General features: G+C 40.0%; 2 protein-coding genes across 4 annotated transcripts in view; both read left to right on the top strand.

Moving 5' to 3' along the window:
* paxbp1 (PAX3 and PAX7 binding protein 1) overlaps positions 1 to 46733 on the top strand; it is a 51020-nt gene extending 4287 nt beyond the window's left edge. The window contains exons 2-18 of one of the 2 annotated variants that reach the window (XM_060833737.1): positions 1432 to 1557; positions 3172 to 3345; positions 3830 to 4045; positions 5145 to 5248; positions 5879 to 6099; positions 7869 to 8055; positions 15126 to 15249; positions 16230 to 16332; positions 18526 to 18641; positions 18944 to 19143; positions 20291 to 20438; positions 21113 to 21234; positions 26325 to 26401; positions 36450 to 36516; positions 37729 to 37875; positions 45022 to 45176; positions 46149 to 46733. In XM_060833737.1, the coding sequence (XP_060689720.1) occupies positions 1432 to 1557; positions 3172 to 3345; positions 3830 to 4045; positions 5145 to 5248; positions 5879 to 6099; positions 7869 to 8055; positions 15126 to 15249; positions 16230 to 16332; positions 18526 to 18641; positions 18944 to 19143; positions 20291 to 20438; positions 21113 to 21234; positions 26325 to 26401; positions 36450 to 36516; positions 37729 to 37875; positions 45022 to 45176; positions 46149 to 46266 (2405 nt within the window). In that variant the 3' untranslated portion in view covers positions 46267 to 46733. Of the gene's footprint in view, positions 1 to 1431; positions 1558 to 3168; positions 3346 to 3829; positions 4046 to 5144; positions 5249 to 5878; positions 6100 to 7868; positions 8056 to 15125; positions 15250 to 16229; positions 16333 to 18525; positions 18642 to 18943; positions 19144 to 20290; positions 20439 to 21112; positions 21235 to 26324; positions 26402 to 36449; positions 36517 to 37728; positions 37876 to 45021; positions 45177 to 46148 lie in introns of both variants that reach the window. The other variant, XM_060833736.1, reaches the window with a different exon arrangement.
* A 4123-nt stretch (positions 46734 to 50856) lies between these two features.
* LOC132820840 (sorting nexin-9-like) lies at positions 50857 to 143975 on the top strand. Of its 2 annotated transcripts, none has more exons than XM_060833185.1 (18): positions 50857 to 50900; positions 60202 to 60285; positions 67218 to 67292; positions 71928 to 72011; positions 73948 to 73990; positions 88076 to 88163; positions 91064 to 91145; positions 101849 to 101974; positions 113760 to 113877; positions 122629 to 122759; positions 124613 to 124713; positions 126032 to 126132; positions 131182 to 131259; positions 133103 to 133179; positions 133304 to 133393; positions 140417 to 140531; positions 141838 to 141929; positions 143858 to 143975. In XM_060833185.1, the coding sequence occupies exons 1-18, from the start codon at positions 50865 to 50867 to the stop codon at positions 143900 to 143902; spliced, it is 1566 nt and encodes a 521-aa protein (XP_060689168.1). In that variant the 5' UTR covers positions 50857 to 50864; the 3' UTR covers positions 143903 to 143975. The 2 variants fall into 2 exon arrangements, with proteins under 2 accessions (XP_060689168.1, XP_060689169.1); XM_060833186.1 differs by having other exon boundaries at positions 50863 to 50876.
* Positions 143976 to 144179: the final 204 nt, after the last annotated feature.

Here is a 144179-nt window from a genome sequence, read left to right as displayed (position 1 = left end):
GGATACACGAACATCAACAAGCCACAAGACAATGTGATCCCCTCTCACCAGTATCCTTACATACAGATGAGGAAGGACACCACTTCAATTGGAACAACACATCCATCCTTGGCCAAGCCAAATGGAGAGACACACGAGAATTCCTAGAAGCATGACATTCCAACTGAAACTCCATCAATAAACGCATTGACTTGGATCCCAATTACCACCTCCTGAGAAAAATAACAGGAAATTACGTCACCTAGGAAGCTCAAACATATAAATAGAAAGCGGGCTACACTACCAGTGCTTCATTCGGAGGTTCACTGATTATGTTACCTTGTGTGGTGACGAAACATCTGAAAACGAGCCTTCCAGATGAGCGAGCAAACCTACATCCAGTTCTAGATGGAAGCCCATACATTAGATAATTCTCAGTCTCTTACAAATTATTGTGCATCTTGCAGCATCAGAGTCAATATTTATCAACCTACAAGAGTTAATTTTTAGATAAAACAAAATTGATCTGCCAGCTTTGGGTATTTTTTTGTGCTAAGAATAATTAAAGATGGAATTAGATCACGTCTGTAATTGAACAGTTTTAAATATATTGGAAGGAAGGGAGTGTAACTGAAGTATTGAAAACTGTCTATGTAAAAATAGCATTATCTTGGAATTGTGGGCATAAAGTCTGTTTACTATCTCAAGCTCAATAATAATTCCTATTAGGCTATCAACTGCACTGCAAACTTTGAGCTCAAGCCTTTATTATTAAACAAGTTATTAAAAGGTCCAAACACCAACAAATTATTGATATGCTATGAAATGCAAATTTTTATTGCAAGCCTTAATTTCAACATCATAGATTTTACGTTATTGACAAAAATGACAGCAAAAGTACTTATTTATTTTCATGATCCCATTTGATTTCTGCTTCTTTAAGCAGTTTAGGAATTTAACTCATAGTCTCTGAATTATTGCTTTTGTGTTTGAACCATATTTAAATATGCTTGTGGTTAGACTTTGCAATAGAAAATGGGTAGAAGTGCATCCAACAAACCAGATACTAATGCTTTATTGTAATTATACAAGTGGTTAGACGAATAACACCAAGACCAGTGTACTGCATTCCTCACAACTTGGCAAATTGTCGATAATGTAAGTGCAACTGACCTCATAGATACTTGACTAGTGAGCAGTGTCACAAAAGAGAAGCTTTTATGATCAAGTGATTGTCTGTCAGTAGAAGAGAAAAGGTGTCTTAGTGATTAGAGAATCTTTTCAAGTTTTGTTTTTGTTTTAATCATTAGATTATCAAAATGACGTCTAACTTTTTGAAAGACTTTCAAACTTTCAATTAAGTTTTTGTTGAATAGGAGAGTTCCTTAGTGTAAGTTCCACATGCCTGCTGTTTAAACATTCATATTTATCTTTTTCTTTTCTTGTCTGCAGAAGAAGAGGTTTTTAAAGTGAAGAAATCAAATTACAGTAAAAAGATTGTAAATAAACTCAAGAAAGAGTACAAGGAGGATCTTGAAAAATCCTTGGCAAAAAGTGACCTGAATTCTCAGGTTTCAAGTAAGTACAAGCATTGCAGAGGTGACCAGTTCATTGTTTTATTTATACCTGCTGTAAATGGGTTGTCTTAAAACCAGCCAATGCACTTTGTATTCCATAAATACGCTTTTCATATCTGCTATAAACCCTGAATTGTGAAATGTTACTTTCAGGGATCTGAGTTGCTAGTAAAACAAAAAGTTCTGAGCAAAGTAAGTTTGTGTACATTCAAGCCATAGTTTCTAATAATTGTTTCTTACCCTGCACCCAGTCTTCCACTCTTCATTAATTTCAGATCCAAGGAAATGTTGTCTATGTCCTAACTCATCTCTCACAAAGTTCCATTTGCCTTCCACTGCTGTGCTTACCTACACTCCAGGAATTTCTCAAATTTAAAATTCTCATTCCTGTGCTCAAATTGCATTGTGATTCAGTCTGTCTATCTTTGCACAAGTTTTGCAATCTAAAGTAAGAGAAAACCTGATAACTGCTAACTCTGTTAATTAAATATTGTTAAATATTCAGTGTGTTTTCAAAGATTTTGAATATGTCCCTTACTTTATTGGTCAACAGGTAATCTGAAGGCAGCATGTAGGCTGAACTAGACCAGTGACCCATGATGGTATATAACTGTCTGTGGAGGATTGCAGTGATTTGCAGATGAAGTTAATGTTGATATTTGGTATTCCACCATTTCCAGAGAGATAGTGTAGTTTATAAATTAATGTAAATATGTTTATACAGAATGCTGGTAAATTACCTGTTTGATGTGATGGGTGTTGGTTTTTAGTATGTCCTGAAAGTATATACTTATCGTTTTCAAAGTTATAGAAGTCATATTTTGGCACATAATATTATCAAAGAAATCCAAGTATAGTGGCAAACATTCCTTTCAGTAATTGCATTTGCAAGACAAGGCAATGAGGTTCATTGTGGAATATGTCATTGGTATAGAATGCATCTTCATTTAATAACTACCTTAACACTTAAATTAATTTCAGAAGCAATAGCAAGAAATTGCTACAATACGAACTTTCTTAGTGTGAAGAATAATCTACCTTTTGATAGCTTTTGTATATATTTGCAATGAAAATTGAATGTATACAACAATTTTATTTCCACAATACATAGAATGAATTTGAAGGATTGTCTTTGATAAAAGAAAACATACATGAGTTATGCATTGTTTGTAGGTTATGCCTGCTGAATTAGCTGTATTTATCATGACACTGTTGCAGGACTGAACAAAATTATTTTCTAATTCTACTTAAAAACCTTTTAAAAATTGTGACTGAAAAAACTGAGTCAACCTCAAATGAACTAATTCATCCTGACAAGGAATTGCAGCGAAAGCATCCATTCAACCTGTTAAAATAAATATAAAAAAAGTTAGTATTTGTGCCTTGTAACATCATAGCAATTTGATGTAGCAATTTTTCATTTTAGCTTAAGTATTATGAGCAGTAGAAATCCTGTTTGTCATGCCAAAATATGCCAAATGTTAGAGTTTGACTTTTGTTAATTTCCTGCTGTTCAAAATATAGATTTCATGTTGAATTGACAGTATCCAATGTTCTTAAGTTTTTTCTGTCCGAATTATGCGACTATCTGCAGCAGCATTTTCTTTCTCAGCAGATGTCACAGTAGATAAACCTGCCTTGGTGAAGGAACCTGTACAAGATGATGGCCAAAGTGAGAAAGGAGAGGAGGAAATGGAGGTAGACAGTGATGAGCAGGATGAAGAAGGCAAAGCCAAAGCTGTGGGAGCATTTGCTAACACTCTATCTACACTAAATGCACTTCGACCAGGTGTGAAATGTGTGCAAACATGAAATGCCTTAGTGATTTTTATTTTGACCTCTAGATAACCATTTTGCAAGTTTCTGAGCATTATACTGAATGGAATTTACCATACAGGTAAACTGTTGTCCTGGCAACACTCAAAAATAAATTCTCAAAGGAAGCAAGCAACAATAATTTACTACAAATCACTTTTTGTGGCAATATAGTAAAGCAGTTTTATTTCAAGTGTTTTAGTATGATTTAACTGTAGAAAATCTGATCAGTTTTTCTTCATTTCACCAAATCGCGTAGTAATTTATATGTTGAAATGTTGAAATTCCTATTATGTACCCATGTGCTTCTGTGACTTTTTAACTGTGTATTGAGTGCTTTAAAATATTGGAAACTAGTGAGTTGGCTGGGCATATGCATTGCATAACTTTCCGGGATATAAATAAAACTGTATATAACTTAAAGGGAACTTTGCAGTTAATACAGCTAATGCTTTTAGGAGAAATTCCGGATGCTGCTTTTATCCATGCTGCTCGCAAAAGGAGGCAGATGGCTCGTGAGCTTGGGGATTGTCCTGCTGTAGAAATTGAGACAAGTACGAACCGACTTGTACGTGAAGATGAGAATGATGCTAGTGATGATGATGATGAGAAGCGCAGGATTGTTTTTTCGGTGAAGGAGAAAACACAAAGGCAAAAGATTGCGGAAGAAATAGGTCAGTGCTTGTACAGGACAGTTATGTAGAGCATCATTTAATGGCATCAATGACCTTGCACTCAGTGATCGCCAAACTGTCACTGATCTGTAATACACATTTGCTTATAAACTTTGATCTTGTTCTGCTGGAATTAGTATTCATTGGAAATTGATTTCTGTGTGTCCCAGTCCACGGAGCCTGGAACCAATGACTTACATGCCTCCTGAACGAATCATATTGAAGAACTTTTACTGATACATGCCAAGTTTTGGAATGAGCAAGTTCTCTGGCAAGTTCACTGACCGTTATAGGATCATGCAGCACGGAAACAAAACCTTCAGTCCAACTCTTCCATGACGACCTGGTTTCCCAAACTAAACTAGTCCCATTTACCTGGGTTTAGCCCATATCGCTCTGAACCTTTTTTATTCATGTACCTATTTTAAATGTTGTAACTGTACTTGCATCTACTGCTTTCTCCAGCAGTTCATGCCACATATGAACCCCTACCTGTGTGGAAAATTTGCCCCTCAGGTCTCTCATTTTTCTCCTCAGCTTAAAATTATGCCCTCTTGTTTTGAACTCTAGGCAAAAAACTTCTCCTATTCACCTTACGAGACCCTTCATGATTTTATAAACCTCTATCAGGTCATGTCTCAACCTTCCATGCTCCAGTTAAAAAAGTCCCAACCTCGCCTTACCCTCCAGTCCCGGTAGCATCCTTGTAAATTTTTTCTGTACCCTTTCCAATATAAGAATGTCCTTCCTAGAGCAGGGTACTCCAAAAGTGGACTCACCAATGTCCCATACAACCACATCATTCCCAATTCCTATCCTCAGTGGTCTGAGCAATGAAGGCAAGCATGCTAAATGCCTTCTTAGCCACCTTGCCTACCTGTGATGCAACTTTGAAGGAACTATGCACCTGTCTCTCTTTTCAAAGACACTCCCCAGGGCCCTACCATTAATTGTGTAAGACCTGCGAATGATAATTTTGTGATTAGAATATCAACCAGACAAGGAAAAGTCTCAAGAAAGAGCTTCATGATTGCAGTAATGTCAAGTTAAAACAGCCTGACAGTAATACTCAACTGGTTGCCCTCTTACTTCTGAACAGGGATCGAAGGAAGTGATGATGAAGCACTGGATACAACAGAGCAGGATGAAGAATTAAAGATGTGGGAACAGGAGCAGATCCGAAAAGGAATTAGTGTCCCTCAGGTAACAATTTTCTTAATTTAACCTGCTAATTTATGTTGGCAAGTAGGCTGTCACTAACTCAAATATAAAACTTTTGGTTTACGTTTCCTTTTTTAAAAAATTCATTGAAGTCTTTATAGAATCAAATGTTTTGAACATGAACATCAAATTATTTTTAGTGTTGACTATTCTAATAGCCCTGCATTTAAATGTTCGTTCACTGTCTTATTTTGACACTGGTCAATTCAAGTAGCAAGTGTATTTACTACTAAGAAAACAATCACTAAGCAGTGTTTTTTTTAACCTGAAATTTTGCTTTTTCCCAAAATATAAAGTTTTTAAACATTTCTAATGAAATAGCATGTTATCCAAAATGAATACAAGAGTACAGTACTTGGAAAGGGAATTATTTAATTTCTTTTTAAAAATGCATATATGTGAAGTAAACTAAACAGGTAGAAGTTACAACTAATTTCCTTTATCTGTTTGCCATGAAGATATTGATATTTGGACTTGTATATATTGTATTGTGTGTGTGCAAGAGAGAAAGATATCTAAGTTATATTACAAAGTTAAGATTTTTATTGTACCTTCAGGAAAAGCAGAAGTAAAATTTGGTGTATGTAGTCATAATGTTTCTTTTCTGTGCAGGTGCAAAGCAGCCATCCAACCGATTCAACTAATGTTTACTACCAGAACAGCTACCAGGCTATGCCATATGATTCTTCCTACAACCTTCCTTATACATTTAGCACCTATGGAACAACAGAATCTAAACCAATCAAGACAGATAATGCTATTGCTTTCAAACCTTCCATTAATGAGATGCCTCCTGTTACTATTGATTTGGTAAAGAAACGCCTTAAAGACAGGTAGGGCAGACCAGCTCTCTCAAACAGGCTTCTGAGACCTGTGCTGTAGCTTTCTATCCTTCAGGCACAAAATAGCCTGCTGAAGAAGTGACAGAATTGTGTCGTGGGACTTTCACTAAGCAGCACATATTCTACATAAGAAGACATCAGCCAGTATTCGATGTTGTCTTGGAACACGACATCGGTTATGACTGTGTGACTGCAGTCTTTTGTGTTTTAAGAATGCAATATCATATTTGCACTTCTGAAACTGATCCCAATAACTTTTAAAGAATTGGATCTTAGAGAGTCTTGTGCAAGTGTGACATAAGGCAAGATTTAAGAAAATATATTATATGTTTCTACTGTAAAGTGAAAGTTTATTGATCAACTGTTGAATCTATTGCAACATTTAGTACAGTGAGAAGACGTTTATGACAAAAATACCTGTTACTTTATTCAGTTCACTTGAAGTATAAAGTCCATTCGCATCTATCCATGAAATCTAAGAAAGGAAAAATCTAAGAATTTTAATATAGAAGTAATTTCTACATAAATACCTTGGATGTTTGGAGCGTCAAGTCTCACAATATATTGAGTGTGAGAATGGAGGATATTTGTATTGACAGTGATGAGGAATGCCTTGAGAAGCTGGAATCTAAGACAGTATAGGTACAAAAATCGTTAAGTTAGATGTAATTTTGGTTTGCTATTTTGACCCATTTGAGGTTGTACAACCATAATTTTATTCCCAGGCCCTCAATTTCATGTTAAATGAGGAAAGCAAAGTATACTCTTGAGAAAGACTAAAGAATCATCTAGTTTCTGAGACAATCTTAGGGCCAATCTGATCAATTATTATGTAATTTCTTTCTTCATTGATGCTAGTTAAACAAATAAATACTGTAGTAGTCACTCTTCTCATCAGTCTATCAGGCTGTGTTCCATTCAATGATCATTTCAGTTTTTATTGCAATTTTGTCTAAACTACCACTCGTTTATCCCCCATGCAGTCAGTTGATCTTGGAATAGTTTGAGTCCATTTCTACCACTGAATCAAAACGTGTAGTACAGTATAGAAAACCAAAAGAGAGACATTGTGCTTTTAGAAGGATTAAATTTATAATTAGTTTTTGTTCAAAACAAAAGTCAAGAGGATAAGTCTGATTGAGTGCAGGGACAATTATACTTCAATTTTTCCTTGCTGCAAAGTAGTCTCTGCCTCTCATTCTAGGGGACTTGACTCCACAACAGTTATTGGATTAGATTTTAATGTCTCTGATGCATGGGATTTTGTGAAATGTATATGAATTAAACTAGAAATTTATTTATCATTCACTTCAGAGTAGAAAGTATTGGGCTTTCATACTCAAACATTCAAAATTTACGAACAGAACTCTCCTATGCTGTGCCAGAGATATCTTTTATTATTGCTCTGGTTTGCTGGCTATGAATTGACCTTTTCAGGTATTGATCTCAAGCCAGTAGCATGGTAATACTGTAACTTTAGAATTCAATTTATTAATTGTACAGCATAAAGATCTTTGCCCCGTGGAGTGAGGCATATATTTGTCCCTAAAGAGACAAGTTCAACAATGTACCGATGCCAAAATGGTTTCCTAGTGGGACTATTGGATTATTCACATTGTTATAACACATAATGTCCTTAGTATAATTTGGTTAAAGAATATATTTGATGCTTCAATTTTGTCTGTGGTAACTGTAATATTCCTATTTAGTCTTTTAGGTCAATGGTCAAAATAATTTTCATGGATTGCTGTTGTTGTTAGGTTGGATTCAATGAAAGAAGTGCACAAAACAAATCAGCAACGGCTTGACAAACTTAATGAAGATCTGGAAAACTCATCGAAAACAATAGAAAGACTCGAAGGCATCACGGATGATAGTGGACGGTATAGATTTTTTCAAGAAATGCGAGGGTATGTCCGAGACTTGCTTGAGTGTTTCAATGAAAAGGTAAGTTGAAGTAATTGTTTATGGACTTCCTGCTTGTAAGTAAACCAAAAATTTAATTTCATGTATTAAGGGTCCTCACCACAAATGCCACTACACCGATCAAACAGATTGATGTTAATCTATGCATGCACCCTCTTGTACTGGATACTTTACATTCCAGCTACCCCCAACCAGATTCCTTTCTAATATTGTGAATACTGCACCTTAAAGTGTAAACATGATAGAGAAAATAGGTGGGTACCTGATGGCTGTACTTGACTAAAGCAAGAGGAGAAATTAATGGAATAGTAAGAGTAATTCCCTATATATTAAAAAAAAGTATAATCTCCATTTACTACATCACCATGTTTTCTGGAACTGCACAACTCTCATCAGTTCATAGCTAATTCTAGAAAAGCAACCTAAATGTTTTGCATTTGCTAAAGCCTAACTAGCTGTCCTGGTAATGACTTTGATTGTAGGGTTAATGTTTATTTAGACATTTTAATATTATTCTGTATTTCTCAAGGGAACAGTGGTTGAAGGGCATTTCAGTATACTTGAGCTGGTTGTTTCAAGTTAATGAATTGTTCAAAATATCAAAGAGACACATTGTCCAAAAGAAAATGACTACAGTCTGGTATGATGAACTTGGACTTGTGGCTGCAGTCCACTAGCTATTCTTACTGTTGTGAATGTGCTACGTGGGAAGCAATCATGTCCAAAACAAAAAGTTTGCCAATAGGTTCCATGCATGGTTCCCAGTAACTTTAGTGTAAACGGAAGAGAGTTGAAAATAAAAATTGAAAATAGACAACCTTGCCAAACAAAAGAACATTTGGACAAATTGGAAAATAAGTATGTTATGTCGGATGACAAGCTCATTCTTAAGTAACAAAGTAAGTGTACACAATTATGTCTTCAGCTTTATAGGGGCAGCACGGTGCCTCAGTGGTGAGCACTGCTGCCTCACAGCACCAGAGACCCGGTTTTGATTCGAAACTCCACAGTCGAAAGGTGTGCAGGTTAGGTGAATTGACCATGCTAAATTGCCCATAGTGTTCAGGGATATGTAGGCTGGAGGCATTAGTCAAGGAAAATATAGAGCAATAGGATAGGGGTTGGGTCTGGGTGGGATGCTCTTTGGAGGGTCACTGTGGGCTTGCTGGACCAAATTACCTGTTTTCACACTAGGGAATCTATGATCTTCTGTATAGATCTTCAGTCAATTTCTTGGGAAAATATTTTAAAGAGCGAAGCATGATAAATACTAACATTTTCTTTCTAGCTAGGAACTTTCTAGCATCAATTTTTTTTTAATCCAGGCCATCTTAATGACCAGTATCTAATCAGGGCTGTGGATGTCACAAAATTGTTTGATTCTAAACATCCTGTGCTTTTGAGATGAGTTTACAGCCCTCCCATTACACATTGAAGGGAATCTGGATGAGTTAAACTGAAATTAACTCTGCTCTTGCGTTTTACTGTGAGTTTGAGGATATCTTGGGTTATAAGTAAGACTAGTTTAGTTTGGGAACATGGTCGGTGTGAACTAGTTGGACTGAAGGGTATGACGTTTATATCGTGACTCTTCTCATTTCCAGGGTCCTGTTTATTCGTGAATACTTTGACAATTTGCCTGAAAAGAAAACTTATGTGAATTTTGCATGACTGTGGTTTATTTTTGTATTAAATTAATTTTTGAATTTTCATCACTTAAATGTTCCAGCTCATGAGCTTTCAGAGTACCTTCTAACACTGAAAAGTTGCCACCTGTCAGATAAACTAATACAGAATACTTTCTGTAGTAAGTAGTGGTGAGAACTCTCAATACATTTGTTGAAGGAAATGAACTGTGAAATGTCATGCAAATGGAAGAGCAATAAAGCAGCCAAAATATAATGTACCACTCCTCTTCTTGCCCACCCAGAATATTTTCTTTTGTACCTGGCTCTGCTCAGCTTCAGAAACTTGAATGCAAAGCGGCATATGAACCTTCGTTAGAACTTCACCCTCCTTTTTGTAACTTTCTTGGTTTGAATTTTGACTGGAACGTTTTGGATGATTAATCAAGAATTTCTGTTGTCTGTGTTCCTTGAAATAAGTGGCTTCTTCCGTCTTAGGTGGCATAACAGATTCTAAATCTGAAATCTGGTAACTAGATCCAATATAAAATGAGTTTGAATTTAAGTACAGTACATTAAGTCTTCACTGTTTGGAATTCATGGCAACCATTTAGCCCAATGAAGCTTCTTGTTTGAACCAACCCTTCTCTTAGTCCTGTTTCCAATCATATTTCTGCTTTTTGTCTCCAGAAATAACTCCTCTTATTTATCCTAGGTTGGTTCTCTTTTTTTTTGTTTCCCCAAGAATTTATACTCAATTCAGACAAGCGTTCAACTTATCTTCAACTTCGTGTTCAACTTAATTCACTGTCAATCTCCATTCTAATCTTAAATCTCAGGTCATCCTTCTGTGAAAAAAGACTATCCCAATTTTCTTCAATGATTGACTAAGAAAATAAAAATACATTATAGTTCCTTTCAATTTATGTATAAATATTGTGAAGCAAAACTGCCTAATTGTGTTAAGGTAGAAACCAGCAATTAGAGAATGTCCTCCTGTCTCAAATTGCTGATTACTTAGTTTGCTTTTTCAGATCATTAGAAAGGGCATAGTATTCAAGGTACACTATTCAGACTTAAGCCCAAAGCACATTAAAGAAACTTTAGTATGGTTAAGTACTTCCCTAGATGAATTCTACATCCTTTTTCACATTCCATATGTAGAGATTTGAACCACACCTAGGTTGATGCTTTAGTGTGGCAGTCTTCCATCTTGTTACACATTGATTTGCACTGTGGTGGTTAACACTGCATTTAGTGTTGCCTTGTGTGACTCAGGAACTGCACTCTGGCATGCCAGTCTGCTGCAGTTGCTGAAGAGAGAGGCAGTAGGCTGTGAACGTGAACAGTTTGTGACTACTTTTCTCTTGGTTGTCTTTACACCCAGCTGAACTTTTAGTTTTTGCTTGTATTTTCTAATACGCTTTCAAACAGGCATCATGTTTGTTTACCTGGTGCATTACATTCCATCAACGTGTTGAGCAGAGATTCTAGGCTCCAAGCACCCACTGAAGCAAATATATTGGTCATAGTATGTTAGCCCAACTTGAGGTGAGGAGAAGCTGATCACTGAGGCACAAAGGTTTCTCCAAACATCAAAGCCTATAGTACCATTTTCTACACCAGTCGAGTTTGACTGACACTAAGCAGCTATCTTCATATTATATATCTCTACCTTAAGTGTCTCTTTAGGTGCATAGTTTATCTTGGGAAAAAGTTGAGTTACTTAAATGTTAGAGCCTCCATCTCAATGGATGATTATAATCTCAAACTGTTGTCCTACGTTTGTAAAATCTTAATGACAGTTTGAAGCTCTGCAATATAGTCTTGCTATCTTGCCTTAGATTTTTTTCTTGAAACTAAGAAGTACCGATGCATATTCTGAGAACCTGGGATATTAAGAAAATAACACATTCAGTTGATTGCACATACTCATTCTGTGGTTTGATATATTTTACCACAGAATAAGAATGTGCTATAAATCCTGAATTATGAGTTAATAAAAATGCAGCACTATCTTTGGTAGAAAATGAAAGGTAATAATTAAAAGCTTTAAGTGTCCACAATGCAGAGTAGAACCTAATAATCAAATTGTGATAACTAAAACTAGATTCATGTGTTTTAGAAGATGGCTCACCCTAATCTTCATCTATAACAGGAAGAAACAAAACATGCTAAATGTAAATGGACTAGTGACGTGAATGGCAATTATTTTGGCAAGGATGCAACAAAATTATTGGGTTTCCAAACAGCTACCCTTAACTTAAACAAGAAGAACTATAATATCCTCGTGACTTGGTTTTTGCTGTAAAAGTTTGGACTTCTCTCCATTGTGGCCACTGTTATGTATTGCTAGAGTAATAAGCACTATATAAAAGAATAGTTATTGTATCAACTGATTAAGCATTTACTGAAGGTAGCACTTTTTAGAAAGAGTTTGGGAAGTGAACACCATAAAGTATAGCTTGGGTTGAAAGATATAGGTCACCCTGACATAAATGAGCATGTTTCAAAGCAATTCATTGCCTGAGGATGTTAGTTAAGTTTATTTTCATGATCTGGTCAGGTTACAAGTAATGGCAACAACAAAAATTAAAGATAAATAATACGATTGGGAGATTCTAAAATTAGAAATGCGTTGAAAAACATAATTTGATTGAAAACGTTCTTCCCTATTTATTAAACAACATTGGCAAATATAATTTACTATTGACCCATCAAGAAGTTTGCAGGAGGCTGAAAAAGAAGAAATTAAAGTTGATTTTAGGGACTTTTGCAAGTCCATTTTTTCTAAAGTCAGTAAAGTTTATCGTTTGGTCATCACCGTTTTGCTCCTGTTCCTGCACCATGCAGTCTTGTGTGACACAAATATTATATTGTTCCTATGTTCATGTTTAAACAGCTTTAACGGATAATTGCATCAAGCACCCACTGATCAGAAAGAATCTCTGTTACCCATGGTAATGTAGTCTGGAAACATGTATTTTCATGAGAAAAAAAATGGCCACGTTACTTTCCACCTTGTGTCTTCAACAAAATTTTTGATTAAGGAAAGGGTGAAGCCGTAGTTTAGCTTATGTATATTTAATTTCGGGGAGCCCTCAGGACCTCATTCCCAATACCTCCTTGACTTCAAAGGCACTTCTAGTTAGTTTACTTGCACCTTTACTTTGACAAAGATACTTTGCTAAAAAAAATGGAATTTAAATATTTTTGCATTTTTATTGTAAAATACAGTGCAGCATTAATTAAATCTTCCTCCCATTGAAGTCATTACTTGTTATACTGTCACATTCTGTGAACCCCTGTCATGCTACTGTATGGTTTATTTAATGGTCAATATTTTTCTTCATCTAAAACTAAACTGATAAGTTAGTAAACATGCAGTATTGGATTGGTGTAGTTTTAAAAACTGTCCTGTAGGGAGAATTAGTTTTCCTCCAGAATTTCTTGAGCAGTGCAGTATTTCTTTTTTGTAATCTCAAGGTTTATTTGCATTTAGTTTATGTCTTTGCTGAGGCACGGGAAGGAATACTGTCCACAACTGGAGCAGTCAGATCAGTGTGTTTAATGTCCTTTGTTATCATTAAAGTCATACACTATAGGATGAATTGCTTGCATTACTCCATACATGTTGCATAATTGACTATGAATTTGGTCTAGTTTGCAGTGTTGTAATGAAGTTTCACGCTATGATGCTTCATTTGAAGTGCACTGGCATCTTTCCTCTATGCTGTATTTGGAAATATGAAATATTTAGGCCCTAACATTAGAATGTGTGTGTAATTCATATATTTCCAAAGATTGTATTTTTGAATGATATCAAATAAATGTAATGTAGGAATTTCAAAAGCTTGGATGAGTGAAATTACACATTTTGTCACAAAGTACAGGCAGTAATTGTAACATGGGGTATGTGGAAAGCTTCACCACAAGCAGGCTATGTGTTGCCAGTAATCTGCGCCAGTAATCTGTATTAATTTGTTCATTTTGACCCATAGCAGCTGGTTGTGCATTCAATATCTTTAGGAAATCAAGTTGCAAGGGAAGATATTTGTTTTCAATGACAGTGTAAATAGGGGCTATAAGGTTTAAAAAACCTTTAACAGTTGGAGGACATGAATGTATTAGAATGGAATATATTTCATTGTGATAAGTAAGTGGGATAAATTCATGGCAGCTTTCAAATTTTTAGTTGCTAATCTTTATGCCTTGTGAGATTTTACTTAATGAAAAACATGTAAGTTAATAAAGAAGTGTAAATGGTGTAAAAAATCTGAAATACCGGAAATGCCGAGGAAGCTTGTCAGCATTTGAACAGTGGAGAAAATGGATTTATATTTTAGGTAAGAGCTTTATTGGTCGGAATAGTACTGCAGTAACCGTTTGCCAAGCCATAGTTAAGGACAAAGAGTTTGCAAATTTCTCCATATTGACAATATTCATAAGGAAAAAACATAATTAGTGATTCAAAATTGTGAAAAGTGCAGAATTCTTTGAGAAAACCGAGTTATCATGAAATAATTATCTATTAACATGTTTTCTATGTTTGTACTGCTCAGAGGACCTGCATTGGAAACATTTATTGCTTTGAAAAAGGATTAATCAACACTGCGTCCATAAAATACTGAATTATGAAAGCTTATTTGTTTCCTATATCATCAGTATTGTGGTTGTCGAATTTGCAAGTCTATTTTCAAATAACCAGGAACAGACCTTGATTTTTTTTTAAAGTTGTTCTTAATATCGGAGATTCGCGTAGCACACTTAGACTAAATTATTCTGTAGTCTGTTTTGAATCCTCATCAGATATGTTGACTCACAGACTCTCTAATTTTTGAAAAGATCATTGGTAACCTAACACATGAAAGTTCTGTTGAAATAGCTTTACTTGGAACACTTGTAAAATTACTTCCCATTAAAGAAATTTCTGTTACAACCCTCAATTTTCAGTTTTTACATTGCAAAGCAGCAGGAACTCTGCTTAAATGCTTTTATTTAATCATTTTATGCTTTACAATAATGCAGAAAATTATCTTGGTTTAAGCTGTAGAATCCAGGCTGTTGGTATTGTGTGTAGGTCTGAGAAGTGATGGTTGGCTTTATTTTGTATGGTTTTTGCTTTGACTTGCATTCATTTTCTACATTTATCCACTGGCTTTTTTTGCGTGTGTAAAACATGTTGGTGAAAAAAATTGAATGACCATTTTTGCCCATTTGCTATGGTTTCCAATTACACTGTTAAAGTATTTCATTCTGCCATTAAGTTTTCAGACACATTCGGCAAAATGTGGAAATCTCTCAATTTTTTTTCATGATAACAGCGGATTCTCATCACTTTGGCCGCTTTAATTGAAGATTTGTAAAGACTAGCTTGAGTTTAAATTTGTTCCCTTGGTATAACTAGCACAGACCAGGGCCTAATTTCTAGGGCCTAGGTATTACGTAATATGTTATATTTTTCAGGTACCCTTGGTTAATGACCTTGAATCTGCCATGCACCAGCTGCTGAAACAGCGGGCTGCCCGGTTTGTCCAGAGACGGCAAGATGATATTAAAGATGAATCATCGGAATATTCAAGCCATTCAAGTCAGTCCATCTTGAAGGTTTTTATTTTTCATTGAACAGCCTTGTTCGTTGTAATACGTTAGATTAATAAAAAAATGCTTATTAATCCAGCAGACAGGAATAGTTTAAAGTTACAAAGGGATAGTTTGATATGTTTTTGTTTAGATAGGGTTGGTGCAGCAAAATACCATATTTTGAGGATGTAATACGTTCAAATCATATGGGAAATGTTGATCAGCTGCTTCTTGTACTATGACATGATAAGTAACTTTGGCTCTGCTTTTGGGTCACAAGCATAATTCTAAAAGCAGTTTATTCATCTAGGGAGGAATTGGTTAAATTAAAATTTATGTTGCTTAGGTTTTTTTGCATTGAGGGTTCATTTCATCCTTCGATTACTCCCAGTTTTATCAGGTTATGATTTGAATATAAAGAAATTAGAGAAGGCTTGGCATGAACAGCTGATTTTACTGGCCGATTTCTTTCGGCACAAAACCCACGATTCATCAAATCCTGTTTGCTTATTTAGTACATTTTTGTTTACACTTCGGTGTGAAATGTTAAAATCTGTTAATTGACAGTTCAGCTGAGGGGAATAGATTGTTCAATGTTCCAAGTGTTCTAAAGCTAATCTCTCAACAAAGTTGTCTTATTAGAGCTCCTTGCTTATTTCTAATCTGAATTCAAAAGATACAGACATTAAGTGGTAATGTTGCACCATTGCCTGTGAGATTGTGTTTCCATGAATTGTTTTAATTTAACCACAAGTGCACATTTTAAAAATATAAAGCTTCACTGTTTCTTTCTCCTTGCTTACCTCTAACCAATTAAGCTTCAATGGTAATTGTATTAGTTCTTACTTAACCTGACTCCATTTACAAACACCTAATGGTGTGGGTTTCAATTGGCTTAAATTTTATGGTCACTGAAAATTGAGTTTAATGTTACATGAAACTGTTGTAAGAAATCTGTTGGTAATTTTGTTCACTTTACGTTTGCAGACAAAACCATTGTGACACCAAGTCTGGATGCATTTGGTCGCGACCGAGCTCTGTATCAAGAAAATGCTAAACAGCGAAGGATTGCAGAGAGAGAGGCTCGTAGGTATGATTGCATATTTAAAGTTAACCATTCTACATTTTTGAAAGCAGGCTTGTCTGATACCAGTATGGGGGGGTGCATAAAATTCTGCCAGCTAAGCATTTGTAAGACCAGTGCATGAATGTTGGAGCTTCATCTATTTACAATCCATGTTAATAACTTAAATGAAGACCCAGATTGCAGCTATATTTTGCTGTTGATGTGAGGATGAGTAAGAAAGCAAGTTGAGTGAATAAAATACTCTCCAAAGGGGCATAGGTTAAAGTGAGTGGGTAAGAAGTTGACAGATGGATATGATGTGCGAAAATGTAAAGTTGGGCACTTTGGTAGGAAGAACAGAAAAGCAGAATATTATTTAAATGAGAATCTGCAAAATTCTGTGGTGCAAAGGCACTAAAGTGTCATGATTTTCAAAAAATCATCAGGTACTACTTATAAGTAAGAAGACAAAGAAATGCTGCCCTAATTGCAAGGGAAATGAAGTATAAAAAAATGGGACAGTCTGCTATAATTATGCAGGGAATTGGTGCATTGGTGGAGTAACATGTAGTTTTGGTCACCTTGGTTAAGAAGGGATTTTAATGCATTGGAAATAGTTCAGGAAAGGGCACTAGACTGATTCCTGAAATGAAGGAAGTCTTTCAAGGAAAGTGTTGTGGGTTGGGTCTATACTCAACAGATTTTAGAACAATAAGAGTCAGTCTTATTGAGACATAAAGTTCTGAGGGTAAATGCTGAGGATGTTTCCCTCCAGGAAGGATCTAAAACTGAAGGGCACAGCTTTAAGATAAGGGATTTCCCAATTGGGATGGAGATGGGGAGGAATTTCTCTGGTTAGTATTTGGAATTCTCTTTTCCGTTGAGGAATGGAGGCAGAATCATTGATTACATTCAAGGTGGAGTAAGGCAGATGTTTGACAAAGGAGTTCAGGGTTATGGGATGCAAGTCAAAAAGTGGAATTAAGTCCATGGTCTGATCAACCATGATTTTATTGAATGATGCAAACGACTCAAGACCAAATACCGTACTCATCGTGTTTCTCATATCCTCATAAAGGTACGATCTTTGGTCCCTCGTACAAGCTCCATTCCCTAGCGCTCACCTCATCCTGGCAAATATTTGAGGTTGCACAGTGGTGTTATACTTGACCACGAGACGGTTGGCAGTACTTTTGTGCCATCATTAAGATCAACTCTTTCCATCACCTGACTATGCTGATATCTCTGTTCATCTGCTGATACTCTCATCCATGGTTTTGTTACCTCTAGACTTGACCATTTTCAACAAACTCTAAAGTGACTTCTCACATTTTTTATCCTCTATATAATTGAGGTGATCCATAACTCTGTTGCCAAATTCCTAACTCCCATCAAGTCCTGTTCAGTCATCATCCTTGGGCTCACCTAACCTGTATTGGTTCTTGTTGACACTTTTAGTTTAAAATTTTTAATTGTTGGTTTTCAAATCTCTCAATGGCTCTGCTCTTTACCGTCTGGGTAATTTTCTCCAGCCCTGCAGCTCCCTGAGGTACCTATACTGTTCCAATTCTGGCCTCTTGAGCATACCCAACTTTTAGTACACAACATACCTCAGTGTTCTGGGATATGAGCTCTGGGATTCTCTTACTACTTCCACTGTTTCTCTATTCCTTTTTCTTCCTATAAGACACTCCTTAAAATTTGCAGAACAAGGCTTTTTTCAGCTGCCTGAAAGCCACTTTATGTGGCTTAGTGTCAAATTTTGTTTAATGTTGTTCCTATGAAATGATTTGGAACGTTTTTACTTCGTTAAAAGTAGTGTATAAATGCAAGTCATTGCTGTCCTCAAGTGGGACTGAGGCCGCTACATTTATTTCTACGTCGTGCCAGGTATTTTGTACCATGTCTCCACCATGCTCATACACCATTTCAGATGGAACTTCAATTAAGTTGGAGCATTCACAATCATATTTGGTGTTTGTGAGCAAAAAATACCAAAGGTGTGTAAAAGCGAGTAGCTAATGGTTAAGACTCAAAAACTAACATTGTCATTGAGAGTACAAAGAAAAATTGAAAATTGAGGAAATTAAATGAGTGAAGTGCATATATTTTTGAGACATTCTATTGTTCTATAGTCTTAGAAGAAAAATGAATGTTGATAAGCAAATGGCCCTAATGAAAATGTCAGGCATTAGTTGTGGATTCTTAATTAATTAGAGCACGCCGAAGACTGGCCAGAGAACAAGCAGGAAAGATGGCAGAACACCATGAAGGTCTATCAAGTGATGATGAAGAAACTTCCACAGATATTAATAGCTTTAATATGGAAAACGGTATGCCTATTGCAAAATTTATTGAAATTATACTTCCATTGCAAAATCAATGAAAGCAATACTTAGAAAACTGTAAATGTTAAAGTTTTGTTGATGAAGGATATTATCTAGGAAAATGCACCCTTTCTCATTGGGAACTGTAATCCATTGCAGGGATTGAATTTATTTGCATTAACTTAATGTTTGTTTGTTTTCATATTTTTGGTAAGATTTTGTCCAAGGGTTGCTTCTGTGTAAGTGTGTATATGTAATGCAACAACCGATTTGCAATGAATATTTTAAAACACTAACATCTTTTGTAGATCGAATTGTTAATGAATCAAGAAAAGTATTTGAAGACGTCTTAGATGATTTCTGTACACTTGACTGCATTAAGACCCGATTTGAAGTCTGGCGAAAAATGTACTATGTTCATTATAAAGATGCATATATTGGTCTCTGCCTTCCAAAACTGCTTAATCCACTTATTCGGTTGCAACTCATCAAATGGAATCCTTTTGAGGTGAGACCTGGAAATTGCTTGGGTTAAAAAAAATTGTGGCTCAGAGGTGTTCAGAATTTATCAAAGCATTCTATAGTGGAGCATTGTTATTGCTTTAGGAATGTAATCTTTCCCAATCTCCCACCAGGAAGGATAAAAACTTGGTGAATCAAGTGGAGTGTTCTTGATCTTTTGTTCAAGAATTATTCAAGATTAACACTAGTAGAAAAGCTTGTACAGATTTAAAAAATAGTGTGCAGCTGAGAAGGAATGGGCTGAAAGGAGCATAACTTATACAGATAATTTATTCATCTGAAAATTGGTCTACATGTTTGTTTATGTAAATAAAAGTACTGTTGTTTGAAGGGGACAGTAAAATGAAAGGCAGTCACTTCTAGTATTTGTTACGGGGTTGAATCTACAGCAGCAGCAAGCTGACAATTTTTTAAACTTGTGTGACTGTGTCACCTGTTCTGAAATGGTAACCCCCGTCTATCTCAGCAAAGCCAAACTGATTGATTGATTGTTTTGTTCACATGGTTTGAAAAGGGAATGAAGATCCAAAATAGCAGGAGTTTTGTCCATGTGCTTAGAGTTCAACTCTGTGTTTTCTGCATTTCATACCCTTTACCGGCCTCGAGAGTAGTGTACCCTGTTTTCTGATTAATGTATTTTGCTGTGTATCAGGTGAATGTAGTTCTACCCATTACCCATCCATAGACTAATCTGAATGCATCCTTTCAATGACGTGGTGCATGACATTTCGACCTGATTTGATGGGCCTGAATTTCTTTTTAGAAACCAAAGTCTAGTTTGCCAATCAAATTTTATTTTTTAAAAAAGCCAAATCTTATAACCATCCTGAAATATTCATGTAATGTTTTCAGCTTTTTTTAATTACTTATTTATAATGAGGGAATCCCTTGCTTAGGCCAGCATTTGTTTCCCAGCCCTAACTGCCTTTGAAAAGGTAGTGGTACAGTAAGGTGTCTTCTTGAACTGCTGCTTTTACTGCAGGGAGGAACTAGGTGACATTTGTTTACTTTAAACTGCAAAGCTTATAATGAACATTTTTCAGAAAATGAAATGGCAATTAATGGCTATTCCAATGCTTTGTGTTCTATCTGGTAGAAAAATACAAATTGCATAATCACTGTTTTTCCAATAGCCAAATTGTCGTGACTTTGAAAGTATGCTCTGGTTCGAATCATTGCTGTTTTACGGATGTGAAGAAGGGCAGGATCCTCAGATGGATGATGTTGACACATACCTATTGCCTGCAATTGTAGAAAAAGTGGTTTTACCAAAACTGACAGGTAATTAAAGCTTCAATAATAAAAGTTGCAATCGAATGTCTTATCCAAATAACGCATCCTCTAAATTGCCCAACATTTCCCCATTTCAGCATTGTTATCTATCTATATCCAGTTAGTTGTTAAAGTAGCTGCTATGATCAAAATGCAAATATCTTGACAAATGTAAGTTCACATTGTGTTTTATTGGAACGTGTTGCTTAACAAGACAAGAAATGTGAACTCTTGTGGTTGACAGTGATACAATTGTCTTTTTTTTAAATCAAGAAATGGTGAGGTAAAGTAGAGAAAAGTTTTTAACTGATTGCTTTTAAAGAGGTCATGATTGCATGAGGTCTAGCCTCGTGCAGGGTTTGGCATTAATACAAATTGTCATACAGTCATTGCAGAAGTACTCAGTTACTGCTAGAATAACTGGTTGGTGTAATAACAGAAAATAAACTTGTTCCTCAATAACTCAATAATTCCGATACTTAAAAATGAAGTGATCCTGACTTTTCTGATCTAAGTACTGTTACAATTGCACATTATAATATTGGCATTAATATTGCACGTTGTTTCAATCTTTATCCATAATCAAAACAATTGTATACTTTTCAAAAATTTTCCTCAAACTAGATAACTCAGTACCAAAAAATTTCAAGCAGGAAGAACATGTTTTTTAATCCCCGCCCTAGGTCTAGCAGAAAATGTTTGGGATCCTCTGTCATCGTCTCAGACATCCAGACTGGTCAAATTAATACTGAAGTTAGTTGAAGGGTATCCTTCAGTTGTAAATGGAGAAAATAAATACACGCAGGTATGTTTTTGTTACCTTTTCTGTTCATCCTTTTCTGCTCTGGCGGAGAAGGTTAAGGGGCAATTTTAGAGAAATGTTTAGTGTAAATGAAGAGAGTCTGTTTCCTTAGACAGAAGGATGGATCATTAGGGTTGTATGCTTTAGGTGATTGACAAAAGAACCAAAGGTGACATAAAATGTTTTGCACGGAGAGTTGTTATAGAGCCATACAGCATGGAAGCAGACTCTTCGGTCCAATCGGTCCATGCTGAATATAATCCCAAATTAAACTAGTTCCACTTGCCTGCTCCTAGCCATATCCTTCCAAATCTTTCCTATTTATGTATCCATCCAAATGTCTTTTAAATGTTGTAATTGTACCCACATCCACCACTTCCTCAGGAAGTTCATTCCACACCCGTACCACCCTCTGCATAAAAGATTTGCCTCCTGTTGTTTTTTAAATTTCTCTCCTCTCACCTTAAATATGTGTTCCCTTGTCTTGAAATTCCCACCTTAGAGTTGATGGCAGTTGGCTTTTGGCTATCTACACCTCTCATTGTTTTATAAACCCTCTATCAGGTCACCTCTCAACCTCCTGTATTCCAGTGAAAAAAGTCCCAGATTATCCTACCTTCCTTAATAACGCAAATCTTCCATACCTGACAAAATGCTGGACAAGCTGAACCTTGTCCAGCTTGGTAGTAGTCATGATTTGGAGATGCCGGTGTTGGACTGGGGTGTACAAAGTTAAAAATCTCACAACACCAGGTTATAGTCCAACAGGTTTAATTGGAAGCACACTTGCTTCCGGATTCACCTGATGAAGGAGCGTCGCTCCGAAAGCTAGTGTGCTTCCAGTTAAACCTGTTGGACTATAACCTGGTGTTGTGATTTTCAGCTTGGTAGTATCCTTTATAAAACTAGGCGATCAGAACTGGAATATATGCCCTGAAAGGCTGACAGAAACAGTTTTATGAGTAACTTTCAAAAGTGTACTGAATAAAGAAAAAGGGATAAAACTGTTTGTCTCCCTGTACTGAAAGATGTCGTAATGGGCTAAATGGCACCTATCTGCATAAATCTAAGATTGCATTTAAATTTTGATGTGAGCAGAAATAAAAGCAAACTATAATTAAGGTGCTTGAGAAGTGATCCCAAAGAATCAAATTGGTTATGCAGATAGATAATGCGTTGTACACTTATGTGAGGAGCAAGATGGCTAGAGTAGGGTAGAGCCGATCAGGGGTAGTGGAGGGAACTTGCATCCAGAGTCAGAGAAAGTGGCGGAGGTCCCTAATGAGCACTTTTTTGGATTAGATTGCTTAGTGTGGAAACAGGCCCTTCGGCCCAACAAGTCTACACCGACCCTCCTAAGAGCAACCAACCCAGACCTATTCCCCTACATTTGCCCCTTCACCTGACACTACGGGCAATTTAGCATGGCCAATTCACCTGACCTGTACATCTTTGGACTGTAGGAGGAAACCGGAGCACCCGGAGGAAACCCAAACAGACTCGAGGAGAATGTGCAAACTCCACACAGACAGCTGCCCAATGGTGGGAATTGAACCGAGGTCTCTGGCACTGTGAAACAGCATTGCTAACCACTGTGCCACCGTGTCACTCAGTTTTTCAGTATTCTCAACTGAGAGGGATTTTGATGTTTCTGAGGGCAGCGTTAAACAGACTGATATGCTCGAACAGGTTGATGTTTAGAATAAAGGTGTGCAGAAAATTTTGAAACTCATAATGATAGATAAATCCCCTGGGTCAGCTAGGATATTCCCTAGATTACTCGAGGAAGCAAGGGAAAAGATTGCTGCACCTTTGGTGATGATCTTTGCATCCTCACTGTCCACTGGAGTAGTGTCAGATGATTGGAGGGTGGTAAATGTTATTCCTTTGTCCAAGAAAGGGAATGGAGATAACCCTGGGAATTACAGACCAGTGAGTCTCGCGTTTGTCATGGGTAAAGTATTGTAGAGGATTCTGAGAGACCGGATTTATGATTACTTGGAAAAACGTAGTTTGATTAGAGATAGCATACCTTTGTGAGGGACAGGCCATGTGTCACAAACCTTATTGAATTTTTTGAGGATGTGGCAAAACACATTAAAGTTAGAGCAGTGGATGAGGTGCACATGGATTTTAGCAAGGTAAGGTTCCCCATGGTAGGCTCATTCAGAATGTAAGGTGGCATGAAAATCTGTTTGTCTGGATACAGAATTGGCTGGCCCACAAAAGACAGAAGATGGTGGTAGATGGAAAGTATTCAGCCTGGAGCTCTGTGACTAGTGATGTTCCACAGGGATCAGTTCTGGGACCTCTATTCTTCATGATTTTTATAAATGACTTGAATGAGGAAGTGGAAGGGTGGTATATTAAATTTGCTGATGACATGAAGTTTAGTGGAGTGGTAGATAGTGTGGAGGGCTGTTGCAGTTTGCAACGAGACATTGACAGGACGCAGAACTGGGCTGGTAAGTGGCAGATGGAGTAGAACCTGGACAAGTGTGAGTCATTCACTTTGGAAGGTCGAATTTGAATGCAGAATGCCGGGTTAAAGGCAGGATTCTTGGCAGTGTGGAGGAACAGAGGGATCTTGGGGTCTATGTCTATAGATCCTTCAAAGTTGCCGCCCATGTTGATTGGGTTGTCAAAAAGGCGTATGGTGTTTTGGCTTTCATTAGCAGGCCATGATATGAAGATGCTGGTATTGGACTGCGGTAGATAAAGATAAAATTGCACAACAGCAGGTTACAGTCATCAGGTTTATTTGGAAGTACTAGCTGTTGTGGTTCTTTTCGCTGACAAACAGAACCACAACAACGAGCACCCGAGCTACAAATCTTCTCTCAAACTTTGAACACCTATGGAAGTACTAGCTTTCAGAGTGCTGCTACTTAATCAGTTAGCTGTGGAGCAGGATCATAAGACACACACGTGCAACTGATACGATATATTGAGCAAACAAAGATTGCTGTTAAGTCTTCATCTTTTAGAATGGGTTGCAGGTTTCAGTTCAATAATATGTAAATCCCAGCACTACTTTCCAGTCACATTCTCGAGATAACTTAAGGTTTTATAAAAAAAAAATGACATCCATGTAACATTTTATAAATTCCTACTTTGGAAATAGAACCAGTCTGACTCAAGATTGGGATACAGACAGACTCTAACCTCACACCGTCAGTGCATTGCCTGAGCTGAGATGTCACCTTTTTTTTATAAAACCTTAAGTTATCTTGAAAATGTGACTGGAAGGAAGTTAATGAATTGAAACCTGCAATCCATTCTAAAAGATGAAAATCTTAACGGCAATCTAGATTGTCTAATATATCATATCAGTTGCATGCATGATACAGTGATCCTTTACTATAAATTCTATGTCTTATGATCCTGCCGCATAGCTACTGATGAAGGAGCCGTGCTCCGAAAGCTAGTACTTCCAAATAAACCTCTTGGACCATAACCTGATGATGTGTGATTTTTAATTTCATTAGCAGCAGATTAAGTTTAAGAGCCACATGGTTATGCTGCAGTTGTATAAAGTCCTGGTTAGACCACACTTGAAATATTGTGTTCAGTTCAGGTCGCCTCATTATAGGAGAAAGTGAAGTCTGCAGATGCTGGAGATCAGAGCTGAAAATGTGTTGCTGGAAAAGCGCAGCAGGTCAAGCAGCATCCCAGGAACAGGAGAGGGGCTTATGCCTGAAACGTTGAATCTACTGTTCCTTGGATGCTACCTGACCTGCTGCGCTTTTCCAGCAATACATTTTCAGCTTGCCTCATTATAGTAAGGATGTGAAGGCTTTAGAGAGGGTGCAGTGGAGACTTACTGGGATGCTGCCTGGACTGAAGGGCATGTCTTATGAAGAAAGGTTGAGGGACCTAGGAATTTTCTAATTGGAACGAAGAAAGATGAGAGGGGACCTCGTAGAGATGTACAAGTTGAGAGGCATAGATACAGTGAATAGCCAGAGACTTGTTCCCAGAGTGGAAATGGCTATTACGAGGGGTATAATTTTAAGGTGATTGGAGGAAAGTTTAGGGGAGATGTCAGAGGTAAATTCTTTACAGAGTGGTGGGTGCATAGAATGCACTGCCAGCATTGGTAGTAGAGTCAGATAACATTCGGGACATTTAAGCGACTCTTGGATGAGCACGTGGAAGATAGCACAATGAAGGATATGTAGATTAGTCTGATATTAGAGTGGAATAAAAGATCGGCACAACATTGTGGGCTGAAGGACCTGTACAATGCTGTACTGTTTTATGTTCTCTTAATAGATGTAGAGCACATTAACAATACTGACCATTTTGAAATTATGGGTGATGGATTTTGCGATGGCTTAATTGTTTGACAGCAGTGACCGATGATATATGAAAATGCGCTCACACCAATTCTTGTGTACTGTCAGGAGGGAAGGATTGATGGGACACTAGTAAAATCTCCCTTTGAATAGTACTGTATAATTTTTTAGCTCGAGGCTAAATATCAGATTTGTGGTTCACCTGTTCAATGGCGTAACTGATGGTGCTGCACTCCTTCAGTACTGAACTGAAGCATTAGCCTAGGGCAGCACGGTGGCACAGTGGCTAGCACTGCTGCCTCACAGCGTAAGAGACCTGGGTTCAATTTCCGCCTCAGGCGACTGTCTGTGTGGAGTTTGCACATTCTTCCCTGTTTGCTTGGGTTTCCTCTGGGTGCTCTGGTTTCCTCCCACAGTCCAAAAATGTGCAGGTTAGGTGAATTGGCTGTACTAAATCGTCTGTAGTGTTAGGTGAAGGGGTAACTGTAGGGCAATGGGTCCAGGTGGGTTGCAATTTGGCTGGTCGATGTGGACTTGTTGGGCCGAAGGGCCTGTTTCCACACTGTATGTAATCTAATTATATTTAAATTCTTTCAAATGGAGAAGACATGAGCTTTAGTTCAGGGTTAGACAGTTATTGCTGACTGGTAATTTTAATATATGCTTAATGTATATTAATCCTTTAACATTATTTTACTGTGTTCATACTTTAATTTTGTAAGTGTTAATTGTGTACAATGCCAGCACACTGATTGTTTTAATTTGAAAAGAATAAACCACTTCAAATTTTCTCAGACTTTACTAAAGACCATCATCTTGAGAATCAGGAAAGCAGTGGATGAAGATGTTTTTGTGCCACTTTATCCAAAGAGGTATGTTTACTTTTTTCAAATCTACAGATTTTTATTTCTTGGATTTCAAAATCTCAAACCTTAGTGTTCCTACTGTATTTTATGCTTAACTTACATAACATTTTGACTCCTTTTTACTTATTTCAAGCGATATATGGAGCACAGAATTTTATGACACGCTCTCTTGCATTAAAATCAACTTTTGGCGGGAAGTTATTTCTTGAATTTAAATTCACTTGGTAAATTACCAAAACTGATTGGTCCAAATATTTTTGCAATCTCCTGAATTATCCAATGTACAACTAATTTTATCTAATGACACTGTAATGCTTTACTGTCCTGCCATTTTATCCAGACTGGGATGTAACAAGATTTCTCTTCAAACCAACAGTATATTAATTTGAATATGAACTTATGATTGTGCAATTTTCCTTGCCTTATTCCAATACGGTTGAATTCTGTAAGATATTGCAAACCAGTTCCACAACACTGTGGTTTTGATGCCAAACTGTTGCCCCAAACTTGCATTGAATCATAGAAGTGAGCAACTTCTGGTTGATGATTTAGTTAGATGATAACCAAATCATCTGGCAGCTTGACTAAGGAAATTACTTTCCTGTTGATTGTTACTTCGGTGAGTAATCTAACCGCTTCACATTTTTTTCTATATCCGTTACCTCATTTGATAATAAATTGAGCTCCATAAATATCTTCAGTGATGATCCAGGAATCCACCTTTATATCTCTCCTCCAGTTCAAGAATATTTTGTATTCTGGCTATTTGCTTGTTCTGGATGTAATTGTCTGTTCAGTGTTGTTACCCACATGCACATTAATACATTATTGTTTATGGTATTCACTTGTAATATTTACATAAGAGAATATGGAAACCTTAAGAGTGTGTTAGAAACTCAAATATTTTCCTGTTGAAAACACTTGCAATGCAGAAACTTAGTGTAGAACATAGAAAAATACAGTGCAGTACAGGCCCTTCGGCCCTCGATGTTGCGCTGATCCAAGCCCACCTAACCTACACTAGTCCACTTTCCTCCATATGCCTATCCAATGCCCGTTTAAATGCCCATAAAGAGGGAGAGTCCACCGCTGTTATTGGCAGGGCATTCCATGAACTCACGACTCGTTGAGTAGAGAATCTACCCCTAACATCAGCCTTATACCTACCACCCCTTAATTTAAAGCTATGCCCCCTCGTAATATCTGACTCCATACGTGGAAAAAGGTTCTCATGGTCAACCCTATCTAAACCCCTAATCATCTTGTACACCTCTATCAAGTCACCCCTAAACCTTCTTTTCTCCAATGAAAACAGCCCCAAGTGCCTCAGCCTTTCCTCATACGATCTTCCTACCATACCAGGCAACATCCTGGTAAACCTCCTTTGCACCCGTTCCAGTGCCTCCACATCCTTCCTATAGTATGGCGACAAAACTGCACACAATACTCCAGATGCGGCCGCACCAGAGTCTTATAGAACTGCAACATGACCTCAGGACTCCGGAACTCAATTCCTCTACCAATAAAAGCCAGTACGCCATATGCCTTCTTCACAGCACTATTTACCTGGGTGGCAGCTTTCAGAGATCTGTGTACATGAACACCAAGATCCCTCTGCTCATCCACACTACCAAGTATCCGACCATTAGCCCAGTACTCCATATTCTTGTTACTCTTACCAAAGTGAATCACTTCACACTTAGCTATATTGAACTCCATTTGCCACCTTTCTGCCCAGCTCTGCAGCTTATCTATATCCTGCTGTAACCTGCCACATCCTTCCTCACTGTCAACAACTCCAGCGACTTTCGTATCATCCGCAAAGTGTACCAAGTACTAATTTATGGAATTCAATTACTTTTGTAGTTTGAGTGCTTGGTAACATGAAACCTGTGCACGTGCAAGATAGTTGGTCTAATTTAATGCTGCATGTGTATTTTTGCATCGTTTAACTTGTGTGGGTGAAGGCATACTACCTGTGAACTGGAATGAAATATGTGAAATACTGTGCTTTTAGATTAATGCTTCTCTACTCACATGCTACATATGAATTTTTTTGCTACTCAACGTTTTTCTGTCTGTATTGGAATGTGTTGTGCCTTGTGTCTGGGAAAATAGTATGGTGCATTTTATACAGGTAAAATATAGTATTCCAATTTTTGATGTAATTTGAACTCCCTCATGAATGCTACCATTATAAAGTCAGATCCCATTGGGTAGAATTTTACATGTCCCATGGTGACATGCTTGAAGTAAGGGGTACCAGTAATATAGTGGAAGAACTGATTCCCCATCAGTTTCCTGCTGCTGGACAGATTTCTCAAGGCAGTCAGGTGGGTGAATTAGGATCAAGCAAGCAGTGCCATGTATTTATGAGAGCCTGTTCAGCAGTCCATAGACCTCTCTTTTATACAGTTTTAGTATTTTCCCCAGGGCACTCAGGTTCCATAGAGGGTCCACAGTTTGACTACTCAAAGAAACCAAGAATTGAGCAGCAGTTGTCTGTAACGGTCGTCATGGAATACTGCATCATTTGCAAGCAGGAGGTCTCAGGTGAAATATCTGAAGGCTTCGAACCTTCAACTGGGATTGCTGAGTGGAAGATCTATGTGGAGGGTTGAAATTGAATGATTATCTCCTTGGTCCCTTGCTGCATATACCGGCCATGTATGTGTGATGAGAACTATTGCAACAAATGATGGATCTGAGTACTTAAGTTTGGCTGCTCCAGTCTGGTAGTAGTTGAGTGAGAGACTGCATCAACTACACAAGGCCTAGCAACTGGCAGAGAAGCACCAGTGACACATGATGTCTACATGGAGGTTACATAGTGACAGTAAGGCAGCTGAATGTTCAAAGGAATCTGTACCCAGCTCAGAGAGTACAGAGGCTAAGCTACATAGATGTAATGGGACACAAGTATCTCGGAAGATCACACTTGTAAAGTTGGGAGCGGTTGTTGATATGCACAGTATGCTGTAGAAGAATTAGGCCCACTGAAGTGTGATGGGTGGTCATTGCCTTGTCAGTGAAGTGACTGTACTGCTTAATTCGTGGACTACAGAACCTTTCTAAGGGTTGACTTGGGTTTCTGGTTGACATCTCACAGATGTCCTATTGTTGGCTGTTTATTGCAACAAGTGTTTTGTTTGAGAGGGCAGGGAAATGCATAGGGTTTTTCTCTGATTGAGCAAGAGAGTCTAGGAGAATAATTGGATTGACTCCATGACAGGACTCCCTCAGGTTTGGTCTTCAGAGACTAACAGGCTGCTTGTGTTTAGTCATCAACTCTCTTTCACAGCAGCTAGGTATGTCTGTGATCAGCTAAGTCTTTCACTCCATCACAGTTTAAAATGTCGGTGACTGCTGCAGAAGGATTCTCCAGATGTACACAAGGTTCCCAGAAACTTACATTACTTAATAAAAGCAAAGTACTGCAAATTCTGGAAAATGTTCCAAAAAAGGCAGTCCAGACTCGAAATATTAACTTTGTTTATCCACGGATGCTGCCAGACTTGCTGAATGTTTTCAGCTGCTATGATTTGATTTGTTTGTGCGAAGTCATCCCCTTTCTGGACAACAGCTTACCTACTAAATATATGTCAGCTCACATTAGTGCTAAATCCCAAAACCAAGGCTGAGGACTACATTCACCTGCAGACAAGAAGAGTGAACATTCAGCAGATAGTTTGGCTTATAAACTAATGGTCCAGCACTGAGGTTATTCTGAAGATCCCTTTAATGCGGTCTTCAAGGGTCTCCCATATTGTGATTATGTGTACAATGCTCTGCGGCAAAGAGAAGTTGAACTGACAATGAACTACAGGAGTGGGCATACTGCTACCTTCAAGGAAGAGGATGAGGGAGAAATACATCTGGACCCAATATCCGGTGACCATGCAGATGTAAGAATGATGGCCTTGATCATTAACCCACAACAAAGGACACATTTGACTCACTCGTTTGCAAAAGTATACTCAAAGTCCTTGTCATAAATGCATGTCTCCAAGTAGAGATGTGGCTTTTAATAAAATTCATCCCTGTCAGGAGTTCTATGATGAGCTTTCTTTGTAAGACAAATCCTTCGTCCCAGGAATCGCATGGCAATCTTTCTCTGAACTACATCCAATACAAAGAGACAAAAACAGTATACGGTATGCTGTTATATCACAGTATAGTTTTGGAATTGCTGTACTTCTGTACTCTTATTCTCTATCCCTCTTGCAATAAAATGCAATATTTATTTCTTCACCTAATTACTTGGACAGGAGAAGACCAGAAAGGTTGATAAGGACAATATGGCTGGCAGTGATCAATGAAGTAAGCATTTGCAGGAATGGTCACATTAACATTGGTCCAAATCTAGAAGTGCTATAAAGACTTTGTGAGGTTGGCAAGGAGAGTAGCTTGCATGATGATGAAGCATTAGCTCTGCACATTCTTTAATATGTTGATCTTGTGATACAAGACAAGGTAGCTGACCTCTTTACAATGACTCAGAGGTCACAGGGTACATTGAGCTGTGGAATGGCTTTGTACCAAAGGATCACGGTCAGAGGTGCTGGCTGCAGTTCCAAACATGAATGAGAAGATTAAAAAAAGGCACTTGCCATGGATTTCAACAAATATATTGAGGCGCACAAAGCAAGCACAGTGGCTTATATGAAATAAAAATCACCCACTAACTATGTGCAATTATGTGACAATCTGTGTGCTCAAGCATTGTGATACGCTAGTGACTGCGACAAATGTGGAGGTGGTCTGCTGGTTTTGCTGCAGCATTGCATTGGATACCCACAGCAGGCACCCTTTGGGTGAGCAAGCTATACCGCCTGTCTTTATGCAGAGACTATCTCTCATCAGATATGGCTGCTGCATTTGTTTCACTGCCAAAGGAAGTGTGTGTGTCCACCATAAGTGGCATTAGAGCTTTACTGCTGCTCATTATGCATTTGGTAGTCCTTTCCTTGTATTCCTCTGCATTGCTGAGCCTATTCTCTAAAAAGAGCTGAATGCAACTGTCAATCTTTCCTTTAACTCTGCCTGATCCATCGTCTGCATTCTCTATTTGTAATCGTAGCAGCTTTTAATATAGCACTATTAAAGCCCATGATGGCTCAAGTTGACATCTGCCACCTGTTGTTGACCAACTCCCTTGCTAGCCAAGCACTAATTGGCCACATTGAAGATGTCAGGGAAATTTTCATGACGCGCAAGTGTTGGCAGCATTGTAACTTTACATTACTAGATAAATAAAACTTTTATTTAAATATGTATATTGGTTTAAGAAAATAAATATTTTATTACAATCAATTTACAATTTAAGTACAGCTGTTATTACCAGATTTAACATTCATTGTTTCGTGATGGAAAAGTTTTTAGCTGAAAGCTCGGCTCATTGAGCTCAGGTAGTAGGTGACCCAGATAACACCTCCAGTCACTCCAACTCCCAACTTAGTGGGGAGATAGTGGTGGAATGGTAATATCAGTTGCTAGTATTTCAGAATCAAAACAGAAATTGCTGGAGAAACTCGGCAGATCTGATAGTATTTGTGGAGAGAAAGCAGAATTAACATTTTCGGTTCCAGTGACTCTTATTCAGAACAGACCCATTCAAGACCTGTTCTGAAGGAGGGTCACTCCACCTGAACCACTTTGCCTTCTCGCCACAGATGCTGTCAGACCTGAGTTTGCCCAGCAATTTTTGTTTCTGAATTCTAGCACCTGCAGTTCTTTGGTTTTTTTTCTGTTTAATAATTTAGAACATCAGGGTAATGTTTTGGACAATATGGGTTTGAATCTTATTCTCATAGATGGTGAAGTTTAAATTCAATAATACTCTTCAAAGTTTAGGAGAAGATTTGTAGCTCGGGTGCTTGTTGTGGTTGTTCGCCGAGCTGGGAATTTGTATTGCTGACGTTTCGTCCCCTGTCTAGGTGACATCTTCAGTGCTTGGAAGCCTCCTGTGAAGCGCTTCTGTGATCTTTCCTCCGGCATTTGTAATGGTTTGAATCTGCCGCTTCCGATTGTCAGTTCCAGCTGTCCGCTGCAGTGGCCGGTATATTGGGTCCAGGTCGATGTGCTTATTGATTGAATCTGTGGTTGAGTGCCATGCCTCTAGGAATTCCCTGGCTGTTCTCTGTTTGGCTTGTCCTATACTAGTAGTGTTGTCCCAGTCGAATTCATGTTGCTTGTTATCTGCGTGTGTGGCTACTAAGGATAGCTGGTCGTGTCGTTTCGTGGCTAGTTGGTGTTCATGGATGTGGATCGTTAGCTGTCTTCCTTTCCGTCCTATGTAGTGTTTTGTGCAGTCCTTGCATGCAAAACCAATGTAGTGTACAAAATCCCATGCAAGGACTGCACAAAGCACTACATAGGACGGAAAGGAAGACAGCTAACGATCCGCATCCATGAACACCAACTAGCCACGAAACGACACGACCAGCTATCCTTAGTAGCCACACACGCAGATAACAAGCAACATGAATTCGACTGGGACAACACTACTAGTATAGGACAAGCCAAACAGAGAACAGCCAGGGAATTCCTAGAGGCATGGCACTCATCCACAGATTCAATCAATAAGCACATCGACCTGGACCCAATATACCGACCACTGCAGCGGATAGCTGGAACTGACAACCGGAAGCGGCAGAGACAAACCACTACAAATGCCGGAGAAAAGATCACAGAAGCGCTTCACAGGAGGATCCCAAGCACTGAAGATGTCACCTAGACAGGGGATGAAATGTCTGCAACACAAATTCCCAGCTCGGCGAACAGAACCACATCAATAATACTCTGAAATAAAAATGTAGCCTGGAAGTAATCATGTAAATACGTTTGATTATTGTAAAAGTCTACTAAGCAAATAAATGGCAGCCTAGCCAGATCATCATTACATATTAATGAGCATTAAAAGAACTTGAGGGAAGTCTTAGTGATAGTTAAGGGCAGATTAGTGAGTCTAAATGGAAGATATTTTTTGAGTGTAACCCATGCTGTCCATTTAAATTTGTGTTTTACTAAACATGGGGCCCTTTTTCTGCATTTGCGGTTTGCTGTTCCCAGTTTTCCTTACAATATTAATGCTGTTACGTCATTGATCTTACATTTGAAATGCTTTTAAGATATTTTAGCTTTCCAATGGAAACCAAGTAAAATATTGCAGTCTAAATGGATTATATGTTGTTGTTGTTCTGTAGGTAAAGACATTGTATGTTTTTAAAGCAAATTGTATTAAAACAGCTTTTGCTGACTAATAATCTTGAAACTTGGTTTTGAATGCTACCAGTCGGTACGGCAATGAGTACACGTGCATAGATTAGGTTAGATTACTTAGTGTGGAAACAGGCCCTTCGGCCCAACAAGTCCACACCGACCCTCCGAAGAGCAACCCACCCAGACCCATTCCCCTACATTTACCTCTTCACCTAACACTACGGGCAATTTAGCATGGCCAATTCATCTAACCAGCACATTTTTGGACTGTGGGAGGAAACCAGAGCACCCGGAGGAAACCCACACAGACACGGGGAGAATGTGCAAACTCCACACGGACAGTTGCCTGAGTCGGGAATTGAACCTGGGTCTCTGGTGCTGTGAGGCAGCAGTGCTAACCACTGTGCCACAGTGCCGCCCATAGAAACATAGCAATGCAACCAGCTGACATCACCAGCCCTATATGCATATACAAAGGCAGTTTATTGGCCATTTTGACAGCCAGACAAGAAGATGGATTTTTCCTTATCCATCCAGAAAGGCCCTATCTGGTACGGTGGCTGTGTGACAACCACTGTACAGGAATGGCGGTTGAGATCTACGCTCAAGACACCACTGAAAGGGAAGGCTCATTTCGTCAGTTCCCACTTCTCCCTTGCCCCCTTCTTGGTGATGTCAACAATGCATATGCATCCATAGACTTCCTGCATCCTGTCACATCCAGTTGACATCAAGGGCCATGGAATGCATAATGGGGGGCTTACTTGGGATTATGGGTAATCACGCCATTAAGAAATACCATGAATTTAAACTGTCCAATTTGTACTGTTGAAAAATGAATTAGTAATAAGTTAGAAGTCATTTCAGATGACTGAGTGCCTGACTTCAACAGTTTCATTAAATAATTGCTTACATGAGTTGATACCGAGACCAACTGCAGAAGGAGGTTAGGATTGCCATAAGACTGCTATTGATATATATGAATTCGTGGAAAATAGCGCTTTGTGTGGCTATATATACTGGAATAATGGTACTTCGGAAGCATGGTCAGTGACGTTCTGACAGAGATTGGATGCCTGTGTACTGTTTCTAAATATGAAATTAAACTGTTAAGCTTGCTAGAAAGATCCAATTTTGTCTTTTTTTTATCACGCTTGATAACTGTTTTGAGAAGGTGGCACAGTGCAGAAAAAGTAAAGGAGTGAAGAGAGGTTGATAAGACAGCGGTGTTTAAATTAATAGCATGACCATGACCCTGTTCATGGCAGAATTCACTCTTCCATGACATTGCGGCCTATGCTTCTGAATGAATGAGTCCCTTGCTTTGCACTAGCCAATTGCCTTTCCTCTGGATGATGACTAACTGGCTTCTGACACATGATTCATTGTGCTGAGACAGTGGGAGCTGTCAGACCACTCGCTTTCTGTTTTTCTCCCTTGTCCTGCTTCAGTCTTAATTTAACCCCTGTGCCTAATGTCTGAGTTCCCATTGCTTCAAACTTAGAATACCAACCATTTGTCCAGAAATGAGTTAAATGCTATTCAGATCTATCATTGTAGGGCTCTAGAATCAATAGGTTAGTCTGCTAGGTTCTTTTGGCAATAATTTTTCTAACCAAAACAGAAGCATACAGATCAGAGGCAGTCTTATTGGGATGTGCTTTTCTAGTCATACCACAACTTGAGTGTTGTGTTTTGTTCTGGCTGTTGAAACACAGTGGAAACTCAAGCTGGTAGCAATTATAATCTTAATAAACTGCAAGTTTTAGAAGCCTTAATTAAAAGAAAACAGTGCTAAAATTTGGAATTCTCAACTTTGAAAGGAGGTATCCAAAATGGTTTGGGAAAGGTGGACTTGAAAGAAACCGAGCAATTAAGCTGGGAAAATGAAAGTGAATATCTGCTAAATTTGATGTTTAAGAGTTCTCTCTTGCGCATGCGTGAGTGCACTCACACTTTGAATATATAGAATGCATTTCATGAAAAGCCCAGAAGTGTTCTGATAGGCTGTTGGTAGTGAAATTATTTAAGAAATAGTTGCAAAGAAGAAATGAAGAGTCGTTTTGGATGGATAGCCAAGATGGAGTTAAATTTCCTTTTTCATTTTTGGCTACCTCATGAACATCTCAACAGTGACTACAGAATGGGCAGTGCAAGGAGGATGCATGAAGAGATTAGAACAGTGTCTTTGTCATGTTTTAGACTCTCGTCTGATCTGACAGTAGTTACAGCAAATTTTGTTTTAACCACACCTTGTGAATCGGCATTATCAATAAACCAGCTAAAATTATACACCTCAAATAACAGTTTACTGTATTATAGCAATCTCCACGATATCAGAGTAGTCAGTTGAGGGTATGAGTGAGAAGAATCTCTGGTAAGTTTTTTTTATTTAAAGGCAAAGTTGCATTATTATTTCAGTTTTTTAAATTCATTAACAGATGAGGTCATCACTGGCTAGACCAGTATTTATGGCCTGTCCCTAATTGCCCAGAGGGCAGTTAAGAGTCAACTACATTTCTGAGAGTCTGCTGTAAATAAAGTATTTGGAACTCTATGCATAGGAATATTTGATCAACTTGTACACTCCTGGGCCCATAAATGCCAGTTAATAAAGGTTCGCTTAACTGACATTAGGCACACGAAGAAATGAAATGGTAATTTATTTGTGCTAATGTCCCTCACTTTAATGTGCATTGATTTAACCTTCAAGTGTTCTACCTTCATTTTACTCCCAATCAAAACTTGGATTAAATGTATAACAAATTGCATGTTTTATGTCATGCTTTTTATATTAAAAAAATCTAAGTAACTCATTGATGTATTATTGTAGTGTGCTGGAGAACAAGAACTCAGGACCCTACCTGTTTTTTCAGCGACAGTTTTGGTCAGCACTTAAGGTGAGAGGTTAAAAAATGTATTATCTTAATGTTACAATAGTCCCCCCGTACCCGCAGAGGATACGTTCCAAGACCTATTGCGGATAGCATAGAACCGATTCATTTAAATAGGAAATTTACCTTCCACCCCCCCCCCCCCCCCCCCCCCAAGTCCCTGGTTCTGGAATGTTCCCTGTAAATTGTTTGGGCCGCAGTAAACTGCGGGTAACTGAAACCACAGAAAATGATTCTGTGGATACAGCGTTTGCCCTGTACTGTTCTTTCATTTCACAGTGCCTTTGGTGCTACTTTTATAATAACATTGCTTTGGGACCATTCAATTTGTGAAGACAAGTATAAATACCTCATTGAATTCAAAGGTTTACAGCATTAGTTGTATTAATCTGAATCTACTGATTGCTACAGATTCAGTTGAGATGTTTTATTTCTACTGTTTGGCATATGAATGTACATGGAGATAGTGAGGGCTACAGATGCTGGAGAGTCCGAATGGATAAAGAGTGGAGCTGGAAAAAGCACAGCAGGTCAAGCAGCATCAGAGAAGGGGGGGTTGACATTTCAGGTTGGAACGTTCCATCATGATGAAAAGTTCCAACCTGAAATAGCGACTCCCTTTTTCTGATGATACTTGACCTGTATTGCCTTTTCCAGCTCCACTCTTTATCTACATATGAGTGTATTTAACATTCTTTAGGTGAGAGATTGAAGTATTGCACATATGAATTATTTGAATCAAACGAAGTCCAAAATGTTAGTCTTCAAAGTATAGTGTATTATCTCTGCAACTGATGTGATTCTGCAAGCAAGTTGTGTCTGCCAAGTTTTCAAACAAACAATTTGCTGTGCAGATTTCTTGAATCAATTTTCATTGCATGTTTCATTCATATAATATAGCACAGATTTTATTTTGTTTCAAGGACTTATTTTAAGACAAACTAAGCAATAGTTTAATATGATCTGAGTGCATTTCTTTTGTCTGGATTTGTGCTCGTGAAATGTTAGTTTGCTTTTTCTCCATTGTTATTAAAAGATCCTATTGCATAACAGAATATGACGAACCGATTCCATCAGCTGCAGGAAAATTTCTATCTTGCGATATATGTTTGAATAGAAAATATTTTCCCAGAATAGGCTTCAATTTGGTTGCCAGCCTCAAATTATTGACAAACAATAGCTTTCAAATTAATTTATTAAATTTTATTACTTTTTCAGTTATTGGATAACATTTTGCAGTGGACTAGCATAATCTCAAATCGAACATTGCAGGAGCTAACAGTGGATAGTCTTTTAAATCGCTACATTCTTCTCGCTCTTCAGAACTCAGATCCTGGAGATGACAGCTTGAAGAAATGTCAGAGTGTAAGTAAACTGAAGTGCACACTGAAAAGTTTTAAGGATCCCAAGGCAATTTCTCTGCTGTTTATTTCTGTTCTTTTCAGCTTTATATCAACACTTGTAAAATGAGAATGTAGAGTTGAACATTTGATTCCATGTTTTAACTTTACATCTGTCTTGGCTTCCCCATGCAATATTAAACATTATGCAGTACAATTAACTTTTACAAAAGATAGAGTTTGCATTTAGATAATATCTTCAGAATTTGCTAATCCACTTTATAGCCACCACAATAATAACTGTTTTAAAAGAAATGTCGGAAAGCACACAGTCATTTCAGCCATCGCAAAGTCTCATAGATGAAATCTCCTTCAGGTATTTTGGTTGAAGGATAAATGTTGGTCAGAACACGGTAGAATTCACCTACTTTTCTTGAAATAGTGTGATCAGATCTTGAAAGGGTAGATGGGGCCTTGATTTAATGTTTCTTCCAAAACTGATGCCTAATAATGTAACACTTCTGTCACACTGTATTCCAGTGTCAATCTAGATTTTGTGCTTAAGTCAACATACTGGGTCTTGAACTCTAAGCCTGATGGGTTCTGACCACTGAGTAATAACTAACTGTTATTAGTTGCTCACTAATAGGTGCTAGATGTTGAACAAGTCATACTCCAACCTGTTCTAAGCCTTCAGTTCTTTATTTTTATTGTTATATTTGTTCAAATGTGACTGTGAAAATTCTCATTCATGGAATTAAAATCGTGCCACAAGACTAGTAGTATTTTTAATTTTAGAGGCTGTTATTAGCTGGGTTTTTTTAAAAGCTGTAGGTTACTTGAGTTTATGAATACAAGGATAGAATTTGAAAGTAGAGAGTTTAACATAAAACTCTTAAATCACAGTTGCACCTCAGCTGGAGTTTCATGGACAATTGTTATTACCACAAGCTTCAGGAGAGAGATAAAAGCCTCGAATGTGGGTACGAAACAGGTTTCCCATTGATGAACGTTTGTAAGCAATGGTTGAGAAAACTTCGCCTTTCGAACAGAGAAGGTGAAGAACTCATAGAAATGTACAGCACGGAAACAGACCCTTCAATCCATCTCGTCCGTGCCGACCAGATATCCCAACCCATGTCCCTCCAAACCCTTCCTATTCATTTTCCCATCCATATGCCTTTTAAATGTTGCAATTGTACTAGCTTCTCCCACTTCCTCTGGTAGTTCATTCCATACACGTACCACCCTCTACGTGAAAAGGTTGCCCCGTAGGTCTCTTTTATATAACTTTCCCCTCTCATGCGAAACCTGTGCCCTCTAGTTCTGGACACCCGCACTCCAGGAAAAAGACTTTGTCTATTTATCCTATCCATGCCCTTCATATTTTTGTAAACCTCTATAAGGCCACCCCTCAGCCTCCGATGCTCCAGTGAAAACAGCCCTAGACTAATGAACCTCTCCTTATAGCTCAAATCCTCCTGGCAACATCCTTATAAGTCATTTCTGAACCCTTCCAAATTTCACAACAAGTTTTCCGATAGGAAGGAGACCAGAATTGCACGCAGTATTCCAACGGTGGTCTAATCAATGTCCTGTATAGCCGCAACATGACCTCCCAAATCCTGGAACTCAACACTTTGACCAACAAAGGAAAGCATACCAAACGCTGCTTTCACTATCCTATCTACCTGGGACTTCACTTTCAAGGATCTACGAACCTGCACTCCAAGGTCTCTTTGTTCAGCAACACTCCCGAGGACCTTACCATTAAGTATATAAGTCCTGCTGAGATTTGATTTCCCAAAATGCAGCACCTTGCATTTACTCCATCTGCCATTTCGCAGCCCATTGGCCCATCTGATCAAGATCCCTTTGTAATCGGAAGTAATCTTCTTCGCTTTCCACTACACCTCCAATTTTGGTGTCATCTGCAAACTTACTAAATATACATCTTATGCTCACATCCAAATCATTTATATAAACGATGAAAAGTAGTGGACCCAGCATCAATCCTTGTGGCACTCCACTGGTCACAGGCCTCCAGTCTGAAAACCCTTCCTCCACCACCACCCCCTGCCTTCTACCTTCAAGCCAGTTCTGTACCCAAATGGCTAGTTTTCCCTGTATTCCATGAGATCTAACTTTGCTAACCAGTCTCCCATGGGGAATCTTGTCGAACGCCTTACTGAAGTCCATGTAGATTACATCTACTGCTCTGCCCTCATCAACTCTCTTTGTTACTTTTTCAAAAAACTTAATCAAGTTTGAGATATGATTTCCCATGCATAAAGCCATCTTTACTATCCCTGATCTGTCCTTGCCTTTACAAATACATGTACATCCTGTCCCTCAGGATTCCCTCCAACCACTTGCCCACCACCGATGTCAGGCTCACTGGTCTATAGTTCCCTGGCTTGTCCTTACCACCTTTTGTAAACAGTGGCACCACGTTAGCTAACGTCCAGTCTTCCAGCACCTCATCTGTTACTGTCGATACAAGTATCTCAGCAAAGGGCCCAGCAATCACTTCACTAGCTTTCCACTGAGTTCTAGGGTACACCTGATCAGATGCTGCAGATTTATCCACTGTTCTGCGTTTCAAGACATCCAATACTTCCTCCTCTGTAATATGGACATTTTTCAAGATGCCACCATCTATTTCCCTACATTCTATATCTTCCATATCCTTCTCCACATTAAACGCTGATGCAAAATACACTTTGGTATCTGCCCCATCTCCAGCGGCTCCACACAAAGACACCATGCTGATCTTTTGAGGGGCCCTATTCTCTCCCTAGTTACCCTGTTGTCCTTAATATATTTGTTAAAAACCCTTTGGATTCTCCTTAACTCTATTTGCTAAAGCTATCTCATGTCCCCTTTTTGTCCTTCTAATTTCTCTCTTGAGTATACAGGCAGTAGGAGTATACTTTTCTAAGGATTCACTTGATCTATCCTGTCTATACCTGACATATGCTTCCTTCTTTTTCTTAACCAAAATCTCAATTTCTTTAGTCATCCTGCATTCCCTATACCTACCAGCTTTTCCTTTCACCCTAACAGAAATATACTGTCTCTGGACTCTCATTATCTCATTTCTGTGAAGGCTTCCCATTTTCCAGCCATCCCTTTACCTGCAAACATCTGCCCTCAAACAGCTTTTGAAAGTTCTTGCCTAATACCATCAAAATTAGCCTTTCTCCAATGTAGAACTTCAAGTTTTAGATTTGGTCAATCCTTTTCTATCAATATTTTAAATCTAATAGAACTATGGTCGCTGGTGCCAAAGTGCTCCCCTACTGACACCTCAGTCATCTGCCCTGCCTTATTTCCCAAGAATAGGTCAAGTTTTGCACCTTCTCGTAGGTACATCCATATACTGAATCAGAAAATTTTCTTGTACACACTTAACAAATTCCTCTCCATCTAAACCCTTAACACTATGGCAGTCTCAGTCTATGTTTGAAAGTTAAAATCCCCTACCATTACCACCCTATTATTTTTACAGATAGCTGAGATGTCCTTACAAATTTGTTTCTCAATTTCCCGCTAACAATCAGGGGGTCTATAATACAATCCCAATAAGGTGATCATCCCTTTCTTATTTCTCAGTTCCACCTAAATAACTTCCCTGGATGTATTTCTGGGAATATCCTCGCTCAGTACGGCTGTAATGCTGTCCCTTCTCAAAAATGTCACTCCCCCCATCTCTCTTGCCTCCCTTTCTGTCCTTCCTGTAGCATATGTATCCTGGAACATTAAGCTGCCAGTCATGTCTATCCCTGAGCCATGTTTCTGTAATTGCTATGATATCTCAGTACCATGTTCCTAACCATACCCTGAGTTCATCTGCTTTCCCAATTAGGCCTCTTGCATTGAAATAAATGCAGTTTAATTTATCAGTCCTACCTTGTTCTCTGCTTTGTCCCTGACTGTTTGACTCGCCTTTGTTCTCAACTGTACTAGTCTCAGATTGAAATCTTTCCTCACTATCTCCTTGGGTCCCACCCCCACCCCCATCTCTCCTGCCCTTTACTCGTTTAAATCTTCCCGAGCAGCTCTAATAAATTTCCCTGCCAGATTAGTCCCCTTCCTATCTGGGTGCAATCTATCTTTCTTGCACAGGTCATTTCTATCTCAAAACAGCTTCCAATGATCCAAAAATGTGACGACTCCTCCCACACACCAGCTCCTCAGCCATGCATTCATCTGCTCTATCCTCCTTTTCCTATCCTCACTAGCTTGTAGTACCAGGAGTAATCCAGATATTACTACTCTTGAGGACCTCCTTTTTAAATTCCTGCCTAACTCTCTATAATCTCCCTTCAGAATTTCAACCTTTTTCCTTCCTATGTTATTGCTTCCAATGTATACAATGACCCCCTTGAGACAATTCTGCACCCTCTCTGTGACATCTTTGATCCTGGCACCAGGGAAGCAACAAATCATTTTGATTTTTCGCTGCTGGCCACAGAAACGTCCGTCTGGACCTCGAACTACAGAGTCCCCTAACACAATCGATCTCTTGGAACCTGACATACCTCTCATTACATTACAGCCAGTCTCAATACCAGAAACTTGGCTGTTCGTGCTATGTTCCCCTGAGAATCCATCACCCCCTACATTTTCCGAAACAGCATACTTGTTTGAAATGGGGATTGCTACGGAAGACTCTTGCATTACCTGCCTACCTCTCTTACCTTTCCTGGAGTTAACCATCTATGTGACTGTATCTGAGACTTTTCCCCCCTTCCTGGAAATGCCATCCATCACATCCCCTCGCTCTTGTGAATCCCTTATTGCCTCTAACGGCCTCTCCAACCAGTCCATTCGATCTGACAGGTTTCGCAAACAACGGCATTTATTGCAGATATAATCCTCAGTAACCCGTAAATTCTCCCTAAACTCCCACATCTGACAACAAGAGCATATCACTCTACAAAGACCATTTCTGCTTCTTTCAATTTATAGACCCAGAAAATATTCCTCTTCAAAACACTGCTCCAGGTTAAGTTAAATTTAAGTTTAATCAAGAGACATAGCTCAATAAAGCATATAATCAAGAAAGAAACCACTCTACTCACTACTGCAGACTTATTTTAAGGCCATGCTTAAAATGCACTTATCTGTTTCTGTGCTGTGACCTTTCCCAAAGATCAGTTGTGAATTTCACTTTTTTTAATTTTCCCAGACACACTCCGATGTCCAGTAATACATGAATTCAACAGCAAAGGCAGTAACTGCTAACTCTTGTCAGTTAGCAATGTGGGATTCTTTCTCTCTTTTCTGCACTGACATCACCATTTGCTTCCTTCCCTTTTAAAAATGCTGTTGTTTAGACTTTTTTTTTCTCCAAAGTTCCAAAACAATGCAACAGCATATAAAACAGTAATTGCTGCTTCTGGAATTCGAGGACGGCACAGTGGCTCAGTGGTTAGCATACTTGTTTGAAATGCGGATTGCCACAGAAGACTCCTGCACTACCTGCCTACCTCTCTTCCCTTTCCTGGACTTAACCCATCTATGTGACTGTACACAGCACCAGGTTCGATTCCAGCCTCAGTGTCTGCGTGGGTTTCCTCCAGATGCTCTGGTTTCCTCCCACAGTCCAAAGATGTGCAGGTCAGGTGGATTGGCCATGCTAAATTATCCGTAGTGTTAGGTACATTAGTCAGAGGGTAATGGAGAAAGTGAGGACCGCAGAGGCTGGAGATCAGAGCTGAAAATGTGTTGCTGGAAAAGCGCAGCAGGTCAGGCAGCATCCAAGGAGCAGGAGAGTCGACGTTTCAGGCATGAGCCCTTCTTGAATTTGTAGTGAATTTGTATTGCAGAGTTACATTGCACTTTGCTCAAAAACTGTATACATTCATGTAGAACTCTGAGCTCAAAAACTGCATGAATTTATGTAAAACACTGTTATCTCACTTATTAGATTAGAATCAATCTAAACATCAGGTCATAGACAGAGAACACAGGGGGCTAACACCTTCAACATATTGTCTAGCTATCACCATTGTTAACAGCTAACCCAAGAATGCAACTTTAAAAAGAAGGGTTTCGTGATTTACAAATGAAAGAAGTGAAACTATCACTGTATTCTAACAGATGAAAGGCTTAACAGACAATCAATTTTTCAATGTATAATTTCAGTTACATCACACTGCAAATTTTTGCTATAATTCTGTTATGATCGAGCCTTCCACAATCACCTGATGAAGGAGCAACGCTCTGAAAACTAGTGTGCTTCCAATTAAACCGGTTGGAGTATAACCTGGTGTTGTGTGATTTTTAACTAATCTAATCAAATCGCCTCCAACACCTAAAATACTTCAGAAAAGGAGCAGCTATTACAGCCAGAAGTATTTCCTGTCCTCCATCTTGGATTACCCAGAATCCTTATCTCAGCAAGATTTTTTTAAACTGGTTGGATGGAGTAGATAGAAAACATTGTCTGGTGAGAGCATAAATTACCAGATAGATTCAAAATCATTGGGATAGATCCAGTGGAATGAGACTTTTTGTTTTTACTTGTGTTGCCAGGATTTGCAATTTCCTGCCGAAAATGTGGTGGAAGCATTTCATTAATAATTTTCAAAGGGATTTGGAATATCACTTGATATGGGGCACGTAGGACACAAAGTCAGAGATAAACATGAGTGCTGTTTCAAAAGTAGTGCAGGCAGCATGGATACCTCCTGTGCTGTACATTTCTCTGTTTCTCCTTGTATCTTGAGCTAACATAGTATAAAGTTAAAAATCACACAACACCAGGTTATAGTCCAACAGGTTTAATTGGAAGCACACTAGCTTTTGGAGCGCCGCTCCTTCATCAGGTGATAGTGGAGGACACAATTCTAAGGCACAGAATTTATAGCAAAAAATTTATATCTTTTTTTACTATAAATTCTGTGCCTTAGAATTGTGTCCTCCACTATCACCTGATGGAGGAGCGGCGCTCCAAAAGCTAGTGTGCTTCCAATTAAACCTGTTGGTCTATAACCTGGCGTTGTGATTTTTAACTTTGCACACCGCAGACCAACACCCGCATCTCCAAATCATAGTATAAAGTGTACATTATACTTCGCTGTTCTGGAATCATAACTGTAAAAAAGAAATTGGTTTCAAGCAAAATGACGATAAACATCACGATGCTACTTTTATCTTTTAGCTCATCACCTGTTTACCAAAACAATGGTTTGTTAACCTAAAAGGAGACAAGAGTATCCCACAGATGGAAAATTTCTGCTGTTACCTTGTTCACTTGGCCGATACCATCTATAGGCTAAGCCTTGGCTGCTCTGATGTAGAAAAACGTACAGCGAGGTAAATATGGGCACTGGTTTTAATTTACCATCCACAATAATACCTGAATCTAAATTGGTTAACGGGATATGGTTTTTGTATCTGCTATATTTAGATGTGGCATCAGTTTGTAATTTAACAATTTGCATGACTTATGTGGATGTACCGATAACAAAAACTGCAGCTGTTAAAGATTCTTCCCCACCACCTCTCAAAGGTAATTGGGGTGGGTATGAAATGTTGGTCTGACTGATGAAACCCACATTACATGAACAAATAAAAAAAGATGAAATTCTATAAAGTAGCACCCCTGTCTTTAGGGATGTGGTGATGGTGCAATGTACTTTCAATAAATCTTTCTTAAGCTTAATGTGATTAGGAATAAATTTGTATTTTTAGGGGTTTTTTTTCCCTTCTCACCAATCCCATTTTGAATATTATAGTACTTTTCCGTGCACCCTTCATGGCTAATGAGATGGATGATTTGTTCCAAGAACTCTGATGAAGGTGGTTGTCCCCACTCACTGACCCCTTTTTTTTAATGTGAGGAAGGATATAACCACTGTTGAATACCTGGAGTTTACCTTATCTTGTAGCCTCTCATGCCGGGGTACCTTTGTTCCTTCAAATTGAGCACATTGCTTCAAAACTTGGGAGTATTTCATAAGTATGTGAGATGGATAGAAGGAAATCCATATTGGCATTTGCTAAAAAGAGGTCATCTGTTTCCTGACTGCTGCATCTGCAGTCTGTGGTTTGAGTTGGTTTTGTGGATGTGTTGAAGTACAAAATAATAAATCTGAACAATTAATTTGTCCACTTCAGAAGTACAATTGCAGTATCTCTGCCATCTGTTTTGGTCCAAACTTCGTACACAACTAAAAAAAAATTAATATCCTGTAATTATAAAGAACTGTTCTGCTGTACAGTTGTGTACAAGTTTATTTTAATTTTGTGAATGTAACTTCTTGTCTTCAAACTGATTTACTTTAGGGAGAATATCAAGCAAGTGATTAAAATTCTGGCCATCATCCATGCATTGGACCATGCAACAGCTGTAGCAAATGAATATGGAGTGAAAGACATCAAAGCATTACTTGATGGCAAATGAGATTGTAAGACGGAAACACGAACATTCCTGCCATTTGTATGATTTTGTACATATGTACAGATGTTTCGTAAACGAAAATTGATGGCGTTGTTAATAACATTTGTTATTTAATATTTTCCATCCCTTGTGCTCAAAGGTACAACTAAACTGAAAAACACTCTTTCAGCAGGCATCCTTTACGCAACAAACTGGGAATGTAATTTTTTAAATCCAACTGGGGTTTCTACCTTTTGAAAATCCACTGACTTCTCTTTATCAGAAGCAACTGAATTTGGAAGATTTTAGTTGTTCTCGTCCAGATAATTATGGACTATAACCAGAGAAGATTACATCAAAGTACTGGGAACAAACTGTGAAAATACAAGTCCAACCTGCAGATAAAGTTTAAACTCATTGGGTTGCATTTGTTTAATTTAGCAAAAAGTGAATGACATTTGTTTTATGGTTTTAAGAACATAATAAAATAAACTGACCATTCAGGGTGTGGAAATTGTGATACTTTGTCTGCCAATATGGATTTAATCCAAATTGACTTGGTAAATTTATTGAGGGAATACTTACTTTTTCTCATAACTCACCCTCCCAAAAAAAGACAATGCTTGCTATGAACAGCAGCTTACCTCCATGCATGCTGAGAAAATAAATGCAAATCCACAAATACCATTATTAGTGTAGTTTCACATGGGGCTAGATCTGCCAAATATTTACAACTTGGGCTAATATGTAACTTATACTGTTCACAGTGATTAAAAGTTATAACTGTTTGTATCATTAGGCTCCCTTCAGAGCTGAGCAATGGAAATAGTGGTAAAATGATCTAGAAATGATGTAATCTCAGTTCTAATAACCTCCCTTGTGTCCTGAGACTGTGACTCTGTCCTAAACTCAAAGAAAATTAAAGAACAGGAACAGGACCTTCGGCCCTTTAAGCCTGTGCTGATCCAGATCCTCTATCTAAACCTGTCTCCTATTTTCTAAGGGTCTGTATGTGGCTGTTCACTGCCCATTCATGTATCTTAAATGACACTATCTTGCCTGCCTTTACCACCTCCGCTGGCAATGCATTCCAGACACCCACCACCCTCTGCACAAAGAGCCTTTTGACACATATTTCCCCTAAAGTTTTCCCCCTCACTTTGAACTCGTGACCCCTAGGAATTGAGTCCATCACTCTGGCAAAAATGCTTCTTGCTATCCACTCCTCCCTCCCTCTGACCCCCTGCTCTGGGGGAACATAATCACTGACTGACAGAATTGTATACATGTCAATAAGATCCCTTCATTCTTCTAAGCTGCAGTGAAGACCAGCTTAGTTGACCCAATCTCTCTTTATATGACAAACCTGCCATCTCTGAAATCAGCCTGGTGAAATAGCAAGCTATGTAAAACATATTTTTTATCACTGATGTTTAAAATAGTTTACCAGCAGCAAAATAAAGATTGAGACACACACATGGATTATCGTTGATGAAATATCAAGCTTAAAAAAAATCTATAGTTTATCAAAATAGAAGAGTGTGATAAAAGAAGGTCCTGAGAGGTAAGTTTGCACCGTTAAAAACAAAGCTACAGTTCACTTAGGATATTTTTTCAAGTTTCTTGCAGCTAGCTTATTAACAGGAATGAAGGGCTTATGCCCGAAATGTCAAATTTCCTGTTCCTTGGATGCTGCCTGATCTGCTGCGCTTTTCCAGCAACACATTTTCAACCCTGTGGAGGAACAGGGAAACACTGGGAAAAGTCATAAAAGCAACATGGAGTTAAGAAATTAGAATCATTTTGAAGTGAAAAAGGCACAAATCAATGGTTCTTTTACAATGAGAAAGATGTTACAATTTATTTACAAGTCTAAGAGCTCTGGATTTTCATTTAAATTTCCATTCAGTTTATTGTAAATCCATGGAAAAGTTTATGCTCAATTATCACCTGTTATAACTGTGTGCTAAGAAGAATACAATTGTAACTTGTTCCAAGGTTAACTACCTGTAAACAAGTCAAATATTTTTCTTTGCTTGGGAAAAACAATGGCACTGTGGTATTGTTGCAGGATTAGTCGTCCTCTGGAAACTTGGGTTCAAATCCCAATATTGGAATATTCTCATTGTTGAATTTGGAAAGAGAAAACCTGAAATTAAAAGTTTAATGATGACCATGGAACTGTTGTTACAACTCACCTAGTTCAAAAAATCTGCTGTTCTTTGTGATGGTGTCCAAAACAGCAATGCAGTTGACACTTAACCAAAGAAGCACAATGCATTCTGAATGGGAAATTTTAATGTCCACCTTCAAATGTGGCTTAGCAGCACCTCTACTTATTGAGCAGGTTAAGTCCTCAATGGCATAACAACTGGACTGGGTTTGCAACAGGCAGTGAAGGAAAAGCCAAAGAGGTAAACTTTGACTTCATCCTAGCCAAACTGCTGCAGATATAACTGTCCATGACGGTATCAGTAAGAGTGACTTGTCAAGGTCAATTCCTGTCTTTGAGGATACTTGCTGTTGTATAATGTTGTAATATAATGGTACTAAATAGGATAGATTTCAAACATCTTAGCAGCTCAAAACTGAGCATTAGTGAAGTGCAGTTGGTCATTAGGCACACCTGCAAATAAGGTGTTAACTTAGTGAATCTACAAAACCGGACTGTTTACATGCCAATCATCAAAAACAAGTGATATACTGTGGTAATGATTTCGGACATAATGGATCATATCTAAGCACTGCAGTCCACGTTGATGTTGGCCATTAAATAATTCAATGGCAGAGGACGCTCCACAAATAAATTCAACCACCATGATGGAAAGACCAGAACATCAGTACGAAAGGAAAGGCTGAAGAATTTGCAACAATCCTCCGTCTAAAACGCCAAGTAGATGATGGCTCTCAGCCTTCCCCGGAGGTCCTGAGAATCACGGATGCCAGGCTTTCGTCAATTTGATTCACTTCATGAAAGACAGCTCACCACCAACTTCTCAAGGACAACTAGGGATGGACAATAACTGACCAGCCAGCTATGCCCACATTCCACACGTGAATTTTTAAAAATCGGGGAAACTGTTGTATTACTTAATTTCACAATCCCCTGGAATTGCTACCATAACAACCATTAATGGTACTCCAACATTGATTATTATTTTTTAAAAAAACTAATGAAGTGGAAAGAAACCTATGAACTAATTTTGTCTGATTGTTATTAGAAGTGCTTCAAGTGTTTTTTAGATTTTCCTTTCAAGTTCCCTGTTTTTCACAGTGACTGCAGATCCATTGGCTCCTACAAGGACACTCAAGACAGGAGAGGGGAGCAACTTAATAGAAGATGAAAGTGGAGACAGTGATGACAAAGAACAGAGTAAAAGATAACCAGACAGTGAATGGAATGAGAAAAAAAAGAGGAATGTGGATTTGCAGCATGTGAGAAATACAAAAAGTAAATATTTTTATTGAACTTGAACAACTGCATCACACAAGCTAACCTCCCATCCATTGATTCCATCTATACATTTTGCTGCCCCAAAAAAGCAGCCAATGCAATCAAAAACCCTCCCACCCCAGTTATAATCTTTTCCAACCTCTTCTGTCAGGCAGAAGATACAAAAGCTTAAACACATGGACCAACAGATTTAAGAACAGCTTCTTTCACGCTGTTACGAGACTACTGGATGGACCTTTCACATTTCAAATTTAATGTCGACAAATTTGTGCATCTTCTCTGCAACCATAATATTGCACTCCTCTATTACCCTTAAGCACTTTGTATGGTAAGATCTGCCTGTGCTGAACAAAAATGAAGCTTTTCACTGTACCTAGGTACATATGACAATAATAAATCAAATCAAATGAGATTATTTATTGAGTAGGAATAAATTAGGTTTAAGAACCTGGCCAGCAGCTAAATTCAGATTGAGGCCAAACATTTGAAAGTGTTCCCATCCCCATGATGAAAAGCACCATGGAGTTATTTCTGTTCAGCTGCAGCTAAATATTTCCCGTTTATTCGCTGTGATAGATGTGCTTCTTGTATGTAGCATTAAACAACATTTCCCGCATTACGAATATTGGCTATTTGAATTTTAAGTAAAAAATGAGGTCTGCAGATGCTGGAGATCACAGCTGCAAATGTGTTGCTGGTCAAAGCACAGCAGGCCAGGCAGCATCTCAGGAATAGAGAATTCGACGTTTCGAGCATAAGCCCTTCATCAGGAATAATATTTGAATTTTAAAACAGCCAGCTTTTAATATTAGTTGTTTAGACACGTTTCTAAGTTTTGTCTCCGCATGAATCTTTCCAGGAATTAGTGTGGCATTTATGTTTGGCGTGTCACGCTTGTAATGTTGAGTCTAGAACTTGAAATTCAAAAGCGTTTATCAACTTCGGCCATCATTAATCCAGCTTGAATGTGGCAAAGCGATTCCAATTGACATCCAGCAGGGGGTGGTAGGGGTCTCAGTGTTTTCAGAAGCAGCATTGGCTTTGGGGGAAATAGGGAGGGAATGACGTGATGTTGGGTGAGCAATCGAACATTGATGTTCAGAACCCGTGGTTCTGCTGTTTGTAAAGATCAGAGTCTCAAGTGCAATTCCTGGGGCACGTGGAGAAGATGTCCACTAAGGTAGGAGACTCGGAAAAGACCACAGTGAGTATCCTCACTTCGGTACAACTCTGTGTGGGATGCAGTGTGTAATTTCTATTTTCCTCACCGCACATGTTCATTCGTTAGACCTTAAACATATTTCAGTGACAATGTACTGGTCAAAAAGAAGGTTTTGCCATTTAATAAAATAGTACTACTGTTTTGTAAGATCACCTTTCTTCTGGTTAAAATACAAAGCTATAGTATTTTCAAACCAGGTTTATTTTGGCATAAGAAAGGAAAGAGGTAATTGGCCTTGAAGTGTTTTCAGGCGTTTGTTACTTGTGTCCTGGGTTGTAATATGTTGCGCTGAATTAGAGGATGGAATGGTAACCGCTAATTATCATCGTTAAAAGTCATATATTTTACATTTGTGGTGGGAAAGTGGGCGCGATCAAGCTTTCTGGCGATCGATTTTAATTTGTTTGTAAAGTTACACCTTTTAGAGGTGTTGTGGAGGTGTCAGTGTTGGAATGGGCTGGACAAAGTTAAAAATCACACAAACACCAGGTTATACTAACAGGTTAATTTGGACTATAACCTGGTGTTGTGTGTTTTTTATATAACTTTGTACAGCTTTTAGTGACCGTATGGATTTCGGAATTAAGCAAACTGTCATGTCATTGAGAGCAAGGCAGCGGTGGCGCTGAAATCTCTCGATCGCAAAATAACGAGCAGTTTTAAAATCAAAGCTGAATACTGCGGTTGGTGGGAACGTGTAATTAAAATAGCAAGTAGTGTAAATATTCGAGTGGTTGAATTACGTTTTGAAACTCGGAGTTTTCTCGCTGTTTTGATGTCAGTCGAAGATTGACAGCAGTTTCCAGGCTCGGGGCTGTATCTGAGAGTAAACCGGAGCTCACTGCTTCACTGACCTTTCAGTGCTCACTGATTGACAGTGACGGAATGATGAAATGACCAACCTCTTCCCCCTGCCCCGTCCTGAAGCTCAAAATGCCTTAGTTTTATTGATGTTTGAACTTTTTTAATTCACTTTTGGAAATTCTTCTAATAGGAGAAGAAATTCATGATTGTGAATAACGGAGAACTGGACATGGATTTCCAAGGGAAACTATGCCCGTCAGATCTATTTTTGTTTTGACGATGTAACTAAGTGGTTGTGGTTTACTTGGATTTGCAGAAAGTTGGGTAAGGCCCCAGACGTAAAATTAAATCGCATGAGAGGTGGGTGGTGTATTAATATGAATATAGAGCTGGTAGGCAGACAGGAAACAGTAGGAATAAATGGGTAATTTTTCTGAGTGACAGCTACAGTAAGGTACATCAACCATCAGTGTTTGGACTCCAACACATCACAATAAATATTCGTGCTTTAAAGTCTGGTTGAAGATTTGTAGCTCGGGTGTCCGTTGTTGTGGTTCTGTTCGCCGAGCTGGAAGTTTTTGCTGCAAACGTTTCGTTCCCTGGCTAGGGAACATCATCGGTGCTATTGGAGCCTCCTGTGAAGCGCTGCTTTGATGTTTCATGAAACATCAAAGCAGCGCTTCACAGGAGGCTCCAATAGCACCGATGATGTTCCCTAGCCAGGGAACGAAACGTTTGCAGCAAAAACTTCCAGCTCGGCGAACAGAACCACAACATTCGTGCTTTAGTTAAGGGAACTAAATGTAATTCCTCCAAGTGGACGGATGCCACAAACCTGTGTGAAGTGGATGCAAAGAAGCAGGACAAGTTAAGTGACTGTCCAAATGCATTGAAGATGAAGTATATTGTGGATAAATGTGAAGTTTGCAAAAATAGGGAAGTGATTATTATCTGGTTTAGATTAGGAAAGGGGGGAGTTGCAATGAGACTGTGCTCTCCTCGCACCAGTTATGCAACTAAGCATGCAGGTGCAGCCACCAGTGAAAATGGCTAATGAAATGTTAGCCTTCATATTGAGAGCATTCAAGTACAGGAGCAGGAGTATCTTACTCCAGTTGTGATCAGACCACACCTGCTGTATTGTATGCAGTGCTGGTTCCTTTTTCTGAGGAAGGATGTTCCACCTATTGAGGGAGTTTGAAAAAGGTTTAGCAGACTGATTCCAGGGATGGTAGGACTGACTTATGAAAAGAGATTGGATCAGTTGAGACTATATTCACTGGAGTTTAAAAGAATGAGAGGGTATCGGGGGGATGTCTCATAGAATCCTATAAAATTCTAACAGGGCTAGACTGAGTAAAGGCAGAAAGGGTGTCCCTGATGTGTGGAGAGTCCAGAAACAGGGATCATAGTATGAGGATGCAGAGTAGGCCTTTTAGCATTGAGATGGGGAGAAGTGAGAGGGTGGTGGACTTATAGAATTCACCAGCAAAGAATGTGATTGCAGCCAAAACAATGAATGTTTTCAAAAATGAGTTAAATGTAGTTCTTGTGGCTAAAGGGATCAAAAGATATGGAGCAAAAGGGGAACAGAAATAGATGATAAGCCGTGAACATATTGAATGTCAATTGCTGATGCTGTTACCAGTGTTCCCTTTAATTTTCTCAGCGACTGCATGGACATCTGAGTTCAATGCACAGCAGTGACCTTGAGCCCCAGAAATCAATGCCATGATAGGAGTGTTGATGCTGATAGCTGTACGTGGAACATTGGAACTGCTGTGGGCATGGGCAGCCACGCAGCTTTGAGGGAACATTAGCTCGTACTCATCTTTGTACTGATTGCAGTCAACAAAGGTGATACAGAAAGGAAGCTGGGATTTTGAAGGAGGAAATCGAAAAATCAGAGTTTATGTTCATGTTAGAACTTTGGAATTGTTTGGTAGATCCACAAAACCAGCAATATTTTACGGGATGTACAGATAGCTCTTAGTACATGTACAAAGCTTAAACAAAACACACACTCTCTTCCTTAAAGAAACTAGAGGACATTTTGGTGAAATTGAGCTTAAGGCCTGCCTGATGGGACTACACGTGTGTGAATAAATGGAAAAGAATGTGACAAAAAGTATATAGACAATAGGTGCACGAATAGGTCATTCTGCCCTTCGAGCCTGCACCGCCATTCAATATGATTATGGCTGATCATCCTTAATCAGTATCCTGTTCCCGCCTTATCTCCATAACCCTTGATTCCACTATCATTGAGAGCTCTATCCAACTCTTTCTTAAATGAATCCAGAGACTGGGCCTCCACTGCCCTCTGGGGCAGAGCATTCCACACAGCCACCACTCTCTGGGTGAAGAAGTTTCTCCTCATTTCTGTCCTAAATGGTCTACCCCGTATTTTTAAGCTGTGTCCTCTGGTTCGGTACTCACCCATCAGCGGAAACATGTTTCCTGCCTCCAGAGTGTCCAATCCTTTAATAATTTTATATGTCTCAATCAGATCCCCTCTCAGTCTTCTAAACTGATGATATTGTACTGAATATTGTCGGACCAATTTCGCCAAGAGTCAAGATTCACATGAAATCATTTATTCCTTTCATATCAATGCAGTTAAAGCCAACTTTGAAAAAACTAACTTATATGCAAATATTGCAAGCAACTTTTCACTTTTGGTCAATTTGGTTGCTACTGAAAACAGTTGTGTGAATGTGTAAAGTTTCAGAATAAAGCTTTTCCTGGTGATGTTGATAGAGTCATAGAGATGTACTGCACGCAAACAGACCCTTTGATCCAACTTTTCCATGCCAACTAGATATCCTAAATTAGGATGCCTGCTGAAGGGCTTTTGCCCGAAACGTCAATTTTCCTGCTCCTTGGATGCTGCCTGACCTGCTGTGCTCTTCCAGTGCCACTTCAATCTTGACTCTAATCTCCAGCATCTGCAGTACCCACTTCTGCCTAGATATCCTAAATTAATCTAGTCCAATTTGGCAGCATTTGGCCCACATATTTCTCAACCCTTCCTATTCATATACCCATCCAGATGCCTTTTAAATGTTGTAATTGTACTAGCCTCCACCACTTCCTCTGGCAGCTCATTCCATACATGCACCATCTCTGCATGAAGAAGTTGGCCCTTTTAAGTCTTTCCCCTCTCACCTTAAACCACCTGACGAAGGAGCAGCACTCTGAAAGCTCGTGCTTCCAAATAAACCTATTGGACTATAACCTGGTATTGTGATTTTTAACATTTTACACCTTAAACCTATGCACTCTAGTTTTGGACTCTCATACTCTGCAGTAAAAACCTTGACTACCCACCCTACCCATGCCCCTCATGATTTTATAAACCTCTATAAGATCACCCAAAAACCTCAATGCTCCAGGGAAAACAGCCCCACCCTATTCAGCCTCTGCCTATCGTTCAGTCTCTCCAACCCTGGCAACATCCTTGTAAATCTTTTCTGAACCCTTTCAAGTTTAACAACATCCTTCCGATAGCGGGGGGACCAGAATTGAATGCTGTATTCCAAAAGTGGCCTAATCAATATCCTATACAACTGCAACATGACCTTCCAACTCCTGCACTCAACGCACTGACCAATAAAGGAAAGCATATCAAACACTGCCTTCACTATCGTATCTACCTGCGACTCAGTTTTCAAGGAACTGTGAACGTGTACTCCAAGGTCACTTTGTTCAGCAACACTCCCCTGGACCTTACCATTAAGTGTATAAATCCTGCCCTTATTTGCCCTACCAAATTGCAGTACCTCACGTTTATCTAGATTAAACTCCATCTGCCACTCCTCAGATGGAGGAGCCATTGCACTCTGAGGTAACCTTCACTGTCCACTTTTGGTATCATCTGCAAACATACAAATCATTTATATAAATGACAAAAAGCGGTGGACCCAACACTAATCTTTGTAGCACATTGCTGGTCACAGGCCTCCAGTCTGAAATCAACCTTCCACCACCACCCTGTGTCTCCTACCTTCAATCTAATTTTGTATCCGAGTAGCTAGTTCTCCCTGTGTTCTATGTAACCTAACCTTGTTAACCAGTCTACCATGAGGAACCTTGTCACATGCCTTACTGAAGTCCATATAGACAATGTCTACTGCTCTGCCTTCATCAATCCTCTTCATCATTTCTTCAAAAATCTCAATCAAGTTGATGAGACATGATTTCCCAAACACAAAGTCATGTTGACTATCTCTAATCAGCCCTTGCATTTCCAAGTACATGTAAATCCTGTCCCTCTGATGCTGACCTCCTTGGAGAATTAAGAAGTTCCAAGCGTGTATCAAGAAAAATTATTCAGATAAGGGACACAATAATCCAGCTCTTTTTAAACCTAATGGTAGCAAACTCCTCATTTTCACCACCAAAAAATGTCAAGAATGAATTATGGAGAAAAATGCTACATGGAAAGCTGGTTGCACTGAACTTCACGTGCATAGATAGTGATAAATATGGCATCTTATATGAGGATATTGTTATTGTTTTGTTGTCTGAAGTCACAAAATAAAATGTTTTAAATTTTATGCAGTTTGTATTGCAGTTTCCCTATAGTAAGTGCTGATCTGTGTAACTTCTCTTGCTGTAGGTTAAAAAATGTTATCCTTGCTAGGCAGGAAATGTGACTTTGCCAATGTATTTATGAAAATATAAATTTTTGATTTTTCTTCTCTTTCCTTTCTTTGTCCTTTCTGTTTGAAAAATGCTCTGGGGTCTTTTAAGCTTTGTCATAGCTTCTGGCCTCAGCATGTCTAATCCAGCTCTACCACTTGTAGTGAAAGCAAGATAAGTGAGAATTGATGGAGCTGAAACAAACTCTGGGATACACACCATGTGCTCAGTGCTCACAACGGCTTTCTTACTTGCTTGTCGGATTGGGTTTGCTTACAATACGCTGAGTGTTTATTTTACCTATTGGAGTTTCTCTTCAATGCTCTGGAGAGGCTGACTGCCCTTTAGAGGCCTAATGTATCACATCAGGAAGAATACTACTTCTACTTCCTTAGGTTGGATCTCTGGTAAGGACCAAAATGGCGCGCAGCCTGCTATTTCCATATCTGTAGATCCAATGTAAATAGGGAAACACCTCACCTGATGATGTCCACAACACCAGGTGGAGATGGAGAGGATACACATCCTCTACATGCTTTAACACCGGTGCCTTTGGAGTCAGAAGGTGTTGACTTGACTGGTGGCAAAATGCTTGCAGCATGCCCAGTCAAGAATTGTAGCAAATCATTCATATGTCACCACAAAAAAAATCCTTCCCTGGGTGTGTGCAATATTCTTGAGCAGCTGCCACTACACTTTTGAGTTGTGACAGGAAAGCATCCTGCACACATTGGACAAAAACCAACCCATCTAAGGTACTCTAACCATAGCATATACAGTCAATATTTGGAAAGTTCAAATCCCCCATAACGGACGTGGAGGCACTCTGTAGAACATAGAATCAAGAGCTAGGAGAGGATATTTCATTGGGTGTATGGGAAGATATATGGGGAAATGTAAGGAAAATTTCAGTATGTAACAAAGCGCAGGCCATGCAATTGAAGATTTTACACAGGGCTCGTATGGTGTCAGAGAGGCTAGCTAAGTTCAAGACAGGAGTGTCTCCAGGGTGTCCCAAATGTAATATTAGTATAGGCTCTCTTACACACCGCTACTGGTCATGTTGTAAGATCCAGAGATACCGGACTGCCATAGTAAGGGATCTGAAGGACAACCTGGGGATTGAAGTTAAAATGGATCCAGTATTTCGTCTTCTGGGGTTACCAAATTTGCCCTCTCTGGGGGAGGACGGGAAGAGATTACCCACCGTGCGAGGAAGAATGAATTGGATGTTGGAAAACCCCCCCAGGTCTTATCGCGTGGTGCAGGGTAGTAATGGAGCATCTACCCCAAGTCCAGCTCTCAAATACAGTCCACCACAAAATGGAGCAGTTTACAAGACGTGGTGGCCCTTTCTAAATTATATTGACGCAGACTTATCAGCAATATTAATTAGGGCTGTGATATAGCCATGGGAATCCTTTTGGGCGCCTATGGGGCCCTGGGAGGGGGAGGCTGTGTACAATGACTGCTGCTCCCAGGGGTGAGAGCTTCAGTGGAGGTGTGGTGAGTGAAAAAGAATAAAGTACAAAGTTAAAAATCACACAACACCAGGTTATAGTCCAACAGCTTTAATTGAAGCACTAGCTTTCGGAGCGACGCTCCTTCATCAGGTGGTAGTGGAGGGCTCAATCCTAACACAGAATTTATAGCAAAAAGTTACAGTGTGATGTAACTGAAATTATACATTGAAAAATTGATTGTTAAGCCTTTCATCTGTTAGAATACAGTGATAGTTTCACTTCTTTCTTGTGTAAATCACAAAACCTTTTTTTTAAAAAGTTGCATTCTCGGGTTAGCTGTTAACAATGGTGATAGCTAGACAATCTGTTGAAGGTGTTAGCCCCCTGTGTTTTCTGTCTATGCCATGATGTTTAGATTGATTCTAATCTAAAAAGTGAGGTAATGGAGTTTTACGTAAATTCATGCAGTTTTTGAGCTCAGAGTTCTACATGAATACATGCAGTGTTTGAGCACAGTACAATGTAGCCTTGCAGGGTTACATGTAGAACTCTGAGCTCAAAAACTGCATGAGTTTATGTAAAACACTGTTATCTCACTTTTTAGATTAGAATCAATCTAAATATGGTGTTGTATGATTTTTAACTTTGTACACCCCAGTCCAACACCGGCATCTCCAAATCTAGAATAAAGTAGTCTGATATAATTTAATTTAAGTTAATTTGAATTCAGCTTAATTTAATTTTTATTTAATTTGTAGTTCAGTTTTAGTAAATATGTTTGTTCTGGTAAAATAGTAGGTAGTTCATGATTGATAGTATTGTGATATGACATTGTTGTACTGCCTTTATCTTCCTGTATTTTGGTATGATTCTTTTTTACGTATAGATGTTCTGTAAAAGATTTGGAAAAGTTTTTAATAAAAATATTTATTAAAACAAAGTGCCCCATAACAACTACCCTGTTACTTTCGCTCCTATCCTGTATCGTCTTGCAATCCTTTCCTCTACATCTCTGGAACTTTTCAGAGACCTATTGAAAACTCCCAACAGGGTGACCTCTCCTTTCCTTTTTCTAACCTCAGCCCAAACTACCTCAGTAGATGAGTCCTCATCAAACGTCCTTTCTGCCAATGTAATACTGTCCTTGACCAATAATGCCACACCTCCCCCATTTTACCACCTTTCCTGTTCTTACTGTAACATCTAAATCCCAGAATCTTTAACAATCATTCCCGTCCCTGCTCTTTCCTTGTCTCTGATATGACCACAACGTCAAAGTCCAAGGTACCAACCCATGCTGCAAGTTCACCCACTTTATTCTGAAACCACCTTCCTGCAACCTTGAAACCTTATTCATGATCTCACTACTCTCAACCTTCTGTGCTTTGGAGCTATCATTCCAGTTCCCATCCCCCTGCTGAATGAGTTTAAACCCTCCTGAAGAGCATTTGGCTGGATAGAGGACTATTGCCTCTCATGCAGAAAAGGGTCCCTGGCTCAAAGAACCTGACTTTCATTGACCAACAGCTCTTTAATCTCAGCAGTAGTAATCACGGGCTATGACAGTCCCGTGGATTCTGAACAAGGTAAGTGTAGGAATATCTCAATATGGGAAGGGGCGTGAGGAGTGGGACCTCAGCATCTAGATGGAAAGACCACCTGGTGAGTGAGTATCCACAGGAGTAGTTCCTGTGGTGGTGCCCTCCTTCATTTCCAAGGCCCGCCAACCTCAAAGTTGAGATTAGGTGGGAAGTGGCCTTCAAGTAGTCAATAATCATCCAAAATTGGTTTGGCAATGGGTCACCTAAACCTCACTCACCCTGCATAAAGTTGCAGAAAGTCAGAGGAGGGGAGGATAAGGGAAAGCTAGCAGGAAGACCACAGGATTATTATATGGTTCCCCCACACCATTGCTGGGACTAGTCGTGAGGTACTTGTAGAATTCTGTCCAGTATTCCCACTGGTTTAAGGAGTCTGTAACAAAGGGTGTTTAAACAAAAGAAAGAGTGAAATCTTTCAGGAGTGAAATTAGGAAAGTTTTGTACACTCTTCCAGAAATAGGTATTGGCATTCAGACGTTGTTTATTGTAAATATGAGAGTAATAGATTTGAAGATATTAAGGGTTATGTGACAAAGACTGGTATATGTAGTCATGTTACAGGTCAGTCATAATCTCATTGAATGGCAGAATAGACTTGAGGAGTGATGGTTCAATGTTTTAATATTCTTGAATCAATTCCTGAAGTAATGCGATGTTAAGTCGCACAAGGAATTTAAAGCAAAATGAATAAATCTATTACCATCTTGTATCTTAATGTGAATAGACAGGATGGAGGATCTAGCTTTGCTTTAATTTATTTTCTTTACTTAGGCGATAGTTCGATGTATCTTTAAACGTCGCAAAGAGGGTGAACTGACTCTAATACCAGGAGAGGTTATTACAGTTAACAGTCAGGTAAAGAATTTTCATCAAACTATAAAATAAAGGGAAAAATGATTTTATAATGAAATGTAACACTTTGTCATGTACAGTGAGTATCACCTGTTTTACATATTTTCTAAGTTCCTTTTTTAAACTTAACCATTTGTATGAAAAGAGAAGATTATGTCCTATGTAGCAAACAGCAGTCGCCATCCTCCATATTCAGCCAGCATCACCGGAAGGTATCTGCGACTGAGATAAAGATTTGGTGAAACTGCTTCTGGAATACTGGCATGTTTATTTGAAAAACTATACAAATGCAATAGGAGCACTCCAAAGAAGTTTCACTCAACTCCAAGAAACAGAGCTTATCTAATGAAGAAAGGTTGAACAGGTTGCTCCTTTACCCTTTGGAGTTTCAAAGAACAATGGGTCGGATGGGTCAATGGGCTGAAAAATGGCAGATGGACTTCAGTCTCGATAAATGTGAGCTGTTGCATTTTGGTACAACAAACAAGGGTAGGCCTCCTACAATTAATGGTAGGGCCTTGAGTAGTGTTACAGAACAGTGGGACCTAGGGGTTCAAGTATATAATTCTTTGAAATTTGTATCACACATAGGGTAGTTAGGCATTTAGCACGCTTGCCTTCATTGCTCGGTCCTTTGAGTGTAGGAGTCAGGAAGTCATGTTGAAGTTGTACAGGACATTGGTGTGATCTCTTCTGGAATACCGTGCCCAGTTCTGGTTGCCCAGTTATAGGAAGCATATTATTAAATTGGAGTGGGTTCAGAAGAGATTTATCAGAATGTTGCAGGGTATGGAAAGTCTGAATTATAAAGAAAGGTTGGGATTTTTTCCGCTGGAGCATAAGAGGTTGAGAGGTGACCTTTTAGAAGTTTATGAAATAATGAGAAGTACAGATAGGGTAAATGGTAATTGTCTTTTCCCTAGGATGGAAGATTTCAAGACTAAGGGTCATATTTTTAAGGTGAGAAGAGAGCGATTTAAAAAAGACAAACTTTTTAAACAGGGGGAGGTTTGCTTGTGAAATGAGGAAGTGGTGGCTGTGGAGCAATTACAGTGTTTAAAATACATTTGGATAAGTACATCAATAAGAAAGATTTGGAAGGATATGGACCAGGAGCAGGCAGGTGAGACTAGTTTAGTTTGGGATTATGTTCGGAGTGGACTAGTTGGAGTGAAAGGTCTGTTTCCAGGCTGTGTGACTCTATGACTCTATTTTATTGTAACATAAAAGCACAGATATTCCAGACAAGTCCACACACCTGATTTTTCAAACTGATTAGATTAAAACTTACTTTAGATGCCTTCAGTGTTGAATATTCCTGGACAGGGATCTCCTGTTAGAAATCTATCCAGTAATCTACAAATACAGCAACAGAGACCGTCTTTTGCAATGACAACATGCCATACTCAAAGATTGAAATGTCCAACAGCCTACTTTCCTATTAATATTTCCTGCTGCTGTAGGAACCTCCGAGGTCTGTATGCAGCATTGACTTCTGGGACTGGAAGTTCATGTGGCTGTGTTGATTGGCATGTGCGAACCCTCCAAATCACTGCATAGATGTATGGCCACTCAGCTTAGAGGGAACATTGTCAACAGCACAGCCAGCCACATTGACTGTTGCTGTGAAAGGTAGGCGTGGGCAGTGTGCCAGGTGAGTTAGGGGCTGGGTAGTGTGCTAGGTGGGTAAGGTACGTGGTGCCAGGTGGGCAAGAAATAGTAGGATGCCAGTTGGCTAAGGTTGGTATGTGAGGTGATAGATAACTAATTAAGAGGTTGGGGGAAGGTGGGATATTCTGACCTTGTGAGGGAGAGTCTGGGAATGATTGTGTCCTAGGGTGCAATGAATTGGGTTTGGGGTCCAGAGCGTGTCAGTTCAGTTTAGGTTGGGCAATAGTTGTATTTGGTGTTCAATAGGAGGGAGGAATTGTCAGGTTCAGGGTCTTTCAAATTAGTAGGAGTGAGACTGGCAGGGTGGAGGCTGATTTGGGTCAGGGTTTGTTGGGTCTGGCTGAGGCAGAGTTGGGGAGGAACATCATCCAGTCTGAATGAGAGATATCGGGTTTATCGGCTGTCATGTCCCTCATCCTGTATCCAAGCAACTGAAACTGGTCAGAGGCCTTGGAACCAAGGCACAGGTTGCTGGTTCTTAATTCTAATAACAATGTACGCAGTTCTTTCCTTCATGCATTAACATACACTTGCTTGAAAGCTATGCGACCATGGAGAGACCGGCTTATTGAATTTCTGTGCAGATTGCAGCATTTGTCCAGAGGAGTGATTCCATATTCCCTGAAAGGCTGTGCCCCAAGTACAGCCGTGGTCTCCAACGTGCATCAATATCAGAGACTCGGCCAGTCAATCCCACCGCCTGCCTGCATTTCCTCACTATGGCGTTTCTGGTAGTCCTCTGACCACCCACCCGTGTTCATTCATCAGTTCATGTCAATTATCATACATGATATCTGGTTCTGGAAGCCACATTACCAGAGAAATGTGTGTGCTCTTAACTGGTTTTGGCAACTTGCTGCGTTGTAATAGCAATCCATGGTATATCACTCAGTGCTTCCACAATAGCAAAACAAGTAGAATTTCTCTGCAAAGATATCTTTCTGTAACTACTGCAGGATTTGAATGATTCTCAGTGATATTTTGATAAACTCATCAACATGACTGTCACAGCCCAGCTGATTAGTTTTTTGCACATGGTTTTTAAGGATAGAACAAGTAAAGTGGATACTTTCACCCGGACCAGTCATACTGGAGCTTTATTGCATTTTGCAGAAATGATACTGAATTCCCTTTCTTATTAACCAAATGTATACTGCATAATCCACTGCCAAGTATTAATGTGTAAAGTTATGGACTTTTGACATTTCAATTAATTTTTTTGTTAAAATTGTAAATTTAAATTGAGCAAGAGCCATTCTGCACGGCGTGTTTAAATTCTCTCTTGACGCTGCCAACAGTGAAGTAATTCTCCATACTGCTGAGAGGTAGTTGTGGAGAGAAGATCCTGCACTGATTTTTATATCTGAAGCTGTTACCTTTTGTAAAATCGGGGAATGAAATCTGTAGTATGCTGTCGGACAATGGGTGACTTCAGGTTCCTTATAGATGTAACATCAAAATTAAATGAGCTGAACTATGAACTGCAGGAAAAGGACAGAGACTTGGCATATATCATCAATACTGTGAATATATTCAAATGGAAACTGAATCTAATTTCCCACCACTCTCCCTGTTGTGCACAAGACAGCTGAAATTGCCACCCCATTGTGTGGGTAGTGACCCGAAATTCCTACAGGATATGGTGGTGAACAGGTAGGACATCCATCTCCCCCAGGATCAACAATGATGCCAGAACATGCCAGTCTGGTCCAAGGTTGCCACCCAGATGAGAGCCATCTCAGCCATGTAGGAGAATGCATAGTGCTGTAGAAAGAAGGTCAATGTCTTTCTCCACTTTGCCAGCATAATTGCCACCACCTATTCTCCACTAGCTCACATTCACTCGATCTTTGCTACTACACTCACCTGCCACCAAGCCTCAAGCTCTACCACATTCATGATTGCCTGCAATACCAGAGTTTGCAAGCACTCATTGGCATAGCTCCCAGCCTGTACCAAAACGTAACCCACTTTCATCCCCCTTAATATCTGCCTGTCTCTCATTCCAGTCAGGGAAACAGCCTGTAACAGGGCAGAAATACTCCAGAATAGTGATGTGCTGCTGAAAATTCAGCTTTTGTGGAGAGAATCCAGACTGTGACGATCCCAGTGGTTGACTGACCATTTCCAAACACTGGATTGGTATCGGAGGCTGCCTTTGACTTACTCACCTGGAAATTCCTGAGTGAAGTCACCACTCCTTGACTTAATGGAGGCCTGCTGACAACCATGGCAAGATTTGTTGTTCAGTGTTTGTGCTAAACAGCAAGGCGAGACAGAAATAATATGAGCCTCAATGTCTGGTTGAGACACAGTGCAAAAACATCAGCAATCCAGGAAGCAAACAGGCTCAGTGAGTATGCACTATGATTTTTTTTACTGCAATAATATACTTCATTGAATTTTTTAAAAAAAGAAATCGTTACATTTACAGGGACTGTGTGGTCTTTGCATATCAAGATAAACAAACATTAGGAGTTGACATTCCCTGTAATTTCAAAAACCAAAGACATTTCTTAGTCATGGAGGGCACTATTTAAATACAATGAAGTCTCATAACTGAATGGACCCTCATTAAAATTTGGCAGAAAATCATTAGACATTCTCTTCCCACTGGACCTTGGCACCAGCTTCTCCAGGCTTTAGCGGGTCCCTCGGTATGTTGACCTGGACCTTGGTATGTGACAGTCTGCAGCACTCGGTCAAGGTCAACTCTTTCCACTGGGAAGCCAACTAGTTCTGGGCAGACCAAAGAGCATCTTTCACTGATTTAGTAGTCCTCCAGATGTTCATCTATGTGTGCATCCCTGGGAACAGACCATAGAGCACAGAGTTGCGCCTCATGGAGCTGCTCGGCATGTGCCTTGATGAAAACTGTTACATCTTTCTCCAGATCTTCTTTGAAAAGGTACATTTCTGAAGGAGATGTGCAACAGTCTCTTCACCAGTGCAGTTTCTTCAAGGACAGCTGTGGTGCTGCACAGAGACTGGGTGAGCATGCAACAACTGGTGGGCAGTGCCTTTCTCACTACCAGCGAAGCGATGTCATGGTGCTTGTTGAAATGGAGCATTGAGCTCTGGGATGCAGGCTGGTCGAGACCATGAGCTAGGAATGTGTCCGTGGGAATGCAGTGTCTTTTGCTGCAGCATTACAATGATAGTGAGCAGTCTAGTGCCCTTCAAATCAACTTGGTAGATAATCAGGAGGAGAAAGTGAGGACTGCAGCTGCTGGAGATCAGAGTCGGGAGTTGGGTGCTGGAAAAACACAGCCGGTCAGGCTGCATCCGAAGAACAGGAGAATTGATGCTTCAGGCATAAGCCCTTCTTCAGGAATGTAGGAATTCCTGATGAAGGGCTTATGCCTGATACATCGATTCTCCTGCTCCTTGGATATTGCCTGATCTGTGCTTTTCCAGCACCCCACTCTCAACCTTGGTGAATAATTAACCTCATTCTGTGTGCTTCCAAGTTGTACTTCTGCAAGCTGTAGTCTCACTAGGTGACTACTGTGCAAATAAAGAGCCCAACATTACTACATTTTTGCAGTAGGCTAGATGTTCTCTCTTAAGATTCTTTTGATTGGGAGACACGTGAATTCTTTCATTTTGAAACTAGCTTTTCACCTCTATTTTTGAGCTGTTTTCCCTTCCCTGCTCTAATAGTATTTGCTTGTCTATTTCTGGGATTAATTTGTTGATATTTGAAACAATATAAACGGGCAGTGTGCCATATCCTTTCTATTGCCTTGTATCACTGTTTGCAGGACTATTCAACTTTTTTGAAGAATTTTGGTATAAAACCTTGTTTAGGTCCCTCGTGTAAAATTCCTGATTGGTGCATTTTAGCTATTGCAGCTTTTTAAATCCTGTAGTATTACGTGAGTTTTTACTCTCCAATATGCAAAGTCCCTTGAGAGATATTTCCAACTCACCACATTGCAATGAAGCTGTTCCCAACAAATCACGAAACATTAAAAGACTATAGGTCAAATGGGTACAATTCTCACATTAGGGAGCTTCTTAACTGGATTTAGGATGAATTTTGAAATCTAGCCTCCTAGTAAGTACCAATCACTACATTGGTCTACTTGATTTTTGAGTACATTTTACTCAGTGAATGGTGATGATAGCTTTCACTTAGAAAAATAAAATTGAAGAATCGTGCAGCCTCTCTGGGGAAGAAGATGCATTATTTAGAGCATCTGTCACTTGCCTGATGGTTAGCACATTCACTAAATTTACTGATCCCAACCTTTTGTAAGTTTGAATGAGTGTGGGGTGTAGAAGTTGAAGACCACTATAACCTTTCCAGGGGAGTATAGCCAGATGTTTGTTTCCTAATTCTGCCTGCACCAAATCAGTATTTGCCAACCAAATGATCACAATCTCCTTGTAGACCACTCCTCTAGTGTATTCAGAGCTGACATTTTGATCTGGTAAAGTTTCCCCATGCAGTGCGATTGGGTTAGTTCCATTCATTGTGTGGCAACCACAATGTTTATCCCAACAACATATGAACAGGAAGCAAAAGTAAGCCCATTCCACCCTTTAAGCCTGCTCTGCTATTCAACAAGATCGTGGCTGACCTGATTTTAACCTCAACTCTACATTCCTGCATATCCCCCAATAATTGTTCATCCCCATGGTAATCAATAATTCATTTTTTCTCCCCGCAGCTAAGGGAGGAGTATAGAGCATCTGTCTCCAACCGTCCTGTGGCATCAAAACATTCCCAATTCCAACCAGAATATCCAAATATTTGTGTCACAAATCCTCAGCCTAAATTAACAATCCAGTGACTTGCCTTTAATGGAGATAAAGAAAGCCTGATGTTGCAGCCAGTTTTCTGAATGTTTGTACTGTGTTTTCTGGGCAAGCTTAAGAATAATGAAATCAAACTCTTGCAGGCTCCACCATCATGCAAAAGAAACACAGTATCTCTACTTAATACTTTAATGTGCTCAGTATTAATTTCAGGCAGCTGCTAGAGATGACCAATATGGCAATCAGTGTTTCAACTACATCTCTAAGGTGTAATGTCCCATTGGGATATGGATGCTTTGACTGTTTGTAGTAGCCAAACAATTGAATTTCTATTCTAGCATCGTTATTCCAGGAAACCTTTATGGGAAAAATTTAAAAATCAATTTTGATATCAGTGCATGTCAGAACACAATATTTCTTCAAACCTGTGAACTTAACCATGTAGAATGCTTCAAAATTTCAAGACACAACTTACACACCTGATGTGATTCTCTCTTTAGGATATTTACAGTGGTTGGTATGAAGGTATGAACTCTAATGGAGAGTATGGACTGTTCCCAGGCCAAAATGTTGAGGTAAGGAGAAACAACAAAATGTTGTGCCAATTATTCTAAACTATAACTAAATATAAAATACATCTTCTCAAATCTCAAATCTTCTCAAAACTCGATAAAATACACTCAACTCCTCAACTTCTTTATTGCTTCTAATTCTCTTGACTGAGTTTTGAATTTTCTTTAATGAATCATAATTTTAAAAAATATTTTGAATATCTCAGAATCTGTGTATTGTTTCACCTCTTACCAGAACAGCAGATATCAAAAGTAACATTATTTGAACACATTAAAGCACAGGATAATTAATTGTTTCAATATTAGGTGGGTTCTTTAAAAGAAAACAGGAATTGCAAAAATAAGTTTTTCAGCGGAAACCAGCTACAATTAAGAAATAAGCTATTGATGGTGTGCAAAGTCACTGAGACACTTTCGCATAGTTATGAGTTAGATTAGAGTAAGAGTGATGCAAACAATAATTTGTAGAATTACATGACCATATTTCATACAAAGTTTGACCTGAAATGAGCTTGAAAATGGGAACTGAGTTTACAATCGCTACTTGGCAATCTAACTAAGATCAGCAATTTTTTTTCCTGACAGTCATCTCTCCTTCTTTTCAAAACCATCATTTCATTCTCTGCAAGACTCCTTTGTCACTATATTTACCTCAGTAGTGTCAATGGATAGAATGTTTATATGGAATGTCTCTCTCTTGCTGCCTCTCTTTCCTGCTCAATATCACTGTCCTCTTTCTTCACTCTTCATCCTCGTTTGTATTTGTCTGTCACCAGCAGAATTTCCTTTGTGGGTTTATTCAAGTTGTTTCCTTTGTCTTTTTAACACCCAGGTACATGCTATTTGCTGGCTAACATATTAAACGTATCTAGAATCCTCCAATATTCTCTTGATTCAGGGACTGTTGCTTTAGATTGAGAAAATTGTGCATTTTACTATTTGGAAAACAAGTGAGAGAGTAAAGCAACCAAAACAAATTGGGGGTCCCAGATACAGAGATTATTAAAGTGTCATGAATGGCTGCAGATAACAGTCAAATTACTAATTAAATACAGTAGCACCTTGACTTACGAACTTAATCCGTTCCGGGACCCAGTTCGCGAACAGAAAAGTTCGGGAACTGAATCAATTTTCCCATTGGTTGGATCTTCAAAGCGCGCGTAGCAAAGCAGAACAATGACATTGAAACCACAGGCTTTTTGCGTTCGTACCTTCGTTCGTACCTTGAATTTTGTACGTACGTTAAAGCAAAATTTTACGTACAATCCTGTTTGTAAACCGATTTGTTCATGAATGGGGTCGTTCGTATGTCGAGGCGCTACTGTACTGAACTTTACAATATGTGCCCAGCTGGTGGTAATACTGGCCAGGTCCAATCTGAGAGTGAAACCTAGCTTGATAGATCAATTGTGCAATTGTTGTAGTTGTTTGTATTATAGTTAGTCACTGAAATCTAGTCACCTGAGGCTGCTATGTATTTTAATACCAAAATATGGGTTTATAATACAAAAGAAAACAAATCAGCTTGCTTTATATTAATGTGAGATAGAAGGATTTTAACACAAACATTAAATCAATGTTTCAACCTGGTTCTCTACACTATCCTTTTACAGATACTCACTTGTTTCCAGAGATATTTCACACTGATCTCAACTTTTTAAGTTTTTACTAATGACTCCCAATTTCTGTTCCATGGAATGTGGAAAACATTTTAAGATTCCTTTTCAAGTCTGCTGGCATGAACCTTCACAATTCTGATGTAGGCAACTTTTTTCAAATTGAACAACTTGAAGATTTCTAACCAAACTCATCTGGTTTGGAATTTCCATAAACTACCACGCTTCTACTATGGTGACTGGTTGCATGAACAAAAAGTTTGATTCTCCTGCTTGAAGACACTTCTTCTTTCTGAGCAAAAATTAATAACTTCCTGATTCCATCCATTGACACTACAGGGGTTCTGCCAGTTACTTAACTACGGACGCTTGCTTTCTTGGAATTGATGTACTTGGGTCACAATTCCAAATGGCTTTATAATCTATTTGTTTAAAAAAAACAGAACTCACGCATACACAAATATCTCTATTTTAAAATCCAGATTCCAGAGTATAATATATGGTTTCCATTTCAGCACAATAACCAGAGCAGTAGTTGAAAGGGAGTACAAGTCATGCTTTATCTAAAACAAAGTCTAGCTCAATGCAGTACTGAAAGCATTTTGGACACTTCCCCTTAAGAGAAAGATATTGGTCTACTGTGGGAATTACTGGCAAAACCAGTAATTTATTTTCCATCCCTAATTACCCTTAAACTGAATGGTTTGCTAAGACATTTCCAAGAACATTTAAGAGTCAATATCTTTGCTGAGGATCTGTGAATGCCAGCCTGTGTCTAGATATATTTTTACATCAAATTAAAATAGTTTGTCATGTAGAATTTTTTCATATTTGAATTAGAGTTAGGTTTATTAGAATTTGGTTTATTGTTATTTCTGTCCCCTTTAGTCCAAGAACTCCCCACCTACGTTCGGGACACCACCCACGCCCTCCACCTCCTCCATGATTTTCGCTTCCCCGGTCCCCAACGCCTTATCTTCACGATGGACATCCAGTCCCTGTACACCTCCATCCCCCATCACGAAGGACTAAAAACCCTGCGCTTCTTCCTTTCCCGCCGCACCAACCAGTACCCTTCCACTGACACCCTCCTTCGACTGACTGAACTGGTCCTCACCCTGAATAACTTCTCTTTCCAATCCTCCCACTTCCTCCAAACTAAAGGAGTTACCATGGGCACCCGTATGGGCCCCAGCTATGCCTGTCTCTTCGTAGGATATGTGGAACAGTCCATCTTCCGCAACTACACTGGCACCACCCCCCACCTTTTCCTCCGCTACATTGATGACTGTATCGGCGCTGCCTCGTGCTCCCACGAGGAGGTTGAACAGTTCATCAACTTTACCAACACCTTCCATCCCGACCTCAAATTCACCTGGACTATCTCAGATTCCTCCCTCCCCTTCCTAGACCTTTCCATTTCTATCTCGGGCGACCGACTCAACACAGACATCTACTATAAACCGACTGACTCCCACAGCTACCTGGATTACACCTCCTCCCATCCTGCCCCCTGTAAAAATGCCATCCCATATTCCCAATTCCTTCATCTCCGCCGCATCTGCTCCCAGGAGGACCAGTTCCAATACCGTACAGCCCAGATGGCCTCCTTCTTCAAGGACCGCAGATTCCCCCCAGACGTAATCGACGATGCCCTCCACCACATCTCCTCCACTTCCCGCTCCTCCGCCCTTGAGCCCCGCCCCTCCAACCGCCACCAAGACAGAACCCCACTGGTTCTCACCTACCACCCCACCAACCTCCGTATACAACGTATCATCCGCCGTCATTTCCGCCACCTCCAAATGGACCCCACTACCAGGGATATATTTCCCTCCCCTCCCCTATCAGCGTTCTGCAAAGACCACTCCCTTTGTGACTCCGTCAGGTCCACATCCCCCCACCAACCCAACCTCCACTCCCGGCACCTTCCCCTGCAACCGCAGGAAATGAAAAACTTGCGCCCACACCTCCTCCCTTACTTCTCTCCAAGGCCCCAAGGGATCCTTCCATATCCGCCACAAATTCACCTGCACCTCCACACACATCATCTATTGCATCCGCTGCACCCGATGTGGCCTCCTCTATATTGGGGAGATGGGCCGCATACTTGCGGAATGCTTCAGGGAACACCTCTGGGACGCCCGGACCAACCAACCCAACCACCCCATGGCTCAACACTTTAACTCTCCCTCCCACTCCACCGAGGACATGCAGGTCCTTGGACTCCTCCATCGCCAGAACATAAAAACACGACGGTTGGAGGAAGAGCGCCTCATCTTCCACCTGGGAATCCTCCAGTCACAAGGGATGAACTCAGATTTCTCCAGTTTCCTCATTTCCCCTCCCCCCACCTTGTCTCAGTCGATTCCCTCGAACTCAGCACCGCCCTCCTAACCTGCAATCTTCTTCCTGACCTCTCCGCCCCCACCCCACTCCAGCCTATCACCCTCACCTTGACCTCCTTCCACCTATCACATCTCCATCGCCCCTCCCCCAAGTCCCTCCTCCCTACCTTTTATCTTAGCCTGCCTGGCACGCTCTCCTCATTCCTGATGAAGGGCTCTGGCCCGAAACGTCGAATTTCCTGTTCCTTGGATGCTGCCTAACCTGCTGTGCTTTAACCAGCAACACATTTTCAGCTCTGATCTCCAGCATCTGCAGACTTCACTTTTTACTCGAAGATTTGTACTCAAGTACAGGATAGTGAAAAGTATTTGCCAATGCTGTGTATTACATCTAATTTGCTATTCTGTTCAGTGGTGAGATTGATACAAATTTTCACTATAATTTCAGTAATTGCATCCTACAGTACTGCAGGAGTTTAGTCAGCTTATTATGCCTAGATTTTACCTTGAAAGGTCAATGGATTTATCACAAACCATCTTACTGTACTTGGCTGATGATGTTTAGAATTGTCAACTTTTCAATAGAAAACACCATTTTCTAAATATAATAATCTGAAGGTATTGTTCAGAACCTTATATGGTTAAGATCTAAATTTTTAAAAACAATTTTATAGTTGTTGATGGACTCTGTGCCAGCTATCAAGATAGAAGAAACATGTGCTGCTGATTCACATTATGAAGAAATAGATGTGGTTGAGGTATGTTGAGATGCAAAACACAATTAAAGAAATGCTACATAATTTTCTGTTTGATTAGGCATATGTTAATGCTTGATGCATTACCATGAAATTTATAGAATTTATGTACAGCATACATCAATACAGTCCTGCCGTGCTTATATCTTTACTGCATATAACAAAAGAATGCATATGCCTTTGATGTCCCCAAAAGTAGCATTGCAGAATGATGCTATGTAAACAGCATTCTTCTGCATACAACCATATCTTTTTCTCCTGATAGATTATTTTAAAATGACCAGTAGCAGAATGTTATGAACAAATATGATAATAAGTGATTCTAAGTAAAACAAATGAACCATTCACAACCTTGAATTCATTTTAAATCGACCCAGTTGCATCAAGAGGACAGATTAAAACTCTCACATTAAAACTCTGAATCTCACCATGTTATACACTGCAGTTGTGTCAGAAATATTTTTATCAGTAAATAGGCTGAAACTTAAGCACAACACACTGAAAAAAAAATCTGAATTAATTGTTTCTTTCCACTTTTCTCTTTTTATCGTATTATCAACCAATGTTTCTTTTCGTGTTTATTTCTCCAAATAATTCAGGGTCATTACATTAGGTACAGATCCTTATTCTTAATCAGTGCCCTTGAACTCTGGTCACACACAGGATGTAAAGTAGGGGCTTGGAATTTGCAATTTTTATGATGGCGAAACTGTCAGCATTTGTTGATATTATTATGAAACTGACAACTTCTGACATCTTCAGGTAGCCAGCTAAAGCCAAGTCAAGAATGTCACTGGTACCTTATTGCTACATTGGATATGCTGTTGCAGTTTTTACATTTGCAATGAACACAGACTCCACAGACTGATATAAACATTAACTTTTTAATGCACTGTTCACAACGTAAAACTGTCCAAAACTTTGTCATATTGGATGAGGTCTAGTTGAGTTTCTACTGGTCATAATTACTGTCAAACATCCTCCTGGCCCTGAAAAGCTAATTATCAAATTTGGAGTATTATTCCTTCAGAATAACATTAATAAATTTTACTATTTTTAAAATAATGTTTATGATATTTCAGTTTGTACCTCAATTTCATGTGTATATCACAATCTTTATTTCACTTCCTATGAAATGATTAAAAATGAATTATAATCCTTCCTCTTTGTTTCCTAGTTTGATGTCTGGGAAAATTCTTTTATCTGATTGGCTATCAGCCTGCCTGATACTGTCACTATTAGTGTTTGCACAGATTCATGGTACATGGCACCAGATTTCAAGTCATGTTGGAATAGAGGAAGTTGATGCTGTGCATCCCACTAAACCTTTGAGGGTAGCATTACTGAAGGTGATCCTTCTCTGACCACTACATCTAGGCTTTGGTATTTTTTTTCCCACAGTATGAGCCTTGAATTCATTTTAAATCGACCCAGTTGCATCACAACTGATGCCCACAATATACCCATAAATTTCCAACTTAAGTTTTCCCAAGTTAGGCTTGTGTGTCTATAACATATTCATTGCAGCAAGAATCTTTTTATATTGCAAGTCAAAGAAACTAAAATAAAACCCTGCAAGTGAGAAATATTATTTATTTCTCCAATCTCTTAATGTTTAAACCTGAATGTACATAGGCATGGTCTTTCTGAATAGTGAATTTCTTCGATGCTGCCAAGTCAGTGATTTACCATTGCAATAAAGCAAAGAAAAAGGGTGCTGGAGATATGAAAGAAAAACAGAAATTACCAGAGAAACTCTTTATCCGAAAAGTTACTAGACTCAAAGCATTAACTTTACTTTCTTCCCACACATGCTGCCAGTTCTGCTGAGTTTCTCCAGCTATTTCTGTTTTTGTTTTAGATTTACCACTGCATGTTGCTTTCACTTGTTAACAGTCAGTAATTATTCTGCTTGTTTACAATGTTTCTCTTCCAATAGCTCAGATCAAAGAACTCTTATAGCAATTCAGACACGTCTGTTGGTAAGTGTCCTACATTATATTATTAAAGTTTATTTTCATGTGGTTTAAATTTTTCTCATTATTGCAATTATTTGTTGCTTAGTCTGTGCCCCCTAGCCTGAAAATTGGTGAGATAAGATGTCTCCCAGCCTCTGGGCTCAGGGCTTCAGAGAGTTGATGGGTGTAATTTTGGGTGACTTATAACAGTTTATGTTGTGATAGTACTCTCTGTACACATCTTAGAAGAATTTATTGGGGGGAGGGGGTTAGGCAATTTTTTAAACTCTTAATGAAAGAGAATCCACTGTTTCATAGAATAGCAAAATGCTGCAGATAGTGTGGAAATAAGGATGAAAAGATAGTCAAATGTCAGCAGGTCAGGCAGCAGCTGTGGAGAGAGAAATGAAGTTAATGAGCTGGATATTACAAACCCTCGATGGGTGTGTCTTGGTAGGGTGAGTGCCTTACCCACCAACATCTCGCTCACTGCAGAGCTGACCCCCATAATACAAAGGATGGGAAGGTCCTGAAATCAGCAGTCCACCTACCATATGTAAATAAATAATTAAGGGGCAATTGAGTTTGTTAGAAGTTGCTATCTAGATGACACATTATGGCACTGGGTCAGGTTCCTTTCTGCTCCGTCAGTTTGCCCCAAAAGTTTTCTCCCTGCCATTTTCTGTTCAGATCAATGGTTCTTACATGAGAACTGATGAAAAATAGAAATGTAAGAATTCTTTTAGCCACTGGATTTTGAGGGTGGATGGCGAAAACAGACAAGAGAACAATTTGTGTGTCTGTGATAGGGTGGAGGCTAAGAGAGATTGTGTAACAAAAGATTTCATGAAAACAATGCCATTAAGAATGATGGTGTATAACTCAAAGCAAGGCTTCCCAAAGTGGAGTTGTGAGCTGTAATTCTGGGATCTGGATCTGAGGCAGCACTAGTGGCTGTGGAGTTCTGACCGAGTTAACAGACTCCTGCTTTCACAGTCTGTCCACAGGCCACTGTCATGGGGTTGGGGGGTGGAGAGGTCACAAAACTTTCAAACCTCAAAGTGGGGTCACTATTGGAAAAAGGTTTGGGAAGCACTGTAGTGAAAAAAACAAAGATTGCTTCCTTCGATTTTAAATCTTTTTTTGCCAATGGAAACAGTTTCTCTCGATCTATCCATCCATCCAGACCCTTCATGGTTTTAAATACCTTAGTCAAATCACTGCTTTAATGAGTTGAATCATCATTGTGAAGTTACTCTGCAGGAACAAAAAAAAATGCTTATAAGTAGTTTGTCTATAATGTGATGGTTGCATTCTTGTGCAAACCTGTATTATAGAAAAATTATGCTTTAGAATAGTGCTTAAAATGTTGGCAATTAATTACATTCTAGCCAACACACATTTTAAAAGTTTGTGCTTCAGAAACAGCATCCCCAGTTCATTAATCGCATTACAGCGAATTCACGTTAACACAACATGCGTTATAGCAAAATGAGCTGTACTTCATTAAATTGCAATTGATTTAAAATCAAAGTTTTCATGTTTGGACTGTCACACTTTAGATGTTGCATTGTTGCCTATGCAGATTTCTGCATCCCAATTTCATAAAAATAAGCCCAAACATTTCCAATAAAACAAAACACTAGAAAATATCCATGACTGATCTCAGGAAGCCACTGAAAGTAACATGTCTTCAATTTATCGCAGGATGTTACAGCAATGATCCTTGCAGCTTTAAAGGAACACGACATTTTACACACAATCATCCCTGAACAGAAGAATTAGAATGAGGTTTATTGTTACATGTACTCAAGTACAGGGATACAAGAGTATGGTGAAAAGTGGTACAAAGAATATGGTACAAAGTTGCTGTTCCTGGCACTATCTTAGTTACAAAAGTACCTTGGTGAACAAATCTTAGGTACGAAGTAGAAAAAAAGAAATAAAGTTAAAAGTTTAACACTACAAAATAATACATTCCGTACAATGTTACATAGTCCTTTTACAGTTGGCCATTCTCTGACATGTAACAATCATCCAGGGAGGTTTACTAGTTTATATACACACCTTATTTTGCATCACTAACCTTCATAGATTTCTTGTGATTTCTAAAACTATATCAAGTTCACATCTTGTAGGTTATCTGAAATAAGGATAAAATGGCAACCAGGTCTTCAGGAAATGCTGTACACCAGTGTGAAATGTTATACGATAGCAAGGTGTGTTGAATTTCATTTGTACTCAGCAATTTCTTACTACTAACATTAACTATAAGAATTCCAGTGTTAGTTTGAAGAGAAAGTGTTAAAGGAAAATAGAATGCATATGTAGATCTAAGAAGGAGATCTGTGACACTGTGGTAGAGTTCTTATCTCTGAGCCAAAGCCTTTGGGTTCAAGTTCCATGTGAGGATGCAATGGCCATTGACTTGTGAATCCTTCCAACATATGCCATGGCAGGCTAGAATAAATTCCTGGTCAGCCATGTTCTGGGAAGAAACTTGGACCCTCTATGCTCACTGTCCACAGCCTCCTGTGTTCAGTCTGCATGTAAAAGTGTTTGATGCTACAGCAGCTCTGATACCTGCCAGGAGTGCTGGTTGGCTTGGCTTGTGGATCAGATCATTAACATGGCCTGGAGTCTGATCTTGTTCTTTTTAAGGAGATTTGGGACTTAGCTCTCTCTTCCCTACCTGTGGTGGCATGATGGTCCCTAACTGCGTGCACATTGATCATCATGCTGCTGCATAATATCAGCTTCTAGAAGCTTCATGGCTAAAGAAAGCTGTATGCTCATAACAGACTTTGTTCGCTTGTTGCATTTGTTTCAGTTTTTCAGTTTGGCCCAGATGGACAGTCGTTGAAGGGTAAAAAAGGGCAGAAAATTGAATAAGAAACATACAGTACTGCAAATATAGGAGACTATTCAACCCATCATGTCCATGTGGACTCAGCAAAAACATCACAGCTAGTCCTCTTCCTCTGCCCATTCTCTGCTGACCCTTTTTGTTTCAACTACTTATCCAATAGGTCTGTGCAGGAAGAAGAAAAATTACAGGAAATGCTGCCGTGTCACACGTCCAATATCCGAAAAACACAAGTTGACCAGGCACCCTGGAAACACGTTTTGACCACAGAAGCAGTCCTCCACAGGAATTGTACTGGACCCATTTTTGTTTGTCATTTGTTTAAATGAATATGAGGGGAATATAGAAGCCATGGTTAGGAAGTTTACAATGACACTCAAATTGGTGGTATACTAGACAGTGAAGAAGGTTATCTAAGATTACAAAGAGATCTTGATCAATTGGCTCAATGGGCTGAGCAGTTGTGGATTGAGTTTAATTTGGATAAATGCAAGATTTTGCATTTTGGTAAAACAAACCAAGGCAGGACTTATCCAATTAGGGCCTTAGGCTGTGTTATAGGGGTTCCGGTACATAATAGGTTGAAATTTGCATCACAGGTAGACAGGATGGTTAAGAAAGCATTAAGCACACTCGTCTTTATTGCTCTGACTTCTAAGTATAAAAGTCCAGACATCATGTTGAGGTTGTACAGGACATTGGTGAGGCCTCTTCTGGAGCACTATGTCCAGTTTGAGTCACCCTGTTATCGGAGGATATTGTTAATTTGGAGAGGGTTCAGAAAAGATTTACCAAGATGTTGCCAGGAATGGAGGGTTTGAGTTATAAGGAAAGACTGGGACATTTTCTCACTGGAGGATAGGAGTTGAGGAGTGACCTTATTGAGGTTTAGAAAATCATGAGGGGCATAGATAAGGTGAATAACAAGACCTTTTCCATAAGGTGTGGAACTTCAAAACTACTGGGCTCATTTTTAAGGTGAGTGGAGAGAGATTTAAAAAGGACACAAGGGGCATTCTTTTTTTACACAGAGTGGTTAGTGTGTGGAATGAACTGTCGGAGGAAGTGATGGATGCAAGTATAGTTACAATGTTTAAAAGACGTTTGGATAAATACATGAATAGGAAGGTTTGGAGGGATATGGGCCAAGTGCAGACAGGTGGTTTAGTTTAGTTTGGCAACTAGTTTAGTTTGGGAACATGGTCGACATGGACCAGTTGGTTTCCATACTATATAACTCTATAAGTAACCTCCAGTGCCTCCAAACATGAAAGCAGCCAGCAACATTCAAGATGTTCCAGAGGCCCAGATCCAGATGCCAATCAACAGCGTGAACAGCAGCACAGTGACATCATGAACAACAAGGGGAAACAGTAATGATGAGTGATGAACCTGACAAGGAAATTACAAATGTTCAAATTCCACCCAGAATGGAAAATGAATTTCTGTTCACAAATGTAAAAGAGCATTTGCCTCATATGTCAACAAAATATATATTCGGTTAAAAAAAAATTTGGAACAACAGAGCGCAACAATGCATAGTAAATTCAAAGAGCATTTTCTGCTGAACAGTATAAGTTGATGAGCAGAAGGCCATTTTGCAAGTACAACAATTTTTTTTTCTAAACAACCAACAAAAGGGTGGACCAGTACTCAAAGCATCTTTTCACATTACCTTTCTGGCATTACACAAGAAATCATTCACAGATTGGGAAGTAATTAAAGAAACAATAGCTTTTGCCGTTGACGCTGACTCTGAGTCTGAATGAGAAAGATATAATAACAGCAATCCAGGGTGAATAACTTGGTGCTTCCACAGGAGCAAGAGGGATGGAATCTCTGTGCAAAGATGTCACTCAACAACTACTGCAGGATCTGAAGGACTGTGAATGCTTCTCACAGAATTCATTAATGTGACTGAAACAGCGGAGCTGATTATTTTTGTGCGCATGTTTTTTTAACAACGTAACAACTAAAGTAGCTCTTTACCGACAACTGGGGAAAAACAATCCAATCGAGAAACTGGTTTCCATAACCGATGGTGCACTAGCCTTGCATGTTGCAAATGTGGGTTTTGTTGCATTTCACAGAATTGATCCTGATTTCCCCTTTTTGTGTGAATTACCACTGTATACTCCACTGGAAACCTTAAGTGAGTAGTTGTCAATTTTTCTCACATAATGAAAAGTTGTTAAGATTGTAAACATGATTCAAGCAAGAGCTGTTCAGGATGACTTGTTTACATCCTCAATGAAGTTCTTGCTGCCTATGGTGAACTAATCCTACATGCCAATGGGAGACAGTTAAATGGAGGGAAGTTCCTATGAAGGTTTTTAAATCTGCAGCCTGAAGTTGTCACTTTGTATAAAATCAAGGAAAGAAGTATGCTGTCAGTCAATGGGTGGCTGCTAAACTTCAGGTTCCTTACAGGCGTAATGCCAAAAGTAAATGAGCTGAACTGTGAGCTGCAGGGAAAGGATAGAGACTTGGCGTACATCATCAATGCTGTGAATGCATTCAAATTGAAACTGGACCTGTGTTCCTTTCAATTTAAAATAAAAAGCTGCAACACTTCCTGAGTCTAGGAAAAAATCTGGAAAAAAGATCAGGGACAAAGAAAGATCGTTCCACTCCGAAAATCTCTCTGCCCATCTAAGGAAGCAACTAGAGGTATTTAACAGGTGATTTCAGGAACTGGATGTGATGAAACAAATTATTAGATTAGATTACTTACAGTGTGGAAACAGGCCCTTCGGCCCAACAAGTCTAGACCGGCCCGCCGAAGCACAACCCACCCATACCCCGACATTCACCTCTTACTTAACACTACGGGCAATTTAGCATGGCCAATTCATCTGACCCGCACATCTTTGGACCGTGGGAGGAAACCGGAGCATCAGAAGAAAACCCACGCAGACACGGGGAGAACGTGCCGACTCCACACAGTCAGTCGCCTGAGGCGGGAGTTGAACCTGGGTCTCTGGCACTGTGAGGCAGCAGTGCTAACCACTGTGAGGCAGCAGTGCTAACCACTGTGCCACCGTGCCGCCCAAATGTTTGTATCAAATCCATTCCTTCATATACACCTTGGGGTGGGGGGGGTGGTTAACGGACTATTAAATTCCATCAGGTGTTTCATTTACAAATCAGTAGAATTGATGAAGAGATCATTACTCTACAAAATGATGTTGAGCTGAAAGTCAGAGCAAGGGAGAGCAATTTTGGGGAATTCTCAAACAGGGAATAATACCCGTTTCTTTCATCTTGTACTTTTAAAGTGAAGGCTTACTTTGACTACACATACCTCTGAGGCAGCATTCTCCAGAAAGAAGGTTATCAATTGCAAGTATCAAATCTGCCTCTCAGATACCAATTTGATGGACTGAATATGACGCACCATTTCTTACTACAACCCAGAATTTAAGATTCCAGCAGGAAATGTACAGTCACAGTTAGCAAAGCACGACTTGGCGAGTAGCAAATAAAAAAAAGCAATAATGATGCGTACATGGTTTTAGATTTTAGCTCTCCATATTAAGTGTCTACTCTATACCATCTTAGTCAGTCTTCAACCAATTCAATTCCCTCTGCAAGATATCCAGAAACTGCTGAAAGCACTGGATGCTGCAAAGGCTCTGAAAATAATTGGGGAATAATACTGAAGACTTGTACGCCAGATCTTGCCACACCCCTAGCCAAGGTATTCCAGTAAGTTACAATGCTGGCATCTGACCAGCAACATGGAAAGATTGCCCAGATGATCACAAAACAGGATAAATTTGCCCCCACTAGTCTCATCTTGATCAAAAATAAAGTGATGGAAGGAATCATGTACAGTGCTAGACAACAACACTTATCCTGCTTAGTGACTCTCTATTTGGGACCCACCAAGACCACTCAGCTCCTTTCCTCATGACAGCCTTGGTTCAAACATGGATTTTTAAAAACTGAATTGTATAGGGAGGGTGGATGTCTTCAATCCTCTATCGTACAAAAGAGAATTTTCATTGCCTGTGCCACTGAACAGTGAGCAGCAATCTTTCAGTAACATAAGGAGTGACAATCTGAAAACCTCTGTTTCACTAGGTGAACAATCAGAAAGAGTGACAGAAGATGTATAACCTGATCAAGACATTGAGAAAGTTGAAAGTATACAACTCCATCTGATCCAGCCCTATGCCTACAGATGTAGAACAAAGTTCAGAGGGAAAAATTGCTTGATCTAAGCATCTAGGGTACTGTGAAAAATGGTGTACCCCTTCCAATCAGCAAGATAATTCAGAAAAGAAATACTGAAATAAGGAGAAATTTGTTCATGCAGCTAGGGCTTAAGATCAGGAATGCATTGCCTAAAAATGTGGTGGATACTGGTTCAATTCGGACATTGGAGATGGAATTGGACTATTATCTGAAAGAGGAGAATGTGCAGGAAGACGGCAGAGTATTGCCATTAGGTACAGTTGCTCATTCACAGAGCTAGTGCAGATTGATGCACTGAATAGCCTTCTTCTCTGCTGTAACAATTCTATGATTTGAGAGGGCAATGTGACAAAACCAACTGATGTTAGACCAATCTGTTCAAACTTTTGAGATTGTAACTATCAAAATACAGAAAGGGAATCAATGAATGTGCTGTATTTGGATTTTCAAAAAACATTTGATAAAATGGCACATGAGAGTTTGTTAGACAGACTTAAGGCTCATAGGGTCTAATATTACTTGCAATCAATATTAATAACATTGATAAATTATACTTCATTCCCCTATCTAAGTATACTGATGCTACAACATTATTTGGGAAAGTAGGCAGTGAGAATGATAGAAAGAGACTGTTGCAGCTATAGATAGTCTCAGTGAAGAATAAAGCAAAACGAATATAACTTGTGGAAGTGTGAAGATATCCACTTTGGGGGGAAAATTAGAAAAGCAAAGCAATTTTTTAAAATTGTAAAACATGGAAATTTTATTATTCAGAGGAATCTGGGTGTTTTGTACAGGAAGTTTTGACATGCAGCTACAGCAAGCAGATGGAAAAGCAAATTATATTAGTCTTCATTACAAAGGAATTGGCACATAGAGTAAATAAGGCTTGCTGAAATTACATATGGGGTCTCAGTGGGACACAACTGGAGTACTGTGTACAGTTTGGTTTCCTTGTCAAGGAAACATATGCTAGTCTTGATGGGAATGAAGGTTGGGGTCATTGGAGGTCAGTCATCTCAGGTCCAGGACATCCTTGCAGGAGTTCTTTAGGGTAATGTGCTAGAAACAGTTATCTTCAGCTGCTTTACTGTTAATCTTATCACTATCATAAGGTCAGAATTGGGGATGTTCGACGATTACATAACATGCAGTACTATTCCTGACCCTCAAATACTGAAGTAGTCTGTGTTCAAATGCAACAGGGCCCGGACAATATCCAGGCTTGGTTTGAAAAGTGGCAAGTAACATTCATGCCTCAAAAGTGGCTGAGAATAACTACCTCCAATACGAGACAATCTAACCACTGCCCATTGACATTTAATGGCTTTTCCATCACTGAATCCTCTACATCATGGGGGTAACCATTGACCAGAAACTCAGTTGGGCTCACCATATAAATACATTGGCTATAAGAGCAGGTCACAGGCTAGGAATACTGCAGCGAGTAACTCCCTTCCTGATTCCCTGTGTCTGTAAGGCACAAGTCAGACATGTGATGGAATACTCCCCACTTGCCTGGATGAGTGCAGCTCCAATAACACTGAAGAAACTTGATACCATCCAGGACAAAGTAGTCTGCTTGATTGGCACCATATCCACAAACATCCATTCACTCCACCATTGACATTCGTCAGTCACTATGTGTGCTACCTACAAGGCATGACTTAGGATGCGTGGCTTGGAAAAGTAGGCTTCAAGGGAAGGGTGCAATCGATATGTGGAGTTTGTTCAAGGAGCAACTATTGAGTGTCCTTGATAAGTATGTACCTGTCAGGCAGGGAGGAAAGGGTTGTGTGAAGGAGCCGTGGTTTAATAAGGAATTGGAATCCCTTGTTAAAGGGAAGAGGGCGGCCTATGTAAAGATGAGGCGTGAAGGATCACTTGGGGCGATTGAGAGTTATAAGGTAGCCAGGAAGGATCTAAAGAGAGAGCTAAGAGCAGCAAGGAGGGGACATGAAAAGTCTTTGGTTGGTAGAATTAGGGAAAACCCAAAGGCTTCCTATAGGTATGTCAGGAATTAAAGAATGACTAGGGTAGGAATAGGTCCAGTCAAGGATAGTAGTGGGAAGTTGCGTGTGGAGGCTGAAGAGATTGGGGAAACACTGAATGAATACTTTTCGTCAGTAGTCACTCAGGAACAGGACATTGTTACCGATGTGAATATTGAGTCACAATTAATTAGAATGGATGGCTTTGAGGTATGTAGGGAAGAAGTGTTGGAAATTCTGGAAAGGATGAAAATAGATAAGTCCCCTGGGCCTGATGGCATTTATCCCAGGATTCTCTGGGAAGCAAGGGAGGAGATTGCAGAGCCATTAGCCTTGATTTTTATGTCCTCGTTGTCTACAGGAATAGTGCTAGAAGACTGGAGGATAGCAAATGTGGTTCCCTTGTTCAAGAAGGGGAGTAGGGATAACCCTAGTAACTATAGGCCAGTGAGTCTCACTTCTGTTATGGGCAAAGTCTTAGAGAGAATTGTAAGGGATAGGATTTATGAACATCTCGATAGGGATAACGTGATCAAGGATAGTCAGCATGGTTTTGTGAAGAGCAGGTCGTGCCTCACAAACCTTATTGAATTCTTTGAGTAGGTGACTAAGGAGGTGGACGAGGGTAAAGCGGTAGATGTGGTGTATATGGATTTTAATAAGGTGTTTGATAAGGTTCCCCATGGTAGGCTACTGCAAAAAATACGGAGATATGGCATTGAGGGTGAGTTGGAGGTTTGGATTAGGAATTGGCTGGCTGGAAGAAGACAGAGGGTAGTAGTTGATGGTAAAGGTTCATCTTGGAGTGCAGTTACTAGCGGTGTTCCTCAAGGATCTGTTTTGGGACCATTGCTGTTTGTCATTTTTATAAATGACTTGGAGGATGGGCTAGAAGGTTGGGTGAGCAAGTTTGCGGATGATACGAAAGTCGGTGGAGTTGTTGACAGTGAGGAAGGATGTGGCAGGTTACAGCCGTATATAGATAAGCTGCAGAGCTGGGCAGAAAGGTGGCAAATGGAGTTCAATGTAGGTAAGTGTGAAGTGATTCACTTTGGTAAGAGTCACAAGAAGATGGGGTACTGGGCTAATGGTCGGATACTTGGTAGTGTGGATGAGCAGAGGGATCTTGGTGTCCATGTACACAGATCTCTGAAAGTTGCCACCCAGGTAAATAGTGCTGTGAAGAAGGCATATGGCGTACTGGCTTTTATTGGTAGAGGAATTGAATTCCGGAGTCCTGAGGTCATGTTGCAGTTGTATAAGACTCTGGTGCGGCCGCATCTGGAGTATTGTGTACAGTTTTGGTCGCCATACTATAGGAAGGATGTAGAGGCACTGGAACGGGTGCAGAGGAGGTTTACCAGGATGTTGCCTGGTATGGTAGGAAGATCGTATGAGGAAAGGCTGAGGCACTTGGGGCTGTTTTCATTGGAGAAAAGAAGGTTTAGGGGTGACTTGATAGAGGTGTACAAGATGATTAGGGGTTTAGATGGGGTTGACCATGAGAACCTTTTTCCATGTATGGATCAGCTATTACGAGGGGGCATATCTTTAAATTAAGGGGTGGTAGGTATAGGACAGATGTTAGGGGTAGATTCTTTACTCAGCGAGTCGTGAGTTCATGGAATGCCCTGCCAGTAGCAGTGGTGGACTCTCCCTCTTTATGGGCATTTAAACGGGCATTGGATAGACATATGGAGGATAGTGGGCTAGTGTAGGTTAGGTGGGCTTGGATCGGCACAACATCGAGGGCCAAAGGGCCTGTACTGCGTTGTATTTTTCTACGTTCTATGTTCTAAGTTGCACTGCAAAAGTCCACCAAATACAGCAAATTCCAAACCCACAATGACTTCCAACTAGAAAGTCAAGGGCAGCAGATTAAATGGGACCACCACCACCTACAAGTTCTCCTTCAAGCCACTCACCATCCTGACTTGGAAATATATCATTGTTCTTCAGTCTCATTGGGTCAAAATCCTGGAATTGCCTCCACAACAGTCCTGTGGATCTACCTATGGCATGTGGCTTGCTGTGGTTCAAGAAGACTGCTCACAACCTTCTCGAGGGAATCTGGGGAAGGGCAATAATTGTTGGCCAGCCAGCGACATCCACATCCCGCAAGTGAAAAAAAAGAAACAAAGGTTCAGTTGACTGATTCTGCAATGTAGGGATTATCCCATGAGAAGTGACTCAGTGGAATGAGTCCATATTTTCTGGCATTGAGAATAAAGAGAGGTGAGCTCATTGAAACACACATAATTCTTGAAAGAGAAATTGGGAGTATACTTTCAACTGGCTCTGAAGTCTAGAACTTAGCACAATCTCAGAATAAGAACTGAGGTAAGTAGACTTTCTTAACTCAAGGTTATGGATCTTTTGGGGGCTTTGGTGTCTTATATATTTAAGCTCAGGGTTTTGGCTACAATGGGAATTAAGGGATATGAGGATATTGCAAAAAGATTATTAGATTAGATTAGATTAGACTTACAGTGTGGAAACAGGCCCTTCGGCCCAACAAGTCCACACCGACCCGCCGAAGCGCAACCCACCCATAACCTTACATTTACCCCTTACCTAACACTACGGGCAATTTAGCATGGCCAATTCACCTGACCCGCACATCTTTGTGACTGTGGGAGGAAACCGGAGCACCCGGAGGAAACCCACGCAGACACGGGGAGAAAGTGCAAACTCCACACAGTCAGTCGCCTGAGTCGGGAATTGAACCCGGGTCTCTGGTGCTGTGAGATGGAGTTGATTGAGGTAGAAGATCAATAATGATGCTATTGAATAGCAGAGTTGGGGTTTGAAATGCTGATTTGCCTTTTCCTACTCCAATTCCTTAGATTTTTATATCTACGTTTGATACACAGATGATGGTTTCCTTACATCTGCTTCCATCTAGAACCAATTTCACAGTAAAATTGCAAATTGCATTTCTCTTTTTTACCTCTGTAGACTTAACTCATGCATTGGAATAAAGTCAGAAATCATATATTGTAGTCCAAACGATTTATATGAAATCACAAGTTTTCGGAGCATAGCCCCTTCATCGGGTGAAGTGAATGCAATGGACTTCTAAAGATGCTGAACGACACCCTCATAACAACAGGAAATAATGCCTAATTCATCTATCGTTAGTTCCCACATGCCACAGCAAAAAACCGCAACGACCTCTTCAGGAGACAGACTTGGAATTTAACCGTCAGAGTATCCTTTGTTGCCCAGTACTTCCCCAGAGCAGAGAAACTACACTGTGTTCTTAGCAGCTAAAACATGTTATCAATCATATCGAGCATCTCATCAAGACCTTCCCTACGCCTCTACATCTCGCCTTTAAACAACCACCAAACCTTAAATAGACCATCGTTCGCAGCAAACTACCCAGTCTTCAGGACATCGACCACAACACCCTGTCATGGCAACTTCTGCAAATCATTGACATGGATACTACCATCATGTATGGGAAAAACACCCACCACCTACACAGCAGATATTCATGTGACTCTGCTAACGTTGTCTATGTCATAATCTGCAGCCATGGATGTGCCGAGGCATGGTACATTGGCGAGACCAAGCAGATGCTACAACAATGGATGAATGGACACCATGCTACAATTGCCAGACAAGGATGTTCCTCCCAGTCGGGGAACACTTCAAAGACATTCAGCTTCCGATCTTTGGGCGAACGTCCCCCAATGTCACCTTTGAGATACGCAACCATGAAGAATCGCCGGGCAGAAACTGAGCCAAGTTCCATACCCAAGAAGATGGCCTCAACCGTGTTCTTGGGTTCATGTCATGCTACATGAGACCCCACCACTTCTTCTGCATCTGTAAAATCCTCCCTCCTGCTAAATTATGATCTCTACCTTAATTAGGTTGTACAGTTTTGGATTACTTGTTACTTTGGTTAGACCTTCAGCATGCGACTCTTATACCTAGCATGTTATTCCAGTCAAATAAACACTGAAAGAACTGCAGATGTTGTAAATTGGGCACAAGGGCAGGGGTTGCTGTGGGTACTCTATGGATCTGGTGGCATCTATGAAGAAAAATCAAAATTAGCATTTTGGGTCTGGTGACCCATCCTCTGTTTTTTCTTCACGGGTGCTGCTGGACATGCTGGGCTTTTCCAGCGGCTTCTGTTTTGTTCACTGTTACTCCAGTCATTTAGTTCGTCTCCAGCAGTACCTCATTTTTAATTTTTTGTAGTATCTCTCTGCTTCATTGAATCGGATTGTAGGCCATCCCTCTGGTTGACACTTTACACACACTGCCTAACACTCTTCATCACCTGCAGAGACTTATTATTTGATACTCCACTCACACCCTTTGTATGATCTTTTTATCTCTCTACCCCTACGTTGTGTGTTCTGTATGCTTTCCTCTCACTTCGCCTAGCGAAGGGGTTATGCTCCAAAAGCTTGTGATCTCAAATAAACCTATTGGGCTATAACCTGGTATGTTGTGAATTCTGACTTTGTCCACCCCAGTCAAACAACAGCACCTCCACATCATATATTTGAGTAACATTGTTGGGACATATATAAGTGATTTTTTTTCAAAAAGTCTTCAATTTATACTCTTCACAGATTTTAGTTTTCAAACTGCAGAATTTTGATTAAATTACTTACAGTGTGGAAACAGGCCCTTCGGCCCAACAAGTCCACACCCACCCGCTGAAACGCAACCCACCCATACATTTGCCCTTACCTAACACTACGGACAATTTAACATGGCCAAGTCTTTGGACTGTGGGAGGAAACCGGAGCACCCCGAGGAAACCCATGCAGACACAGGGAGAATGTGCAAACTTCACACAGACAGTTGTCCGAGGAGGGAATTGAACCCTTGCCTCTGGCTCTGTGAGGCAGCAGTGCTAACCACTGTGCCGCCCACAACTATACAGCACCTACATTTAGTTTTGACTACATAAATGTCATCGTGTTTCAGAAGAGCTCTTGCAAATGAACTAAATAAAGTCTGAGTCAGATTCGGAGGTTTGATGTTATCCATATATGTCTGAAAGTATCTTCCATTTCCATACAGAATCAATTGACCAGGTTTATGAAGTAATAACCCATGAAGCAGAGGACAAACGAAGCAGTAATGAATCAACTCCAAAAAGGATAACCAGGTAAAAGAAAGCAAACACTACCCGTGGATTCCGGAAAGCTGGTACAAAACCAGAAAATGTTGGAAATACTGAGCAGGTTTGGCAGGTGGAGACAGAAACAGGTTAAAAGTTCAGATCAATGACATCTCATTCTGCTCTGATGAACTGGAAACTCAATTATATTTCTGCGTGTCTAGTTGCATATGAAAGTGTATCTTTCTAATGCATGTGTCCTCGTAAATAAAAAGTTTTTTTTGTGTGTGTGTCTGTGTGAAGATTAGACTCTAGGCTCCCATTTGTTTTTTTTTATCATTCCCAGATTAGAGGCGTAGGAAGCCAACTTCTTTAAAAATAGCTACCGACACAGACAATTTTCGATGCGGAGAGTGGGGAAGTGGGCTGGATTGGAAGTCGGGCTGGGCAACTTGGGAAGAGCTGAGGAAACTGTGTTGCCAAAGTGGACTGTGTGAGAAATCTGCCTCTGAGGTCCAGCACTCTGTCCAAAAACAAAATAAAGGAATAAAATATAAAGCATTCCTCCAGCCCACACCGTACTCACCTCCTTGCTCCCACTCACCCTCATCATAGAATTCCCATGACCTCCACCCCATGTCCTCCCATTGCACTTCCTCACTCCATGCCCCTCGAACCATCCCCAATGGCGGTACATTTCTGCTAAGCCACCCTATTCCTCTATCTCCATCCCAAAGGCCCTCAAACACCTGCCATCACTTCGTGTCTATTTGCACCCATCACTCTTCCCCCTTAACCTCCAATTCCATTTCATTAGTATCCACAAGAGATCAATGGACACAGTAGAAAACATACAAGTCCCAATACTTCAAGTTTTACATTGCAGGCTGTGCTCTATTGAGAAAAGCACGAATTCATAAAAATACATTTTGGTAGGTGTTGTGATTTCTTATCAGGTTAATGATACTTGACAGGGAGGACTCTTGTGGTAAAGTGGTTGTGTCTCTACTTCTGAGCTAGAAGGTGAGAGTTCAAGTTCCACATGCGTCAGAATTGTATAATAACAAATCTAAACACATTTGTTAGGAACTGTCTATTTGTTGACATGTATCCACACTCCCGATACAAAGGACTTATTCATCACCTTCCCCGCAGTTTACAATTTCAAAGGGCACCTGACCCCACCCCTCAAACAGATCCCTGGCTCTTATCTCCAAGGTGTACTCAGATCACATCCACAGGGGATACTTCAGCTTTCCAAAGGGCTATGTTAAAGTAATGCACAGAGAACAAATCTGCTCCTGCATGTACAATCTGGGTTCTAGACAGTGGAGACTCTAATGTCTAATTTCAATGGAGGCTACCAGTCATTTAAATGACCTGAATAATATTCTTGTGAACTACAGACTTCCACCAGTCCTGCCCTGTAAAAATTAGAACATAGAACGTAGAAAAATACAGCGCAGTACAGGCCCTTTGGCCCTCGATGTTGCGCTGATCCAAGCCCACCTAACCTACACTAGCCCACTATCCTCCATATGCCTGTCCAATGCCCGTGTAAATGCCAATAAAGAAATTTTGGGTCAGGGGCAGAACCTAGGATGTCTTCTCTGATTTCCATCACAATGGAAAGGTTTTCCATTGCTCTGTTGGGCTTATAATATGTGTTTCACACCTGGCTATCTAGAATTGACCAGTTGGTCTCTTTCAGCAGATCCAAGCAGCCAAGCAAAGTCAACTGCTCAAATTGTCTTGTCTTAACTGATTCTTGATTATTTTTGGTGATTAATTTGCAAAGGAGGGATATTATAAGTCATCAAAAATAATTTTTTAGCATGCTGTGCCATATCCTGTTTTTAAAGAAAGATGTCATAACAAAATAACAAGACCAACAAATTTTTAGCAGTTCAGGTAATTGGAAGTATTGAAAGACAGAGTATAGTCATGAAATACCCAGACAACTAGTACTGATCAATTTCTGTTTAATTTATTTCAGGGGAAACTGATTTGCAGTTACTGTTACTCCATTTCAGTTGCTAGGGAAGAGTTGCTGTGTAATCTTCAAATAGCAAAGAATGGGAAGTGATAATACTGGAAGAATATGTATTATTCACTTTTATTAGAACACTGAAATTACAAAATGACAGCTTAAGTTTGTTACTTGTTGGTCGTTACATTTACAGGAATGTTTTCACAAGAGATTTTGATTTTTTCCCATATCCTCAGACTTTCAAAATCTTCATTTTTTTGTCCATTTATCTCGGCTGTGGCAACCTTCATTTGTTGCTGTAGTTCAGAATCCCCGTTGTATGTTATGATAAGTACTTCACTGTTGTTTGCGTCACGGTTTTTAAAATTTCTGTTGTGGGAAATTCCACTAGTTTTGAAAATGAATAACTATAACCACATTAGGCAAGGATTTCCTTAAATAGAAGTAAAAGGAAGTTTCTGTCTACCCTCAAAATTTACAATGAAACAAACTGCATGCAGCCACACCATACAATGCACCAGTCAATATTGTTCGATGAAATGTAATGTTTTCTCCTGGGTGAGTTTTGAAGCAGGAGAAATTAATTTGGAGGGAGAGGACCCTGACAAGTTCCTGCATTTGCCCACTTAAGTCTGTGGCACGAAGACACATTAATAGCATTTCCTCTCCGACACTAACTGAGGCTCCTAAGTAGGCAATTAATATATATATAATATATTTTTCTAAGACACCCGAAATTGTTCAGTTTGCAGATTATTATTGTTTTACCTGTAACTTTTATTAATTCTGCATGGTGTCTGTGCCATGATTTAAATCAAAAGTTGGAAACAATTTATGTATCATTGTCTTTCTTTGATGTGTACATGAAAATTTTATTCACGCTAACAGGACATAGCTGTGGAATGGGTTTCAGTTTAATTGTGACTGGAATAACAAACATTTCTTCTAATATTTGTAGACTATACCATTTTACAAAAACTGAAGCAGAACCCTTCATCGCAGGGAAAACTGTGAAGACAGCCACAAAAATTAAACTGACAGTAAGTAACAAGTACTTTTTAATATAGTACTTTTTAATTAGATGCTATTCAAGGTGTACAATTTGTAATACAACTCATTTGCCCTGTGCAGCCAGGAACAATGGGTGACAGTGAGGACTGAAATGAGTTCAAAGGAGAAGTGAAATTTCTTGGTTCCTCAATACATCACTGTTCATTAATTTATGACAAAGAGAACATTATGGGCAACAGCAAAAAATATAATGATAATTAAGCATTTTGGGCTAGCATCAATACCAATGAAAACCTGTTACTATATACGATAAAATATTTTTTCTTCTTGTGCTGACACCTCCATATTCAGTGATTTTTGACTTTTAGTGTGTAATCACTACCGCTCAGCTTGTGGAAATGTTGGTTAAACATGTCAAAAAAAACCTGCATTTCGAACTTTCAGTTCTTGTTCCTTCCCAAACACTGGTTCAGACCCTGATTCCAATTAATTTTGTGCCAATCTTTAAATCCGTCAGTCCCATAATCTGCACTCCTTGCCATGAACTTCAGACTACTTTATTCTAAGCCCCCTGTAAAATCACTTCTGCATGCTCAGGTTCAGTTTGGTTCTTCAAAATCATGGCAGCTTGTTTGACTCCAGTCTGCCTTCAAACACCAGGGTCTCATCCAACATCAAGATTGCTTTCTCCCCCTTCCACTGCTAGAACTTTATCCATGCTTCTGTCACCCCTCTATCTAAATTCTCCAAATGCTCCTATTAAGCTGACTATTTCCACAGTCCACGTTCCATGAGCTCCAGCTTGTTCAAAGCACCCATACCTGTGTCTTGTTTCACACTACACCCTCCTCACCCAGAACTTGTACCCTTGCTCAACCTGCACTGGTACCTAGCTCCAAACACGTTAAATTAAATTTTCAGCTCTTACATGGTCTTTTTTCCAAACTTCTTCAGCCTACCATCAATTCCTGTGCCTTATGACTACAATTTTCAGTACATCACTCCCTAACAGAAGATTGGTAGGAGTCTTTCAGATGTTACACTGCAGCGTGTGTAACTCCCTCCCTAATCAGCTCTACTTTTAAAATCCTAAGCCAAAGCATGAGATAGTGATATGGAAACTGGTAGGAAAATGAAGGATTGCATCTTGCTGTCCTGGACATAAAATAAATGTCAAATGTGGTTGTAAACTTGATTGCACTCCATTATATGCATACAGCAACACAGGCCAATGGGTTGGTACTGTAGTGTGCCATTTACTGATGGTGTGTTATCTCTTCATTTATTGGAAGACTATGCCTACGCCTATAAGTCTTTTCATCCTGGCTTACCACTATCCTGTATTCCTTCAACTGTGTTAACTGATTCTTGGTTGCACTGTGAAGTCTAAGGATTGCAAGAAACTTGCAAATTTGTATCTCCCCATCCAATCCACCCTAAGCTCCCTGCCACTTTTGAGGCACTCTGCCTTAAATATCATCATTTCTTTTAAATTTAACTTGAATGCAATTTTTTGCTTCTGTCATGCATAGATCCATTAGAGTTAATGGCTGACCTACTCGAATAATTATGCAAATTATATTAGACCATAAATAAACATATAATAGTGTCATTCGCATCCTCTGCATGTGTTTTATAGCTAATTAATTGCTTTTTTAATGCAGTGATTGGTATTTTGTGGGAGGAGAAGGAGCAAGGACCATGTAGAGTGATAAGCTGAATCAGCAGTCGATTTGTTTTGATCATGTTGGTTGAGAGATCACTGTTGACCAGGAAACTGGGAGGGACCCCCTTACACTTTGGGGGAAAAAAAAACATGCCTTGGAAAAAGCATGCTGTTTTAGAGCTGCTGCAATCGTATTCGAAATCAACTGCATTTGGAGTCAATTGTGATATTGATCTTTGTGAATCTGAAGCCAGTTTTCCACCATGACTACATTTCCCTTTATTCCTTTTGTGAAGGTCAACTTAATTACTGGCTAATGCAGGAGATCCAATCAAGTTTCTAGGCAAAAAATTGTTACATGCTACCTCAAGTTCCTTTATATTAGAGATGAGGGACTGGCTACAGAATTTGGAGAATGTGGTTTGAACTAGTTTACAGAATCCTATTTATTTAAAACAAAAATGGACTGAATTGTATCAAAAATTGCTGAATCAATTTCAGGGAGTTTCTTTTCATGAGCTCTAGTGAGTTTTCTTTCTCAATTCTTCAAAGCTTACCTCATTAGCTATGCCCCACACCTCTAAGGCGTCACTCCCTCACTATCTTCAGCTCATCAGCTGGAGGTATTCTCAACCCCAGGGATCTTCTCGGATTCCTGCTGCCAGCACCACATTTAAACAGGGCTGTGTACCAGATCAATTATTGCAAACTGAGAACTGCTCTTCATAGTCTTGGACAAATTGCCCCAGAGGTGGCCAACAGCTACAAGTTGGCACCCTCAGTTATTGAAGGGAGATAAAGGTCCCACTGCATAGGGTGATGGGCAGGACAGTATTCTCTAATATCAGCACCACCAAATCTGACATGGCACCACACCCTGCCAACCTGTCCTGAAATTGCCACCCGAGTCAGTGCATTGCCTGTGGTCCCAAGAGACTCTCAGCGGTGTGAGAGGAAGGTTGAAGATCTCTGTGCTCTAGAATGGTAAGACTGTGCCAGCATCTTCTCTCTGCTACCTCATGCTCACTCTAAATCTGTTGTTGTGCCCACCTCCCACCAAAGCTCAGCCACAGTTGCACACAGCATTTTCCCTCACTTGCTACCATTCATACTAATCATCAGGCTACTAACCCTGCATGGTCTCTGTACATTGACTCAGGGCATCTCACTGCTTTTCACCAACCTGCACAGCCCTTACAGCCATGCCATCCATTTTCATCTCATTTGATCCCTTCCTTTGTCTCATTTCAGGAAAAAAATTGCCCAAAATATGGCAGAGAGAGCCAAGATGGGTGATATGGTTCCTGACCTTTTGGCTCCTCACCACCTGTCATTAAAGATTAAGGGATTAGCACTGTTCTCTGCAGCAAAAGGCCTGAGTCCAGGCAACTGTGTTGACTGCCCAGTGCTAGTACTGGAGGGACAATATCCAGTCGTCCTGGCTCATGTAGGCACCTATGACAGGTGGAATTAGAAAAGAGGTTCTATACAACCAGTGTGAGGAACTATGCATCATATTAGGAAGCAGAAGCTTTCGTTTGTTACTTGTGTCACGTGCAAAGTTGCAGATAAACAATGTTAGAGGTATGGATGCATGACTAAAAGACTATTGTGGGAAATGTGAGTTCTAGTTCATAGGGCACTGGTACAAATTCTGGGGAAAGTGGGATCTGTATCATTGGGACAGTCTCACCTCAACAGTACAAGGCCTGATGCTCTTGTGAATTGCATAACTAGGGAAGTAGAGCATGCTTTGACCTCAATAGTGGGGTCAGGGGAACAAATTTGGGAAGTTGTGGTGAATCAGATTGGGGAAATCTATCAAAGGAAGTGAAATAACTCCATATCTGTATCCAATGATTCCCATCACCAAATCACCCTTTAGTTAGATGTGCATCATATCTGACACTAGTTCAGCATCCTCAGAGCCAGCTCTCCAGGTAAACGAAACCTCTGACGCTCCTATTTTTTTTTTCTTTTTTATTTCCCCCTTTTTTATTACCCCACACTACCGCCTAACTGCGGTGACACTCCTATTTACATCTGTCCTGCTAGGTTCCCTGATTGGACCAGATTAGCAGCCTCACTCAGGGAGCTCCTATTCTGTGAGGTTCACCTCACTGACTGCATTACAATCACACCAGGAAGGAATTAATGTGGGAAATGATAAGCAGGCAATGGCAGGAAAGGACAGAGAATGCAAATCTAAGAGTAAATCAGCAGGTACAATTAGACATTACCAAAATAATGACAGATAAGACCTTAAGGCATTGTATTTGAAAAAAATGTAACATTTGAAATAAAACAGATAAACTAGTATTTCAAACTGAGCTCAATCTAGTGACCATAACTGAGACATGTCTGAAGGATGACCTAGGTTGGGATTAGAATATTGAAGGCTCTGTGACATGACATTTGAGTTGGACAGGAAATTAGGGATAGGTTGACTTTGTTCATTAAGAATGACACTAGCACAAAAGAAAGGGATTACCTTAATTGGAAAACCAGGACAAAGAAGCAGTCTGATCTTGATGAAGGCAAGAGGTCACTTGTGAGCATAATGTACAGGCCCCTAAAGTAAGCACATAGTAGGGCAGAGTATCAAAGAAGAAATAATGGGAGCTTGGGAACAGCAATTATCATGGGGGATTTTAATTGGTACATAGACTGGAAAAATCAGATAAGAGGAAAATATAGTTTAGGCTAGGAACTCGTGGAATGCTTTCAGGATAATATTCAAACTAGCATATTAAGGCAGCAGGATATACGCAACCTGGTTTTGACCAATGAGATTGGATTAATTACTGATCTCATAGTGAAAGTGCTTATGGGTAGTACTGGTCATACTATGATTGAATTTTACAGGTTAACGGAGAGAAAATGTAAGCTCAAGACTATTGTTTTAAACAAGGAAAGTAAAGAGGGCATGTGAAAGTGAACTGGCAATTTAGATTAAAGGATAGTTCAGTAGAGATGCTATGGTGAACATTTAAGGGATTATTCCTGAAAGCACAGAACAAATACATTCCAACAAACAAGAAAAATTCTGAGAAATGGATCAGGCATTTGTGGTTATCCAAAAGAAAGTCAAAGATAATATCAAATTCAAAAGAAAAAATAAGATATATAAAATTGGCAAAGAAATGTGGCCAGTCACAGGATTGGACAGAATATTATTTTTAAAAATCAAAGAATTACTGAAAGATTAATGAAGATGAAAATGAAGTCTGAGATAAAACTAGCCAATTTATTTTTTAAAGAAGGAAAAGTTTCTGCAGAGACTTTACAAAAGAAAAGAATTCAAGTAAATAATGACCCTATAGAAACTTGGTCTGGAGAATTAGTAATGGAGGATAGAGAACCAGAGATCTTAAATGAATTGAAAGATGTTTTATATTGGTCTTCACTAAAGAAGATTCAAGTATTCAGAAATAGCTGTAAATCAGGAATTGAACAGGAGCAAAGAACTTAAGAAAATTACAATTACCAGGGAAGTAGTACTGAGTAAATTGTTGGGACTGTGGGTTGACAAAGTCCCCAGAGCCATTTGGATTCGTCCTAGGATCTTAAACGAAGTAGCCAGTGAAAAAGTTATTGCGTTGATTTTAATTTCCTAAAATGCATTAGATTCTGGAAACATTCCTTTAGATTGGAAAATAGATAATGTGACTCCTGTATTCAAAAAGGGAAGGACACAAAAAAACAGGAAATTGCAGATACTTTAGCTTAACACCTGTCATAGGGAAAACACCAGAAGTTATTATTAAAGATGTTAAACTGGGCACTTGGATAAGTTGAAGGTAATCACACACAATCTCTCTTTGATAATACCATGTTGTTTATGTTTAACTAATTTATTGGATTTCTTTGAAGAAGTAAGTGGATAAGGAGGAACCAGTTATTATTATACTTGGCTTTCTTGAGGACGTTTGACAAGGTTCCACATCAAAGGTTATTGTGCCAAAAAAGCTCATGGTGTAGGGGGCAACATATTGGCATTGATAGAAGATTGGAGCTTGCTAGTAGGAAGCAAAGGGTAGCAGTAAATAGATCTTTTTCAGGCTGGCATGATTTTACAAGTGATGTGCCAGAAAGGTCAGTGCTGAGGCCTCGACAGTTTGCAATTTGTTACTGTAAATGATATGGATGAAGTAATCAAAGGTATGGCAGCTAAATTTGATGGTGACACATATATGTAGGAAAGTGAGTTGTGAAGAGAATATAAGGAGCCTATGAAGTGATATAGATTATATGAGTAGGCAAAGTTTTGGCAACAGGATACAGTGTGGGATTGAGTAAAATTGTCCATTTTAGTAGAAGTATTTAAAGCATATTATCTAAACAGTTACAGGTTACAGAGCTCTGAGATGCAGAGAGAATTGGGTGCCTTAGTGCATGATTCATAAAAGGTTAATATGCAGGTTCAGCCAATTATTAGGATAACTAATAGAACGTTATGGTTTATTGCAAGAGAAACTGAATGCAATAATATGGAGGTTATAGTTAAGTTTTATGGGGCATTATTGAGACATGTATAGAGTACAATGTACAATACTGGTCACCATAGGGACAGAAGGATATTAATGTGTTGAAAGCAGTTCAGAGAATGTTTACTAGACTAATACCTGGAATGAGAGGTTTATCTTTTGAGCAAAGACCTGGCCTATGTCCTTTGGAGTTTAGAAGCTTCAGAGCTGACTCATTTGAAACATAGAAGATTCTGAGGGGACCTGGCCAGCTGGATGTTGAAAGGTGGCTTCCTGTTGTGGGAGAATCTAGAACTAGTGTAATTGCTTAAATATAAAGGAGTGCCCATTTAAGACAGAGATAAGGAAACATGTTTATTGCTCTCACAGAACTATAGTCTTGGAATTCCCTTTCTCAAAAAACAGTGAATGGAAATCTTTAAATACTTTGGGGCAGAGATAGGTAGATTCTTGATTACCATGAGGTTGAAAGATTATAGGGATATGCAGGAAAATAGAGTTGAAGTTAAGATCAGAACTTATTGATTGGTGGAACAGGCTCGAAGGACTGTTCCTTGTTTGTTTGTAGTCCTTGACTTAGCAGGAGAAGATTGTGACTACTCATGTGGTGATGCCAAGACTACTGCCTCCTGGCAACTGAGCAAACTTCATTGTCAAGTGCTGTCCTGATTTTCCATTACCGCTATGTGAAGCGATTCTTAACATTCCCAAATTTCTACTCTTATTTCACAACTTATTCTCTCTTTTGTCTCCTCCATACACATGCGGCATCTGCAGAGTTGCTGCAATGAAGAGACCCGCTCTTTAGGACTTTTATCTCCCATTCTGTCTCTGAGGAAGCACTGGCAATGATATTTCCTGCACCCTCCTCCATCTCAGGTACTGACTCCTCAGTGGGTACTTTCGCGACAGTAGAGGTGAGAGGATATCCTGGGGACCATATCATTGCCAGGTCTCCACAGGTGGCAAAGGAAAAAATGCCCCAGGTTTCTAGCACCCTAAAGGACCACTGGAGACCATGTACCTTCTCAACATCAGGCAGGGTCCTGTGATGTTTGCCATTGATAACTTTGCCCAAATTAGAAGCACAGACAGGAACAGCACACAGGCTTGTCGAACACACTGGAAAAACTGACCTGAAGTTTGGAGAACGCCACCATTTATCTGGTTAAAAATCACACAACATCAGGTTATAGTCCAACAGGTTTAATTGGAAGGACGCTGGCTTTCGGAGCGACGCTCCTTCATCAGGTGATTGATCACCTGATGAAGGAGCGTCGCTCCGAAAGCTAGTGTCCTTCCAATTAAACCTGTTGGACTATAACCTGGTTTTGTGTGATTTTTAACTTTGTATACCCCAGTCCAACACTGGCATCTCCAAATCATGACCATTTATCTGAACTGTGCTGCCTCTGGAATGTGAGCATCTGACTGCCTCCATGGGCAGATTGACAGATGCAATAAAGAGACAGGCCCAGCACTCTCTGTCACGCAGCTGCATTCCATTTCTTCAGCATCAACCAGGATCTTGATTTTGCTCCAGGTGCTTCTTCCTTTCAAGGAGACCGGGTGGGGCCAGTGCATCCAGCTACAAGTTGAACCTCACACATACAAGCCTCCAAGAAATCTCCCACTGGGACACTGCAGAGGTGCCCAGTACATCCATCTCAACCCTACCAGCAAGCCCAACCCTGTGGACATTCAAGCTTAAGGGAATGACCCTGTATCTAGGCAGGACGTATTCAGAATGTCTGGGCCCATTAGCCACAAAGGCAAGTGTGCCATCCATCTCTTGCTCCAAAGCCTGTACAGGCTGGTGTATAGAACTGACTCCCTGCATACTAACAATGAGCTCCAGGATTGCTCTTAGATGAAGTTGGAGGGAAAGGAGAAAGAAAACCTTCAGAAGCCATGTAGGAGGCATGGATGTCACTTTATTGTAAATACAGTAACATATCTGTAAATACATGTTTCCTTTCCATTATAAGCCATGGCAGCGAATGTTATTTTAGCTGCAAGTACAAGAGCTAAGATACGGGACCCATTATCCTGAACATTACATGATGTTCTCACCTTTGAGTTATAGCTTTCTCCTTTCAATACCAGCCATACTACTATGGACTTATTTTATAAATGAATGATAGAATCCTTCACAACATTCAATGCTTTAATCTTAACTTTTATTAAACGGCATGTACGGCTTAAAAAAGATCAAAACATCAAAACATTTGCCATTGAGATTATACTGGGATATTGGCCTCAGCAGCATCAAAACATTTGCAGTTGGTGAAAGATGACTTCATGTAACTAAATTCCACGGAACCGGGTTCACAAATAAGTTTTTCCTATGTTGCTTTGGCCAATGCTGCTGTGATGGAGGATGCTGAAAGTGTTGTTCTATCTGGAAAACAGCTTCACATTCTTTTGGAGCACAATGTGTCAGCTCTCTCAAATCCTCTTCATCCATCACATAACCTCGCTGTCTCCTCTAGTTGTCGAAGAATTAATCAGCGGCTTCATCAGCACGGGACCAGTACAAACCCCAGATACAACCTGCATGGAAACCTGATATAGACAGGCCGTCTTATGGCCCGTGTTAACCCAAGGGAGGAAGGCTTTTCATTTTCTGATGTACTGGATATCATGACATGGTGGCCTATCCTCCACCCATGGACAGGGTATAACGTCACCTCTCCTGTCTCATCTGTACAGCATTCCATGGAAGACCAGTGACTGTACCTTTGCTGCGTCATATGGGTGTCTGTGGCTGGAAACTCCACAGTGATTTATGGCTCCATGACTGCTGGGAATTGATGCTGCTCCTTGGCTTCCAGACACAAATGTTCCTTTTCAATTTATGTAGCAGCCAAAGCACTCCTCAGTAATGTGATCACTCAGCAGTAATTGCATCCATAAATAACGTTTGAATACAGTCTTCAGAACAATAGAACTCAGAGGTCTCTGAAAAAGAGGCCAGTGGGAAACTTGTACATGGACCTCATACATCAATGCCCTGATTCAAAGGTCTGCTGCTCATGTGTATGCATGTGTAGTAGAAGATTGCTCATGGGCAGCAGTAGTGAGAATCTCTCCCCTCTCACCCACACCCTTAATGTAAGAGTAAGATTCTCCCAATTCAAAAAAAGTTCCATTCACAACCCAAGGACTCTCTTTCTCATACTGGTTTTTAACAGTTCGTGGCTCCAGAAATACCAACAAGTCAATCAATAAACCATCTCATGTACATAGATGAAGAGCCACACGTCACAAGTTCAGAATCCTATTCTCAAATAAATGATATTATACACACATTACATCACTTATACACACCCCAAACTGGAGTGAGTCAGCCATGAGAATGTAGTGAGGCTGGTGCATATTTGATGCCAACCTCCAGGGATGGGGATGGTCACTGTCAATGGAGCATGTCCTGAGCTATTGGTGACTGCTGGTTAAGGTGGAACCTGAGGAAAAAGTGGTAGCTAGAACTACCCCCTCTAACTTTGACTTTCATGTCTGAAATTGTCAGCATCTAGTATCTCTCTGGCCCTTGAGAGAAAAGCAAACTGGACATAATTGAAGCAAGAACAGGTATTTATGAGTTGTTAATACATGCAAATAGGCTACTTGCTGCTCAATAATGAGATTCTCACCTCGCTTTCAAACCATGGGTATGTTGTGAGTAAACTTGCCACGAGTTACCTTTAATTCAGTTAATTATTAAGAAATCTTGCATACTGAAACAATGACTTAAACTTGTTGCATGTAGTGACCAAAGACCCTTCAATTAAGCAAGTTAAGCCTCACAACTCAACTTAGCTATTATCTGGTTAATGATTGAATCTGGCCAGGATTTCACCTCCAGGTCTATCTCTGGAGGTTCTCAGGGTTTGATCCTTATGTAGTGTTGTTTTTTGAAGTTCTGCTATCGACTTGTTCTTATCCAATTTTCTCTTTCAAGTTTATGGTGTGAATTGTTGGTGATTAAAAATATTCTTTATTCCCAACATTGATTATTGTTCTGGAGATATCAAGTCTGTAGCTTGCAGCTTTATCAGAAGTAGCTTCCCTGTTCCTTGTTACATTCGAGGTTAGCTGTCTGTTTAAAACATAGCTTTTCCTCCAATTAACCGCTTTACTTTAGAACAGTACTTCTTTAGGCAGCATTTAATTGCCTATTTGTCATGAGCCAGCACGTTATCAAACTGTTGTTATCTTCTCCTCTCCCAGGAAGCAGTTTGTTTACATTGTTTCCTCCCAGAGATCTTCATTATTGCCCGTGTTGTTCAGTGGCTGGGATAATTCGGTCTATGATTTTGAATTGGTCAAGTGTGAAATCAAGGTGAATTTGGTATCAAAACACTGTGGTGAATCATTCTTTTAAATTGTTAGCATTTTCAACATGTTTATTTTAAACTAATTCTTAGTTTGCTTATAAATTATTTGCAATAAATATTGTGTTGCTATGTAATAATACAAATACTGATAATTTGTAACATAATTGTCTTAGCTCACATAATTGACTGGTTATTTTCTATCCAAAAAGAATCATATTAACACTGTTTTATTTCTATCTTAGTTCAATGAAAATGGTGCTTCTTGGGTATATCCAATAGTACCGTTGGAATGCACAATTACCAATCCTCAGATAGAAACCAAATATTCAGGGATGAAGAAATACATTTCTTACCAAATCACACCCAATGTAAGTATCAATGACATTCCAAGTACTTGGGTGTGTGATGGGGCCAGTAGTAACTGTTAGAATCACCTAATATGCAAATGTTGATTAATGTTTAACATACTTATTTTAAATGCTAATATTGTACAAGCAGCAGAATAATACACTGGAATATCATGCAAATATCTTTTACGTTTCAACCATTAATATCGTTCTCTGATCCTATACTGCAATCTCAAACTTACCTGAAATGCGTTTTCCTAAAACACTACTCAATTCCCTTTAACAACTATGCTCTGCAGCAGTGGGAAATGCTATTAAATTATACAAGTTTCTTCCTTATCAGATATTTCCCAGATAAATACTTGTTTGGAACTTGCATCCATAGCACAACTGAATGCCTGTAAATTAAAGTTGCCATAGTCTTACCAGATCATAGGGACATTCTCTCATTCAGGAGGGATGACTGGCGATGGTTTAACTTGGGGGGAGAGGTTGAGAAGGCAGGATCTTTGGAGTTACCTCAGCTGTGTGGGAATTGAACCCACACAGTTGGCAGTACTTTGCATTCAGCCAGTTGGATTAATATGTCAGGTACAGACAAGATAGATTGAGTGAATCCTTAGAAGAGCATAAAAGCAGGAGGAGTATACTTAAGAGGAAAATCAGGAGGGCAAAAAGGGGACATGAGATAGCTTTGGCAAATAGAGTTAAGGAAAATCCATTGAGGAACCTCAATTATCCGAACAAGATGGATGGGCACTATTTCGTTCAGATAATTGATTATTCGGTTAATTGATTCAATGCCTTTCCTCTGGGGCTTGGAGTTTTCTGTTAAGTCTGCTCCCCGTTGAGGAGACGAGGCAGCAGCATCCCTGTCTGCTCCCAACCCCATTCACCCCCACCCCCCTGCTCAACCTAACCCTGTCCAACACCACCCACTGCCCGCCCCCACCTCTGCCCGCACCCAACCCTGTCTCAGTCCGCCCCCAACTCTGTCCAAATCCGGCCCCACGCCTGCCCTTGCCCCCACCACCACCCCTATCGGCCCCCTGCCTGCTCCCACACCCACTCCTGCCCACCCCCAACTCCATCCAACACCAACCCCCATTTTCGCCCTAACCCCATCTAAAACCAGCCTGCAGTCCACCCCCACCCCTGCCCCAACCCCATCCAACATTGCCCCCACCCGATCCCACCTCTGTCCCCAATCCTGTCCAACACCATCCACCCCCATACCTGTCCAACACCACCTGCCCCTACCCCCATCCCCAACCCTGTCCAACATCACACCCCCGTTCAACCCCAACCCCATCCAAATTCCATCCCCAGCCTGTCCCCACCCCTGCCCCAACACCGTGAAACACCTCTCCCGCCCACCCCATCCCCAAACCTCATCCAACTCCGCCCCCGCCCCCACCAATCCTGTCCAAAACCACCCACCTCCACCCCCGCCCATCCCTAACCCCGTCCAACACTGCCCCCAACTCCATTCGACACCGCCCACCCCCAACCCTGCCCCTGCCCTCCACCCAAACGTGTCCAACACCACCACCCCACCCTGCCCCCACCCGCCTGAAAACCAATCCAACACTGCTTATCCCCCCACCCCATCGTCTGCCGTCTGCCCCCTCTCCTGGGCAGCCGGACTGGACATCAACAACTGGACACCTGCTGCCTTTGTAGGGTGAGTCTCCAAATACAGCACACGTACACACACACACACACACACACACACACACACACCTTATTACTGCAACTTTCTGACAGGTTCCACCTTTGCTGTGTACAGGACAGTGTTGGAGAGATTATCTGGGGAAGTGGGGGTTCAAGGTATACGCCTGTGTAGAACTCCGGGGAAAGTGTGAGGGGGGAGAGAGAGAGGGCGGGAGATCAATCATTTGGAGACGGTGCCTGGGCTCCCATCAGTCCAGGACAGTTCTCGGCAGCATTTCAGTAAGCCGAGTTCACTTTTAATCACTGTAAACAAAAGACACGATCAATGTTGGAAACACGCCTTTGATGTAATTGTTTTGGGACCTCAAGATCTCCTTCGGATAATCCGATACTCGGATAATCGAGGTCCCTCTGTACATTAAGGACAAAGGGTAACAAGTGAAAGAATAGGGCCCCTCAAAGATGAGCAATGTGGCCTTTGCATGAAGCCACTGGAGATGAGGGAGATACTAATCAAATATTTTGCATCAGCATTTACTCTTGAAAAGGACATAGAAGATATAGAATGTAGGGAAATAGATGGTGACATCTTGAAAAATGTCCATATTACAGAGGAGGAAGTGCTGGATGTCTTGAAACGCATAAAGGTGGATAAATCCCCAGGATCTGATCAGGTGTACCTTAGAATTCTGTGGGAAGCTAGGAAAGTGATTGTTGGCCCCAATGCTGAAATATTTGCATCATCAATAGTCACAGGTGAGGTGCTGGAAGGATGGAGGTTGGTTAAATAGTGGATGGTGCCACTATTTAAGAAAGGTGGTGGGGGAATCCAAAATGGCGGTGACCCAGCAAGTCTGAGTCTATAGTGCTCTTCCCAAGACTTGGGCAAAGTGGGCCCCCACCTCCACCACACTCATCAAATCATTTAAAATAGTTTTTACTTAATGTAATTAGTTGCTCAGTACTGAATTTAAACAATCTAATCTCCTGTAAAAATGACTAAAGGGAAGGGAGCCCACAGTTCTCAGCAGGCTGAAACCCCTCCCCCACCCTCCTCAGCTGCAGTTGAGGCGTCTGCAGCCACCCCAGGGCACTTACCTACGGTGGCGAGCTTCATGGAAATGATCTCCAAACTTGATGCCAAGATCGACACCTTCATCACCTCTCATTCAGGAGGGATGACTGGTGATGGTTTAACTTTAAGAGTCCTCGACCCGATGGGATTCACTCTCAGCCGCGCTACAAAAGCACGACCGAGATATAAAGGAAATTGAGCGCCGAGTTGGAGGAGCGGAGCTAAAGGCCGCGACCTCCGAGACAATAGCAGAATCAGCCGTGGATCGGGTCCAGACTTTCGAACAGTGAGCCCGGACCTTAGAGAATCCCGAGGTCGTCGAAAAAATATTAGTTTGCTGGGCCTTCCCAAACGGGAAGAGGAAAGCCAGCTTACAGCGTTTCTCGACCAGTGGCTTCCACAGCTTTTAAATCTGGAGGCTGGATCAGGGTGGAATGGGCCTACCGATTTGCAATACACGGGCCCGGCTCAAACCAACACCCCCTGCCCAGTCCTGTTCCAGCTGCAGAGGTATAAGGAGAGGCAGATGCTCCAGAAATCTTAGGAAAGATCCCCAAGCCATGATTTATAAGGGATCCAAGATTATGTTATTCCAAGACTTTTCCCCAGCTCTGGTCTGAAAGAGGAAGGCATTTGATGAAGCAAAGAAGTGTTTAAGGGACTTAAATATTCAGTGCTCCTTGCGCTACCCAGCAACGCTACGGTTTAACCATGAAGGGTCAGTGTATGACTTTGGATCGCCAGAAAAGGCCAAGGAATTTTTGGACTCTCTTAGATAAATTGTAAGAGATAATTGATGTTGTTTTGCTTCCCCCCCTCCCCCCCACTCCGGTTTACACCCCTTTTTTTATATTAATCCCTTTCTTTACCTTACTGTTTAATATTAACTTCGGGGGATGGGGAGAGGGGTTTATTTATTTGCTCTCTACTTAGCGATTTTCTCCCCTTTTTTATATATATATAGGCGGGGGGGGTCTAGTTAATGTAGGAGGGGGGAGGTGGTTACCTCATCCTATTTTATTTCTGTCTTTAGGAGCGGGGTTGTTTTCCCCTGTTATTTTGTATTACTGTATTTAATTATTACTTGTTGAGGCTGTAATTTTATAGTTATGTATGTTTATAGATGGTATTAACAAGACCAAATATATCCAGGTGTTGGTGTGGTTTGGGCGGGGGGGGTGGTATAGTTAGGGTGCTCACTGTTAAATCTAGCTCTGTAGTATATTTGAATTTTCTTCATCCTGTCGTGGTGTGCCTGGGTCAAGGGTGGGGCACTGGTTGGGAGAGGATATGATGGATTTTTGGAAAGGAAGTGATGCCCCCGGGAACAAGGGGGAAAATCTCCATTTAAATATGTTTTATATTTAATTTATTTAGACATAGTTTTTTATTATATTGATGTGAGTGTATTAAAGAGCCTTTATTTTTGTGAATTTTATATGCTCTATGCTCGGGATGTTCTGGATAGGATTTCCCCTCCCAAGGGGTCTCGGACTTGCCCGGATGATTATGGTTAATCAGTCGGTTAAATGGTGCACCTGGAATGTCAGGGGAAGTAATTCACCAGTCAAAAGGAAGAAAATATTATCAAACCTCAAGAAAGAAAAGGTTGATATAGCTCTCCTACAGGAGACACACTTATTGGATAAAGAACACTTGAAATTACGACAGGGTTGATTTGATCAGGCCTTCTTTTCTTCCTTCAGCTCAAAAAGTAGGGGAGTTGTTATTCTTATTCAGAAGAATTTCCCTTTCAAAATCCTAAATCAGATAAAAGACGAATCTGGATGATATATTCTGATTAAAGCCCTTATAAATGGAGAGGAATATGGGATCTTAAATCTGTACTGCCCCCCGGCACATCCTTTTAAATTCATAATGGAAACCTTCTCAAAATTGATGGCTCTCGGTCCTCGTCATACAATTATAGGGGGAGATTTTAATTGTATTATGGATCAGGAAATAGATAGGATTCCCAAGAGTACTGCAGGAGTATCTCCCAGATCTAGACAGTTGGTGGATTTGAACAAAGAATTAGGACCAGTTGATGTGTGGAGATACTTTCATCCACAGGGCAGAGATTTTTCTTTTTACTCCAATCCACATAAATGTCACACCAGAATCGATATGTTTTTTGCCCCCTCGATTTTATTAAATTCCATATCATCCTGTAAAATAGGCAGTATAGCAATTTCTGATCATGCTGCTGTATATATGGAAATCAAGGCGAGGAACAGTGAGACATCCCCCCAGCATAGGTGTATGGAGCCCTTCCTGATCAAAGATAGTAAATTTGTAAAGTACTTGTCTCACGAATTTAAAACTTTTTTAGAAATTAATTCAGGTACGGCTAACAACCCATCAATGATGTGGGGGACCATCAAAGCTTACACGCGAGGTTTGATCATTTCATACTCAGTGACCTAGAAAAAATTAAAGGGAGAACAACAGCGTCTGCTCGAAGCTCGCTTAAAAGCAGCTGAAACAGCATACCCTGATAGAGATTTATTATCAAATTAGAAAGGATTACAGCCCTTAGAACAGCTCTAAACACCACGCTTACCCAAACAGCTAAGAGGGAAATATTATTTGCAAAACAAAGGTTATATGAATTTGGCGACAAAACCTGGTAGATACTTAGCATTTCTTGCAAAGAAAAAAAAGGCCCCTCAAACTATCACGTCTATCAAGGAAAGTATTCCTGGGTATTCTGACTCATGATCATAAAAGGATTAACGCAATTTTTAGAAAATTTTATTCTGATTTATATAAATCACAGGATTGTGAAGACAGAACAAGGAGGATGCAATCACTTTTTAAAAACCTGACCTTTCTAGACCTAACTCCGGAACAGGTATCGGTCCTGAATGTTCCCTTAACAAGCCAAGAAATACTTGAGGCAATCAGGCAAATTCAGAGCGGTAAGGCACCTGGCCCAGATGGCTTTCAAGCTGAATTCTACAAAGAATTTCTATAAATTCCTGTGAATATTGGCTGGTCCACTTATAGGAGAAAGTGAGGTCTGCAGATGCTGGAGATCAGAGCTGAAAATGTGTTGCTGGAAAAGCGCAGCAGGTCAGGCAGCATCCAAGGTACAGGAAATTCGACGTTTCGGGCATAAGCCCTTCTTATGCCCGAAACGTCGAATTTCCTGTACTTTGGATGCTGCCTGACCTGCTGCGCTTTTCCAGCAACACATTTTCAGCTGGTCTACTTATAGACATGTATAACTAGTCATACAGTCAGGGCTGTCTCCCGCCTTCACTGAAAGAGGCGAATATCTCTCTTATTCTCAAAAAAGGAAAGGACCCAGTAGATTGCGCGTCATACAGACCAATATCCTTGTTAAATGTAGATTTTAAAATCCTTTCTAAAACATTAGCATTGAGGCTAGAAAGGGTATTGCCACACATCATAAAGGAGGATCAGACGGAGTTTATGAAGGGCCGTAGATCATCCAGTAATGTTAGAAGGGTTTTGAATGTGATTCAAGCCTGCCATCAGGGAAAGATACCAGGAGTAGTAGTCTCACTAGATGTGGAAGAGGCATTCGACAGAGTTGAATAGTCATATTTGTTTTACACATTGGAAAGGTTTGGCGTTGGAAAGGTGTTTACCAAATGGGTCTCAACATTGTATAATGATCCCAAAGCAGTTGTGATTACCAATGAATTAGGCTCTGATAGCTTCAGTGTGGATAGGGGCTGCCATCAGGAGTGTCCTGTTTCGCCGTTGTTATTTACGCTAATAATTGAGCCACTAGCAGAAGCTATATAGGCTGATCCTAATATAATAGCCCTGAGGATTGGTACAGGTAAACATAAAATTACCCTTTATGCAGATGTTCTTCTATTTCTCAGTAATCCTCTGATGTCCGTGCCTTGGTTAATCCAAGTTATTAATACATTCAGTGTATTTTCAGGCTATAAAATTAATTTCTCAAAATCGGAAGCTATACCAATGGGCGGCCTTGCTAGTATATCCCACTTATGGGACCGATCCCACCTTCCCTTTTGGTGGTCCCTGGAGGGTTTCTTATATTTAGGCATTTTTATTACCCCAGTATTTGGTCACTTATACAAAGCTAACTTTGTGCATTTACTGGAAAGGATAAGGCAGGACCTCCAGCGATGGGAAGACCTTCCAATTTCCTGGTTAGGCAGAATAGCTGCAAATGTGTTGCTGGTCAAAGCACAGCAGGTTAGGCAGCATCTCAGGAATAGAGAATTCGACGTTTCGAGCATAAGCCCTTCATCAGGAATAAGAGAGAGAGAGCCAAGCCGGCTGAGATAAAAGGTAGGGAGGAGGGACTAGGGGGAGGGGCGATGGAGGTGGGATAGGTGGAAGGAGGTCAAGGTGAGGGTGATAGGCCGGAGTGGGGTGGGGGCGGAGAGGTCAGGAAGAGGATTGCAGGTTAGGAGGGCGGTGCTGAGTTGAGGGAACCGACTGAGACAAGGTGGGGGGAGGGGAAATGAGGAAGCTGGAGAAATCTGAATTCATACCTTGTGGTTGGAGGGTTCCCAGGCGGAAGATGAGGCGCTCCTCCTCCAGCCGTCGTGTAGTTGTGTTCTGCCGGTGGAGGAGTCCAAGGACCTGCATTTCCTCGGTGGAGTGGGAGGGGGAGTTAAAGTGTTGAGCCACGGGGTGATTGGGTTGGTTGGTTCGGGCGGCCCAGAGGTGTTCTCTGAAGCGTTCCGCAAGTAAGCGGCCTGTCTCACCAATATAGAGGAGGCCACATCGGGTGCAGCGGATGCAATAGATGATGTGTGTGGAGGTACAGGTGAACTTGTGGCGGATATGGAAGGATCCCTTGGGGCCTTGGAGGGAAGTGAGTGTGGAGGTGTGGGCGCAAGTTTTACATTTCCTGCGGTTGCAGGGGAAGGTGCCGGGGGTGGAGGTTGGGTTGGTGGAGAACACAACTACACGACGGCTGGAGGAGGAGCGCCTCATCTTCCGCCTGGGAACCCTCCAACCACAAGGTATGAATTCAGATTTCTCCAGCTTCCTCATTTCCCCTCCCCCCACCTTGTCTCAGTCGGTTCCCTCAACTCAGCACCGCCCTCCTAACCTGCAATCCTCTTCCTGACCTCTCCGCCCCCACCCCACTCCGGCCTATCACCCTCACCTTGACCTCCTTCCACCTATCCCACCTCCATCGCCCCTCCCCCTAGTCCCTCCTCCCTACCTTTTATCTCAGCCGGCTTGGCTCTCTCTCTCTTATTCCTGATGAAGGGCTTATGCTCGAAACGTCGAATTCTCTATTCCTGAGATGCTGCCTAACCTGCTGTGCTTTGACCAGCAACACATTTGCAGCTGTGATCTCCAGCATCTGCAGACCTCATTTTTTACTAGGCAGAATAGCACTAATTAAAATGAATGTCCTGCCCCATCTCCTATACCCTATGAGAATGCTTCCGGTGATGCTGCTGAGGCTGACACTACTTAAATTATATAGCTGGCTGGGTTCCTTTATCTGGAATCATGGACAGCCCCTCATTAAGCTGAAGAAGCTACAGCTTCCACAGGCAAGGGGAGGATTTGATTTCCCAGACTTTAGGAAATATCAGTTAAGTTCCCTATTAAGTTACATAGCCGATTGGGTCTTGTCTGACCAGCAATTGATCTGGCTGGACATCGAGGGTTCTCAAGTAAAATGCCCACTTATTAACCTCATATTTTCAGACAAGAGGAAAATCATCACGGATCAATGTAAAAAGCCTATAATACTAAATACAATTAAAGCTTGGAATATAATGTAACAAAATGAGGGCAACTTACATAAAGCATCCCCCCATGCTCCAATAGTGGGAGCATGGGGATTTCAACCAGAGCTTACAGATGCCCCTTTTAAACTCTGGAGGTCCAGAGGTATCTCCTGTTTAGGGGATATGTTTAAAGAAGGGGTCCTGATGTCTTTTGAACAGCTGCATCAGAAATTTGGATTACCAAATAGATACCTCTTTCGATACTTCCAAATTCGAGATTACATACAGAAGAAGATTACACTATTAGATAGTCTTTATAAATCAGATAGGGAATGTAGAGTGTTATGGCCAATGGGGGTATCTTCGGTCAGCACTATTTATCATTTATGACATGATGAAGTATCGGAGATAAGGACAATCTGCTTAAAACATGGGATCAGGATTTGGGACTGGAAATCTCTATAGAAATGTGGAATGACATTTGGGAAAATGCCAGAAGAATCACCATCTGCAACAGAACTCAGGCTATCCAGCTGAAGATACTTCATAGGGCCCATATAGCACCGGACCGATTGGCAAAATTTAAGGCAGGAGCATCTCCAATGTGTCCCAAATGTAAAATAGAGGTGAGCACTCTTGTACATTGTTTATGGACCTGTCAAAAGATCCGTAGATATTGGACTAAAGTAGCAAGTGCTCTGACAGAAATCCTAGGAACAGAAATTAGAGTGGATCGTGTATCTCTCTTTTTGGACTTTTCGAACTTACCCTCTCTGGATATGCATGAGAAGAGATTATTTTCTATTCCCTCTTTCTGTGCAAGGAAAAATATTTTGGTAAACTGGGTGGCTGAGGGCCCCCCTGGACTTTCAAATTGGCACAGATTAATCATGGAATGTATTCCCCTTGACTTCCTTACAAATATGGTGCACCGAAAGACTGAATTATTTCATAAAATATGGCAGCCCTTCTTGAATTGCACAAATACAGATATTTCGGCCATCCTAACAAGGGCTTTTATTTAATTGAGATGGCAAACCAGGCTGATCCGGAGTCCCTTGGGAGAGGAGTCCTAAATGAATACGGGTTTTGTTACGATTTGGTGTTAACACATTCTGAGCACATATCTCACTACTCAATTTTTGTGTTATCCGTCAGTTTTTGTTTCTTCCCTGAATAATGTAAGACACTTAATTATACACTCTGGTTAGTTGTAGGTTAGATTAGTAGTTAATCGAGTTTTTTTTTCTCTTGGTATCTCTTTTCTGTTTGATAAAGTTTGGTTATTATTTATTTAAGATTTAATTGTATATCAATGTTTATACTTGGGGTACTTTTTTATTTGTGAACTTGTAAAAATATGTTAAATTTTCAATAAAAATATCTATAAAATAAAAGAAAGGTGGTAAGGACAAGCCAGGGAATTGTAGACCGGTGAGCGTGATGTCGATGGTGGGCAAGTTGTTGGAGGGAATCCTGAGGGACAGGATGTACATGCATTTGGAAAGGCAAGGACTGATTTGGAATTGTCAACATGGCTTTATGTGAAGGAAAAAGTGAGGACTGCAGATGCTGGGGATCAGAGCTTAAAAATGTGTTGCTGGAAAAGCGCAGCAGGTCAGGCAGCATCAAAGGAGAAGGAGAATCGACGTTTCTGAAGAATTCCTGAAGAAGGGCTTATGCCCGAAACGTCGATTCTCCTTCTCCTTTGATGCTGCCTGACCTGCTGCGCTTTTCCAGCAACACATTTTTAAGCTTTATGTGAAGGAAATCATGTCTCACAAACTTGATCGTATTTTTTGCAGAAATAGCAGAGGATTGATGAGGGCAGAGTGGTGGACATGACCTATATGAACTTCAGTAAGGCGTTCAAGAAGGTTCCCAATGGAAGACTGATTAGCGAGGTTAGATCTCATAGAATACAGAGAGAACGAGCCACTTGGACACAGAACTGGCTCAAAGGTAGAAGACAGAGGGTGGTGGTGGAGGTTTCTTTTTCAGACTGGAGGCCTGTTACCAGTAGAGTGCCACAAAGATCAGTGCTGGATCCACGACTTCTCATCATTTATGTAAATGACTTGAATCTGAGCACAAGAGGTACAGTTAGTAAGTTTGCAGATGACACCTAAATTGGAGGTGTAGTGGACAACGAAGAAGGTTACCTCAGACTACAACGGGATCTTGATCAGATGGGCCAATGGGCTGAGGAATGGCAGATGGTGTTAGTTTAGATTAATGTGAGGTGCTGCATTTTGGGAAAGCAAATCTTAGCAGGACTTACACTTAATGGTAAGGTCCTCAAGACTGTTGCTGAACAAAGAGACCTTGGAGTGCAGGTTCATAGTTACTTGAAAGTAGAGTCGCAGGTAGATAGGATAGTGAAGAAGGTGCCTGGTATGCTTTCCTTTATTGGTCAGAGTATTGAGTACAGGAATTGGGAGGTCATGTTGCAGCTGTTCAAGATATGGGTTAGGCCACTTTTGGTATATTGCGTGCAATTGTGGTCTCCTTCCTATCGGAAGGATGACTTATAGCATCGTTCAGCATGGAAACAGACTCTTCGATTCAACTAGTCAACACCGACCATGTTCCCAAACTAAACTAGATGTTGTGAAACTTGAAAGGGTTCAGAAAAGATTTACAAAGAGGTTGAGGATTTGAGCTATAGGGGGAGGTTGAATAGGCTGGGGCTGTTTTCCCTTGAGGGTCAGAGGCTGAGGGATGGCCTTATAGAGGTTTATAAAATCATGAGTGGCATGGATAGGATAAATAGACAAAGTCTTTTCCCTGGGGTGGGGGAGTCCAGAACTAGATGTCATAGGTTTAGGGTGAGAGGAGAAAGATAAAAAAGGGACCTTAAGGGACAACGTTTTCAGAATGTGTTGGAATGAGCTGCTAGAGGATGTGGTGGAGACAAATACAATGGCAACATTTAAAAGGCATCTGGATGGGTGTATGAATAGGAAGGGTTTGGAGGGATATGAGCTGGGTGCTGGCAGGTGGGACTAGATTGCATTGGGATGTCTGGTCAGCATGGACAAGTTGCACCAAAGTCTGTTTCTGTGCTGTACATCTCTCTGACTCTACAACGGACCCTGATCCCTTTCAAATGCCAGACTGATAAAGGAAATCTCTTTAATATGCTACCGCACAGGTTTTGCTTTAGCACCACTGACTGCTTAATTAAGTGATCAGAAGGTGCATTAGTAGACCTTTTTGAAATTGCATTGAACTGGTACCCATTATTTTACCAATGTAAATGCTTGAATTTGATATTCACATTTATTTGATAATTTCTCAACATGTTTTGCCATCCAGAATGTTTACAAAGTTCATTTGTTAACACTTTTAGGATACAAATATCTCAGTTTACCATCGATACAAACATTTTGACTGGCTGTACTGTCGGCTCATAGAGAAGTTTGGATCCATAATCCCAATCCCACTACTTCCAGAAAAAGATATTCCATGTAAGTACTAAATGGCCAATGTTATGAATTAATTTAAGGCTTGCCACTACAGCCCATATTCACTCGTAATAAAACTGCAAGTATGGCAGAAATTGCAAATTTAGCAGAAAACATTACAGATATTCAGTTGTTAGAACTTGGGTTTTTGTTTACATTATTTAGATAATGTTTGTCATTTAATTGACCTAATCTGATTGAACTCTAATTTGGTAAATAATTACTTAACAGCTGTTTAATTTTATGATCTTGAGAGTTCACAGGTTTACTTTTGCAACAGAATGATTTGAATGTGAAAAACCCAGCCGAATGATTTAAAAAGTTGAATCTGTTGAATGGTGCTTTTGAACTTTGTGAAGGCTGTATTTGATGTTACACTGAGGTGGACAAAGTCAGAAATCACATGCCACTAGGTTAAAGTCCAACAGGGTTATTTGAAATCACAGGCTTTCAGATTGCTTGGAAGGTCCGAAAGCTTGTGATTTCAAACAACCTGTTGGACTATAACGTGGTGTTGTGTGACTTCTGAATGCTGTATTTAAGCCATCTCAAGTTAATCTTGAAAGGCAGTACAAAATTGTTCATATCAAGTTGGCAGACTATTATACACCTTTGCTTCATTATCTACTTCATTGTCACCACAAAATAAAACTGAGCACTGTGTAAATCAAGTTCATAGAGTCATTGAGATGTACAGCATAGAAACAGACCCTTCGGTCCAACCTGTCCATGCCGACCAGATATCCCAACCCAATCTAGTCCAACCTGCCAGCACCCGGCCCATATCCCTCCAAACCCTTCCTATTCATATACCCATCCAAATGACTCTTAAATGTTGCAATTGTACCAGCCTCCACCACATCCACTGGCAGTTCATTCCATACACGTACTACCCTCTGTGTGAAAAAGTTGCCCCTTAGATCTCTTTTATATCTTTCCCCTCTCACCCTAAACCTACGCCCTCTAGTTCTGGACTCCCCACCCCCAGGGAAAAAACTTTGTCTATTTATCCTATCCATGCCCCTCATAATTTTGTAAACCTCTATAAGGTCACCCCCAGGCGAAGTCTTTTCCCTGGGTTGGGGGAGTCCATAACTAGGGGGCATAGGTTTCGGGTGAGAGCGGAAAAATATAAAAGAGACTGAAAGGGCAACGTTTTCACTCAGAGGGTGGTACGTGTATGGAATGAGTTGCTAGAGGAAGTGGAGTGCTAGAAGAGGCTGGTACAATTGCAACATTTAAAAGGCATCTGGATGGGTATATGAATAGTAAGGGTTTGGAGGGATATGGGCCAGGTGCTGGCAGGTGGGACTAGATTGGGTTGAGATATCTGGTCAGCATGGACGAGTTGGACCGAAGGGTCTGTTTCTGTGCAGTACATCTCTATGACTCTATTTGAATGGCCAATTTCTATACTTCAAGTATGTATAGTTCTTTGGAATTTTATGACATACTGGCATTCCGATCTCCGATCTGTCACACTGTTTTGCCTTTGTAATTATCATATCTCTTATTTTATATAGAACATAGAACATAGAAGGATACAGCGCAGTACAGGCCCTTCGGCCCTCGATGTTGCGCCGACCGAATCCTACCTAACCTATACTAGCCCAATAACTTCCAAATGCCTATCCAATGCCCGCTTAAATGACCATAAAGAAGGAGAGTTCACCACTGATACGGGCAGGGCATTCCATGAACTCACAACCCGCTGTGTGAAGAATCTACCCCTAACATCTGTCCTATACCTACCACCCCTTAATTTAAAGCTATGTCCCCTAGTAACACCTGACTCCATTAGCGGTAAAAGGTTCTTAGTATCTACCCTATCTAAACCCCTAATCATCTTATACACTTCTATCAGATCTCCCCTAAACCTTCTCTTCTCCAATGAGAACAGCCCCAAGTGCCTCAGCCTTTCCTCATAAGATTTTCCTACCATTCCAGGCAACATCCTGGTAAACCTCCTCTGCACTCGTTCTAAAGCTTCCACATCCTTCCTATAGTATGGCGACCAAAACTGCACACAATACTCCAGATGAGGCCTCACCAGAGTCTTATACAACTGCAACATGACCTCAGGACTCCGGAACTCAATTCCTCTGCCAATAAAGCCCAGTACACCATATGCCTTCCTCACAGCACTATTTACCTGGGTGGCAACTTTCAGAGATCTGTGTACATGGACACCAAGATCCCTCTGCTCATCCACACTACCAAGTAGCCTACCATTAGCCCAGTAATCCATCATCTTGTTATTCCTACCAAAGTGAACGACTTCGCACTTAGCTACATTGAATTCCATTTGCCACATTTCCGCCCAGCTCTGCAACTTATCTATATCCCGCTGTAACCTACCACTTCCTTCCTCACTATCCACAACTCCACCGACTTTTGTGTCATCCGCAAACTTGCTTACCCAGCTTTCAAGTCCTTCCTCTAGATCATTTATAAAGATAACAAAAAGCAATGGTCCCAAAACAGATCCTTGTGGTACACCGCTAGTAACTGCGCTCCAAGATGAACATAATCCATCAACTACTACCCTCTGTCTCCTTCCAGCCAGCCAATTCCTAATCCAAACCTCTAATGTATCCTCAATGCCATACCTCCGTAGTTTTAACATGTTTTAATTAAAGCTGTTTTCTGTTATAAGCAAAAAGTGAAAATTTTAATGGATATTTAAAGTTCCTCTCCAAAAACTAGTGATGCTACTCACTCTACATAGGTTTTCAAGGTGCTGCTTATTTTAACTGTCCCTGTTGAAAAAATGCCACTTTACTCAAGTAACAAGCAGCAGTTTATCTACAAACAAACAAAAACAGAAAACACAGAGAATCTCCATGGGTCTGGCAGTGGAGGGAAAACAGCAGTAATGTTTTAAGTCCAATGATTGTTCTGAAAAAGTGTCTATGGATTTGAAATGTTAAAACTATTTTCCCTCACTACCAGACCTGCTGAGATTTCTGCTTTTGATTATTTTTATATAATTTGGTATTTGCTATTTGTTTGTTTTCAGATCTCTAGCATCCTCAGTTCTTAGTTTTGTTAGAACAAATTATCTAAATTGGTCTTCCATAAATACAGAACCATCTATCCTAGAATGAACTATCGCCTCCACACTTTTAAGTTCCTAAGGAAAGGTCCTGAAGAAACACAGTTCCAGAATGTTCATTGATACTCTGTCTTCAGCATCAGCTGCTGACCTATTGCACAACTTAGAATACTATGTTCACAACCACAGCAATTTGGGAATCTTTGTTCTGTGTAGCATTTATAATTTTTTCCTCAGTAATCTCTATAATCATTTACTGTTAGATACTTTACTTTGTTTTAGTGCAGAGCACGACTACTTTTCCACTCAACCACTAACTTGGGAATAATCAACTTTGAGACCTAATGAAATGGCAGAGTGATGAATTCTCGTGAAACTCACCACAGACCGTTATATTTTTTCTTTGTCATGATAATCCCTTATTACTGTATGAAGCCATTATTAGAATGTTTCACTCAGTAGTGAATAGTGGCATTTTTGTATTTGTAAAATATCCCCCAAACATTCCCTGAATATTTGAATTAATTATATTAATGATGTCATAAACAGCGAGGAGGAGTAGAGAACATGAAGAAGAAATAGATTGGGCAACTGGGAGATTTGGTATTATCACTGACTAGTAAACCAGACACCCAGATGATGTTCTGGATTTCCATTCCACCATGGCAGATAATGGAATTTGATTTCAGTGCAATCTGGAATTAAAAGTCTAATAGTGACAATAAAACCATTGTCAATTGCTGTTAAAACACATCTGGATTACTAATGTCATTTAGAGAACAAAAATTGAAATCTTTGCTTGGTCTGACTTCCATATCACTCCTGACCTGCAGCCTGGGGTGAATCTAAATTGCCTGCTGAAATGGCCTAGCAAGCCACTCAGTCGTATCAACCATGAAAAAGGCTTAAAAAAATGAATGAAACCAAATGGACCATTTGGTACTAACCTTGACACCAGAAAAACAATGGCAAACTCAGCCCTGTCAAACCTGCGAAATCTTCCCTACTAACTTTTGGGATCTAGTGGGGCAGTTGTCACACAGGTTAGTCAAGCAACAACCTGGCGTCATCATACTCTCCAAATCAGATATTACAAAATGTCCCAGACATCACAATCACAATCCCTGAGTATGCATTGTCCTACCAGCAAGACAGACACAGCAGAAGTTGTGTATTGCTGGTAAACAGTCAGGAGGGAGTTGCCCTCAGAGTCCTCAACATTGACTTCAAACTTCATCTCTCATGTCAAACTTGAGCAAGGAAACCTCCTGCTGTTTACTAAAGTATCTCCTCCCTCAGCTGATGAATCAGTACTCTTCCATGTTGAAGACCACTTGGAGGAAGCACTGAGGTTGGCAAAGAGACAGAATGCCCATCACCAGAACAGCTCAGCAGCAGCACTACTGATTGCGTTGGTTGAGTCCGAACTGATATTGCTTTTGGACTAGGTCTGCAGCAACAGTGAGAAAGAAACGTACTTGACCTCTTCCTCACCTATGTACCTGCTGAAAATGCATTGTGCATGATAGAATCAGTAAGAGTGACTACTGCACAGTCTTTATGGAGTTAAAGTCCTGTCTGCACGTTGAGGATACCGTTCATTATCACAATACTAAATGGGATAGACCTAAAGCAGATGTCGCAAGTCAAACTGGACATCCATAAGGCAGGTGGCAATCAACAGCATCAGAATACTATTCCAACACAATCTGCAACCTCGTCGCATGGCATTTCCCCCAAAATACCATTACGATCAAGCCAGGGGATCATCTCTTTCAATGGAGAGTGCAGGAGAACACACCAGAAGCAGCAACAGGCCTACTTAAAATGAGATGTCAACCCGGGAAAGCTATGAAATAGGGCTACTTTGTGCCAAACAACATAAGCAACAAGAGATAAGCATAGCGAAGCAATTCTACAATCAGTGGATCATATGCGAGCTCTACAGTTTTGCTACATTTCAGTTAGCAACTCACTGGATCATGAGGTTGTACGAATATCTGCATCCTCAATGATGGGAAAGCCCTGTACATCAGTGGAAAAAGTAAGGTTGAATTATTTGCAACAATCTTCAGCCAGAAATACCGAGTGGATGATTCATCTCAGCCTTCTCTGGAGAACACCTGCATCACAGATGCCAGTCTTCAGTCAATTTGATTCACTTTGAGATACTGAAAAGGCTATGGGCTAAGACAACATTCTGGCAAAAGTACTGAAGATTTCTGCTCCAGAACTTGCTGCTCCCTGAGCCAAGCTGTTCCAGTAGAGTTACAACACCGGCATCTACCCAACAATGTGGAAAATTGCACAGGTACGTCCTATACACAAAAAGCCAGACAAATCCAACCCGGCCAGTTATCACCCTGTTAGTCTACTCTCGCTCATCAGTATAGTGATAGAAGGTGTCATCAACAGTGCTGTCAAGCAGCAACTGCTCAGCAATGACCTGCTCAGTGATGCTCAGTTTGGGTTCTGCCAAAGTCATTCTGTTCCTGATCTCATTACAGCCTTGGTTCATGCATTGACAAAAGAGCTGAATTCCACAGAGTGACAGCCCCTGACATTAAGAAACTCATTTGACTGTATTTGATATCATGGACCTCCAGCAAAACTGGAATTTAATGGGTATTGGTTGGGGGGTTCTCCACTTGTTCGAGTCATATGTAACATATGGGAAGATAGTTGTGGTGTTTGGAGGTCAATCATCTTAGCTCCAGGAAATCTCTGCATGAGTTCATCAGGGTAGTGTGTTAGGCACAATCATCTTCAGCTGCTTCATCAACGACCTTCCCTCCATCATAAGACCAAAAATCGGAATGTTCGCCGACAAATGCATAATGTTCAGCAGCATCCACGGACACTCAGATACTGAAGCAGTCCATGTCCAAATGCAGCAAGGCCAGGACAATATCCAGGTTTGGGTAGGTACGTGGCAAGTATCATCTTCAGCTGAATTGTCAATGACCTTTCTGCTGTCATAAGGTCGGAAGTGAGAATGTTTACTCATGATTGCACAATGTTCAGCACCATTTATGACTCCTCAGATATTGATGCAGTTCATGTTCAAATACAGCAAGATCTGGACAATACCCAGGCTTGGGATGACAAGTCATAACTAACATTCACGTCCCATAAGTGGCAGGCAATGACAATCCTCAATAAAAGAAAATCAAATCATTATCCCTTGACGTTCTGTGGCATTACCATGGCTAAATCACCCATCATTAAAATCCTGTGACCAGAATCTGAACTGGACTAGCCATATGAGCAAGAACGGCTACAAGAATAGATCAGAGGCTCTGAATACTGCAATGGGTAATGGACACCCAGCCTCCCCCCAGCCTGTCCATAAAGGACAAGTCAGGAGTGTGACAGAATACTTCAGACTTGCCTGGATGAGTGCAGCTCCAACAACAATCTGGAAGCTTGTCACCATCCAGGACAAAGCAAATCACTGGATTGGCACTGCATCTGCAAACATCAGCTCCCTCCATTACAATGCTCTGTATCAGTCATGTGCACCGTCTACAAGAAGCACTGCAGAACTTCACCAAGGCTCCTTAGATAGTACCTACCAAACATAGAACCACTACCATCTAGAAGAATAAGCGGAGTAGATACAGGAGACCACCACCCGCCTGCAAGTTCTCTTTCATGTCACTCATTATGCTGACATGAACATATATCGCTGTTCCTTTTGTTGATAGATTTCAGAATAACTAGGGAGCCAGTATAAACCAAATTATGTAGTTTCAATTAGCGAGGTTGTGCGATGATGGATTTATGTGCATTCATCTTTAAAGGCAGTGAAAGTAGTTGATCAGCTCTGAAAATAACACATGGAACCCCCCTGGCTTTATAAGGAACAAAAGGAAGAAAGTCATGCTCAACCTTTACAAAACACTGGTTCAGCCTCAACTGTTCTTTGTTTCAGTTCTTGGATTATACTTTAATGAAGATGTCAAAGCTTTGAAGGTGATTCCAATGATATTTAAGAGAATGAACCAGAAATGTTGGTCTCCATTATGTACAAGTAGTAGCAAAGGCGGAATTGTTCTCCCTTAAAGCAGAGATGTTACAGATTGATTTAATGGAGATGTTATGAAGGCAAACAGGAAGAAATGATTTCCAGTGAAAGGAAGAGGACACAGAAAGAAAATAATTGGCCACGGACTGGACTGAGAAGGGAGGGCAATAATGAAAATATTTTCCTATACATTGAGTTGCTATGATGTGCCTCGTACTGTTTGAATAAATGGTGCAGTTTCAATGGTAACTTACAAAAAAAAGAGTTGGATATACACTTGAAGGGGAATAATCTGAGGGAGGAATTGGCTAATTGGCTGCTCTTTCAAAGAACCAGAATGGTTATTCCAGACTAAATGGATCCTTTCTGTGCTGCAACATTCTCTGAATCCATCTTCCTGGCTTTTCAATACATGAGCTGAGTGTGGTTTAGGCTGATTGGACAACTAGATAGGGGAAAAAAAAATTATGTCATCTCAATATTTTGATACACCTTATCAGATTCTGCTGCATTTCAGTGATTTACGTATGGCTGTACTAGCAACTATCATTGCAAAGCTGCAGCAAATACACTAATCGTCAGTGGGACAGCTCTGGACTGGACCAGGCTGCATCTTGAGGCTTGTTGCTTACTATTCTAGTGCACGTTCACTAACTTGGCCTGGATGCTCACAACATTCCTGCATTATCTCTTCTTGCAATTTGCTCCCATTCCCCCTCAGGCAGAGATATCTGGGTCATGCAACTACTCGCTTGTCATGCCATTTAGTGCAGACACAAAGCCAGGAAGTTGGACACAATTGCCAGCAGGCTTCAATCAAGCCCCGACAGCCTTTCCCCAGGGAGTTCCCAGCTCAGTAATTCAAAGGCAGCCTTCAATACCAGTCAAGGCCCTGCTCACGGCAGTCAGAGTCAGAACCCTCTGCTCATCTAGAGTGAGAAGCCAAATAATAGGCAGCGCACCATGTGTCTTGACTCATTCTGCCTTATTGTGGACTGCTTTACTTATGGAATGAGAGAAAGACAGGTATTATATAAGATGCAAGAGAATTGCATAGCTATCATTGTTGGTTTAGGTCCAGAGAGTGAATAGGCAGCGCAGTACGTTTGCAGGGTTGGTGGTAATGGGGGTTGGGGTAGGTGAGGTTATGTGGGGAAGATGTTGCAGTGACAGTGACAGAGCATGACCCCTGGAGGAAGTTGGGTGTAGTAGCAGAGTGAGTGTGAGGAGCAGAGAGAAATCGGGCACTTAGGCTGAAGGAGTGGTGAAGGACATTGTATACTGGCATCCCTGGTGCCATAATTACAAGGCCACTGTGCAACTGGCTTGGTAAGATACAGTGAGAAAACTCACTGGGTCTTGCAGCAAACTCTGCATTTCACCAAACTTGGCATGACTCACATTTAGCCAAAAATAAAATGGTAAGAATCCACCCCATAGTCAAATTCAAAAGAGAGTTAGATAAGTACTGTTAAAGCAGTTACACTGATATGGTACAGAACACTAACTTAAAATTGGTTTAAAAAACTCTTCCAAAGACTCAGTAAAACCAGGGTAGGCAAAAGAGCCTTGTTCTGTGCTATGATTCTGTTTTTATAAATAATTAATTGCCAATCCATAGATTTGCTGTGAGCTGTATTTTGGTTTTCTTTTGATTGATTTCCATCTGCAGGGAGGTACAGTGATGACTTTGTGCAGGCTCGTATGGGTGGTTTGCAGGCCTGGATTAACCGCATATCGCGCCACCCTATTATCTCTCACAGTGAGATCTTTCAACACTTTATCAGAAGAAGAGATGAAAAAGTAAGTGTTCAAGCCAATACTTTCAGGAAAGTAAACCACCGTTATGTATAGAAAACCATTTTGAATTTCTGTACCCTATCTTAACTATTTATTCTGATATTTATTCATTTCACAGGAATTGCAGCTTTCTTAGTTTAGCCTCGTTAAACTCTTGTAATAGTCTGAGCTGGAATAGCTAATGATCGCCTCAACTCAAATATTAAATAGTGCAGATACAAAATGAATATTTTCATCGCTTCTTAATTAGAAGGTGGACAAAATGATCATGATTGATCCAATAGGTTACTCATGTTCACTGATGTAGAACTAGGCACCTGAAGGTTTGAATCCCTCTCTCTTCCATTTCCAATCAAAACTGGTTCCAATCAAAACTGTGTAAATCACTTTTATGAGTTCCAGACATTATTTTTTTTCAATTCCACTACCTAAATTAGAATGAGAGAAATCAGAAGAAGGTAAAGTGTTGGAAAAGGTTATAAGAGATAGGATTTATAATCATCTAGAAAAGAATAATTTGATTAGGGATAGTCAGCACAGTTTTGTGAAGGGTAGATCATGCCTCACAAACCTTATTGAGTTCTTTGAAAAGGTGACCAAACAGGTAGATGAGAGTAAACTGGTTGATGTGATGTATATGGATTTCAGCAAGGCGTTCGATAAGGTTCCCCACAGTAGGCTATTGTACAAAATGCGGAGGAATGGGATTGTGGGAGATATAGCAGTTTGGATCAGTAATTGGCTTGCTGAAAGAAGACAGAGAGTGGTGGTTGATGGGAAATGTTCATCCTGGAGTCCAGTTACCAATGGTGTACCGCAAGGGTCGGTGTTGGGTCCACTGCTGTTTGTCATTTTTATAAACTACCTGGATGAGAGTGTAGAAGGGTGGGTTAGTAAATTTGCAGACGACACTAAGGTTGGTGGAGTTGTGGATAGTGATGAAGGATGTTGTAGGCTACAGAGAGACTTAGATAAGGTGCAGAGCTGGGCAGAGAGATGGCAAATGGAGTTTAATGCGGACAAGTGTGAGGTGATTCACTTTGGTCAGAGTAACGGGAATGCAAAGTATTGGGCTAATAGGAAGATTCTTGGTAGTGTAGATGAGCAGAGAGATCTCGGTGTCCAGGTACATAGATCCTTGAAAGTTGCCACCCAGGTTGACAGGGTTGTTAAGAAGGCATACAATGTTTTAGCTTTTATTAATAGAGGGATCGAGTTCCGGAACCATGAGGTTATTTACTGGGATGTTGCCTGGAATGGAGGGGAGGTCTCACGAGGAAAGGCTGAGGGATTTGAGGCTGTTTTTGTTGGAGAAAAGAAGGTTGAGAGGTGACTTAATAGGGACTTATAAGATAATCAGAGGGTTAGATAGGGTGGACTGGGAGAGCCTTCTTCCAAGTATGGTGACAGCGAGCACAAGGGGGCAAAGCTTTAAACTGAGGGGTGATAGATATAGGACAGATGTCAGAGGTAGTTTCTTTACTCAGAGAGTAGTTAGGAATAGTGTAGGTTAGATGGGCTTCAGATTGGTATGACTGGTCGGCACAACGTCGAGGGCTGAAGGGCCTATTACTGCACTATAATGTTCTATGTTCTAATTACCCTGTGCTATATGTGGTTGCACATATTTGATTATGACATTAAGTACCAACAGTAGGAAATTATCTCCCCGCTTTCATAAACATGACAATTCATGAGAAATTTGGAAATTTTATGAAAAAGAATACTATTGAAACAATGGAAGCAGTACAATTTTCAGCATCAAACCCAGCAATGTCTAGTGGTGACTTATTCAGGTTATTGCACATTATGACACATTTTTCTGAATTTGAATGAATAAAGTTAATCCCTCCTAGGATTGGAAATCTGGTAAAAGAAATGCAGAGAAGGATGAAGCTGTTGGAGGAATGATATTCTCTGAAATAATGCCATCATCAGAGTTTCGGCTGCTGAATGGGTAAGAGTGTTTTTTTTTGACTATGCACATGGTCAACTGTTGTGACAACAATCAGTCCTAAAACTGCTATAATGGTTTGCTTAGGAAAAGCAAACAGATATTTTTAAGTGAAAATATATCCACATTCCCATGGTTTAAACGAGTGGTATGAAAACGTTTTTTGGGCAGTTTAGATTCATAAATTGGTGGGTACTTTGCCTGCACATAAAGTTTGATTGTATGACAAATAAATGTCATGTTGCTATGGACCACCAAACCCCCTTAAAAATATATTAAGAAGATAGCCTAGATTCTAGCTTTTACTGTATCTTAAAGGCAAGTGCTAGGTGTTAGTGTTCCATAACAATTTGTTTGGTCAAACTCCCAGTTTTGAAGCAAAACACACTTTATTCATACACTACAGTTAAAATACAACAAAAGAAAGAGGAAATTGGAATAAGTTAACAAAAGACACGACCCACTATCACTAGTTTCTATACATACAGACAAAGAAGGACACCATTTTGACTGAGACAACACACACATCCTAGGACAGGTGAAACAAAGACACGCAGGAGAATTTTTAGAGGCACGGCATTCTAATCAGAAATCCATCAATAAACGCATCGATTTAGACCCTACCTACCTTACCTTGAAAAAAAAGTGTCGGAAATGACATTACCCACCTTAAGAAACCAAGACCTATAAATAGAGAAGCGGGACTTACCACCAGCACTTCACCAGAGGCTCTCACTAATGATGTTACCTAGTAATGGTGACGAAACATCTGAAAATAAACCTTCAAGCTCAGGACAGAAGTTAACTCTATTGGAAAACTTAACAGAATAATAAATTATTTAACAACTCAGCAGTTACTGTTTCAACATAGTAATGTCCCATACACACATACTCGGCAAAGGCAAATGCAGAAAAATAGCTTGTCTCACGTGCAGTTCTTCAGTCCAGGAAGCAAGTCATCCAGAGCAGACTTAGATAGAGAGAGAGAAAGGGAGAGCTGTACTTTATGGGCTTTGAAGCAGACTGTTCGGCACCTCTGTCTCAACGTTTCTTCATTATATATTAAAAAATGAGGATCAAATACACCTCTTAAAGCCAAAGTATTGTCGCAATATACCACAAGTTGCTGATTCTGCATCTGTCATGCTGTCTTGGGAGGTTCAAAATAGACTCTATTAATATGGTAGAACAAATCTAAGATGAGCTAAGAAAGTCAAAATGCTAATTAAAGTTTAAGTATTGAATTTAATATTTATATAGCTGTTAACATTTTAAAAATGGTTAGTCTTATTTATTGATTTTTCTTTCTTTTAATTGGCAGAGAAGAACCAGAAAAATATTTGACCTTTGCCAAATGTATGGGAGAAAGTGTTAGAAGTCTTATAACAGTGACAGAGGAACACATGGCACGGTGCACTGGATGTACGTGTAAAAATGCTTGTTTAAAAAAATAAAAATGCATCTTCAAGAACAACACCATTACAGTGACTCAAGTATTTTCCATCAGTGGTATTGGGAGTACTAATTTATATGGATCTGAAATTTAACAATAATGTTTATTCTGTAACCAGTTTAAAGCCAAACACAACAACCAACTAATCAGTAGTAATTTTGTACTATTGTAGTAAATTTTGTAAGTCTGGGACAAGGATATTGCTAGTTAAAATCAGTTTGTTTTGTTGCCAATACCAGATTAGTTTAAAAGTCTAGATTTAGATGAAATCATAATGCTGTAACATGAGTACATTTTTCTAAACCTTATCCTATATTTATTACCTTATCGAGCAGAAGTTATATTCATCCATTGGGAATATATTATATGTAAAATGCAATGTTTCATCTATTGCTTAATTGAAAATGTCATTAGACTGTATGAAATCTGTATAACCATGTACACTTCTACATAGTACTGTTTTAGCATTCAATCTTTGAGGCACATATCAGACCCATATATGCCTGGTGCCACAAATTGTAACTGATAAATTGTACTTCAAGAGTAGCCTTTTACTTTGATTTTTCCTGAACTTTGTTTAAATAATAGTAAAATTTTTTTAGAGATCTTTTCATTAATGTCTCCATTTTAACTCTGGTTTCTTGTCACCTGTTCACCTTCCATCATCCTTCTGGCCACCAAGCATTTATGCTTTTTAAAAAATGTTCCTTCAGCAGTTAACTAGATACTTGTTAGTTTTCTCTCCCAATTTAAGATGAAGATATTTCTGTCCTGTGCATCAAGTCAAGTTTCTTTGTACATTTGCTGACTTGCCCCTCTTCACTGCCTGTAGCCACCGCTAGCATCCCTCTGTTATTCAAACTGTATTTTCATTTGCATTTTGCTAGCTGTTGTTTAACCACATGAATAGGAGGTTCGTAACATAGATCCTTTGGAAACTCTGGATGTAATGATGCAGATGTAAAACGAGAAGGCCTTGTTGGAAATGCTGTGAACACCCTTGGATAAACAGGAGTTTAACCAAGGTGGGACAGTCTCATTGAGTTGGGCGACTAAGGACTGTCATCTCTGGGCTAGAATGACCATGTCAAAAGCTGAGAAAAACAGCAATCATGAAGAATGTCATTTGTGACTTTAATTAGTGCTGGTTCAGTACTATGGTAGGGAGGGAAGCTTGATTAAAGTGATTCAAGCATAACCAATTGAACATTTAATTTTCTACATCACAGACATCACTTCGAAAATATTTTATTGGTTGTAAAACATTCTGGATTTTTTAGACCATGTTAGGCCCTAGATTAAATGCAAACCGGTCTTTTATGTCACCATAATAAATAGGAATCTTAGAGATAAAGATGATGAAACTTTGGTTTCTTCCATATTGGTCTTGCGTTTTTTATCAGTTACCACATTTAGGAGGCTAGCATTAGTAGGACTTACTTGGATGCCAACCAAAAATAGTTAATATTCTCTATGTATTTACATAGTAAATGATTTGTATATAAAATGTTGTGTATTCAAATCCTGCAAATCTGATTTACAAATATATCTAATGCATTGTTTGAACATATTTTAATATGCAATAGTTGTCACATAGTAGCAAAAGATTTCTTCATCTGCTAACTTCACAACAAATTTGTAAAATTTAACACCACTTATTGTTGTGGATTTTATTGGATTTGTTTTATGATTATCTTGTCTGATACAATATTATTAGATCTGAATATTGTCTTGTCTTGTTGTGCTATCTACAATAACCAATTAGGGATGGCAGCACTGTGGCAGGGTTGCTGTTACTGTCCTTAAAACTGATATAGATTTGATTTCAGGACTCACCTGATTTCTTAGTACGAATACAATTCATGAGCTGATTGTCCAAGTATTACATAATGTCCTTCAATGGTAAAAGAAGACACATTTGTATTTGTCGGCCTAGCATCTTTTTCACTTTGTGAAAAGAAGCAGGAGACAGATGTAACAAAAAAATTGAATGCCTGTCATTCGCTGCCCAACTTCACGTTTTTTGAGCAGTATGTGACTTTTCTTGAAGTAGGTAAAAGCTCTGTTAAAATTTTGAAGTGAGAGCAGTACATCCAGTTTTAGGAGCTTCACACAATGTTGATCGAGCATTTGGCTGCAGGCTACTTTGAGGCACTCAGAGATTTTTGTTCCATTTGTAGGATGACGGTGTTGCAGTTTGGGCCAGCATTTATTGCCCATTTCAGGTTCCCTTCAGACAGTGGAGGTAGATTGCTTTCAGAACCATTGAGGTCCATTTGCCCACAATGCCATGAAGGAGGGAGTTTCAAAACTTTGACCCAGCAATGCTGCATGAATGGCAACATATTTCCAACTTTGGATGATGCATGACTTGGAAAAGAACTTACTGGTGGTAGTTTTGCAATGCATCTGCTCCCCTTCTCCTTCCAGATGGACGTGGTAATGGCATTGGAGGGTGATGTCTAAGGAGCCTTGGAGAGTTTCTGCAGTACATCTGGTAGATGATGCACATTGCTGTTACTAAGCACAGATGTTGTAGGGAGTTGTTTGTGGATTCAATGCCGGTGAAGCATGTTGCTTTGTCTGGGATGGTGTCAAACTTCCTGTGTATTGTTGGAGCTGCACTCATCCAGGCAAGTAGGAATTATTTCATTACATTCTCGTGTTATGTATATTTTGGACAGGCTTTTGGGAGTCAGGATATGAATTACTCGCTGTCATATTCCTAGTCTCTGACCTTCACCTGTATCCACAGTCTTCATTTGACTAGTCTAGTTCTGTTTCCGGTCAGTGGGAAACCTCCAAGATGTTGATAATGAGGGTTTTAGTGGTAATTTAACCATTGAATGTCAAGGGTCACTGGTTAGATTCTTTCTTGTTGGAGAAGGTCACTATCTGACACTTGTGGAGTGTGAATCTGGAATCCTGCCGAACCTGGATTTTGTAACATCCTTCCTGCATTTGGACACAAACTACTTCAGTATCTGCAGAGCTGTGAATGGTGCTGAACATTGTGCAAACATTGGCGAACATCCCCATTTTTCATCTTAAAATGGAGGGAAGGTCATTGATGAAGCAGCTGAAGATGATTGGGCTAAGGACACTACATTGAAGAACTCATGTAGAGATGTCTTGGAATTGAGTGACCAACCTTCAACAATTGCAACTATCTTGTTTTGTGCCAGATATGACTCCAATCAGCAGAGAGGTTTACCCTAATTCTTATTGATTCCTGTTTTACTCGGGCTCCTTGATGCCTTGATATCAAAGGTAAGTATGCTCGCCTCACCAGTGGGATTCAGCTCTTCTGTTTATGTTTGAATCATGGCTGTAATGAGGTCTGGAGCTGAATGGCCGTGACGGAACCTTAGCTGGACATCAGTGAACGGATTATTGCTAAGAAAGAGTTCCTTGATAGCACAATTGATGGCATTTCCATCACTTTACTGATGATTGATCAGAACATTGGTCAGGTTGGATTTGTTCTGCTTTTTGTCTACAGGACATATCTGGTAGATGCCAGTGCTATAACTGTATTGAAACACCTTAACTAGGGATATGCTATGATCTGGAGCACAAGCCTCCAATACTATTGCTGGAATGTTGTCAGGGCCCATAGCCGTTGCGGAATGCAGTGTCTTCAATTGTTTCTTGATATCACATGGAGTGAATCAAATTGGTTGAAGACTGGCAACTGTGATGCTGGTGATATCTGGAGGAGGTTGAGATAGATCACCCACTGAGCAGTTCTAGCTGAAGACTGTTACAGATGCTTCACCCTGAGTTCCTTTGTGGAGATTTCCCCTCCAGTGAGTTGTTTCATTGGCCCCTACCATTCACAATTAGATGTGGCAGAACTGCAGAGCTTAGATCTGATCCATTGATTGTGGAATCAGTAAGGTCTATCGCTTGCTGATTTTGCTGTTTAGCACATGGGTAGTCCTGTTTAGTAGCTCCACCAGATTAACATGTCTTTTTCAAGTAGCCTGGTGCTGATTCAGACATGCCCTCCTGCACTCTTCATTGAAATATTGTTGATCCTGATACGCATGCTTCTCCTGGCCCTACACAATATTTTCCAAACTACTTGCATCACTCACTTGGCTCTGAAATGATCTCTTCCCCTTCCATTCCCCTTAAATACCTTATCTGGGCTGAGTGGTGATGTAACCAGTCTTTCCACACACCAATCTTGGATAAATTGTTTGTTCCTCTTGCTGGTTCCATAAGCTGACCTCCTGAATCCCCAAAGCACCTTCACAATTTACAAGGCACAAGTCAGGAGCATAGTGGAATTCTCTCCATTTTCTTGAATGGAACAACTTCAGTGTCAATCAAGAATCTCGATACCATGCAAGACAAAGCAGCCCATTTGCTTGGCATCCCACTGTGTCGTGTATACAAGATGCACTGCGGCCAAGCCTTCTCCTAAAGCACCTTCCAAACCTGCAACCTATACCACTTAGGAGGGCAAAGCAGCAGATACGTAGAAATATTACTTCCCACTAGTTTCTCTCCAAGCCACAAACATCTTGAATTGGAACTCTGATTCTTCACTGTCACTAGGCAAAATCCTGGAACTACCTCCCTAACAGAATTCTAGTTGTCCCCATACTCCCAAGAATTGCATGTGGTTTCAGAATGCAGGCAGCTCATGATCAGGACAATTACAGAAGTCAATAAATATTAGCTTGGCCAGGTACACCCACATTCAACGAAAGGATAAGTTATTTAAAAAGCAGACTAATTAATACGCTCTGCATTTGGCTACTAAACCATTGGAAATAATCAAAAAGCATTTCCCATTGTATTAATTGTTAAGATTACAGTTCAGGTAACCATGGCTTGTTATAATTTGATATGACTATCAATACATAGATTATTTGAGGTATTGATTGCAATTTTTATAATTTATGCAAAATTGATAGCATGGCTATTTTGCCTCAGTGTTGCTGTGGCATGATTTGAATTGTGTTAACGTGTATTTAATTATGTCACTTTTAAACCTCTTGTTCCAGCACTGAAGTCAGAGTATATCAAAATAGGGAAGGCCTTCTCAGATATCTCAGCATCATTTGCTAAAAGCACCTATCTTGGTAAAGTACATTGTTATACTTTGATTTTGCTTTATCAAATTAATAAGCATAAGGATCTGGTTTCAGCAATTTCAAAACATTACTTAGAAACGTAAGATTTAACTTCTGTTATATCATACATTGATGCATTAATTCACCACAAAAATGTAGGTTATACATGTAAATTTACCTGCACCTGGGCAATATTTTGGATGAACCTTGGAAGCCTCGAGTTTGATCTTCATAGTCTTTTCAGCTGCAGGCAGGATTCTAGAAAATGCTAACCTCTATATCTTTTCTGAAACACAGTGCACTCATTAGCTCACATCCTATGCCCTGTTCTCTTATTTGACTAAAATAAGTTCTGCTTACTTTAGGCTTCTCTCAGAGACTAAATTTCACAAGGCACCCAATTTCCTGTTTTACCCCTGCCCCCCTCCTCCTCCACTGGCTAAAGTGTCAGATGAGAGAAGTATCCTGAGGGGAAAAGTGGGGAGAGTCCTGCCACGATCAATGAGCTGATTAATCATTAATAGAATGCTGATTATATTTCTGCCCCTCTGGACACAAGGTTCTGCCACAAATCAGAGCCAACATCTAATTTTTTTTTAGATTAGATTAGATTAGATTAGATTACTTACAGTGTGGAAACAGGCCCTTCGGCCCAACAAGTCCACACCGACCCGTCGAAGCGCAACCCACCCATACCCCTACATTTACCCCTTACCTAACACTACGGGCAATTTAGCATGGCCAATTCACCTGACCCACACATCTTTTGGACTGTGGGAGGAAACTGGAGCACCCGGAGGAAACCCACGCAGACACGGGGAGAACGTGCAAACTCCACACAGTCAGTCGCCTGAGGTGGGAATTGAACCCAGGTCCCTGGCGCTGTGAGGCAGCAGTGCTAACCACTGTGCCACCGTGCCGCCCTATTGAGTTAAAAAAACACATAGGTTGATTTTATGTTTATGGGCATTTGTGACATGGTACTGTCAAACAGCAATACTGGAAGAGTGTAATTAATTATTTACGTTTTCTAAATGAATGATTTATTTTCAAGTGTATTTCACTGTAAAATACAATAGAATATGGCAAATAGCTTTTATTGGTCACCATAATCCGGCACTATTTTAACAATTCGACAATAAGAGAAGATGAAAAGATATAGCTTAAAGAGCCAGCTCAGAACCACCACTGCCTAGCCAGACCCAACCAACATGGATGTCTGGTGGTCCAAAGCTGATTCCACTTTGAATATCTTCAGATAGTTGCAAACGAGTTAGCACAGGGTGGATTTAGGAGGGCAATGCAAATAACACAAATAAACAAAGCAATCCTAATTTTTTTTATTACCCTGTTCTGTTGACACATCAACTGGCAGTAGTGTGCTAGTATTTAGTTATGGTGCAACTTTGTTCCAGCAAAGCAAATTAATATTAATTCAGAGCTGGAAGATGAAGACCAGGTGATCTCATACTACTTAGGATTGGACACATCCAGAATGCAACTTGAAAAGCATAGTGAACAATATTTATAAAATATCCAGATGTCTCAGACTGCTGTGTACATTTTGAGCCAAGCTAAAATTAATGTGAATAGAATACATTCACAGCTACCAGTGCTTTCTCAGCAACTGCACTTCTAGACATGTGGTCCACACCTGTATAGAGAGAGCCCGTAGAAAGATATTGAATTTCGAGCCAGGTTAATGAAATCTGTTTGACCATAGCCACTAAGACAACTACAAAATAGATAAGCATGCAGCAGCAACGAACAGTGCTGCTAAATACCACATTGTAGATGTTATTGTCATACCAACATAATACAGATTAAACTTTATGAAATTATTTTTCAAAAGGGAAAGAATCCATTGGAAATGCATTGGCATTTGTGGGAAAAACGTACGATGATATTGGGAATGTTTATTTTGATCAGGTAAATTGAGATAATTATGTGTAATTATTTGAAAATATTTACTGTTTATTCATTCTTTGAAAAATTTGTGTTTTCATAAATACTCCTTTGCAATGTAATAAATATCTGCTTCTTTCTCTTGCAGCCAAAGCAAGGTGTTCACTGTCTGTTGGAGATCAGTAAAGAGTATAAAGGATTGCTGGCCTGTTTCCCTGATATTATAAACATCCTCAAGGTTAGATTCAGGTTTCTTTTCTCTGAATTATAATATTAGGACACTTACAGAGGACAACGATGATCATGAGTAATTTATGGAGTTATTAAGGTACGCAGTAAGTCATGGCATAACTTAAAGAGGCTCTGATGTGGAGAAGCCAGTGTTGGACTGGGGAGGCCAAAGTTAAAAATCAGACAACACCAGGTTATAGTCCAACAGGTTATTTGGAAGCACTAGCTTTCGAAGTGCTGCTCCTTCATCAGGTGGATTCCACAACCACCTGAAAAAGGAGCAGCACTCCCATAGCTACTGCTTCCAAATAAACCTGTTGGACTACACCTTGGTGTTGTGTGATTTTTAAATTTAAATGGGCTCCCACTTTCTGTCCCCAAAAGTCTTGATTTTGAGTGTACATCAATCTACTTTACAATTAATATACTATACCTACATGAATAGTCATCATCAATTTTTCACCCAGAAATGCAAGTTTCCTTAAGAATTATTTTTATAGCTGGATCATATGATAGCTGAAAAGTGGACTGACATACAATCTTGCATATTTTTATAACTGGACAAAAGATCAAGTAAGCAATATGGATTGCATTGTGAAGATCGCATGTGCTTAAGACATGCCCACTCTTTGTTTTGAATACCAACAGCGTTTCAAAATAATGGCCAACGTTAATGATTCACTTTAATATTTGGCATTTAAGACAACTCACATTTTGGAGGGATTTTTTGAGATTTCAAAAGGTAAACTTATATGTCTACATCTGTGATGACACCATTTCCAGCTGAGGTTACTGTGCAACCACTGGTTTCAGGAACCCTTAAAGACCAGGAAGGTCAAATGAATTCTTCAAATTTTGTTTGGAAATGATGAGAAGTCCAATGAAGCCACTTGAAACAAAAACTGAGGCAACCTCCCTGTTGTGACTCATTCGATACAAGATAAACAGTAACAATGTGCTAGAAGCAGTTGTAAGGGACAGATTCAGATCTTCTACCGTTGGTATTTTGAAAGCATGACAGTTGGCATTGAATGCAGTTGACACAATATCATAAGCAATAGGCTAATCCATGAAATGTGCTTGTAAATGTCACTGTGTAGTTTTGTCGGTCTGCAAACTGAGTGGATCCCAATAGGTACTGATGAGAAGATATAAGAGAAATTGTTTATGGCACTAATTGATATCCATTAGTAGGTACAATTATAAGAAGGTTTAAAACGTACTTTGGTTTCTCTTATTTTTCCTCATTGGCAATAATTTCACATTGAATTTTATGATAATATGGTTGTTATTTACAACAACCTTCCCACAAGTACTCAATTCTGTTACCTGTCACGCTTCACCACTCAAACCTGAATTTTAAAAAATGCTTCTTTTCTGAACATATAAAGTAGCCATAAACAAGCAGATATTGAGAAATTCTTCGACAGGTCAAGGATTGGTGTATTCCTAAATCCACTAAATACTCATGCATTATGAAGTCCAGCAAATTATTTAAGGTCTGTTTTTTAAAAAAATCCTGTATGATAAAATTTAAGAGAATCTGAATTTGGCAAATCTCAGAGAAAAATCACCATAACATCAGTTGCAGGCAGCTGGGAGGTGGTACTGACAGGTGGGAAAATAGGAAGGAAATTGAGGCAAACATCCTATAGTGGAGGGTTGTGGCAGGAAGTCCCTGCCCATTCTCCTTTATATTCTTCCGGAAGGTGGGTGCGATTTGCTTGGATTTTATGTGCAAGAGTGTAACAACAAAGGTTGACATTATGACTGAAATCACATCAACAAGTTGGGTTTTGCAAACGGAAATGAACATTTTATTTTTAAACTGAGAATTGCTTTGCATTGCATCAGCTCTATTTTCTTGATAGTTTCTCTCAAATAACCTTGCTTTTAAAAGTAACTCTCTCGCTGACATCCATTCTCACGCTTTCCTTGCCAGTTGCAATTGTGTTAAATTGTGTGATATTATTAATGAACGCTAATAAATTTGTTAGTAATACCATACATTGTAATATTAACCTATTATCTCGAGATTTTTCCACACTAATATGATTTATTGTCAGCTTAGCAGAAACCTATTTCTTCATTTTAAACTGTAAGCTCTATAATATATTAATGAGATAAGGATGTACGAATCAAGATGTTTATATTTATTCACCAAGAATTCATTACAATGAATTGCATTACACTGCTTCATTTTGGATATTATTAACCATGTTGGTTTTATGAAAATTAAGTATGGATACTGAATCATAAATGAGCAGGAGGATATTAATACTTGATAGTATTGCAAAGGTAACTCTTCCAGCACAGAAGTTATAAAAGGAAAACATACACAGTTTATCATCTTCTTTTGGTGCACAAAGTTTTACGTATACCTTATTACTGCATTGTGTCAAAATATGCTCAGGCCACAATAACAGGGTTCGGCCATAAACAAAGATCAGTACTACATTGATGCAAATGATTCCTAATCCGATCTTTAGTTTGGATACTTCAGAAGGAATCACAAATGTAGCAGCTTTAAATACAGAAAAAATGTGAGCTATTAAGTAAAAGAATATCGTTGAAACGGTTCCGTTTTCTTCAGAATCCCACAGCAGCAACAGTAGAATAAAAGAAAATGTCAATTTCAATCCATATGTAGATTTTGGTGTAATCACAAACATGCCTTGCTGCAGAATCCAACATCTGTGGCGATAATGGTCCTTCCAGTACAGTAAAGAAACAAAACATACACCTGCAGTTGAGACTATTACGAAGTGAAAGTCAGACAGCCAAGTTGGACCAGGTTGAAATTGATACTGGCCAGGTTGCAACAGCATACCCATCTCGATAGCACTGACAATTTGAACAACAGCTTCTGTAGTGAACGCCACAGCAAGACTAAAAATGCCCACTTCTGTGAAATGTGACATATGACGACATTGATCCTTACTTGCACCAGTCTCCAGGAAGAGAATAGTACAGTTCATTGTAATGCACAATACAGCACAGAAAAGACAGAGTGCTCTCCATTTAAAATCCTCTGGACTGTTCAGGGTAATGAGGAAAATACAGGCAAATCTGAACAGTAGTTCCAACCAGCGCAGAACAGGATTCTTCATCCTTGCAACATCCATTTTGAAGTCAGGTTTATTTTGTATAAAAAGTCTGGTTTTAAGATAAAATTTTAAGTAACTTTAAACTCACTCAGTTGTGTTTCACTTTAATGCTTGCACTTTAATCCTCCTTCCCACACACAACTGGAATCTATCCTCCTCCTCCTCGTGTTGACTGCTTGCACATTGAATAAATGCAAACCTGACACCAAATGATGCTGCTTTGATTGGCTCACTTGGTAATCTTTCATTCAAAATAACTGCATTCAAATCCTACAAATGAAAATAGGATCATTATATTACATTATCATTTTTTATACCAACTAAACTCCATTTATCTTGAAATAGTAACTAATATAATCTCTAAACCAAAGTCACAAAATCTATATAATGTATTACCATTTTGCTTGAAAAATTGGTATGTTTGATTTTAAATATAATGCCCAGAACTATGACAAGTGCATATGTTTAGATTCTTTGTCAAAACAAAGTGCTAATTGGGTAGATTTTCTTTACTCTGCTTGTGGAATTTGAGGATATAGTAGCTGAGAAATTTAAATCTACTTTTGTGCTAGGAGGGCTCATTTTTGTGCTGGGTAGCACAGTGGTTAGCACTGCTGCCTCACAGTGCTAGGGGCCCGGGTTCAATTCCAGCCTTGGGCGACTGTCTGTGTGGAGTTTTCACATTCTCCCCGTGTCTGCGTGGGTTTCCTCTGGGTGCTCCAGTTTCCTCCCACAGTCCTAAGATGTACAGGTCAGGTGAATTGGCCATGTTAAATTGCCCATAGTGTTAGGTGCATTATTGGGGGAATGGGTCTGGGTGGGTACTCTTCGGAGGGTCAGTGTGGACTTGTTGAGCCGAAGGCCCTGTTTCCGCACTGTAGGAAATCTAATCTAATAAAAAAGAGGATTCTGCAAATTGGGAATGACAGTGCTGAAAATATTGCATACAATCTTTCCATATACTAAACCATCCATATTCCAAACCATTCATAAAATTAAGAGTAATTGGAATGACTACACAAGCTTAACTTGTGGATTTGCCAACGTTCAATCAGGTTTCAAAACAAAATAGGGTGTTCAAACTTAACTGGTCACAGCAGCAGTGAGCTATAGCGAAAAACAGAAACAATCAAAACAAGTATTTGGCCAGAGCTGTATTCCACGCAAATAAAACAGTGCAGATTAACCCTGTTGAGAACTGAATGTCTTTTGGAATTTGCACACTGAAAATAAAAAATGATTTTTTTAAACATTGTGGATAGTGTGGAGGACGAATGTAGATTGCAATGGGACATTGACAGGATGCGGAGCTGGGCTGAGAAGTGGCAGATGGAGTTTGACATGGAAAAGTGTGACGTCATACATTTTGGAAGGTCGAGTTCGAATGCAGATTACAGGATTGTAGGCAGTATGGAGAAACAGAGGGATCTTGCGGTCCACATCTATAGACCTCTCAAAGTTGCCATCGAAGTTGATAGGGTTGTTAAGAAGGCATATGGTGTGTTGGCTTTCATCAGCAGGGGGATTGGGTTTAATAGCTGTGAGGTTATGCTGCAGCTCTTGGAATATTGTGTTCAGTTCTGGTTGCCTCATTATGGGAAGGATGTGGAAGCTTTAGAGAGGATGCAGAGGAGATTTACCAGGATGCTGTCTGGACTGGAGGGCATGTCTTATGAAGAAAGGTTGAGGGAGCTAGGGCTTTTCTCATTGGAAAGAAGAAGGATGAGGGGTGACTTGATAGAGGTGTACAAGATGATGAGAGACATAGATACAGTGGATAGGCAGAGACTTTTTGCCCAGGATGGAAATCGCTATCATGAGGGGGCATAATTTTAAGGTGATTGGAGAAAGATTTAGGGTAGATGTTAGAGGTAGGTTCTTTAGTGGTGAATGTGTAGAATGCACTGCCAGCAGTGGTAGTTGAGTCAGATATATTCGGGATTTCAAGTGGCTCTTGGATAGGCACATGGAAGATAGTACAATGAAGGGTATGTAGGTTAGGTTGATTATAGAATAGGGTAAAATGTTGGTAGAACATCGAGGGCTGAAGGGCCTGTACTGTGTTATGTTCTATGTTTAACATGGTAGTGAGACTTCACATTTCTCTGATATTGGGCCGCATTTACTTTGAGCATCTGAAGATTGGGCTATTGCTGTCACTCAGTTGACTGATAGAAGGTTACCAGGAGGAGAGGCAGGTTGGGAGATAGGGGAAATAGTGACTTGAGGGTAATGGTAATGAGAATCTTATGTCAGAAAGCATTGTAAGAGAGGCTGGTGTGCATTGGTGAACACAAATGGCAATATTTGCAAAGGAACCAAGTTCTTTGAATGTGAGGCCCAGACTCCATGTTCAGCTTTTTATTTGGAGTAACCTGGTAGACTGCCTGTCAGATAAACCAGGTGTGTGCATTTATCTTTTTATAATTCCTTCTTGGGGTGTGGGTGTCCCTGACTGGATCAGCATTTATTGTCCAGAGACAGTCAATTGTCAACCACATTGCCATTAGTTTCAAGTCAAATGAAGGTCAGACAGCTGAGTTCCTTCTCTGAAGGACATTAATGAACCAGATTGGTTCTCCTGACAATCAATAATGGTATCATGGTCATCTTAATTCTTATTTCCGTATGTTTACCAAATTCAAATTCTACCAATTGCCTTTTTGAACCCGGGTCTCTGAAACGTTACACAGGTCTCCGAATTAATTGTCTAGCGAAAATACCACTAGGCTATTGCCTCCAATTGTGGTCCAAACATAGCTGGAGCTGTCAGCATTTCACTCAGGGCAATCCAATGTTGTGGTGGGGTCGATAAACCAGTGTTAGGCCTCTTATTTGAATTTGCAACAGGACTATAAATGCTGACTGGATTTTCAACATTCAGCATTCTGTTGATTTTGTGCCTTTTTAATAATGTGAGCCTCTACCCATTTTATTGGAGACTTTGGACCCTCTTATAAAAAATAGGTGATACACAGCCCAGTTTCTATAGGCGACTGTGGCTTCACTTTTGATCTTACATCTATGTATATCTGTACTTTTATCTGCTTCATATTTCACAATGGATTGTACTTTTAGTAGCTCTCTAACTTTTCCATGGTTTCTTATACCAATTATATAGTAAAATTCCATAATGCTTTTCGTGAGGCAAAAAACTAATTTTTTTTGCCACATGACAAGCTAGGTTTATGTTTGTAACTCCAAACACAAATTTTCAGTCAGAGTATTCTTCTACCCCTTGTTAAATCATGCTACTATTCTTGCACTGCCCCAGGAGTCCACATAATATGCTGAGTGAGTCTCTAACTGGCCAGTGTTAAAACCCTGGGTCACAGTGGATGGAAACATTACCTATTGAGGCATTGAATCTGCCTCAAAGGAGACTCCCTGGTGATGTTTTTATTTGGTGAGCAGTTCCAGTATGCAAAAAGTAAGTACTGCCAAAAACGAAATTCCCTGCCTCTAAAAGGTAGGCCTTCTGCAAACTCCAGGATCTATCATCCTCCCTTTCATGTCATCTTCAACCTTCTTGTTGCCTGACCTTCATATATACAATTATTGCTTTTGATTTGAAAGTGTTGCAATTTATAATTAATGAGATTTTTTTTACATTTCAAAAAGGGTGGAGCTGGAAATGTACAGCATGTCAGGCAGCATCTGAGGAGCAGGAGAGTCAATGTTTTGGGCATAAGCCCTTCATCAGGAATGCATCTTGATGAAGGGCTTAAAACGGTCGAGTCTCCTGCTCCTCAGATGCTGCCTGACCTGCTGTGCTTTTCCAGCACCACACTGTTCGACTCTGATTCTTCAGCATCTGCAGTCCTCACTTTCTCCGAGTTTTTTTTTAAATAACTAAACAGATTTTAATGCATTGCTGTAGATGTACTTCAGTTGAAAAACGTTTTGTGATGTTTTCTTCCCAGGGAGCAATAGAAAAGGCTCATGAATATGAAAAACTTGCTCAAGTCAACAAAGTCACAATGAAAGAAAAGGAAGCCATAGTTTTCAAAGCTGGAGTCGTGTCTTCAACTATACAGGGTATGAACATTTTTAAATTGTCTAGGTTTTCTTGATAACGACTTCTTAGGAGTCAATCTAACCTCCTCCTCAATCAGGTAGAAATTGAGCAAGTGCAAAGATTAAATTAGCGTTGTCACAATGATTCCCTGCCACATCCCAAATTGCAGTATTCCCATTCCCCACTATTTTTACTTGCCAAATCTAAAAGGCATAATTCAAATAAGAGACAAGACTCATAAACATTTCCAGCAGAGTCCCCTGGTGACAAGCCTTTGACAATGGATACTCTGGCATTGGGAAAGTCAAGGAAGTGAATTATATATTTTCTTATGTTTCGTTTGGACTGGAAAAAAGAAACAAATTTCTTCTTTTTGCTCTGCAAGGAAACCATGGACTTCTCATATTGCTGCAACCTCCTCAAATCCATACTTACTGTGGCCTGGGTCCCCAGCAGCAGTTAACTATTGAGTAATTTTGACTCCCATCTACTGGTAGTAAAGTCAGTACTCCTGACTTCTGGCAGGAGATGGTGTTGGGTCAGACCTGTGATTCAGCATGGGAAAGGTAGTTCACCACCTACTTCAGCCTCCCCACATCCCTACTATTTGTCAAGGATTTTAATTGGTCATATAAAAACAACAGCTAAAGCACAGATGACACTACAACAGGGTTCCAGTCTGGCTCAATTAATAATGTACTCCCACAAGATCCTGCTGTCAATTCCACCCTTGTTTAATTTCCTTCCAAAAATTCACTCTTCCTGGCTTTTACTTTAAATCAATTTTAATTATAAAAGTGTGATTTGCTTTGGAACACTGCACTGACTTTTCTGTGCAATGTTGGGGGTTTCCCTGTTTTATTTTTAAGTAGGTGTTAAAGGTCTGAATGAAGTTATTGAGCTCAACATCATCTTTTTGCAGTTGAACAAACACTTCTCGGTATAATTATAAACTTAGCATGCTCCAGCTTAGTCAGAATTTCCATGGCAGGCTGACATCCTTGATGGAGTCAATAATTGTCACTGTTCGAACTCAAAGAAGACAGAATATAAATTGTTCAGCATATTCTGCAATGCAAATATAACAATCAATAATCTTTTTGAAGGATGTAGCCTTTTACATTAGTCTCAGAGTACAAGAATCATTGGTTACTTTATTTCTTCCTGAATAGTGAACTGCTGGAAAGAAGAGATTGTTGCTATAAACACTTGCATTCTCCAAATGCTGAATTCTTGACAGACTTGCATTTAAAAGTGAGAAATTCTCACTAAACAGTTGCGTTTGAGAACTTTCAATTCAGTAACAATGTTTAATTATTTTTGCAGCTGAAATCAATCACTTTAACCGTGAGCTTACTAATGACTACAAAGAAACAATTCAACATTTTCTGTATGAACAGGTTCAGATGTATAGCAAGGTAAATATTTCATGATCCATGACCTGCACTACAGTATTATTGAAAATTTTTGAATTTTATTTTCTCAAGTTCAGTTTATTGAAATATGTTCCCATCTTCCAAAAGGATCAATTGTTTTAGAACTATACACTTAATGAATTGTCTCATTAAAGTGATCTTCAAAATCATAACAGAAAGAAATAATACCACATTTTGAAGCAGAAATTGATTAAATATATTTTGACTTTGGACCTGGAGTAGGAACAATGAAGGGAATCTTTGACCAAAAAAACAAATCTTCTGTAAATATTTAGAGGTGAACAAGAAAATTGACATATATGTCATAGACAATGGCCAATCATGTTTATTATCAAAACTTAACAGATATATCATTGAAATATGAACTTGACAGTAAAGATGTGAGATTTATCTGGAACTTACTTGGGATCAAATAATGCTATTATTGCTAGATTATTAATCTAGAGACCTGGGTAATGTTCTGGAGACATGGGTTTGAATTCCACTATGGCAGATGGTGGAACTTGATCTAAAAATCTTGGATGGCCTTGAAACCATTACTGATTGTCAGAAAGACCCATTTGGTTCAATAATGTCCTTGGGGAAGGAAACTGCCAGCCTTGTCTGGTCTGTAGAGTACTCCACATGCACAGCAATGTGGTTGAGTCTTAACTGCCACTAGGACTAACACTAAAAATGCCCACACGTCATGAATATTTTTTTTAAAATCAGATATGTTTTCAAGTGAAGATAGGGCTAAGTACTCTTGCCACTATCATGTCTGTGCACAGATCAAATATTCAGAGAACTAGATGTACTTCCAGTGGTAAAATTGCAAGCACCGTTTACAAAGCTTCTAAGTTTTATGTCATCTGCAAACTTTGAAATGACACCTGCACTAAGATCTATGTCATTAATATAAAGGAGGAAAAGTCAGAAGTCCCAATACCAATTCCCCTCTCTATCTTCCTGCTGTCCAAAAGATATCCATTGACTGTTACTGTTTCCTATTATTCTGCCAATTTTATAGCCATCGAATCATAGAGATGTACAGCGCGGAAACAGACTCTTCAGTCCAACTCGTCCATGTCAACCAGATATCCTCACCTAATCTAGTTCCATTTGCCAGCACCTGGCCCATACAATGCTGCAATTGTACCAGCCTGCACTACTTCCTCTGGCAGCTCATTCCATACACACACCACCCTCTGCATGAAAAAGTTGCCCCTTAGATCCTTTTTATATCTTTCCCCTCTCATCCTAAACCTCTAGTTCTGGACTCTCCCATCCAAACGAAAAGATTTTGTCTGTTTATTCTATCTATGCCTCTCATGATTTTATAAACCTCTATAAGGTCATCCCTCACCCCTCAGACCTCCAGAAAACAGCCCCAGCCTATTCACCCTCTCCCTATAGCTCAAATCATCCAACCCTGGCAACATCCTTGTAAATCTTTTCTGAACATGAGCTACAACGTTTGTCACAGTCTAATGTATGGTATCAAACATCTTTTGAAAGTCCATGTACACCACATCAACAACCTTGCACTCAGCGACTCTTTCTCTCACTTCTTCCAAATAAACTCCAGCAAGTTAGTTACATTTGTCTTCTCCTTTAGAACTCCATCCCAGATCTTCTGAAACAATCTCTTGAACTTCTTCATTTCTGACAAAAATTCATCCGCCTAAAATGTAACTCTATTTCTTTCTTCACTGATGCTGAGCTCAGATCAGCTGAGCATTTTCTGCATTTTGTTTTTTTTAATTGAGAGAGTTCATTGGTCAGAAAGAATGGGAGACAAAAACAAAATGAAGAAAATAACGCAAGACTCGAACACAATGGAAGATCATTTTATTTTCAATAATTAACCTTTGACATTGCAATATTAGTAATATATACATTTCTAATCTGAATTTATATTTATTTTACAGATAACAGATAAGTTGAGAGAGGCATATGCTCGCTTTGAATTCTAATGGCTCCCACCAGACTCTTAGACCTCTTCAAAAAGTTACAATTTTGTAATTTGACATATAAATTTTTTGTAAAGTCCCAAATTTATTAACTTATATTTTCAGTTTTACTACTTGTGTTGCTTGCAATATTTTGCCACCAGCTCCAGTAATTACTCCTTTATTTGCTTCCGTTTAATTCTGATTGAACTTTTGCAGCATTAACAAAACATTTCCTGACAATTAAATCCAGCTATTCTGAGGCTCTTTGCTGGAACTGTAAAGAAAGTTTGTTGCAACA

The sequence above is a fragment of the Hemiscyllium ocellatum genome, chromosome 12 (assembly GCF_020745735.1).
Source record: "Hemiscyllium ocellatum isolate sHemOce1 chromosome 12, sHemOce1.pat.X.cur, whole genome shotgun sequence".
In the NCBI taxonomy this organism is placed as follows: Eukaryota; Metazoa; Chordata; class Chondrichthyes; order Orectolobiformes; family Hemiscylliidae; genus Hemiscyllium; species Hemiscyllium ocellatum.
The sequence above is the reverse complement of the archived record's forward strand: the minus strand, read 5'-3'. Positions and strand labels throughout refer to the sequence as shown.

Coding starts and splice junctions, on each gene's coding strand:
- LOC132820840 (XM_060833185.1), top strand. CDS start 50,865: ATGTCCACTAAGGTAGGAGACTCGGAAAAGACCACA. Junction 73,991..88,075: donor CAATTCAGACACGTCTGTTG/GTAAGTGTCCTA, acceptor ATTTCCATACAG/AATCAATTGACCAGGTTTAT. Junction 101,975..113,759: donor CTTACCAAATCACACCCAAT/GTAAGTATCAAT, acceptor TAACACTTTTAG/GATACAAATATCTCAGTTTA.